Here is a 144,179-nt window from a genome sequence, read left to right on the forward strand (position 1 = left end):
TGGTGGAGTAAGGAATCCACAGCACTGCATGCCACTTTGTACCAGCCTTTCTTCTGCTGGCACACACAGCTTGTTTAAGTGGTGACTGTTAGACTGTTCATCTTCAGTGTGGTCTCCCTTAACTTTCTGCCTCTGTTCCCCAGGTTGTTGATGTGGGCTGGACTCTGATTTTACTGTTTTTGTTACTCTGAGCACTTTATCACTGCTAACCAGTGCTAAAGTGCAAGTGCTCCTTTACAAAATGTGTATGTAATTGGTTTATCCATGATTGGCATATTTGGTTTACTAGTAAGTCCCTAGTAAAGTGCACTAGAGGTGCCAGGGCCTGTAAATCCAATGCTACTAGTGGGCCTGTAGCACTGGTTGTGCCACCCACACAAGTAGCCCTGTAATCATGTCTCAGACCTGCCACTGCAGTGCCTGTGTGTGCATTTTTAACTGTAAATTCGACTTGGCAAGTGTACTCACTTGCCAGGCCTAAAACCTTCCATTTTCTTACATGTCAGACACCCCTAAGGTAGGCCCTAAGTAGGCCCAAGGGCTGGGTGCAGTGTATGGTTAAGGCAGGACATATAGGGGGTCATTCCGACCCTGGCGGTCCATGACCGCCAGGGCGGAGGGCAGCGGAAGCACTGCCAACAGGCTGGCGGTGCTTCCTGGGCGATTCTGACCGCGGCAGTAAAGCCGCGGTCAGAAAAGGGGAACCAGCGGTTTCCCGCCAGTTTTCCGCTGGCCCAGGGAATCCGCCATGGCGGCGCTGCTTGCAGCGCCGCTATGGGGATTCCGACCTCCTTCCCGCCATCCTGTTCCTGGCGGTAACAGGATGGCGGGAACGGGTGTTGTGGGTCCCCTGGGGGCCCCTGCACTGCCCATGCCAGGCATGGGCAGTGCAGGGGCCCCCTAACAGGGCCCCATAAAGATTTTCAGTGTCTGCTTTGCAGACACTGAAAATCGCGACAGGTGCCACTGCACCCGTCGCACCCCTTCAACTCCGCCGGCTCCATTCGGAGCCGGCTTCATTGTTGAAGGGGCTTTCCCGCTGGGCCGGCCGGCGGTCTTCTGGCGGTCGCTCGCCAGCCCAGCGGGAAAGCCGGAATGGCCGCCGCGGTCTTTCGGCGGGAACCGCTTGGCGGGCGGCGACCGCCGACCACCGCGGTCAGAATGACCGCCATAGTAATGTATTTTATATGTCCTGACAGTGAAATATTGCTAAATTCGTTTTTCACTGTTGCAAGGCCTGTCCCTCTCATAGGTTAACATGGGGCTATCTTTAAATATGATTAAAGTGTAGATTCCCTTTGGGAGCGGATGGGCATGTGGAGTTTGGGGTCTCTGAGCTCACAATTTAAAAATACATCTTTTAGTAAAGTTGATTTTGAGATTGTGTGTTTGAAAATGCCACTTTTAGAAAGTTAGCATTTTCTTGCTGATACCATTTCTGTGACTCTGCCTGTTTGTGGATTCCCTGTCTGGGTCAGTTTGACAATTGGGCTGGTTGCACCTCACACTAGACAGTGACACAAAGGGAGCTGGGGTGTAGCCGGCATATCCTGATGAGCCATCTGTGCTAGGAGGGAGGGGAGGAGTGGTCACTCACACCTGAAAGGGCTGTGCCTGCCATCACACAATGCAGTCTCCAACCCCCTGGTGAGTGTCTGGGGCCTGGCCTGGGCAAAGCAGGATTTCACATTCAAAAGAGACTTTGCTTTGAAGTAGGCCTACTTCAAAGGAGAAATTGGGTATAAGAAGGGCACCCAAAACCACAGACTTTAGAAACACTTCTGGAAACAAGAGGAACCTCTGATGGAGAAGAGCTGAGGAAGAAGAGCTGCCCTGTCTGTGACTGTGCTTTGTGGAGCTATCCTGCAGTTGCTGCTTCTGCCAGAGTAAGAGGGCAAAGACTGGACTTTGTGTGCCTTCCATCTTGAGAAGAACTCTCCAAGGGCTTGATTTAGAGCTTGCCTCCTGTTGTTTGAAGTCTCAGGGACAGCAAAGACTTCTCTCTGCCAGCATCTGGAGTCTCTGGAGACACTCCTACTCTGCCCTGTGGTGCCCATCCAGTTCCTGGGACCCTGAAAGGAGAAGCTGGCAGCCTAAAGAGAAGGAAATCCACGCACAGAGCACTGTGTGGGGAAAAGATTGACACGACTCCGATCTGCAGCTGAAGAAACAACGCGCCGGCACCTCTGCAGCTGAAAATTGACGCTCGCCAGAAACGCGACCGAAGAATCGACGCACGGAGCAGGAGAAACAATGCGCAGCATCGCTGACAGAGGCTGGGAGATCGCAACCTGCGCTGCGTGGTTCTCGGATCATCGTGCAGCTGGATTTCTGACGCAAGTACCGCTGGGCGTGTAAAAACAACGCAAGGCCTGCCCAGACCCAAGAGTGCTGACCGGCTCGACGCATCGCTCTCCTACGGAGAGAAGGAACGACGCGCCCCAACCCGGCGAAAGGAGAAACGACACAAGGTCCCGCTCGTGAGTAGAATCGACGCAGCACAAGCCCTTTTTTGACGCACAGTCTCCCGTGCGGGGTTATTTTTGACACACCCAAGGTACTTTTTCACGCTAACAGTGTTAGTGTGTGTTTTAAACTATAAAGACTCTTCTTGCTTTTTAATTGATAACTTGGCTTGTGTATTGTGGATTTTTGTCGTTTTGGTCTTGTTTTTTTTTAGATAAATATTTCCTATTTTTCTAAACCTGTGTTGTGTCATTTTGTAGTGTTTTCATTAAGTTACTGTGTGTGTTCGTACAAATACTTTACACTTAGCACACTGAAGTTAAGCCTACTGCTCTGCCAAGCTACCAAGGGGGTAACCAGGGGCTAGCTGAGGGTCATTCTCTTTTACCCTGACTAGAGTGAGGGTCCTTGCTTGAACAGGGTACAACCTGACTGTCAACCAAAGACCCCATTTCTAACAGTGACTATAACTACATGTTTTGCCACAATAGAGGACAAGGCTGATTTCTTCTGTGGCAATAGGAAGCAACAATGCTTCTCCAATGCATTTGATGTGGGAATGTGGATGAAGGAGTCGCAGAACAATCAGGAATTACCATGATCTAACTGTTGGAACTTAACTCTGATGTCCTGGCCACCTTACTATTTAATCCAAATTGACTATTTAGTACACCCCTCCAGCACTTAATGCTCAAAGTAGCAAACACCCACGAGGTGCACAATTACAACACCAGTTATAACCTTGAATCAGAGTAAAACTTCTATTTGTACCCACACCAGGATTTGCAGGCTGCCTGCAATAAAGACCTCCACGTTGGACTGTGTATTTTGAAGTCAATAGTAAATTAGTACAAAGGAAATACATTTTTATAATATATTCTTTCTAGGAGCCTATGTTAATTATCAGGGTACACCACTGTATTAAGGATTCAGATGCATTTTCAGGTATGTGATAAACAACTGAAAATAATTCCTAATGGATATATTAGACTCAATTCCCTTCCTTAGGTTCTCACACATATATTGTGTATCTAGCTAAAAACCCAGGCTCAATGCTGATGTAGACCTGAAAATCAACCATGCCAGCTGACCCAGACAATGACATTTACTGATGTAAAACAATGATAGTATGTATGTTACAATTTGTAATATACAGTTCAATTTGTGCTCTTAATAAATGACTGCTCTGCTCTCCTTCACAGTAACCACGAGAAGGGGTTTCTTTGCTCCCTCCCATTCAATGTTGCAGATAAGTTGGATTTTATTGTAGCCATTGGTGATAATGTGTCTGCATACCAAAAACCAACTGAAACTAAGTTAGTAATGCCTCATGGTCATTTTCTAGTTGCATACAGGACCTATATGGAGAAACAGGGCAGATGTAAGTCATAATTAAATATTCCTGTATATAGGAGGAAGAAATGCAAGGGATTTGAATCTAAACATTTAAAAAGATATAGGGGGTCATTACAACATTGGCGGTAAAAGCCCCTTACCGCCATGCAGAAGACCGCCAATACACCGCCGCAGAGGTGGGAGACCGCCACAACTATTATGACACACATCATCACGGAATCCGCCGAAATTCAGACACCCACACAAGTCCGCCACACCAAAGGTCAGCGATAAATATGCGGAAACAAATCCTCCACCTCCACGCCAACAGAAACACGCCCATGCTATTACGACACACGAATCCACGCGGCGGTCTTTCAACCGCGGTATTCCATTGGCGGTACACACCGCCGCGCTCAAAATACACACACATCTCCAAAACAACGCCACATTGGACAATTACAAATAGACACACCAGATACACATACACACAACACTCCCACACACCCAACACCATATAAAACACACACCCACATCACCCACAAACCCCAACGACCAAAAATTAGAGACGAAGGCCAGAGAGAGACAGCACAGAATAGATAACACCATCACACAGAGGCACACTACACCATCACCCACACAACATCCACGCACAAAACACCACATACCACTACACTCAACACACTCATCAACACATACACCACCCCACACATCACACACAACACCCCATGTCACGCCAAAGACACCCCCGCTTCTCCGAGGAGGAGCTCAGGGTCATGGTCGAGGAAATCATCAGGGTAGAGCCACAGCTATTTGGATCACAGGTACAGTACACATCCATAGCCAGGAAGATGGAGCTATGGCAAAGAATAGTCGATAGGGTCAACGCTGTGGGACAGCACCCAAGAAATAGGGAGGACATCAGGAAGAGGTGGAACGACATACAGGGGAAGGTGCGTTCCACGGTCTCCAGGCACCACATCGCGGTACAGCGGACTGGCGGCGAACCCCCGCCTCCTCCCCCACAACTAACAACATGGGAGGAGCAAGTCATGTCCATCTTGCATCCTGAGGGCCTCGCAGGAGTCGTTGGTGGAACGGACACTGGTAAGTCAAATCTTCACTATCATATCCCCCACCCTACCTGCATGCTATCACACACCCCCACCCTCACACCCTCCCCTATCACCTTAACTCCTCACTAATCTACCCATAACACCAACCACCCATCCCAACCCCAAGACCTGCATGACACAACTAAGCATGGACACCCATCACTAAAGCATGCCCACTGCACAGACCCACAACACCCCCCAACCATCACCACACAAGCCCCCACACAGGAATGCCCGCACTGGGGTTCACGCACACCCAACCATTGCACACCATGAAACACACACATGCAATAATCATGTACTTATACCCCCGCAGGAACCCGAAGGAACGTCACCACACCAGAGGGTCCAGACAACACCAGTCCATCCCCAGAAGAGGCCCACAGTGACGACAGCAGCTCTGCCCTACTGGATCTTGATGACCAGCCCGGACCATCGTGGGCCTCAGGACAGTAGGTTCCCCTTGCCCAGCCACAGCCCAACACTGAGCTTCCACCCTCTGGTAACCCCAGCACAGCACCCACCCAGCGGGCCCATACCTCCCTACCCAGGACAGGTCAATCAGCGGTGTGTCCACCACTACAGGGCACCCATGGTAACCCACCACCCCAACAACAACAGGGACCTGGGGGCAGTGGTAGTGGGCACACGGTCCAGGGGACGGAGGCACAGGAACACCGGGGAACTGGGAGGGCTGCTGTGCGACAGAGGGAGGACAGGCCAAGGGAACCCACTCTCCACGAGGCCCTATCCTCCATCATGGGAGCATACCACCACTCCCAGGAGACGATGGCAACGGTCCTGGACAAGTTGCAGGAGACCCTGCGTCTGCAGGAGGAGCAGTATTTGGGGTTCAGGGAGGAGCTCAGGACCATCGGCTCCGCCCTGGGCACCACCGTAGGGGTGCTGAAGGACATTCAAAAGACCTTGAGGGACACCGTGGCACTCCAAGGGGCCCCTGACACTAGCCAGGACGATGAAATGCCCACCACCTCCGCAGGCGCTAGTGGACAGGACGCCCTGCCACAGGACCACCACACCAGCACCCCACCCCCTGCAGACGACGAACAACCACCACGAAGGTGGGCCCTGAGATCCAGGAACAGGACAGAGCAAGATGGCAAGACCCCCGCCAGGAAATAAGACCACCCTGACTGTCCCCCCACTGTCCCACTTTGTTACCCTGTCCAGATTGGAACTGCCCCAGCTCCACTTCCAATGGCCAGATGTGCAATGTACCTGTGACACTAATAGACAGGACTCTGCCATGGACATTCTTCCACCATGACCTCTCCCCATTTCACAACCCCCCTATATTTTTATGCACTTCAATAAACACCCTTGAAACCTCAATAATATTGGAGTCAGTCAATGATTGTGAACTTTGTATTGTCAATTACAGTGGTAAAAAAGGTTACCCATTGGAAGGTCAACATACCAATGTCACACATCACAAGCCTTTCAAGGGTGCAAGCTGTTGACACGTAGGTTACCACATTACTGAAACTGAAATGGAAGGGGACAACTCAGTTACCAAATAGGGAGTGAAATGTAGGTAGAGGATAGAGGTAGACGTGTGAAATGTAATATAATGTGAAACATGAAATTGTACTCACCTGTGTCTCATTGAAAATATTGCTGTATGACTGACTCCCTGTTGTCGTTTTCATCTTCATCAGCTTCCTCCTCATCACTGTCCACAGGCTCCACAGGCTCACCCGCTGCAACAACACCGTCATCTGGATCATCCTCCTGCAGAAAAGGCACCTGGCGTCGCAATGCCAAGTTATGCAGCATGGAGCAGGTGATGATGATGTCGCACACTTTCTTCGGTGAGTAGAATAGGGACCCACCTGTCATATGGAGGCACCTGAACCTGGCCTTCAGGAGGCCGAAGGTACGCTCGATCACCCTCCTGGTCCGCCCATGGGCCTCATTGTACCGTTCCTCTGCCCTGGTCCTGGGATTCCTCACTGGGGTCAGTAGCCAGGACAGGTTGGGGTAACCAGAGTCCCCTAATAGCCATACACAGTGCCTCTGGAGTTCACCCATCATATCAGGGATGCTGCTATTCCGCAGGATGCTCTTACAATTGTAATGTCAACATACCTATGTCACACAGCTCTAGTCCATGAGGAAACAAAGCAGATGTCACACAGTGGGACCCACATCTGTGAAATCGTAAGGGAAAGTGAAAACTCAGTGACCATACACTAGGTGAAAACGACAGACAGTAGAGAGGTAATAATGTTAAAGTACATGTAGTAGGCATGTTTGTATTCTTACCTGTGTGTCACTGGAAGTATTGCAGGATAACCGAGTTCCTGTTGTCGATGTCCTCTTCTTCTGCTTCCTCGTGTTCACTGTCCACAGGCTCCACAGCTGCCACAACACCGCCATCTGGACCATCCTCTTGCAGAAAAGGCACCTGTCGTCGCAAAGCTAAGTTGTGAAGCATACAGCAGGCCACGATGTTCTGGCACACCTTCTTTGGTGAGTAGAATAGGGATCCACCTGTCAAATGGAGGCACCAGAACCTGGCCTTCAGGAGGGTGAAGGTACGCTCTATAATCCTCCTAGTTCGCCCATGGGCCTCATTGTAGCGTTCCCCTGCCCTTGTCCTGGGATTCCTCTCTGGGGTCAATAGCCATGACAGGTTGGGGTAACCGGAGTCACCTGCAAATGGCGAGGGCAACTGTTAAACACACACTAACCTGTAGGGATATCCCCAGACCCAGACAACCATTCCCACTAACTTTTTTTCCAGGTGCTCACCTAATAGCCACACACGGCGCCTCTCGAGTTGCCCCATCACATAAGGGATGCTGCTATTCCGCAGGATGTAGGCGTCATGCACTGAGCCAGGGAACATTGCATTTACCTGCGAGATGTACTGGTCTGCCAAACAGACCATCTGGACATTCATCGAATGATAACTCTTCCTGTTCCTGTACACCTGTTCATTCCTGCGGGGGGGACCAGAGCTACATGGGTCCCATCAATGGCACCTATGACGTTGGGGATATGTCCAAGGGCATAGAAGTCACCTTTGACTGTAGGCAAATCCGCCACCTCAGGGAAAATTATGTATCTCCTTACGTGTTTCAGCAGGGCAGACAACACTCTGGACAACACGTTGGAAAACATAGGCTGGGACATCCCTGATGCCATGGCCACTGTTGTCTGAAAAGACCCACTTGCAAAGAAATGGAGCACTGACAGCACCTGCACGTCAGGGGGGATTCCAGTCCGATTGGTGACATCAGGTCTGGCTCCAACTGGGTACATAGTTCCCGGATTGTGGCATGGTCAAACCGGTAGGTCACGATGACATGTCGCTCTTCCATTGTCAACAGGTCCACCAGCAGTCGGTACACCGGCGGATTCCGCCATCTTCCAATATGTCCCAACTGACGGTGCCTAAGAAGGGCAACAGCGAAAGAACTGTCAGCATTCCTCCAGGTATGTACCCACAGTCACACACAAGACTACACCAGACAATTAACCCATCCGGGAAAGGTTTTGAGTGTAGGCCTCGGTATGTGTGACGCAGTAGTAATTGAAGCCATGTGGGCCCCTGAAATGGCGGCTGCCTGACCTCTAAACTGGGACAATGGAATTGTGGGGTAACTGCGCTGGCGTTGGACACCGTCGCGGTAGGCGGTCGTAAAGCGCGGCGCAATGCTGCATTGGTTAGCATTGGACCCTATGGATCCCAGGAGCCAATGAAAAGGTACGCTGGCGGTGATGATGCACACCGCCGCGGACGTCACCACCATTTTCTATCTCTTCAATCACTAGATACCTGACCTTCGACAGGAGAGGACCTACACTGCTAGTGCTGCTGTGACCTCGGTCTGGAAGCGATGATGGCTGCTGCGTCTGGGCAAAGGGCCCCTGCCTTCACTGCACAGGAGTAGGAGAAACTTGTGGATGGGGTCCTCCCCCAGTATACGCTACTCTACGGTCCTCCAGACCAACAGGTTAGTACACAGGGAGCACGTTGTATGGGCTAGGCCTGGGTGGACAGGGCTGGGTGGATGAGGGAAGGGGGCAGAGTACATAGAACAGTCATGCATGGGGATGAATGTGCCACAGGGATAGAGTTGGGAGGGGGCCAATTACAACGACGGTGCTGTAGGTAATGACTGTTCCTCTTTCCTTGTGCATGTCATGTAGGTCAGCGCCCACCAGAAGAGGGACATTTGGCGTGCCTTTGCCAAGGAAGTCCGGACCCTGGGGGCCCACCAGAGACGGGGCACCCACTGCCGGAAGAGATGGGAGGACATTCGCCGCTGCAGCAAGAAGACGGCGGAGGCTCAGCTGGGGATGGCCTCCCAACGTGGGAGGGGTGCCCATCGCACCATGACCCCCCTGATGTTCCGGATCCTGGTGGTGACCTACCCGGAGTTGGATGGGCGCTTAAGGACATCACAGCAGACACAAGGGGGTGAGTACAACCTCATCCTATGGACTTTGCGTGCAGTGGAGCTGTCTGGTTGGGGGTGGTGGGCTGTGGGTGTCCCTAGGCCAGGGCGAGTTAGGTAGGCAAGGCCCCTCCGTTATGTAGGCCATGTGGCACTCTACCCCAGCTCAATAAAAAGGCAAATTGATGTATAGTTGCCCCTTTGCCATACATGTGGGCAGATTTCTAGCATTGCCATGTAGGCCATATCCCAGAAATTGCATGTGCAGAGGGCAGGAGCACGGCGTAATGCAGGGGGCTGCTGCGTTTGTCTTGTCCGCCAACGGTAGCGGTATGCCATGCACTAAAACTCTCTTTCTTCTGTCTCCACCCTTTTCCTGCTCTCCCTGTCCTTCTGTACATCAGCATCAACAGGCGGAGGTACATTGGCACCGGAGCACGAGGGAGCTGCATCCCACATGGCCATGGAGGGCCACACCACAGACTCTGAATTCACCAGTGGGACGGAGGGCGAGGGGAGCTACACGTCGGCCACCGGATCACCAAACAGCGACACGGACTCGTCCGCCGATGGGAGCTCCCCTGTGGTGGCGGCACCATCTGTGCGCCCCACTTCTACAGGTACAGCCGCCACCTCCCCTACCAGCACCGCCCTCCCAGCAGCCCCTCAGCGTTCGCCCCGTGCCCGCTCACCCAGGAGAGTGGGCATCACCTTCGCCCCAGGCACCTCAGGCCCTGCCCCAGTCACCCCTGCTGCCCTCAGTGAGGAGGCCATTGACCTCCTCAGGTCACTCACTGTTGGGCAGTCTACCATTGTGAATGCCATCCAGGGTGTAGAACGAGAGTTGAAACACGGTAATGCATTCCTGGAAGGCATTCATTCTGGTCAGGCTGTCCTTCAGCGAACCCTGCAATCTCTGGCCTCAGCACTGATGGCAGCCATTGTCCCTGTGTCCAGCCTCCCCCCCCAACTTCCTCCACCCAGACCCAATCCCCTGTACCCCAGCCCATCCCAAGCACACCTACAGACCAGCATGCACACAAGTCAACACACACAAGTAGCTCAAGCAAACATAGGCACCAAACACACCACAGGCACTCACACAAGCATCAGAACCATACAGACACAGCAACATCCACTGTCTCCACTGTGTCCCCCTCCTCCTCTTCTCCCTCCTCCCTCCCAGTGTCGTCTACACACACACCTGCATGCACCACATCTACAGGCACTAGGACTCGCACCAGGACACCCAGCACCACAAGCCGCTCACCTGCACTCACCACCTCCACTGCCATATACACGTCCCCTGTGTCCTCTCCCAGTGTGTCTGTGACGCCCCCTCCCAAAGTACACAAACGCCGGCAATCACTCACCCAACATCCATCCACCTCACGACAGCCTCCAGTACCTGCACCTGCACCCAAAACAGCTAAAGTGACACCTCCTACAACCACCTCCTCTTCCTCCACTCCCAGAGCCCCTCCAGCTACCCATCCCAGTGTACGTCAGAAACTGCCCCTATGTCAAATTGACCTTTTTGGCCCCACCCCCCCCCTTCAATTCATCAGTCCCGTCGTAGCGCCTCAGCCAAAAAGCCTCCAGTACCAGTGGTGCGTGTACCAGGTTTTTGGAGTGCCCCGTCCACCAGGGCAGGCAGTAGGACCCGGAGCCAAGGCACTGTCAGCCCACCCCCTGTAAAGGCTCCGAAATTGGAGAGTGGACGACGGGACCATGTCAAGACTCCTGGTGGGACAAACAGTGAAATGGGATCCAAGGCGATTGGTGAGTCATCTGTAACTCAAAAGAAGGTGGGGAAGGTCCTGAGGAAGTCTCCCCAACCTGTTGTGAGTGTCACGGAGGAGAAGTGCGCCATCATTTCCGGCGGTCCAGACACAACCGCCAGCACTGTCGTCACTGGTCCAGAGACCACCGCCAGAGTCATAGCCCAGGAGGGCCCAAGTATCGTTACTGGTCAGGAGACCACCGCCACCGCCGGAGTCACAGCCCAGGAGGGCTCAAGTATCGTAACTGGTCAGGAGACTACTGCCAGAGTCATAGCCCAGGAGGGCCCAAGTATCGTTACTGGTCAGGAGACCACCGACACCACCGGAGTCACAGCCCAGGAGGGCTCAAGTATCATAACTGGTCAGGAGACCACCGCCAGAGTCATAGCCCAGGAGGGCCCAAGTATCGTTACTGGTCAGGAGACCACCGCCAGAGTCATAGCCCAAGAGGGCCCAAGTATCGTTACTGGTCAGGAGACCACCGCCAGAGACATAGCCCAGGAGGGCCCAAGTATCGTTACTGGTCAGGAGACCACCGCCACCGCCGGAGTCACAGCCCAGGAGGGCTCAAGTATCGTAACTGGTCAGGAGACCACCGCCAGAGTCATAGCCCAGGAGGGCCTAAGTATCGTTACTGGTCAGGAGACCACCGCCACCACCGGAGTCACAGCCCATGAGGGTCCAGAATCCCACAGCCCCGCTGGGCAATGATGGAACGTCAAGCCACACACCAACGTCCAGTTTGGAGTTCGTCATGCCACACACCAATGTCCAGTGTGGAGTTCGTCAGGCAACACACCAATGTCCAGTGTGGAGTTTGTCATGCCACACACCAATGTCCAGTGTGGAGTTTGTCATGCCACACACCAATGTCCAGTGTGGAGATCGTCATGCCACACACCAATATCCGTACCAGAACCGCCATGGCAAAGCACCGCTGATCAAGGCCAAGACCGCCATCGTGAAGACTGCTGAACAGGGCAAAGATTGCCATGTCAAAGCACCGCTGAACAGTCCATAGCCAGCCATGGCAATGCACCGCTGAACAAGGCCAAGACCGCCATGGAGAAGACCGCTGAACAGGGCAAAGACCGCCATGGTGAAGACCGCTGAACAGGGCAAAGACTGCCATGGCAAAGCACCGCTGTACAAGGCCAAGACCGCCATGGTGAAGATCGCTGAACAGGGCAAAGACCGCCATGGTGAAGACTGCTGAACAGGGCAAAGACTGCCATGGCAAAGCACCGCTGTACAAGGCCAAGACCGCCATGGTGAAGACCGCTGAACAGGGCAAAGACCGCCATGGTGAAGACCGCTGAACAGGGCAAAGACTGCCATGGAAAAGCACCGCTGAACAGTCCATAGCCAGCCATGGCAATGCACCGCTGAACAAGGCCAAGACTACCATGGAGAAGACCGCTGAACAGGGCAAAGACCGCCATGGTGAAGACCGCTGAACAGGGCAAAGACTGCCATGGCAAAGCACCGCTGTACAAGGCCAAGACCGCCATGGTGAAGACCGCTGAACAGGGCAAAGACCGCCATGGTGAATACCGCTGAACAGGGCAAAGACTGCCATGTCAAAGCACCGCTGAACAGTCCATAGACAGCCATGGCAAAGCACCGCTGTACAAGGCCAAGACCACCATGGTGAAGACCGCTGAACAGGGCAAAGACCGCCATGGTGAAGACCGCTGAACAGGGCAAAGACTGCCATGGCAAAGCAACGCTGAACAGGGCAAAGACCGCGTGGGTATGAATAGTCCGGCACAGCAGGCATCGTTCTCCCATGTGCAGCTGGGACTGTGACAGGACATGTACTTTTGCCTGTTTGCGGTATTACCGCAGCTTTAACACCGTCCGCCAGGGTTGTAATGACCCCCATAATGTAACTTGCATGCACATGTGACTGTGAGGCAAAGTGACACAGCAAGACAAAATCACATTTCGAAGCAGATTGCCCTCAAAATTAACCTTTATCAGAAACCTGCTGTCCAAAGTACTAATAACATATCTGTTTCTTGCTAACTATGTTTTGTTCTAGTTTGATTTTAGTGCTTTAGCATTACGTTGTGTGACAGGCACATAGTTTTGTCAAAATCAAACAAAATATTCAAATACTGCTGTGAGTGGTTTTTGCTCTAGAAACTGTTTGACCAAAAACTCGAAGCACCTCCTAAGGACGTTTTTAATATGTATATGTTCAAACAAAGACTAGCATTCAACACTGGAAAAGCACATCAAAAATGTTTGTTTTTTCCCGACACCCTTTGTTAAAACTCTTCCTTCATAAATCAAGGATAGCATTCTTAGAATGGATATAAGGGATAGATTGGGGCAAGAATAATTTTAACCAAAGACTCTTGATGCTAATGCATTTTATGCCAGCTTTCATCATGACCAAGGCATGCAGGCTTGTAGGCATAGTTTAACAGCAAGATGCATAACTTTTATCAATATACAGAAATGATACTAGAGCCAATACAAATGTGCTTGCTGAGCAATGTATTTTGGTTTGACAGCAAAGTATTCAAGCAGGAAGTCTTGGAATGGAAGTCTGTTCCACCCCCAGTAATGCTAATTTGCTGATGGGCTAGTCGGAGGAGCAGGTTGCCAGTACCACAAAACTTCATCCTGCCTATTTGAAGTTAGGGCACAATACATTGATGACTTATTCATCATTTGTAAGGGTTAAACTGGTGAGAATCCTTGTGAAAGAGCTTAACATTCACACTTTGAACTTAGTTTTTACATGAACTATGCGCTTGACAATGATGGAACTTCTTGATCTCAAAGTGATAGTATCAGTCAAGAAATCAGTTATCTTGGGAATAACCTTACATATAAGAAACACAGTCACCCATGCAGCCTTAAGGATAACATTCCATATCAAAACTACTGTGGGCAAGGAGAAACTGCAGTATGGGGGCTTTAATTGAGACTCAATAGAACAATCTACTAGAGAGATTCGGAGCAAGGGGTAACTTTGAAAATGATAAAAGTGTTCCATCTGATATGGGTGATAAGGAGTCACCCACAAAGTTTGTGACTAATTTTAGTAACAAGTCCAATCAAGCAAGAAGTATTTTGAGAAACAATGGCATATATTACATACAGACATTACAATGCAAAATACATCAAAACACCCCAACATCATCTAGAGGAGAAGTTCCCTTTTGTGGACAAACTGATGAAAAACATGATCAGTACAACACATCCAATTGAAAAAAGTATGAATGCAACAAATGTAAAGTTTGCGGAAACAGTACAAATACATTTACTTACACTATGACTGGATCCAAAAACAAAGACAGATAATGAAATATGTGCCATGTAATTCAGATTTTGTAGTCTATGTGCTAATTGATCTTTGTGGTGAACAGTATATTGGCAGTACTACACACCTGGTTAAAAATCAGGTATTGGAACACATGCGAGCCATCAGAAACAATTATAGATATCACACAGTAGCTCACTATTTTCACAGCATACATGATAAAAATGTCAGTTTTTAAAAAATATTATACCAATGACAGGATGTTGCTCATTGTGTGGGCAGTGAGCCTGAATTGAATCTTAGGCACCTAGAACACAAGTATAGTATCAGTCTGGAAGCCAGGATCCCAAAATGATTAAGAATCTTGTAGTATGTATGTCAAATATTTGGTACACATTATGTTTGAACTTTTTTTATGTTTTACCTTTGACAAGTGAAAGACAAGGAGTCAATGTGCTAGTCCTATGGTGGGCATCCTAAGCTAAGTTTCTTTTTACTCTCTTTTTTATCATATGTCTATTGTAAGAAAATGGAGAATTAGTTGATGTGGGTGAGAAACCACCTCATCTAATAATCAAAATCCTTGTCAGGGTGATCTACTAAAGTCACTAAATAAACCTCTGCTTAACCCTATGGTAGGTTGGCACAAAGAAGTCAGGCCTTAAATAGAGGCAATGTGTAAATTATTTATGAAATACTCGAATAGTAATAAAGTGAAAACTCAACACAGGAAAAATACCAAACCAATTTATAAAATAGAGTACATTTAAATAAATACGATGACACCAAAACGACAAAAATCCAATACCTAACACTGTAGATATATATTTTGAAAGTTTGAATTACAAATAGCATAAAGCACAAACTGCAGTTATCTGGTCTCGCTATACTGGGTCAAAGTCAAATTTTAAGGACGACCGCGATGAATCACTGGTTAGTTACAGGGACTAAGTTTCTTCCATGGGACAGTTTACCTTTGGACTTAGAAATTTTTATGCTGAAAAAGTGGTTGTCGATAAGTCATTGGCAGGGCAGGCTGGATGCTGAATCCAAAAAGAGGCACGAAGATAGCGGGTGGCTGAAGAGAGCAGGAAAGGTTTGTGCGCGCGAATTCCAAAGTATGTGCCCAGGAAGTCCTTGATTTCGGTCCAGATGAAGTCCTCTACGTTCAGCCTTAGAAACGTTTCTAGAACTCAGATCTTTTTCACCGGGGCAAAACAACAAGCTGAGGCCAACCAGCAATGTGACAACGATGTTTGAAACGTCTACGGCAATTCTGGTCTGTGTCGGTTATCCAAGCCAAAAGGTCAGACAACTGCCACCTGTAGTCACTTATGGAGTCCTAAGCTTGGGGGAAGCAGGTCTAGTCTGCCTTCCGGTTCTTCAGACACCAGAGCAGTCCTCCTGAATCTGGTCCAGGAGCGTTCTGAGGAAGGTACTGGCATGCCACATGTATGACCAGTGCCACCCTGTTGGTGGAGGAAACTCCTGGCTACTCCCTAGCCAGTGGGGTAAAAGTTCCCAGGTATGATTGTATCCTCTTTGCAGCATTTCCTGTGTGTTTCATGTAAACTATCCTACAGTGCCCCTCTATACCTAAATCAAACATTGAAAAACCTTTCTTTCTGTGGTTAGGGGTTCCTGGGCCAACCACATTTTGGCTATAATAATGGGCAAACTCCCCTTTTTATCACTGTAAACCAGTTCTGGGGCCGCTCCTCCCTCCCACTGAGTATGGAGCCAAGCTGACTAGACAAGTGGGAGATACACCTAGGTTTGTGCTACATCTGCCAGTGACAGCACAGGAATCCTTTGAAGCTCATTAATGGACTGAGCACAGCCCGCCAGGTCATCCTGCTCAATGAAGAAAAACACCTCTCCACACCCAAGCCCTTTGTCCGCTGTCTGAGAGCTATCCATATGTCACCAAAGACCATCAGCAGTCATGTAACAATGGACACTGACAGAAAGAACCCTTTTAGCCTGATCAGGAAAATGCAATTTAAAATCTGATTTAACTATTAAGTTGGACTTTAAATTACTATGAAAGTGAGTCCGTGAATCTTTTTTCCAGCTGCTCCCAATCTGGAACTAAGCATTATAAGTTGTTATAGTGTAACTCATTGTTTTCCTATGGAGACCCAGCCTTACCACAGTAAAAACCAGTTTGGGGTTTTCCACTGGTAGGGCATGTAAAACATGAAATATACATGCCTACTTTTTAAATGCCATGCACCTCGCCCAATGGGCATTCAGAGCCTACCTTAGGAGTGAGTTATAAACATAACAAGCACAGGCAAAGCCAATAGGTCTTGCCCATATTAGATCTATTGGCTTTGCCAATGTTTTTAGCCATATTGGAAATGGATGAAAGTAAAGATGAAAAGCTTTATGACACAGCCAGCGTTGACTGCATTATAGTGTTTTTTTTTTGTTACTTGCAGCTTTGCTGCACTGAAGCTAGCGCTGCTGTATAATCCACACTATAAAATCCCTGCAGATCTTTACTCTGGGAGCCACAAGCACACTGCTGACCTTTTCACGTGGCCGCTATTCAACACGGGCAAGTATTACAAGTTAATCAACATGAAAAAAACAAGTTACTAGGGTGTCCTTCATATTAACTTTTGGACCACCTTCATTTTGAAAGACATTCTGCAACAAACGTGTCAAATATGAAATAGTCACATCGAAATTTCCAAAAATATATTTTAGTGACACGCAGAACTGTTTTGCCTTAGTAGTAGTACTACATCAGACTAAATCAGTGCAAGTATTTTTTAAGGGAGAGTTTTCAAACATTTTTGAAACGTTCATCCTTTGCCAACAGTGAACTAAGAAGGAAGCCAGTAACATGCACCCTTTGGATGGCCTGGGTTGCTATTCCACATGGACAACATTATAGTACATCCTGAAGTTTTGTAATTCAAGATCGTATTATATGTAATAATAAAGAACACGCATTGGCAAAGCCAATCTTTTGTCTTTGTCAATATTTTTTGTACATGTTGTAGATGTCGATTATAAAGATGTGAAGCAGTGGTAAGAGCTGCTGACTTAGGGAACTGGGTGGTCAAATCATGTAATCTCCCAAGTGCCATTAAAAGGTTTCTTTGGTCAATATTAATGGTGCTCATAAAAAGTGCTGAAATACTTTATAGCACTTCTAAATGCTTTTTATAAAAACTGCCCATACTGTGAAAAAATGTGATCCACACACTTTTAAGGTGTGCCTGTGTCCTAGGTTAGGAGAAGAGGAAGCCTGCGAAGGAGAAAGCCCGTGAGGGGAGAGAGGAAGGGTCAGGAACCGCGTCAGTGGAGGAGGAGGTGTTCACGCTGCGCCACAGGGAGCACTGGAATGGCAGACTGTCTCTAGGGGGCAGGGAGATATTGGCCATAGCTGGTTCTGATCTGAGGGTAATAGTAAAACATAGCAATAATTGATATTCAGTGGGTTTCCTAGGCCATTTGGCCCTTATGCTATTATATCCGCTGCACCATTCAAACCATGGCCCTAGTGCCTGCGAGTTTCCTGCACTTGTGACTGCTTGTTTAATAGTAAAATATAGCAATAATCAGTGTTCAGTGGGTTTCCTAGGAGCTTTTGGCACATGTGTCACTGCACCTGCACTTTTCAAACCATGGCCCTGGTGCCTTCAAGGACAAATGAAGAAATCATTTATGTCCAGTGATATATGTGTTCCGTAAAAGGCAAAGGCAGACGGAATACATAATTATCGTGTAGCTTAACATAAACACAAAATATGTCATAAAAAGTGCCTTTAAACTCATCCAACTCTCCAAAATGAGTTGCCACAGATGTCATAAATAAAACACATCAAAGTGAAAACCAAGCATTGTTAAATTGTGTTAGAATGTGGCTGGATTTTTCCTGATAAAAGATCTTATTTTGAGCTTGACAGTGATTGGACCCAAAAATTGCCCGCAATCACCATATGTTAGGCTGAGACTGACATGTGTTTTTGTACTTTGTTAGTAAAAAGGCAGTTTCACAAACTAAATGGACTAACCAAAGAAGAGGAATCTTGCAAAAAATGTGTTAGATATTAAAAAGTGTCTGCAAATCCCCAAAATATATCTCATTCACATGTGGAACTGTTTCATCTTATTAGTTAGTATATCAGATTAAATCAGCGCGATCCGCTAGCGCCTTTCTGAACTCTGCATGCTGCCCCCTTTGAAAACGAACAAGCATTTATTAATCGATGTGAAAGAAATGAAGTAACAAGGGTATCCTGCACACTTAACTTTTGGGCTACCTTTATTTGTAACAACATTTTGCAACAAACGTGTTAAATATGAAAAAGTCTTGTGATTTCATTTACACGCAGAACTGCTTCATCTTAGTAGTACTAGCACATCAGACTAAACCAGTGCAAGTTTTGTTTTGTTTTGTAAGTAATAGTTTTCAAACATGATTTTAGAAGCGTTCATGCTTCCACCCACCCTGACAATGCGAATAGGGAACTTAATTCCCCACGAGTGAAAGCCCGATGTTTTGTGCAGCTGAAGAAGGAGATACCTTCTGAAATGGCTATATCTAAAATAAATATAAAAAGGACACAAGCAGGCTCTATGGAGCAAGTACGCTGCATTCCTCTTTCTTGTAAATGCTCTCACTTTGAAGTCAACCAAAAGCAAAATAAACACCAGGCTCCATTGAAGACACAGGTTGATGTTTGACCTCAGTCTTTGAATGTTCAGCAAATATGTTGAGATAAGAACAAAATTTACAGGCCTGTTTATTACAGAAAACAAGTTTGTGTAGGAAAACTGTAAACCCGGCTTTGGCATGGAGAGGTATGAGGTTGAGCTGGGGAGCCAAAGGCAAATAAAGCCAGCAAAAGGAAAGCCAAAAAACACGAGTTACAAACCACAAAGCCAATGGCTAGCAACGGGCAGAACGCATTCTCAGGTCAACTTTTCTGAAACTCCTCAAGATGTCTTTCGCACACCACACAGCTGCGATATCCGATAGGCTGCGACCGAAAAAGGAAGAATTCAGCCTGGCAAAAGTTTTGTTTTGCAATCAGCAGTGAGGTGACCCTGCACACTGGCAGAAATACCCCTATTAGCTTAGGCAGGAAAACCACAACATTTCCAAAATAGTATTATAAAATCTGATGTAACTATTACGCTGGATTTTATATTGCTAATAATGTGAGCATTTGAAACTTTTTTCTCACTGTTCCCAATCTGAAATTAAGCACTACACATTGTTTTTATCCACAGTATTTCCTTATTCTTATTTCTGCTTAGGTAACATTTGCCACAGGTGATACAGTCACAATGATCAGCATAAAAAGCATGATAAGTGGGTGCAATTAAGCAGGTAATGCATACTGTTAATATCTAAGATACTACTGAGGTATTACTTTTCAAAATCCTGAACACTTAAACAAAGTGAAAGTAGACGATGTGTGTGAACTGGAGACGGTGCAAGGAGAGAGGACAAAATACACTCCAATAAGTGGTAAGGAGTATCTTATGCACCCAAAGATACCCCAGATCCCTCCTTTAGTGGGGATGGTGAACGGATTATGTTGTGTGGAACCACCGGTGGGTGTCATAGTGACATTACGCATATCTTTATGGAGGTGTAGTGGAGAAGGGGCCACATAGACCAAATGAATATACAAGGGGGTGCTCAGGTTGGCCTCTCATCTGTTTTTGCCTCCAGGGTGTTCAGGTAACTCTCTCATGGCAATATGGGGCATATTTACAAGCCCCTTGCGCCACCTTAGCACTGCCATAGCGTAATGTTTTTGACACTAAGGTGGTGCTAATGTGGCTTTCCTGCCACACCATATTTACAAAATGGTGCAATGCTTGCATTGCGCCACTTTGTTGCCCCTTGTGCCACATTATGCCTGCATCAGGCATAATTTATGCAAGGGGGGAGTTTCAGCACAGGGAGGTCCGAAAAAACGGCACAGTGAAATTTGCAACATTTCACCACACCTTTTTTCTGTAATATTTAATGCCTGCTCAGAGCTCTTAAGGAATCCAACTCTTTCACAATGCTAGAAAACTGACCACACCATCTGGCAATTTGCAGCATTTGTAAGGTGATAAATTCAAGGAGAACTAGTTGCCAGACGTTTTTAATAGACAAACGCAATTTGGCTCTTCACATTACACTACAATAGGCATTATAAAGAATAGAGAAGATAAAATATATACAATAGGAGGTGCAGCCCTCAACTTTCAGATTGTTGGTTAAGGTGGACATCTGTTGGAGAAGTTGGTGAAAAAATACTCAAAGAGAAAATTGCTTACAAATGTTAATATCATGAGTCCAGGGAAGCAAATATTGAAAATCGGTTATTAGACATAAAGAAGCATGATGAGAAGTACCCCAAATATTTCAAGAAGTTCAGAAGCTGAGTTAATTTGAATTGCTTCCTTGGCAGTCCCCACCCCTTCCCACCACAATGACATCAGCGGACCTTAGTGCACCCTGAAGTCATTGACCCACTGGAAAGCAGCGCTGCACATCATGCAGCATTTCTCCCCCACAATGCTGGCCCTCACACACAGGATGGCTAAGACTGATACCTTACTAACCACCAAGGAGGAGTGTGTATTCTGGAGGGGGGATCGCACGTCCTTGCACGTTGTGATTGGTTTCCCCAGGCAAAGGAAAATATGGTGAATAGTTTCTTTAGGTCAAGCGTGCCCGAAGCTTTCTTCTGCCAACCAGAGATGAATCCTCATATTAAGGGCACTATTGGATTGAGGAGAGTTTGCTCTTTCCAATGGAGCCCCTCTGCCTCAAATGGGATTGATGAAAATGCTAACTATATGAAGTTAATGTTGTCTTCTCTTTGCATGGTACCTAGTTTCGTCAGGTCCTGTCCATTTACAACTCTGCTTGTTCCTAAAGGCTGAGGAGATGCGATCTTTGCACAGCTTTTGATGCCATTTTGAGAAGAAAAAAATACACTTGCTTGCATAGCACTATTTTCACATTTCTCTGAACAAACCTATACAGAACAGATATACACAGATGTTGCAGGATTTCACAAAGTAAAGCACATGTAATTTTACTGACAAATACCACATACAACAGTGGCCACAAGGAAAACATGACTAATGCTTGGTGCTAATCTAAAGTATTTTTCTAGGGTCATCTCAGGTACCAAAATGGTGAAGCACAGGTTACACAAGTCACAGGAATATTTCTGGAAACACTAGACCAAAAAAAAGTACTCACCTACTTCTACAGTTGCAAATGACTTATTTGTATAAGCGCGTCCAAGAAAGTGGCTCCATACCATGGGAATAAAAAAAACACCTGCAACGCAATCTGATCAATCAATCTCTAAGTGGGGCAGCCTCCAGAAAACAAAAGAACCAGATGTGTAGCAATTGCGAATTGATATGGACTAAAAGCATACAAAATAAGGACATTACTAGGCTACAGTTCTTCTTTGGTGCTACTTATGATGATACCAAATACGTCTTGTGCATTTGTCTTTCTTGGCCTGATTTCTCAGCCAGAGCCTCTAAGTGCCAACATTCCGGAGAAACCACTTCTAATAACCTACAGTCCTCAAAGGGTGGGGCGCTAGATCACAATCCCACCCTCCTGACTCAAACGAGTCACTGGAAGTCCTGACAGTCAGATCTGTAATATACTCACATCAATGCTTGTGGTCCGTAAGTTTGTCTGACCAGTTGTGCCACAGGAACCTTCTTGTATTCTCTCAGTGAGCCACTGAAAACATTTGTTTATTATGTGCCCCTAGTAGAAAGGATTACAACTAACAGGGGAAATCTTCAGCCAAATTGATGGTAAAAGATCGGCATGTTTCAACCTACTTCGAACCCTTAAAGAAGGTGTGAAAGCATTCTTTAAGACCAGTAAATTAAATTGAAGATTTTCCCTTTTAGTTTTAATCCTATCTTTTGGGGATACATAATGAAGTTTGAATCAGATCCACTTAGAGGAAGTTCTATTTGTCTCAAAAAGCACTCTGCACCACACACCCACACCATATTGCTCACACAGCTCATTTCCTGTGGATTATCTTCTAAAGTCTGCCTCCCAATTGGCTGGAAGGTTGTAGCACACATCATGAGCTTACCCCAGTGGTGTGAGGATGGTCCCTATGATGAAGTATTCCACCTTAGGGTGGCAGAGGGTTGCCGTCCTTAAAAAACAAATGTGTTTCGTAGCTCAATGACAGAATAAATAGAGAGGTTCCTTTGGTACAACTGCCCACACAAGCTTACAGACCAAGAACACTTAAGAGGTGGAGATAAGATAAGGAGATAAGCCCATTGGTATTTAAATCTCCTTTTACTCCTTTTAGGTTTTGTTGTGGACACATCGTTGATCTAATTTCAACTGGGGATTCTGTTTTGATAACTGCACTTCAGACAGCATGTGGACACATTACTTCAGACTTTGGCTCAATGACTTGTAGCCTCTTCACAGGATTGACTACTGTCTTGCTGATTTCTGCATTGGTGCTGTTCCATCTGCTCTTTCAACAATACGTTTGTGCCATCCTTTGCAATAACAACATCAGTTAGCAATTAGGTGCCATTTTTTGTCATGTGAAATTGTTAAATGCCAATGTGTATTTCACAATCAGCTTTCTAAATAAAAATAGTATAGGACCCTCAGTTATTCCGGTGGTCACGTGTTGACAAGGTAATGCTCAGTTATCGCGTGAGAATCAACTGAGTAATGACCCCACAACTGCACTCTGTCAAGTTCCCGCTTAATCAGGGCTCCCAGAGGTCCCTGAGAATTTTTTTTTTAAAATATCTGCCATCGTTGATGCAGACTACTAGTCAACCATCCCGGCCTATGCTGGCATGTCTAGAATGAGAAACAGTGATGTGGGAGCCAAACCATCACATCTCTAGCTGGTTACAGAATGGATTAATGGCAGCATTGCAGCACAAGCTGCTCAACCATTAATCATAATACTGCTTCTGCATCATCTGTCAGTGGCTGGATTTCTCCATTTGACTTTGATAATTTAAGTGATACCTGAACATGGCCAGATCTTTTCCTTGGCTGGATGCATATCAGTCCATCCAAGATGTTTTCTTTTATTTTTGTTTGTCAACCCCTGGGAGTCTCACCTGTAATGTAGGGATCGATGTCAGCGTGCCATTTTAAATGTGAGTCAGCAGCTGTTGACATCAATGCCCTTGTTTTAGGCCATAATGATGAAGTTCATATTTTATCATTTTAGCTGTTATACTTTTCTTTCATTCTATGAAAAGTGTGTTCACCTATAGCCTTTGGTATTTGACCTTTAAACTTCTCACATTCACCTTTAACATGTGAACATTTGTTTTCGACACGTAACCGATTTCACAGTCAGCACTGGGAGTATTGTGACCTTTGCCCCTGGGTGCATGGCTATTCATGCCTATTTGAACATTTGAAGGTATGGGCTATGTGTATATGCCCTCATATGTATACATTATGATATTTTGTACACGTTAAAATTCAGCATGCTTATTAAAATTTGGCCACGTTTGACCAATTCGAGTTTCTTTTGTTCAGGAGAGCAAAAGCTGCGCGTTTTCTTTGCATTAGATCATATTATTTTTCCAAACACTTATTTGTATCATACACTTGCAGATATACTTTATCAGGGGTTGCTTCACATATAAGGTAACATAACATTAAATACTATTTCATGTGAACTTGAGTTTCTTTTCTGTAATATCACTTACTAAAGATGAGATTTACGCTTTTTGGAGAAACTGCATTTCTTGTGAAAGTGGTCAATGTCCCTTCATTAGAAAAGCATTTACCAGGCCCATGACTTGTGAAAACGGAGAAGGAGAGGCGATAGGATGAGAGTGAACTCATGATGAGGGCTACCCTCTTCTGGAAGATGATGCCAAGTATGGCTTCACTAAGCTTGGAAGGTGGACAACCTTAAGAAAAAAAGAGATGTGTCTAGAAGCTTTTTCTGCACCATCAGAAAGAAAAGTACGAGTAGCATTTTAGAGACATTCGACATAGGGATCCGTTTTCGTCAGAAATTTGCATTGCTCAAATGTATTTGTAGCAGTCTTGTTTTATTTTGCATTATTGATAATTGCACTATGACAGGAGTTTTTGGGATGCCTTACATCCTTGATTCTCATCCTGCACAATTATTTCCTTATAGGCCTGTATCGGAAGTGTGCATGGAAAAAGCCTAACACAGATGTAGGCGTAATCCATAGTAATAAGCATGTTACATCACCATGAAGGTAAACATTTGGGACTGTACGGTGGTTGGCTGGCCCTAGCCAGTGGGAAGGAAATAGCAATTACCTTTCGCAAGACAGCCTGATTTTGATCATTCCATAACAACCATGAACCATCCGCTGTGGCATCCCTAACAAGTCCTTACTCTTTACTACATTCTTCAATATCTAAATGCTGTATCTCATTAAAAATCTCAGAATTGAAAGAGTTGTAAGGTGTTCCCTGTAACCCTAGAGAGATTGACGAAATAAACTAAATACATCAGTAAGGTACTCTAAAGGAGAACGATTGGTGCTTATATTTATGAAGAATCATTGCAAATTGATTATCAACACTTCAATAGGAACATATCCACAACTCAAATAAATTAATTATTTTCGCAGACCTAAACATGTGTTCAGAAAATATATTTCAAAGGGCAATCGTTACATTGGTACAATGTATTAGTCTTTAGATGAAATGAAAAACTTTTTAACAAAACCTGTTATTCAAAACAGTCCTTTGGCATTCTTTAATCCTTGTCAATTTATGATATATCCATGCTCTCATTTAAAGTAAAATTACAAATTGGAAAGCTGAAAACCATTGAATAAGTGGTCCATAAATAATTTGTTTTGCTTCGAAAAGATCACTGCTAATTCCGATTTGTCATCAATGGTGGATTGGCTTGTAAAGATTGATGAGTTTCGGCCCTTCAATTAATTTAAGGGCCTCCTCAGGACTATCACAAGGTCCAGTTACTGACTAATACAGTTGTTCGACATTGCACAGGTTCTCATTCTAGATGTATCTGATCGGGCCTCTGTGGTATACTCCCAGTGCATACTTGTCGCAGTTAGGTGATTGCCGGCCCTGGTGATGCCCTTGGAGTGATTTTTTCAGGCATGTAGGCTATAAGACCAGAACATGTTCCTAGTGAACATAGAAGACTAGTTTTGTGTGTGGCCACCCATGATGAGCAGCCCTAAAATTGTTTGTGCCAGTATGTCTGGCGTTCGACGATCAGCGCAGGAAATTAATTCTGCTTGAGGATGTTCATGAACCGGATGGGAATCACAGAAGCACAAAGAGTCAATTACTACCCTGTATTTCCACGTTCTGCTGCCAGCAGCCCATGCACTAGTTCAAAGGTTTTTCAAGATTATGCATGCTCTGAAGATGTCAAAATAAATTGCACGGACTCCTTCCGTGCTGCCACAGCATTGAAAATGGAATCATGATTTGGCGCACAGAGTAATTACATATTGCAACTATAGACCATACCGAAGTGCACTGACAGTCAAGTAAACTAAGTCATCTAAAACAATCACAGTATTTGGAACAGGTCAGGCATGTACTACAATAATCAAAAATATTTGTAGCCAAAGAAGAATTGCCTCCTCTATGAAAGAGATCTACAATAAAATTGTGGAAAACTAATATGAAGGTCACAAACCAATTATTATAAGTTCAGTCAAGAAGAGATTTAAGAGCATTCCATTCATCACTTTTTAGTATACTTTACCAGGCGTGGGTCCAGTGCAAACTGTGCCACTGGAGCTAAGCTATATCCAACTGATGAGCCTTAATTAGTTTATGACCGGCCTAGGGTTGCTTGTGTTCTGGCTCATGGAGGGCCTAGCCTGGCAGTTCGGGCTGGACTGTTTCCACTGGAGCAGGGTTAGAACTGATTTGCATATGGCTCGGTCCAAAATGAGGTGGCATAGAGTGCAAAACAATGATGGACCGTGTTGTGGCCTTGAAGAATTACTGGTGTCTAGCTGATATTACTTCAAGCATTTCATACATCTCCTTTTTTATACATGAATTATAACCCCTTCACATTTTTCTGCCTCTGGAGAGTTACCCATGGTTCACATAATTCATCTCATTTCAGATCACATCACTGCTTTTCTTTAAATCCTCCCTATGATGGAGAACCGCAAAACGCTCAGTGGGCAGAACCTGAAATTGCATCTGTTGACAAAGGAATCATTATAAGGGGAGTGTTTTGAGCTCAACGTTTGTCTAATGTACACTACACAAATGCCAGTCATTTGTACTTTTATAAATAATATTCAGACGGCATGGAGCAAGGAACTGGCTTTTCTTTCATTTTGTATCTGACTGGGCCAGACAATCAAAATCCACATTCATCCCACTGAGCTGTCCCTCATGGTCCAAAATTTACTGAGTTGAGGGATACTTTTTCCTCAAAATCGCTGAGGCGCCCTCTCAGGGGGTAGTAGCACTGTATGAAAGCAATTGAAAATCGTTGTGATTATCAAAAGCACACTGAACAGGAAAAAAGTTGCTAAATCTACCAAAGTGACTTGATGCATTTTAGCTTACTAAACCTTAAATTGTACAGCAGCTGGGGAGGATATGAGAGAAGAGGAATAATAAGTTTAGGGTTAAATTAAGATCAGATCAACATATGTATTCATTCTTAGACAAAATATTCCTAACACCTCACATAAATTATTTTTCTCAAACAGAAAAGTCAGGACTCTCCTGATTTGCCCCTTTCCAAGGAACAGAAGGCAGCTTCATGAAGGCATGAATTGGACTGGCTTGTTTCAGTCTCCCATCCTTTACATTTTAAAGCAGACTGTGGCGCGTTCCTATTGCAATGGGCGCTGCAGGACCTAATTACCAAGAAGAGAAAATGTGAAAACATCTTAACTAAAAGAGGTTACACAAAGGGTCCTATTTTCTGCATCCCAGCTTCGGCCTCATAGTGAGTCAGAATGAAGTGAAATTGTCGAGTTGATGACGTCGTTTGTGTCTTTTACTGGAATTACTGTGCATCATCTCATACTAATAAGAACCCTTAGTGGTGGAAAAGGCCATCTTTCTGTACCATATTAAAGCAGTTTACAAGCCACACACGCCAGCAACTGGCTGTAGGTACACAGTACATGCAGTGCAAGACCATGGCCCAGATTTAAGAGGGCCATATTTACAAAGTGGTGCAATGCTTGAATTGTGCCACTTTGTAACCCCTTGCTCCACATTACGCCTGTGCCAGGTATAATGTATGTAAGGGGGCCATTACCCATTATGGGGGGGGGGCGGAAAAATGGCGAAAAGAAATCTAAAAGATTTATTTGCACCATTTTTGGCAGCATTTTCGAGCCTGCATAGAGCAGGCGTTAAAAGGAGGCACACCATTTTTTATTATGGGTCTCGTGCTTTGCAGGATCAGCGTCAACATTTTTTATGCTAATCCTGCAAAGCACCAAACTAGTGTAAAAAACAAAATTGACGCTGGTTCCCTAACTACCACCATGATACGGTGCACACATGGTGGCATTAGGCAGCACCACTTTTCTTAAATCAGGCCCCATGTATTCTAACGGGAGGCACGTTTTTATGATTACATGGCAGACATAACAGAACGAATGCAACACATGGATTCCAAGGTAAACTAGTTTAAACTCCTATCCCTATCTTAAAATTCAAATTGTTAGACTCCTCTATAGCTCTGATCATAAACATAAGTACAGAATGAAATACTCTGCCACATATATCTAGGTCAGTCTCATGAAATTATTCAATTGAAGGCTACCATTACAGTGGAAAAATATGTCATTAAATGCGGTTGCTCGTTCTTATCACTGTACTTAACAGATGTTATTCCAACCCAGCTCGGTTCAGTAGTGCTCATTTTATACTCCTCGAGTGGAAGAAGGCTGAATTAGACTTGCTGATATCACCGTAATGTGCTCTTACAGTGTCCTGTTGAATGTCCGCTTTGAGTGCTTCTTCTAAAGAATCAGTCTATTCCAAAAACATTTTGCACTGCAATATCATACACTGAGTTGGATACCTTGATATACATAAGGAAGGAATGATGATGATTCAGAGGAAGGCAGTTGCCAGGGCACATGTGAGATGTAGTGTCCAGCAGACTCAATAAAGAGACTTTGCAGGCTTGAGCAGGCATTCAGGGAGGCTGATTTAAGAGTTGTATAGAACAGGAAATAACACCAGTATGTCTGCTATTGTTTGGATCCTTCCGAAACCTGAGAGCAGAGTCAACGGGGATGGTGGGTGGGGGCAGGGGAATGAGTAGGAAGGGGCCAGGAGGAGGTGATCAGAATAAAAGTTAACTTCTGGGGAGAGGTATACAAAAGCTGCTTTTCTCAAGGCTTACAGTTCAGAGAAGAGCTGAACTACGATTGAACAAAATTGGAACTTCCAAATCTAAGACATGCTGCTAAGTCATTGTTAGATCTGACAGCCTTAGGATGTTCACCCCCAAACTTTTTGCCTGCCTCCCTCCTATTTTTGGACACTGTTTTTGCTAGTTTTAGGACTGTGCACACTTTACCACTGCTAACCAGTGCTAAAGTGCATATGGTCTCTTCCTTAAACATGATGACATTGGATCATAACCAATTGGCTTATTTAATTTACTTATAAGTCCCTAGTAAAGTGCACTATATGTGCCCAGGGCCTGTAGATTAAATGCTACTAGTGGGCCTGCAGCACTGCTTGTGTCACTCACTTAAGTAGCCCCTTAACCATGTATCAGGCCTGCCATTGCAAGGCCTGTGTGTGCAGTTTCACTGACAACTTGGCATTTAAAAGTACTTGCCAAGCCTAAAACTCCATTTGTTCTACATATAAGTCACCCCTAAGGTAGGTCCTAGGTAACCCTAGGTAACCCACAAGGCAGGGTGCTGTGTAGACAAAAGGCAGGACATGTACCTGCGTAGTTTACATGTCCTGGTACTGTAAAACTCTAAAATTCGATTTGCACTGCTGTGAGGCTTGCTCCTTTCATAGGGTAACATTAGGGCTACCCTCATATACTGTTTGAGTGGTAGCTTCTGAGCTGAAAGGAGTAGGAATGTCATATTTAGTATGGCCAGAATGGTAATACAAAATCCCGCTGACTGGTAAAGTTGGATTTAATATTACTATTTTAGAAATGCCACTTTTAGAAAGTGAGCATTTCTCTGCACTTAAATCCTTCTGTGCCTTACAATCCACGTCTGGCTGGGTTTAGTTGACAGCTCCCTTGTGCATTCACTCAGACACACCCAAAACACAGGATACCCAACCTCACTTGCATACATCTGCATTTTGAATGGGCCTTCCTGGGCTGGGAGGGTGGAGGGCCTGACAATTACATGACAAAGGACAATAGCCTGCCCTCACACAAAGGACTGCCACACCCCCTACTGGGATCCTGGCAGACAGGATTGAACTGAAAGGGGACCTTGTGCACTTCTAAGCCACTCTTTGAAGTCTCCCCCACTTCAAAGGCACATTTGGGTATTTAAACAGGGCCTCTGCCCCTACCAACTCAGACACTTCCTTGGGGAGAAACTGGAACCAGAACCTGCATGTTTCCAAGAAGAACTGCCTGGCTGCCCAAAGGACTCACCTGTCTGCTTTCTGTGAAGGACTGCTGCCTTGCTGCTCTCTGGTGAAGAGGTGCTCTCCAAGGGCTTAGATAGAGCTTGCCTCCTGTTCTTTGAAGGCACATTTGGGTATTTAAACAGGGCCTCTGCCCCTACCAACTCAGACACTTCCTTGGGGAGAAACTGGAACCAGAACCTGCATGTTTCCAAGAAGAACTGCCTGGCTGCCCAAAGGACTCACCTGTCTGCTTTCTGTGAAGGACTGCTGCCTTGCTGCTCTCTGGTGAAGAAGTGCTCTCCAAGGGCTTGGATAGAGCTTGCCTCCTGTTCTTTGAAGTCTCAGGACCAAAAAGACTTTGGGGGTCATTACGACCCTGCCGGCCGGCAGTACACTGGCAGTAACACCACCAACAGGCTGGCAGTGTTCCGCCAATGTATTATGACCTTGGCGCATTAACTACGGCCATACCGATGGCCCCTCCACTTGACCGCCAGGCTTCCGCCAGGCGGTCATAATCCCCAACCGCCAGCCTGTCCATAGCGGTAAGGGGGACTCAGGGTGCACTTGGCATGGGCAGTGCAGGGACCCCCAGGCACAGCCCCATCGCGCATTTCGGGCAGTGAGGCTCGTAATGAGGGTCTTTATCTCCACAAGAAGGACTCCTTGTCCAGCCAAATTCAACACACAGCCTGCCAGAAACGACACACAGCCTGCACCGCGGTGAAAATTTCACCACACGCCGAACCGGAATGACGCAGCCCGACTTTGCATTGAGAAGATCGACGCAGCACCAGTGTAGCGACCGGAAATTTGACGCATGGCCCACTGGATCAACACACAGCCAAGCCAGAATGACACAGCCCAACTTCCAGAGAGGAATCAACGCAGCGCCTGCCGTGCTGTAGAAAATTAGACGCCACCGAATCAGTGCAGGAAATCCACGCACCGTCCCTGGGGTATCCGAAAACCCCGCAAGCCAAAGAGGATCCACGACCAAGCACCCGAAATCGACGCACAGCCGTACCTGCGTGAAAACTAAACAACGCCTCGCCGTGTGTGGCCCGAGAAAATGACACACACCCTTTTGTTTCCACGCATCGCCTCCTCTGCAGTTCTTTGCAGAGATATTGTATGCAAACCAGGTACTTTGTGCTTGAAAGAGACTTTGTTTGCTTTTAAAAGACTTGAGACACTTTATATCACTGGTACAGTGATATCTCAACATGTACTTATTGCATTTTAATCGTTTTGACCTGCATCTTATCAGATAAATATTATATATTTTTCTAAACATTGTGTGGTGTATTTTTGTGGTGCTATATGGTGTTATTGTATATTTATTGCACAAATACTTTACACATTGCCTTCTAAGTTAAGCCTGACTGCTCAGTTCCAAGCTACCAGGGGGTGGGCACAGGATAATTTGGATTGTGTGTGACTTACCCTGACTACAGTGAGGGTCCTTGCTTGGACAGGGGGTGACCTGACTGCCAACCAAAGACCCCATTTCTGGCACAGAGCATTCATGCTTAATCTGGGGAAAATCCGTAAATTATTTGTGCAACACTTCAAACAATAATAAAGTGAAAAACACCACTCAAACAAAATTCAGAACCGGTCTGAATGACATTGACCAGTTCGATTCCAGTTCATCCAGGGGTGGTACTCTAAAGTACTGCATCATGCGTTCACAACATAGCTGGTCTTTTGGAAGCATCATCATTGCTTCTTTGTTGTGATGGGGCAGCCATTGCGAATCAAAAATAGCAATAGCAGAGTACCACCAATTAATAGACAAAGTTATTGGAAATCCCCCAAAGACACTCGAAAATAGTGAATGTATGGCTGAAGGTACTATGCCAAAAGCCATTTGAAAGGTGCTAACAAAACCAGGACAAACAGCCTTAAAAATGTGTACAATCCCAGAGATGTTACATGCATTAAAAATGTGACAAATCAATTCACCTAAAGGTTTTGGAAAGTTAGTATTTGAAAGGGACTGTATCTCTGCGGAAAACCTTGCCACTTGGAGAAAATGGGTCTCAGGTGGAGATGTAAGCAGCACATGTTTTTTAAATGAAAGAACCTTCAGCCTGCTCAGCTTGTCTAAATTTACATTAGAAGTAGCAATATGAGGCCATATGTCTGTCACTTTTATCTGTCACATGGGGGTGAAGTACATTCCCGCAACAAGTAGCAATTTTGGAGACCAAAACCATGTAGGCTATTCCGGCCTGCATACCACAACAGCTTTCATCATTCAACATCATATAACTCCCATTCAAGAGCACCTGGAATGCTAAGCGAATCAAAGGGACAGGAACACCCTTTAGATAAGAAGCTACATTTTTTACTGAAGCATTACATGCTATGTACAAGGATAGCTGTTTATCAAATGGCTCACAGAAGTCTTACATTCGCTGCTGCTAAGAACAACCTCCTTTATGCCATTTAAACATTTGTATGTAAAGAGCAGCTCCCAAACCTCATGTATGTAACTATCTCCTAGGTGCTCAAATCTGTCTACTGAAATCTGTTTTAAGCACAAGGTAAATTGAAATGTGGAAATGGGCAAATTATTAACTCTGTGTATTTACCAGACTGCAGATAGTATTTCCACCACAGTAAAGGGCAACATCTCTAACTTTTCAAAGTTAAGCATGATGTATGACATATCATTTTGAATAATGTCAATTGCAGATGACACAATGTTGTTTAGGGTGTAATGTGGTTGGACAATGAGTTCCTACCATTATTGACAACGGCTAGAGTTTTCTGTAAGTTTTCCGGTCTATTTGCCATACCGGGCAGCGGCTTCCTAATGGGACAGCTTCTATATTTCAATATATATTGCATATAAGAAACACTTTGTGCATGGCTTTCTGGGACCTAACAAGAAATCTTGCAAGTCTATTTTTTCTGATGGGAGACTAAGGTGTTCTTTAATGGCTGTTAGTGTGGAATATTTCAACTATTGTAGACATAGGCCCTCATTACAACCCTGGCGGTCGGTGTTAAAGCAGCGGTAAGACCGTCAACAGGCCGGCGGTAAAAAAAATTGAATTATGACAGTGGCGGAAACCGCAAACATAGACAGCCACTTTAACACTCCGACCACCATGGCGGTAGAAACAAACAGCATGGCGGTCACCGCCAACAGACAGGCGGAAGACAAGGTACTGCCCACACCATTATGAGAGGCCAATCCGCCACCTTTCCGGGGCGGATTCAACGCGAACAAAAACACGGCGGAAACTGGACTTGGAAGGGAAAACGCTCACCTCTACACACCCCATGAGGAACCAGGACGCCATGGAGCCGGAACTCCAAATTCTACCTGCCATTCTCTTCCTGCTCCTCTACCACGAGCACGACCGACGGCGGCGACCACCACGGTGAGTACTGCACCTACGACACAGGGGAGGGTGGAGGGAAAAGAGAGTGACACACACTCACGCAATACGAAACACCCCCACCCTCACACACAAAAAGATACATACAAATACATGTTGAAACATTACATTTACACCCCCCAAACCCCCTGGAAGAACGCAAGGACAAAAGGAAATGATTTGAAAGATTGTAATGAGTAAAAATCCATTAGTCAAAAATATATATATATACACTATTAACAAATATGTACACCAAAATTTCAAGTCCAGGTACTGAACCTACATAATCCGTGGACCACTGGGCCCACAATGCATGGGCGAGGCCCACACAAGATACCCGTTCCAAACGGAGAGAACACTGCTGGGGCATCAAATCAAAATAAAACAGGCACCTCAGGGGGATGGGAAGGGGGGCACCTCAGCCGGATGATTGCACGACGCCAGCTCTACGACAGGGCTCCATGCCCATTGAGGTATCCTGGGGAGTGCAAAGCCACAGTCTCACAAGTCTCTCCAGTGGGTGGTTTGCCCACTGCTTTATCCTGGAGAGTGCAAAGCCACAGTCTCACAAGTCTCTCCAGTGGGTGGTTTGCCCACTGCTTTATCCTGGGGAGTGCAAAGTCACAGTCTCTCAAGTCTCTCCAGTGGGTGGTTTGTCCACTGCATTATCCTGGGGAGTGCAAAGCCACAGTCTCACAAGTCTCTCTAGTGGGTGGTTTGCCCACTGCTTTATCCTGGGGAGTGCAAAGCCACAGTCTCTCAAGTGTCTCAAGTGGGTGGTTTACCCACTGCATTATCCTGGGGAGTGCAAAGCCACAGTCTCTCAAGTGTCTCAAGTGGGTGGTTTTCCCACTGCTTTATCCTGGGGAGTGCAAAGCCACAGTCTCTCAAGTCTCTCCAGTGGGTGGTTTGCCCACTGCTTTATCCTGGGGAGTGCAAAGCCACAGTCTCTCAAGTCTCTCCAGTGGGTGGTTTGCCCACTGCTTCATCCTGGGGAGTGCAAAGCCACAGTCTCTCAAGTGGATGTCATTCTCCACTGGTTCTGGAGGGGGCTTTGTGTCCAGAGTGCTTCATCCTGCCAAGGACAGAGGTAGTAGATGTTATTCTCCACTGAGTCTGGAGGGGGCTTTGTGCCCAGAGTGCTTCATCCTGCCAAGGACAGAGATAGTGGATGTCATTCTCCACTGGTTCTGGGAGGGGCTTTGTGCCCAGAGTGCTTCATCCTGCCAAGGACATAGGTAGTGGATGTCATTCTCCACTGATGGTGGGCCAACATGGAAGCTGTCCAGGCCCCTGTAACTGACCACCAGCCACGTACGACTGACCACTGGGGATGGCAGCCATGTCTGCGGTGGTGCCACTGGCACAGGATGTGGTGTGGCCACTGGCGGTGCTGGCGGCGGCTTCAGTGGTGGCGGTGCTTGCGGCGCCCATTGGGCAGCGGTGCTGGTGGGTGGCTCAGTGAGCGTGCTGCTGGCGGAGGTGTCCTGGGCGGCGGTGCTGGTGGCTGGCTCTGTGAGCGTGCTGCTGGTGGCGGTGTCCTGGGCGGCGGTGCTGGTGGCTGGCTCAGTGAGTGTGCTGCTGGCGGTGGTGTCCTGGGCAGCGGTGCTGGTGGCTGGCTCTGTGAGCGTGCTGCTATCGGCGGTGTCCTGAGCGGGGGTGCCCGTGGCGGCGGTGCATGTGGCAGTGGCGGTCTTGTCTGCCGTGCAGGTTGGCGGTGACTTCCCTTTCTTCCTCTGGCCCTTCCCCACCTTGGATGGTGGCGCAACTGTCTTGCCACTCACAACTCTGTAGTCCTGGGAGAGCCCTTGGTGGCAGGTGTTTTGGCCTTCTCCCTCTGGGCTGTGGCCAACTTCTTTACTTTTTGAGGTGGGGGAATGTCCTTGTGCTGGCTTCTTGGCACACTGGCTGCCCTGCTGCTTGGCGCACTCCAGAAGCCGGTTACTGCTGGCACCACTGATCCTGGTGATGTGGTGGCTAAGGTCCTGGTTTGGGACCTGGACAGGCGGGCCCTAGGGGATGGAAGGGGTGGGGGAGGTGTAGGGAAGAGGTCAAGGTTTGACAGGAAACGTTTTTTAGACACACTGGGATGGGTAGATGGAGGGGGTTTGGGAGTGGAGGAAGAGGTAGTGGTTGTAGGAGGTGTACGTTTGCTGACTTTGGGTGAAGGTGCATGGGCTGGAGGCTGGAGGCTGTCGTGAGGTGGATGGCTGTTGGGTGGGTGTGTGCCTGCGTTTGTGTATCTTGGGAGGTGGTGTCACAGACACGCTGGGAGAGGACACAGGGGATGTGTGACTGGTAGTGGGGTGGTGAGTGCACATGAGCAGTGTGTGGTGATGGGCGTGCTGGTGATGGACGTAGTGGCTGAAGATGTAGTGCATGCAGGTGTGAGTGGAGACGTGACAGGGAGGAAGGAGGGAGACGTGGAGGACGGGGACACAGTGGAGGCAGTGGATGTTGGCATGTCTGCATGGGTATGTTGCTTGTGTGAGTGCCTGTGGGATGTGTGGTGCTTATGTTTGCCAGAGCTACCCTTGTGTGTTGAGGTGTGTGCATGCTGGTCAGATGGTGTGCTTGGGATAGGCTGAGGTAGAGGGGATTGGGTCTGGGTGGAGGAAGTTGGAGGGGGGAGGCTGGACACAGGGACAATGGCTGCCATCAGTGCTGAGGCCAGAGTCTGAAAAGCTCACTGTTGGGCTGCCTGACCAGAATGAATGCCCTCCAGGTAGGCATTGGTCTGTTGCAACTGCCTCTCTACACCCTGGATGGCATTCAGAATGATAGACTGACCAACAGTGAGGGATCTCAGGAGGCCAATGGCCTCCTCACTGAGGGCAGCAGGGCTGACAGGGGCAGGGGCTGAGGTGCCTGGGGCGAAGGAGATGCCCACCCTGATGGGTGAGCGGCCAAGGGATACACGCTGAGGGGCTGCTGGGAGGGCGGTGCTGGTAGGGGGGGTTGTGGCTGTACCTGTAGATGCGGTGGGCACAGAGGGGCCAGCCACTGCAAGGGAGCTCCCATCAGAGGAGGAGTCGGTGTCGCTGGTCTCAGCTCCTGTCCCCGCTGTGGAGCTCCCCTCGCCCTCCGTCCCACTGGTGAATTCAGAGTCCGTAATCTCGCCCTCCAGGGCCATGTAGGATGCAGCTCCCTCCTGCACCGGTGGCACTGCTCCTCCGCCTGATGATGCTAATGCACACAAGAACAGGGAGACCACAAAAAGGGGGGGGGGAGAAAGTAGAAAGACGTGTTCAGTGCATGCAATACTGCTACCGCTGGCGGACACTACAGACACATTAGCCCTCTGCACTACGCCATGCACTAAGAGTTCCCTAATTAATCACAGGGCCATGGGGTACAAGGCCTATGCCCGATTGCTGCACACATGGAAGTCACAGGAGCCTGAATAGGGGTAGATGGCTCTTACCACTGGTGGGGATGGGGTGCCACTGAGCCTGCTTCCGAAAGGGTCCTTGCCTGCAAAACTCACCCTGGCCTAGGGTAACCCACTGCCCACCTCCCCCTCCCAGACACCTCCCATGCGCGCTGAATCAGCTGAATGAGAGTGTACTCACCCCTGGCTGCTGTGATGCCCTCAAGCGCCCATGCAACTCCGCAAACGCCACCCCCAGGATCCGGAACATCAGGGTGGTCATGGTGCGACGGGCACCCCTCCCACATTGGGAGGCCATCCCCAGCTGGGCCTCCGCCGTCTTCTTGCTCCAGTGGCAAATGTCCTCCCATCTTTTACGTCAGTGGGTGCTCCGTCTGTGGTGGTCCCCCAGGGTCCGGACTTCCTTGGTGATGGCACGCCAAATATCCTTCTTCTGGTGGGTGCTGACCTAGAGGAATAGTTCAGGGAAAAAGGAGAATGTACAACCATCCGGATCGTCACTGTCATTGGCCCACGTTCCCACCCTTGCCCTGACGCACATACACTCACCGTCGTTTCATGAACGCCTCATTCCCCCCCCATTCTCCCATCCACACCACTCCAAACAGGCATCACCCATACAGCATGCTCACAGTGTACTCACCTGTTTGCCTGGAGGACCGTAGAGTAGCGTGTACTGGGGGAGGACCCCATACAGTAGTTTGTCCAACGCCTCCGAAGTGAGGGCAGTGGCCCTTTCCCCAGACACTGTAGCCATTGTCGCTTCCAGACTGAGGTCACAGCAGCACTTGCAGTGTAGGTCCTCTCCTGTCGAAGATCAGGTATCAAGTGAGTGAACAGAGAGAAAATGGCAGTCACGTCCGAGGCGGTGCGTACTGTCACCGCCGGATAAATCGTCATTGGCTCCTGGGACCCATAGGGTCCAATGTTAACCAATGCAAGATTGCACCGTGGTCTTTCACCGCCTACCGCGACGGTGTACAATGCCAGCGCAGTTACCTCATATCCCATTGTCCCACCTTACAGGTCAGGCAGCCGCCATTTCAGGGGGCCACATGGCATTAATTTTAAATGCGTCACACATATCTAGGCCTTGCATACACACTAAGACAGTCACATAGCGGATTGACAAATGTGTGGAATAAAGTTGTGTTTTCGTACCTCAGTGTTGGCTGACCCTCTGCTCACTGTTCTCATCCATAGAGCACATCCGCTGGAGCAGGTGAGGAGATGGCGGCATGCTCCGGTGTACAGACCGCTGGTGGACCTGTCGAAAATGGAAGAGCGACATGTAGATGTCACCTACAGACTTGACAGTGCCACAATCCATGAACTGTGTGCCCAGTTGGAGCCAGACCTGATGTCAGCTATCCGCCATCCCACAGGTATCCCTCCTCTAGTGCAGGTCCTGTCAGTACTCCATTTCCTGGCTTTTCAAATGACAGTGGCCATAGCATAAGGGATGGCCCAGCCTATGTTCTCCAACGTGTTGTCCAGAGTGTTGTCTGCCCTGCTGAAACACATGCGCAGCTACATCATTTTCCCTCAGGTGGAGGATTTGCCTACAGTGAAAGATGCTTTGCGACATATCCCCAACTTCATAGGTGCCATTGATGGGACACATGTGGCCTTGGTCCCCCCCGCAGGAGTGAACAGTTGTACAGAAACCGGAAGAGTTACCATTCGATGAATGTGCAGATGGTGTGCACATCTCCCATGTGAATGCCAAGTTTCCTGGATCAGTGCATGATGCTTACATTCTGAGGAATAGCAGCATCCCTTATGTGATGGGGCAGCTCCAGAGGCACCGTGTGTGGCTATTAGGTGAGGACATGGACCCTATACAGTGTGAATATTTGTCTGGGTCTGGGGTTGTCCCGAAGGGTTAGTGTGTGTCTAACAGTTGTCCCTCGGCATTTGCAGGTGACTCTGGCTACCCCAACCTGTCATGGCTACTGACGCCAGTGAGGAATCCCAGGACAAGGGCACAGGAACGGTGCAATGAGGCACATGGGTGAACTAGGAGTGTTATAGAGAGGACCTTCGGCCTCCTGAAGGCCAGGTTCAGGTGCCTTCATATGACAGGTGGTTCCCTATTCTACTCACCAAAGAAGGTGTGCCAGATCATCGTGGCCTGCTGTATGCTGCACCACTTGGCTTTGCGACAACAGGTGCCTTTTCTGCAGGAGGATAGTCCTGAAGGAGGTGTTGTGGCAGCTGTGGAGCCTGTGGACAGTGTAGAAGAGGAGGCAGAAGAAGAGGATATCGTCAACAGAAATACCGTGATTCATCAATACTTACAGTGAGACACAGGTAAGAAGACATCACTGCCTCCTACATCTGATACACTTGTTCTACCTCTCATCTGTCTGCCACTTTCACCCAGTGTATGGACCCTGATTTGTCACTTTCCCTTTCGATTTCACAGATGTGGGTCCCACTGTGTGACCTCTGCTATGTTTCCTCATGGACTAGAGCTGTGTGACATAGGTATGTTGACAATACAATGGACATTGTTATTTCCCTCAGTTATTGCAAATACACATTTGTGAAAGCATAGACTGACTCCAGATAGTTTTGTAATTTAAGGGTGTTTATTTAAGTGCTAAATAGTAGAGGGGGTTATAAAATGGTGGGGGGAGATGGTGGAGGAATGTCCATGGCAGAGTCCAGTCTATTAGTCTCACATGTGCATTGTCCAAAGGGGCATAGGAAGTGGAACTGGGGCAGTTTAAGGATGGACAGGGTGACAAAGTGGGACATAAGGATGACAATCAGGGTGGTCTCATTTCTTGGCGGGGGTCTTGGCATTGTTCTCTGTCTTTGTCCTGGATCTCAGGGACCACTTGCGGGTGGTTATCCATCTGCAGGGGGTGGGGTGCTGGTGTTGTGGTCCTGTGGCGGTGCCTCCTGTCCACTAGCGCCGGGGGAGGTGGTGGGCAGTTCATCATCCAGGCTAGTGTCAGGGGCCCCTTGTTGTGCCACAGTGTCCCTCCTGGTGTTCACGACTTCCTTCAGCACCCCTACAATGGTGCCCAGGGTGGTATTGATAGATTTGAGTTCCTTCCTGAACGCCAAATACTGTTCCTCCTGCAGCTGCTGAGTCTCCTTAAACTTGGCCAGTACCGTTGCCATCGTCTCCTGGGAATGGTGGTAGGCTCCCATGATGTTGGAGAGGGCCTTGTGGAGAGTGGGTTCCATGGGCCTGTCCTCCCCCTGTCGCACAGCAGCCCTCCCAGTTCCCCTGTATTCCTGGGCCTCTGTCCCCTGAACCGTGTGCCCACTACCACTGCCCCCAGGTCCCTGCTGTTCTTGGGGTGGTGGGTTAGCCTGGGTTCCCTGTAATGGTGGACACACTGCTGCTTGACGTGTCCTGGGGACAGAGGTATGGGCCCGCTGGGTGGGTGCTGTGCTGGTGTTTCCAGAGGGGGGAGGCTCTGTTGTGGCTTGTGCCAGTGTGAGGGGAACCAACTGTCCCGAGGTTCCAGATGGGCCGGGCTGGTCATCTAGATCCAGTTGGACAGAGCTGCTGTCATCACTGTGGGCCTGTTCTGTGGGTGGAGTGGACATGTCTGGAACATCCTGTCCGGTGACGTTGGGTAGGGGTCCTGCAGGGGTGTAAAGGCATGATTATTGCATCTGTGTGTGCAATGGTGTGCAATGGGTGGGTCACCCTGTACCCCAGTGATTGCATTCCTGTGTAGGACCTTGTGTGCTAATTGTTTAGGGGTCTGTGTGGGTATGTGTAATGGCCATGCATTGGTGATGGGTGTCCATGCTTTGTTGTTGCATGCAGGGTTTGGTGTTGGGATGGGTGGTTTGTGATAGTGGGACATATGTGAGGAGTTGGAGTGATGGGGGTGAGGGTGGGGGTATGTGATAGCATGCAGGTAGGGTGGGGGATGTAATAGTTAAGATTTGACTTACCAGAGTCCATTCCTCCTGCTACTCCTGCGAGGCCCTCGGGATGCAGTATAGCCAAGACCTGCTCCTCCCATGTTGTCAGTTGTGGGGGAGCAGGAGGGGGTCCGCCGCCAGTCCTCTGAACCGCGATGTGGTGTCTTGAGACCACAGAACGCACCTTCCCCCGTAAGTCGTTCCACCTCTTCCTGATGTCATCCAGTGTTCTTGGGTGCTGTCCCACTGCATTGACCCTGTCCACTATTCTGTGCCATGGCTCCATCTTCCTAGCTATGGTGGTGTGCTGCTCCGAATAGCTGTGGCTCTACCCGGATGATTTCCTCCACCATGACCCTGAGCTCCTCCTCAGAAAACCTGGGGTGTCTTTGCAGTGCCATGGGGTGGTGTGGGTGATGTGTGAGGTGGTGTGTGTTGTGATGTGTGGGGTGATGTTTAGGGGTGTGTGGTGTTTTGTGCGTGGATGTGTATGTGTGATGGTGTTGTGTGCCTCTGTATGCTGGTGTTGTCTTTGCTGTGCTGTCTCTCTGGCCTTCGTCTAAATTTTTGGTAGTAAGGGTTTGTGGGTGATGTGGGCGGGTGTTTTATATTGTATTGGGTGTGGTGTGTGTATGTGTATCAGGTGTGTGTATTTGGAATTGTCCAATGTGATTGTGTTTTGTAAATGTGTGCGTATTTTGAGGGTGGCGGTGTGTACCACCAATGGTTTACCGTGGTTGAAAGACCGTCGCGTGGATTCGTGGGTCGTGATAGTGTGGGCGTATTCCTGTTGGTGTGATGGTGGAGGTTTTGTTATTACCAATTTATCACTGACCTTTGGTGTGGCGGACTTGTGTGGGTGTCTAGATTTTGGCAGATTCCGAGCTGTGGGTCGTAATAGCTGTGGTGGAATTCTGCGGCCGCGGCGGTGTGTTAGCGGTCTTCTGCATGGCGGTAAGTGCCATTTACTGCCTATGTTGTAATGAGGGCCAAAGTTTGCCCATGCTATCTGTGGTGAAAATACAAGAATGTTGTATAGTGATATAACAAGTGTCAGGCCTGTTTGCTTTCAGACCCAGTGTGGAGTTTACAAAACAAGCTTGACAACAATTTTTGTCCACAGTAACCATCTGTTTGGACCTGAAAGATATTAATTATGTTTTCCATTCTGGACCCAGCCATTGATTCGTTCTTCTGTGACATTTTAACTCTTTTTCTAGTTTTCAAAGTTAGCTGGTGAGAGAATACTGGGTGGATTAAATTCTTTAATTTTTGCTAAGCCTAATCAACTTGTTTGTTTCATTGACAAATTTAATTTGCAACAGAATAAGACATGCTCTACAGTGGCATAACAAAACTTGAGGGCCCCCCTACAAAGTATAGGGAGGGCTTCCCCTCTAGACTCATTCAGGAGCTTTCAGGCCAGAGTACTGTGCTAAGGGGACCACTTCGAGCTCGGGAGACTTGGGGGAACATAGAATAGCAAAACAAGTGTTATTGCCCCTTGTCTTTCTCTACATTTTTTCCTTCCAAATATAAGACAGTGTGTAAAAAAGACGCCTATTTGAGAAATGCCTTGTAATTCACATGCTAGTATGGGCACCCCAGAATTCAGAGATGTGCAAATAACCACTGCTCCTCAACACCTTATCTTGTGCCCATTTTGGAAATACAAAGGTTTTCTTGATACCTATTTTTGACTCTTTAAATTTCAGCAAATGAATTGCTGTATACCCGGTATAGAATGAAAACCCACTGCAAGGTGCAGCTCATTTATTGGCTCTGGGTACCTAGAATTCTTGATGAACCTACAAGCCCTATATATCCCCGCAACCAGAAGTGTCCAGTAGAGGTAACGTATATTGCTTTAAAAAATATTACATCGCAGGAAAAAGTTACAGAGTAAAACATGGAGAAAAATGGCTGTTTTTTTACCTCAATTTCAATTTGTTTTTATTTCAGTTGTTATTTTCTGCAGGAAACCCTTGTAGGATCTACACAAATTACCCATTGCTGATTTCAGAATCTTGTCTATTTTTCAGAAATGTTTAGGTTTCTGGGATCCAGCATTGGTTTCACACCCATTTCTGTCACTGCCAGGAAGGAGGCTGAAAGCACAAAAAATTTTAAAAATGGGGTGTGAACCAGTAAAATGCCAACATTGTGTTGAAAAATTGGGTTTTGTGATTCAAGTCTGCCTGTTCCTGAAAGCTGGAAAGCTGGGGATTTTAGCACTGCAAACCCTTTGTTGATGCCAATTTCAGGGAAAAAAACACAAGCCTTCTTCTGCAGCCCTTTTTCCAATTAAAAAAAATAAAAGACATTTCACTGTATTTTGGCTAATTTCTTGGTCTCCTTCAGGGGAACCCACAAAGTCTGGGTACCTCTAGAATCCCTAGGTTTTGGAAAAAAGGACGTAAATTTGGCGTGGGTAGCTTATGTGGACAAAAAGTTATGAGGGCCTAAGCGTGCTCTGCCCCAAATAGCCAAAAAAAGGCCTGGCACCTGAGGGGGAAAAGGCCGGGCAGCGAAGGGGTTAACCAACATTCATAGCCTTCTATAGCAACCGGGAAACAAAGGAATCAGAATAAGTGAATTATGTATCTGTTACCAGAAAGTTTTGGAATTTCATAGGTGGCAATTTAAAATAATAAGACTCAGCATTTTCGACATCATGCCATGTAAAATACAAAATCTTTTCAACATATGTTTTGGAACTCAGACAATGTTCCCCTTGCATATAATTATAAACAATTCTCAGATACTGGCTTTATATATGAAATAATGTCTGTTATGATGTTAACAGAAAATATCCCCATAATCTGTGGTTGTTTGATAAACATCTTTACTTTCAAACACAGTGTAATATTCAAGCTCACAAAGCAGAATCAAAGGTTTTTACATCCCAATCGTCAGACACAACACCTGGTATTATAATATAATTCACAGAAACTTTGAATACATATGAAATTCAAATAATTTCCATCAGCCTGAAGATCTCAAATGGTGCTTTATCCCAAACAATTCCACCTGGAACAGCTGAAGTGTGTACTAAGGAAAATTCTCTTCAGACCTTTTGTGAGGATAGGTAAGGTTTTTAAACCTCATCCACCAGTTCCACAGCAGAGCATTCAGGAAGATAACCACTGTGTATCAGCAAAAAGAAAACAATAACAAGACCAAGTCAAAGAAGGAAAGCAAGCAAAGTCAAAAGAATCCACAGATAATTCCATGGACGAACACAATAGTTATTTTTAAGCCAGTTGAAAAGCCTACGTGACCTTCATACAGGTACTTCAGAAGACACTGAAGAATCTGAAATGAGTCATTGATGTCAAAAAGATAACCAGAAGCAGTTTTTGCAAAAACTGGAGGGGGTGCAGGTGAAGGAGAACTGGCAGATGTTTACCTTGGTAGTTCGTAGTAAACAATTCCATCCATTTGAGTTGAATTTGAATAGTATAAATCAGCATTTTGGATGTTTGTTGTCATTGATATGGTGATAGGAATCAATGAAAGGTCATGTTCTACCCTCCCCAAGCTCAGGGGAAGTTTCTTCATCATTATTTAGTTGTTGTAGAGGCACATTCTGATGGGCAGTGAGAATGGTATGAGAACTACCCAGGGGTCCTCATGGTCTACAGTGCAGGACTGGCCACATGGTGTAACTTGACATTGTCAATTGAAATGAAGCGGTTTTCTCCAGAACCAGGCAGTGGTGATAAAATAACCGTCCTGGTACCATGTATTCCAGCACTGGAACCGGTGCTCTATATGCTGGGCCAAATGTCTTCTTTATGCCACTTTTTTCATGCACTGGATCCCCAACTTTAGAAATCCAGCCAGTAGATGTTGTTGGTAAATCCCTCATTCCCAAGGTAGCTTCATGTGCAGATGAATTTTCATCACTATTTAAATTCCTGCAAAACAGCGACCCATTAATTTATGTCAAAAGGTGTTGCTGCCACCACAGCACCAGTGTTATCAAGATCTGGGACACACACAAGTGTCTTCGTATGGTGTCTGTCCCCCCAAAGGCCTTCTGGGAAAAGTATTTAGAACGTTCTGGTCTCCATACAGCTGATGCAGCCAACTGCAACCTGTACCTAATAATCTAGCTGTTAAGGATTGCTTTAAGGCTCTGTTTTTCTGCTCCATAATCGTGTTTCCCTCAGGATGATAGGGAGATGAGAAATACAGTTGAACAGCCAACATCACCATTATGTCCCTAAATGCCCTGGAGCCAAAGGCAGGGCCCTGGTCTATGTGAAATGCTGCAACAGCATTTGTCCTGATGAAGACTTGCAAATCTTTAATAACAATTTGAGCATCAGCCGATCATTGTGGCCCTACCCATAGGAATCTAGAACATGAATCAACAGTGATTAAGATGTATTTGTATGCACCATCAGGTTGTAAGGGACCACATTGGTCAAGGAACACACAATGAAGTGTTTTTTTGGAAACCAAGAGAGGTGTTTGTGGTGGGCATTTGATGGTGGACTCTAACTTTTTGACAGATGTCACAACAAAGGATATTTTGTTTGGTCTGTTTGTATAGACCTGGCAACCAGTAGCATTTTTTAAGTAATGAAATAGTAGCCGCCACACCTGATTGGGCAGAAGCAACCCCCTCATGCATTGCTTTGATGAGATCTAGTCTCTGGTCTTGGTTTTGGATCACACAATCACCCAGCCCTGGTCTTGTTGCAAATGCAATATTTTGGGCACTTACTAAAGGATATGCCTTTAGTAAGGTCTTGCTGTCGGCCAAAGCCTTCACAGCAGCTAGTGTTTCATCATTCAGTCTCGTATGAGAATGAGTATTCGCAGCAACAGAAGCAGTGGCTACTGCTGATTTTGCTGCCCCATCGGCTAAAGTGTTCCCTACAACGTGTACTCCAACAGGCTGGTGACTAAATGCATGGACTACATGGGCCTTTGGTAGGTTGTCTTTAAGATCTGCTACCTTCCCTCACCAAAACTTGTGTTTGATGTTGTTCCTTTTTGAATCTCTGAACCCATTTTGGTGCCAATAATGGAGATATTCATTGAAGGACTGGACACAGTAGTACGAATCACACACAATCAATGTAGAAAGTTCAGGATCCCTATGTTCCAGTGCCAAAGTCTGCGTCTTAGAGTCTGTTAGCTGTGCAGCGCAGTCACCTCAGGTCTGCATGTAGGTATTCCGAGGAAGGAAAGTACCATCCCTCATTACCCCTGCTCATGGTAGCGCAAGCGACGGAACATTGATGTTTAGTACCTATTGCTGGTTGGGCTGAACCATGAGTATAAATTACATATTGCTCAAGAGGCAAAATATTTGTAGGCATTGGGGATTCAAACACATATTGGAGGAATTCTTGTCTCTGTAGTTTTGAATCAAAACATAATCAACATCAGTGGTCATCAGAGACATTAACCATTCAATCCAACGTGGATGGAATGCTTTTGCATTCATATGGGTAGCCCTGGTGACAGCCTCAAGGGCTGGTATTGTGGAAACAACAATTATGTTTTTTAGCTGGGCCAGAGGTCTCTTTTATGACATCCATCTGAATAGCAGTCAGAATGTATTCAGTGGGAGCAAAATGCTGTTCAGTGTTTCAATATAAGTGTGATTTGTATGCTATAGTAATAGTGTCAACTTTATTGAATGTTACATGGGTGAACCCGATGGCACCAGAAATTATTCTGATGACTAAATGTGCTATCACGTATGTGTAAATGTTTTGCTTCAAGCATGTCCTGCTGCAATGCTCTAAGAATGCATGTGTGTTCAGGTGTACAATGTTTGCCTGGAAAAATCTGGAGGTATTAAGTCATAAAGTGGTTTTATGCATTAATCTGGAATGTAAATGCCAAAATTAAAAAAGGCCAGCACTGACTGTAGCTTCTTGATGGTGTTAGGAGGTTTTAATGGTGCTCACTTTTCTAGAAAGTTGGGTGCCAGACTCTTTCCTTCATCTGATAACTCATATCGCAAAATCAGGACACTGAGAAAAGCAATTTTAGTTTTGTTAAAATTAAATATATAGCCTAATTCTGCAAATCCCACAACAATACGGTCCATCCGTTTTAGGTGTGTCCTGAGGTCATCATCTGTAAGGTAGATATCATTTTCATAGGACAGGGCAATGGGGTCAATATCATGTAATATTGATGGTATATGGGCAGAGAACAATCCTGGACTGTTCTTATACCCAGGTGTGAGTCTGCAACATTTTCCTTGAAAGCCAAGCGCACTGAAGGCACTCAAATCCCGAATTCCAGGATCTAGAATTTGGCAGAAAAAAATGTTTGATATATCCAAGGTTTTGTATTTTTTGCGCACTAAATTGTTAATAAGTACTGCACTGTGTGTGTTTTGTATTGCAAATGTGCGTGTATGACTGTTAAGGTGTCTATAATCTAAGACTATTCTGTGTGAATGGTCTGGCTTAGCTACAGGAAACAAAGGGTTATTCATTGGCGATACACAGTGTTTAATTTCTCCCTGGTATTCGAGTTCTGGGAGTATTTCTCTCACTGGTTTTTTGGTCTCATGTTTAATGGGGTACTTTTGCTGAACCTGTGTTGTTGACCTATTTGGTATTACATGGTAGGGGGAATCCTTAGCCCACCCTACGTGGTTGTGATACTATGCTGAAGCTAGTGCTAATGCCTAATCTACAGCATACGCTTCTTTAAGTGTATCTGGAACAAGAAGGCATAATAACCTCTACCCCTCATGGGAGATTACTGACAAATCCAGGTGGCCAATTGTTTCCTGCCAGGAGGATGTCATAACTAGGTGTTAATCTTCCCCAAAACACAACCTTAACAGTGTGCTCTATGTCTCCTTCTATTTGTATTTTGCACAGCCATGTAAATGCTGATGGAGACAGGGTGCCAGGGGTCCCCCTGGCCGACCCGTTGCGTAAATCACTGTATGTTTTACAGACAGTGATTTGCGCGACAGGTGCTGGTGCACCCGACGCACAACAGCATTGCCGTCGGCTGTGTTACAAGCCAGCATCAATGTTGTTGTGCATTTCCCGCTCGGCTAGTGGGAAACTCATAATAGGACCAGCAGGAAGGAGACCGCATTGGCGGTCTCCTGAATGCAGGAGTTTGGTGGGTGGCCTGTTCCGCCTGCTAAACTTGTAATGAGTCCCTGAGTCTTTTCCCACACCGTCTAGCAGTTGTCGGCCCTACCCTTTCAGCTAGCTAGCAACACCTCACCAAAACCTTGAAGTAAAGGTGATTTCTGGCAGCCTGACACTCTGTGACTTCTCAGGGAACTCGTTGTGGATCAGACCTTACCCGTTTCTCTCAGTTACATAAGTACCATACATGCAGAAGACAAAAAGAAACAGGATTTCGTTTAATATATTTTATAGAAGCAACTGCATTCTATGTAGTGAGGCATGAATTGCAATTATTAAGACAATAAAGCACAACACTATTATCATTGTGACAAAAAAACGAGAAACAAACAAAAAGTCACAACATTATGTCACAGTAGTGAATCTAGAATCTCTACCTGTGCTACTAAAGTCTATATGAGAGCAATAGCAGTGTTAGCAATAATCTGCCCGCACTGGGTCTCTGCAAAGAAGACCCACCCCCATAACTGGATTATGCGCAGGGAGGTTGCCTTTTGGTCCGCTGGCAGTTCTCCCAGGCGTTTGGAGCAACAAGACAAAGTCCAGCAATAATGTAATTAAATTGTGCAGCACAGGGTGACTGGCTGGAATGTTCCCTTCTAACCTGGTTAGGGTCAGTCTGTTGTTTTATAATAAAATGTGTTGTTCTGAGAACTGCCCTGACGTCAAAATGTGTCTTTTCTGTATAGTTAGCCAGTGTACTATTGAGTCGGCAATAGTCTGTAAATTATCAATTACAGCTTAGTTTAGGCTTGGGCTGATCACAAGATGAAATACTGTGCAAAGAACTTATAACAAATTCTGCAAGGAAGGGCAAATGATAAAAATAATAAAACAGCACCACTAAAATGAAGCTTTTGCTAAAATAATAAGAGAAATGAAATGAAATGCAACTAGGTGAGAGTGAACAGGTCTCAGGCCCAGAGCTAAAATAAATGTCCTCATGAAAAGCACTAAAATAACTCCACAACACTGGCTAGTAGTGGTAAACGTTGCAGAGTCCTAAGGACAGAAAATCGAGATCAGCTAAAATGGCGGTGGGAGGAAAAGCATTTGGGGGTAGACAAGTTTAAGGCAGACAGGTCTAACAATCTTTATATCTGCCATTAATTGAGAATTCTGTAAGCAGTTCATTCATGGAAGTTAATTGACCAAAATGCCAGTGGTAGCGGAAGTGACAACCGGTGCCCTTTGACCTCCACTTTCACTCACTCATACATACATACATACATATACATACAAATTCACACTTAAACGCATACTCTCTTGCATAAACACACTCTCACCAGCAATCACGCACACACCATACATTTAAAAGCATTTTTACTTACCTCAGCTGCCATAGAAGGGTATATTCCAGCTAATTGTACCCCATTTTTAAAAAGAGTAATAGTGAAAAATATTTTATAATATTTTATTATTCGCTATTAGGAGAATAAAAACTGACAGTAAAACAAAGAGAGCAGAGTCCCAACTGACGTTGACGAGCTGCCACTGTGTTCCTGGCACTGAATTTGCCACCTCTGAAGCCAGGGGTCACAGAAGCAGTGACAGGGGACGCAAAGGGCAAGCCAGGGGTGGCAACTGCGACTCCTGGCAACCCCTAAATGATGTCCATGAGTTCATTACAATAAATGAGGACCAGCAAACATCAAGGACGTTTTCTCAGGACAGGTCCCCATTGTGGTTTTGATTCACATATGCTTAAGATTGAATAATAGTTGGGTAAAGGTTGACAGAAAGTCATCACCTAGACCACTCCTAATTAATGAAAGACTATTTGACCCAATTAAGATTGTCCAAGACGAGGGAGCAATAATTATTGTTTCTGATCAAATCCAGCACGCAGGAATTGGAATTTAACGGGTGTGATAAATAGTACCAAATTAATCGCATTGCTCTAAGAGTGGGGTATGTTCTGGTCATTGCCAGCCATCCACCCTTCCCCCCAGTAAATTTTGGCAGATGTGTGATGCTTACTGCAGGAATTAACTGAGTCAACCAGAATTAAGCTTAAAGCTACATTTCTGCCTATGCTCTTACAATCAGGGATGCAGCTATCAATGGTGCACTGGGCCCTAGGGGGTTCAGGGACCCACTGGATCCCAGTTATGGCTGTCTTTCATTTCCCAACCAGGGAATTGGGGCCCATTTTCCCTTCCTTGTATTGTGGCCCGTGAGGTCTTTCCTACGCTATTGCTTACATTATGATTATAGTACCATTGTGTCGAATACAAGAGGTGCATCACATTCATTAGTGCGGGAAAATAGATTATTCAACTCTAATACTGAATGCCTTAATTTCGGTGTTCACATTCCTTCTTAATAGCATCTCTAAAGAAAAAGGTGTCCCAGTCTGTCTTGGGCAAGACACCTTCTGCCCTGCATTTCTTAGAGTTTACAAGTAAATAAATGCACTTCTACACAACTTTTATTTATTTTTTTCAGAGCTGTTCGAGGGGCTTAATAGACTTCCCCAGTTTGGCAATCCTCATATTTTCTGAAGTCATGCTGGTAAGCCTATATGGCCTAATAAAAAGGGGGAAGGGCTGCGAGCAGCCTGCGAGCCGTACTATGAGTAACCCTTCCGTAGACCATCCACTTATGCCTATTGCATAAAATCAACTAGCATTGGACCTACAGAATAAACCATACCCATCAGCTAGTTACATCTGTGCACCTGTTTCTGATACCTCCACCATCCCACTGCTAGACACTACACCCCAAGATAAGGAGCACTTCCCTGCTCACTAGTACATGGCACTAAAATGCCATCCACATAGGGTCACAACAAATTCAAACCAAGCACTCCGCCATAGTATGGTGGGCTGTGTGTTTAAAAATACACTTCTCACCTCTCAAGGGGGTACACTGTTCTGCACAAATGCTACAATACAATATGATAAGCCAGGACCGTAAATCTTCTTATAAGCAATAAGTAACTTTGCATACTAGAAAGTTACACTTGATTGGTATCACAGGGCCACAAGAACGCACAAAAAGCACAAAGAAGCCTGCACTCTTAAAGCGCTAACAATAATCATTCTTATACAATATGGCTGATCTCCAGGGGTCGATAAAAGGTGTAAATTATAACCGAACTCAAGGATACTCATTTTATCACATCAGAAGGATGAAAATAATGAACAGACCCGAAATATTGGAACCAGTGACCTCTGGGTCACACACAGAACATATCACTTCACTGAGCAACTTTACCAACTGCTCGATTATTTTCACTTTTCGATGCGTTTTAAGAGTAATGAACAAAAGGTGTGTTGTATGTCAGACATCAGCACCGTGCTTTTCCCAAGATTGTGCTTTCTGCTGTAACAGCACGTTCAAGCCGCATAAGAGTCTGGCATTTCTTTTGTTTTGGAAGACATTTGCCTTTGATTTGTTCATACTCACTTAAGGAGTTTACACAGCTATCCGCATGCTGCGCGCAGCACTGGCACACCACACCTTCCGCAGAGAATTGTCTGGAAAAGTTCAGATCAAGCACACATCTTCCGACGAGAGTTGGCATCCGCTTACCTTCCCCTCAGCTGTCCTTTCAAAGATGTTCACAGGGTTCACGCAACAGCGGGAAGGGAAGCCAGGGGTCGGGGGTGGGGGCTTGTGCGTAGGTGCGTATCATTGAAGTGGCTGCACACTTGCCTGAAGCGTGAACAAGTCTTACGGTTTTGGGCCCATGTCAGGAGATCCCATGCAAGCCAAAGGAGAAAGGTGTGTTTTGTTATTTAAGTAGTGTTTTCTGTAGACATCTACAGCAAAAGTATAGATGCTTAGAACGATTACACTGATTAGTCCAAACATCTGCTGCTGTGCATACGTCACAAGTAGGGAACATGTATAACATTTATCCAGGATATATTACAACAAAGGCAGTGTTAAGCCACAGATGCGAGCACTGCTATGGGGCGAGGATAAAGGAAGACAGAATGATATCATATCACCTTGTCAGTACTCATAAATATGCAAAGTGGGAGGTGTTTCCAAGCAAGTTCACATATAAAATAAATAAATATGACCAATTATAATGTATTTCTCATCCAGTACTTTATAAAACCCTAATGCATTTAAGGGAAAATCGAATAATGGCAATAAGCAGTGTGTTGTGTCAGATGCCCGGTCTGTGTCATGTCTTGAACTACATTGGTGCGGGACTCGTGTGCGTATAAACTAGTTTATTTCTAAATGTTGTTATGGAGTTGGTGGTGGATGAAGAATGGATTGAATGATTATGCTCTGTGCCCATTTTCTTACATTCAGAAAGACCTTTTATTGGGTGCTTGAGTGGTACATGGGGAGTTACATTAAACCTTTCAAATCATTTAACAGTGTAACATATTTGGTCACATTGACCCTCGGAGAGGCGGAGAATATAAGTTCAAAAATGTATTACAAATTTAGGGCCAAACTGATGTAAATGAATCGCAAAAACATGCTTTATGAGTACAAAATCACCAAAGGTGAAGTAAAATGTTGAATAAAGTTAAATCGTACAAGCATAAGGCATACAAGAATTTCAGATGAGGCAATACAAAAGATGAGAAACAAAATCTGATGATCGGTACATAAGTTGCTGTCTTCTGGCCTAATTATTGGATAACCTAAGTGTTAGAAATGGGGTCTCTACTTGGCAGAGGTATACACACTTGTCCAAGTAGGACCACAATCCTAGTCAGGGTAAGTCACACACAATCCAAATTATGCTGTGCCCTCCCTCTGATAGCTTGACACTGAGCAGTCAGGCTTAACATAGAAGGCAGTGTGTAAAGTATTTGTGCAATAAATTATGCAATAACACAGTGAGAACACTATAAAAAGACACCACACAGGTTTAGAAAAATATAAGATATTTATCTGATTAAATTAAGGTAAAAACGATCAAGATTTGATAATCACAAGTTGAAATATCACTTTTGTAATGATAAGAAGAGTTTTTAGTTCTTAAAGGCAACAATTGTCTCTTGCAAACACAAAGTACCTGGTTTGTGTCACAATTACATGCACAAAGACCGCAGAGGAGGAGATGCGTGGAAAAAGGTAGGTGTGCATCGGATTTCCAGGCACACACAGACAATGGGGCGATTCTTTTTCATGCGTCAAGGGTTTGCATTGAATTCCGGTGCGCAAGCTTAAATCCTCTTTGCGATGCAGGGTCTTTTGAAGCCCAGGGACGATGCGTGGAAATCCTGGCCATGCGGGACGAAGTCACAGCTGTTGTGTAGATACGGTGGGTGATGCAGTGGATTTTCTGTCGCATGGCTTGCGCCTTGTCGATTCCTCACGCAGGAAGTCGGGCTGCATCGTTCCGGCTTGGTGATACGTCAATCCAGTGGCTGTGCATCGAAGTTCCGGTCACAATGCTGGCGTTGCATCAATTTTCACTCGGAGAGCCGGACTGCGTCATACTGGTTCAATGATGCAGTAATTTTCTCACCACTGGCCAGGCTGTGCGTCGATTCCGGGCAGGCTGTGCGTCGATTTTCACCACACAAGGAGTTTCTTTGCAGAGATGAAGTCTTTTTGGCCCTGAGACTTCAGGAACAGGAGGCAAGCTCAATCCAAGCCCTTGGAGAGCACTTCTCAGCAGAGCCAGAGGCCAGCAAGGCAGCAGAGCAACAGCAAGGCAGCGGCCCTTTACAGCAAAGCAGTCCAGGTGAGTCCTTTGGGCAGCCAGGGAGCTTCTCCTGGCAGGTTGCAGGTTCTGCTGCAGAGTGTCTGTCCTAAGAGTGTCTGAGTTAGTAGTTGGTAGGGTCAGGGACCCCGTTTATATACCCCAAAGTGCCTTTGAAGTGGGGGAGACTTCAGAGAGTGGCTTTGAAGTGCACAAGGTCTCCTTTCAGTACAACCCTGTCTTCCAGGGTCCCAGTAGAGGGTTTGGCAGTCCATTGTGTGAGGGCAGACCACTGTCCCTTGAAATGTAAGTGTCAGGCCCTCCACCCTTCCAGCACAGGAAGAACCATTCAGTATGCAGATGTGTGCAGGTGTGACTGAGAATCCTGTGTTCATAGTTGTCTGGGTGAAATGCAAAAGGGAGCTGTCAACCAGCTCCGCCCAGACGTGGATTGGAGACAGGCTGTAAGTCATAGAAGGATTTAAGTGCAGAGGAATGACCATTTTCTAAAAGTAGCATTTCTTAAAACAGTAATATAAAATCCAACCTCACCAATAAGTAGGATTTTGTATCACCATTCAGGCCATACTAAATATGACCTGTTTACACCTTTCTAATCAGAATCTACCAATCAAACAGTTTATGAGGGTAGCCCTAATGCTAGCCTATGAAAGGAGCAGGCCTCACAGCAGTGGAAAACAAATTTAGGAGTTTTCCACTACCAGGACATATAAAACACACAGATATATGTCCTGCCTTTTACCTACACAGCACCCTGCCCTCTGGGTTACCTAGGGCCTACTTTAGGGGTGACTTAAATGTAGAAAAAGGGGAGTTTAAGGGTTGGCAAATACTTTTAAATGCCAAGGCGATGTGGCAGTGAAACTGCACACACAGGCCTTGCAATGGCAGGCCTGAGACATGGTTAGGGGGCTACCTATGTGGGTGGCACAACCAGTGCTGCAGGCCCACTACTAGCATTTAATTTACAGGTCCTGGGCACATGCAGTGCACTTTACTAGGGACTTACAAATAAATTAAATGTGCCAATTGGGTATGAGCAAATGGCACCATGTTTTAAAGGAGAGAGCATATGCACTTTAGCAGTGGTTAGTAGTGGTAAAGTGTGCAGAGTCCTAAAACCAGCAAAAACAGTGTCAAAAAGTGGAGGGAGGCAGGCACAAAGTTGGGGGTGACCACCTAAGGCTGTCAGATCTAACACCACGTTAATCTGAATATCCTAAATTAAACTAAAGGGAAAACCTAATTAAGTCTCAGAGAATATATGAATATGTCAGTAGAACAGAAACCTCAGTATAAGTTCTAATAGAGAGGTGTTGTATAGCATAAAGCCACACAAAGGAATAAAGATTAGAGAGAACTGTATCCCTCCAAGTCTCAAGGGAATCTGCCTCATCTACAGAACCTTTGAGAAAGCTATGACATCCACACCAGTAGTGTTCTATTTTCCTTGCACAGTTGAAATTGATGTCTGCCTTCAGGTTTCCCATCAAACGAATCGAACATCAGCACGACCTTTAATGTTTCTCGATGTCTGATACATAAACAGGAGTCTTTTCTTCACAGATTATTAACACTCCGTGTCCTTGCCAAAGTTTCCTCCCATACTCCATTACCTTCAACACACTATGTGCCCTTCATTAACTTTAGACTTGCACAAAGAAAGAATGTTGCAAAAGAAGCAAAACTCCACTGTGAAGGTTAAACATAAGAAATAAAATGCTTCAGGCCCTTGGTTATGCTAACTTAATTAGGCATTCAGTGCACATTCGAAATACATGATTAAAAGTGCATCTTGCTATTATAAATGAAAACAAGAATTGTAAATGAAGTATGATTTTATATGCGGTTACATCATGATACCATAATCAGAATACATGGATATAAATGTGTATAAGTACTACAATTCATCATGTCAAAGTCAAAAACATTAGAACAGAGATGAACATGAACTTCTAGTCTTTTGTGAATGCACCTTCAGTAATACAATTTAGATGCTCCATTTTACATTAGTAACGTTAAGACACACAATATATATCTATAAATATTTGTATATATATATATATATTTTTTTTTTATATATATTTAAATATATATATCGCCCAAGAGAAAAACACAGCACTCCCGGGGAATTCTTTAGCAAGTTGATTTAATAATAGGCAGAATTACTTAAACAGCATAAATCAACTCCATGACGCGTTTCGACATCTCGTCTTTATCAAATGGTTTAAAGTCTTTTTGCATGCTGCTTTAAAACGCCTGTTTAATTTACAACAGTATTGGCGAGGAGAAACATTTCCCCTGCGTGTGTACTGTACTTGGAAGATTGGAACAGACTGTGAAGTCAATAACTTCCAAAGCGCCTTTGCGCCAACTTGTTTGTGGAAGAGATGGACTTATCTAAATTATGGTGAGCATATGTCTCTTCATTTCATGATTCACAGCACCAATGCAACCCTTTTAATTATATAGAGGTTCCGGGGATACAGCATTTGAACACCAACAGTTATTGTGCACAGAGGTTAAATAAGACACAAAATGGATTTCTGTGAAAAACACTGCAGGTATTGGAGCATATGCACGAATGTTGAAGTGCGGAAAGTTGAACTATTGAAATAATGAAAATGTGAACTGATAATGTGAAGATTAATGGTACAAACTACTTATTTGTTACTGCATCGACATTATTCGTGCCACCTGCTTTGTATTTTCAACTGCTCACAGAATAATGAAGCTCACAGGTGTGGGACATGAAGATATAAGCCCACAATACCTCGGTGCACTAGAAAAACAGGCGTTTTAAACCAGCATGCAAAAAGACTGTAAAACAGAAAAAGGGAAAAAGGAAGGAAAATAAATGTGAAAAAAGGAACAGCCCAAACTACGAACCCCAACTAAGCCAACTAATGTAACCCCCAAGCAGACCCCTGACAGTACAAATACAATCCAAATAACACTAAACTACACAAAAACACTTAAACAGGTACAATAAACAAATAGAATATGCAAAGAACACAAGACTGACACCACAAGATCCAAGAAACACAATCCAGACACGAGCACCACCAAGATACAGCCACACAGTCAAGAAAAAGCACAGACTGTAAAGTGAAAGTGAAAGTACACCCACAAGTACCATGTCTGTAAACAGGATTTCCTATTACATCACTTCCTGTCCCCTTTGCGGCCTGTTTTCTGTGTATTTTGTTTTACGCAAACGATGTTTGTGTGAATATTTTCGACGCAGAACCTACATGTGTGGCAAAAAAACCACGCATTACCGGAAAACTTCTATTTTAATGGATATCCACATGCATGATGTGTCCTGGTGGAATTAACACTAAGGGGGTGATTCTGACCCCGGCGGTCTTAGACAGGCCGGCGGTGCCCCGCAGGGCATTCTGACCGCGGCGCTTTGGCCGCGGTCAGTGCAGGAAAACCGGCGGTCTCCCGCCGGTTTTCCGCTGCCCCTAAGAATCCTCCAAGGCGGCGCAGCTCGCTGCGCCGCCGAGGGGATTCTGACCCCCCCTACCGCCATCCTGTTCATGGCGGGAAAGCCGCCATGAACAGGATGGCGGTAGGGGGGGTCGCGGGGCCCCTGGGGGCCCCTGCCGTGCCCATGCCAATGGCATGGGCACGGCAGGGGCCCCCGTAAGAGGGCCCCGTAAAGTATTTCAGTGTCTGCCTTGCAGACACTGAAATACGCGACGGGTGCCACTGCACCCGTCGCACCTTCCCACTCCGCCGGCTCGATTACGAGCCGGCATCCTCGTGGGAAGGGAGTTTTTCCCTGGGCTGGCGGGCGGTCTTTTGGAGACCGCCCGCCAGCCCAGGGAAAAACTCATAATACCCTCCGCGGTCTTCTGACCGCGGAGCGGTATAATGGGGGCGGAATTGTATGTTTAGTTAGGGTTTGTGTTGTTTTTCGATGCGTTTGTGTAGGAGGCTGGCCTGGCTCATAGTGGGTACCTTGTGGTACTTACACCTTGTGCCAGGTGCAGTTATCCCTTATTCGTAGATTAGAGGTGTTCTAGCAGCTTAGCGACAATATGCCAAAAGTATCTCAGAGGATATACTCCCTTAGGAGGTAAGTAAAATACACAAAATATACACACACAAATAAAATCAGGTAAGTAACAGTTAGAAAAGTAGTGCAAACAGTGTGGAACACAATAGAATGCAATAGGGAAAAATAGGTCTAGGGGCAACACAAACCATATACTTCAAAAGTGGAATGCGAACCACGAATGGACCCCAGGCCTAGTGTAGTGTGTAGAGGGTCACTAGGAGTGTAAGAAAACACTAAGAGTGTCCAAGATACCCCACCCCAAGACCCTGAAAAGTAGGAGTAAAGTTACCCTACTACCCCAGAAAGACAGTAAAGTTGAGATAGGGGATTATGCAAGGACAACAACTGACTGCAAGGCACTGAAGACGGATTCCTGGACCTGAGGACCTCTAAAGGAAGGGGACCAAGTCCAAGAGTCATGCAAGTGTCGAGGGGGGCAGGAGCCCACTAAACCCCTGATGAAGGTGCAAAAGGGCTGCCTCCGGGTGGAAGAAGCCGAAGATTATGCAGCAACGGAAGGTGGCAGGAACTTTTCCTTTGGTCAGAAGATGTCTCACAGTGTGCTGGAGGATGCAGAGTTGTTTTCACGCAGAAAGATTGCAAACAAACCTTGGTAGCTGCAAGGGTTGCAGTTGAGGTTTTTGGGTGTTGCCAGGAGGTCACCTCTTGGAGGAGGAGACAGAGGAGGCGCTCAGCAACACGAAGAGCCCACGCAAAAGCAGGCAGCACCCGCAGAAGCACCTGAACAGGCGCTCAGAAGATCTGAGGATGACGGTCGACTCAGAACAACAAAGGAGGGTCCCATGACGTCGGAGTCCAACTCAGCGAGTTGGGCAATGCAGGACGGAGTGCTGGGGACCTGGGCTAGGCTGTGCACAAAGGAAGTCTTGCAAAAGTGCACAGAAGCCCGAGCAGCTGCAATAAAATAAACTCAAACAGGCGGTGCACCACTAGACAAGCAAACCATTGGATACAGTAAAAAGAGAGTCCAGTACTCCAGAGGTAGTGATGAAGCAAATCTTCCTTTTAATTCTTTTCAAGTCCAATATTAGGTATTCGCACAATTCTGTAAATGCAGCATATGGTACGAAAATAGACAGCCAACGCGTTTCACCCATCAACAAGAGGGCTTCTTCAGGGCTGTAATATGACATAGAACAAAGGTATACAAAATATAAGAAAAGAACAGGAAATAGTTGCATGGATGCAAGAATGATAATGTACTACATACCAGCACAATCTGAATCACTGTTAAAAACAGAGTAAAAGCACGTCAAGGTGCATGAACGTGCATAAATGATATCATATCTAAATGAAAAATGTAATACAAAACTCAAGCAAGTAAGGGAAAGAACCAGCAGGGAAAATCAGGAAGAGTAAAAAAAAGATGCATCAATACTATGAAATACAGAGAAACAAGATTTCCACCCAGTGCATAACCAATCTAGAAATCAGAAGAACAATGTGAAGAAATAATGTGATAAATAGGCATTAACTAGGTTTACTCTCTAATGATGAACTTAAATATCTAACCGTAACACACCCAAAATACCCCTGTATATATATTCTTCCCAAAATACAAAAAGGTGGTGACGTCCCCCAGGAAGACCTATCATATCAGGTATTGATTCACCTACAGAGAAGCTGTCAGAGTATGTGGATTCCTTTCTACAGAAGTTTGTTTGCAACCTACCTTCTTTCATATAGGATAGTAAAGATATTCTCAATAAATTCGAGGACTTCACTTGGTCTGATGATCTTACATTTGTTACCATGGATGTGAATAGTTTATACACGTGCATCTGAAAACCCTTTGGCATACAAGCAGTCACTTCATATTTAAATACTCAAACTGCTGATCATCTTGCGCATAATCAGATGCTCCTAGAAATGATTGACATTATTTTGTCTAAAAATTACTTTCTACACAATACTGAGTGGTTCCAACAGATACAAGGGACGGCGATGGGTTCCAAATTTGCCCCATCATACGCTTGTCTGTTCATGGGCTGGTATGATAAAATACATGCCTGGGGAAAACATGCTTCACCCTGGACTGAGTTTATTGTCTTTTGGGGGAGGTATATGGATGACATCATCATCATATGGAATAGAACTATTGTACAACTTACTATGTACCATGACTTCCTCAATAATAACTCCTACAACGTAAAACTCAGTTTACATTATAGTAAAGATACCATTGACTTTTTGGACATCAGATTCTTTATAGAACAGAATTGTATACAGAGTGTTTTATATAGGAAATCCACAGCTTGTAACAGTCTTCTTTATGCAAGCAGTGCCCACCACACTTCGGTAATTCACAATATTCCTTTTGGTGAAATGGTGCGTGTTAGACGGAACTGTAGTACCAACGATAAATTTCTCACACAGATTCAACTCGCATAACAAAGATTTATCAAGAGAGGTTATAATCATAAGATTCTTTCACAAGCAGAAAAACATATTATGAACACTCTTAGAAAAGATACTTTGATTGTAAAACCTCATGGAGATAACAAGAACCCTGCTCATAGTCAGGACATCTTCAAAATCTTAAAACGTCACTGGCCCTTACTGACTGAAATCCCGGGTCTCAAAGGACACCTATCAAATAAACCCAAGATTACCTATCGTAGAGGGTTGACCTTAAGGGATCAACTATGTCCCAGCCACATCTCTGTCCCCAGTCCCACCACATGGCTTTCTACGAAACAGAGGGGATTTTATACTTGCCATGAATGTAAAATTTGTATCTTTGGTCTTGACAAAACTAAAGAATTTTGTTATAATAATACGAGGACATTCACTATCAAGCATTTTATTAATTGCAATACAAAATTTGTTGTTTATGTCCTGGGATGTGCATGTAATATAATTTATGTGGGAAGCACCAAACGCTCTTTGAAACTTAGAATACAGGAACACCTACGTGCTATCAAAAATAATGATACCAATTACCCATTACCAGCTCACATTGTATCGGTTCATCCTAATGATGCACAGATTTGGTTTCAGGGGATTGACCATATTCCCATGTACCCCAGAGGGGGCAATAGGGAATTGATATTACGTCAAAGGGAGGCAGCCTCGATCTGCCGCCTACGAGCGGTGGACTTGGGCCATAATACTGATCATGAACTTCACTATTTCCTATAGTATACTATCTGCGCTTTGATTAAAAAGACAAGGTTGGATTAGGACTATAATGTCCAATTAGAGTATGCACATTGTTTATTGTTACTTGAATGAGCTATTAATTTTTCTAAATGACTTACGGTGTGTTGTATCAAAATTAAGTCCTTTTGGATTGAGGAATATTTACTTACATAATGTGAATATCGAAATGTATAAACTACATGTAAATATGGTTCTTGTATAGCTATCGCATATATTATTGGACGTATTTGTTTTTTCTATATGATGAATAGGCTTGTTTTGTAAAATATTAGGACCAACTCCAACATTCTGTTTGTTTTAATTCAATTTTTGGAATTTCCAATTGGTCCTTGTTGTTAAGTATTTTGGAATTCCCAGCACACCATCTCTATTGGGCTTTAAGGGTTTTCTCTTTTCATCTTTTTTCTATATCCACTTTTTTGTAGTTTGTTCACTCTTTTCTTGTTTAAATATGCAGTGGAATCCAGTCCGTCCTAATGCTATACGTACTCTCTAGATGGCCTTTTAATTTAGTCCGTCCTTTTAATTTAGTCCGTCCTTTATTTTTGTGCCCTGGAACACTGACTCTTGGCATTCCTATTTACTTGCATATAGATCTTTATTTTGAATAGTTTCAAGATGGCTGCCGCTGCTGTCTGTCCTTTATTTTTGGTTTTCGTTGACACTACCCGGATTTCTGTTTTTTTTCAAGTATTTCTACGCTACTCTGAGCGGGGTCCATTTTTGTCTCTACGCATCAGGACCGGCGTTCCACTTCCACCGACCGCGTAACAACTACAACGGTTGCTATGACCGTGATACCAACTACGGACTTAACCCAAATCACACATTTTGTATTTTCTCAGTAAGACACTTTTTCCTTTTCTTTGTGCCATGGGATGGTGGTTTTAATCAGGGTCCGCTTCACATCCAGGGTGCATTTATGTCTGTGCCGTTCCTCTGACATGATGGTGTACATTCGCCACATGCCTCAAATTTAAATGTATATTATTTACGGGATAATGGACACTTTATGAGCTAACTTTTGGTTATTTTCTCCTGCTATTTCTTTCCCCTTGATTTTTGGTTTAAATTATAACCATTATTGTTACTTGATGGGGGTAGTTGCCCCTTTCTTTTATATTCACATTGCCCCTTTTTCCTTAATTATTGACATTTCTTCTTCTCACTGGCGCTCGTTATTCATATTGATATACATTTTTATACTACTTTCATCATCACAATTTTTCATGTTTTCCCCGCTAGGCATCTCTATTCTTGCTGCATTTTCGATTATTGTGACCGACTGGATAACATTTTGGTATGCTGAACTTATCGTGTATTATTTTTCTACACTATCTTTTTTTACCTTTAAATTTGATTTTGCACAAGGTGGAAACTTTGCCTTCCTAGTTTCCTGTTCTGGGTATTCTATTTATCACATTATTTCTTCACATTGTTCTTTTGATTTCTAGATTGGTTATGCACTGGGTGGAAATCTTGTTTCTCTGCATTTCATAGTATTGATACAACTTTTTTTACTCTTCCTGCTGGTTCTTTCCCATACTTGCTTGAGTTTTGTATGACATTTTTCATTTAGATATGATATCATTTATGCACTTTCATGCACCTTCACATGCTTTCACTCCGTTTTTAACAGTGATTCAGATTGTGTTGGTATGTAGTACATTATCATTCTTGCATCCATGCAACTATTTCCTGTTCTTTTCTTATATTTTGAATATCTTTTTTCTATGTCATATTACAGCCCTGAAGAAGCCCTCTTGTTGATGGGCGAAACACGTTGGCTGTCTATTTTCTGTACCATATGCCGCATTTACAGAATTGTGCGACTACCTAATATTGGACTTGAAAAGAATTAAAAGGAAGATTTGCTACATCACTACCACTGGAGTACTGGACTCTCTTTTTACTGTATCCAATGATATGCTTGTCTAGTGGTGCACTGCCTGTTTGAGTTTATTTTATTGGGGCTATTCTTGCCTCTAAGGCTCTCTATGCAGCAGGGGCCCTGGTGGAGTTGCACGCCTTTCGACATCAGAATTAATCACCTTTGTACATAGTATTGTGGACAACCAGGCACTTACAGGGATTTGTGCGTTACCTACGAGCGTGCTGCATTGTGTTTTTCTGTTTGCTTCAGCCCGAGCAGCTGCAGTTCACACAGTACACAGGATTACTGTCTGGCGTGGGGAGGCAAGGACTTACCTCCTCCAAATTTGGACACAAGGGTCACTTGACTGTAAGAGACACTTGGACCCAGCTCCTGTGTTCCAGGGACCACGATCGTCAGGATGAGAGGGGACCCAGAGGAACGATGATGCAGAAGTTTGGTGCCTGCATTGATAGGGGGAAGATTCCGTCGACCCACAGGAGATTTCTTCTTGGCTTCCAGTGCAGGGTGAAGGCAGACAGCCCTCAGAGCATGCACCACCGGGAAACAGTCGAGAAAGCCGGCAGGATGAGGCGCTACAATGTTGCTGGTAGTCTTCTTGCTACTTTGTTGCAGTTTTTCAGGCATCCTGGAGCAGTCAGCGGTCGATCCTTGGCAGAAGTCGAAGAGGCAAGTGCAGAGGAACTCTGGTGAGCTCTTGCATTCGTTATCTGGTGAGATACCCACAGGAGAGACCCTAAATAGCCCACAGAGGAGGATTGGCTACATAGAAAGGTAAGCACCTATCAGGAGGGGTCTCTGATGTCACCTGCTGGCACTGGCGACTCAGAGCTGTCCATTGTGCCCTCACACCTCTGCATCCAAGATGGCAGAGGTCTGGGACACACTGGAGGAGTTCTGGGCACCTCCCCGGTGAGGTGCTGGTCCGGGGAGTGATCACTCCCCTTTCCTTTGTCCAGTTTTGAGCCAGAGCAGGGCTGGGGGGATCCCTGATCCGGTGTAGACTGGCTTATGCAAGGAGGGCACCATCTGTGCCCTTCAAAGCATTTCCAGAGGCCAGGAGAGGCTACTCCTCCCAGGCCCTTCACACCTATTTCCAAAGGGAGAGGGTGTAACACCCTCTCTGAGAGGAAATCCTTTGTTCTGCCTTCGTGGGACTGGGCTGCCCAGGCCCCAGGGGGACAGAAACCTGTCTGAGGGTTAGCAGCAGCAGTAGCTGCAGAGAAAACCCCGGAAAGTTAGTTTGGCAGTACCCGGGCTCTATGCTGGAGACCCGGGGATGCATGGAATTGTCACCCCCAATACCAGAATGGTATTGGGGTGACAATTCCATGATCGTAGACATGTTACATGGCCATGTTCGGAGCTACCATTGTGACGCTACATATAGGTATTGACCTATATGTAGTGCACGCGTGTAATGGTGTCCCCGCACTCACAAAGTCCGTGGAATTTGCCCTGAACAATGTGGGGGCACCTTGGCTAGTGCCAGGGTGCCCACACACTAAGTAACTTTGCACCTAACCTTCACCAAGTGAGGGTTAGACATATAGGTGACTTATAAGTTACTTAAGTGCAGTGTAAACTGGCTGTGAAATAACGTGGACATTATTTCACTCAGGCTGAAGTGGCAGTCCTGTGTAAGAAATGTGTGAGCTCCCTATGGGTGGCAAAAGAAATGCTGCAGCCCATAGTCATCTCCTGGAACCCCAATACCCTGGGTACCTGGGTACCATATACTAGGGGATTATAAGGGTGTTCCAGTGTGCCAATCAGAATTGGTAAAATTAGTCACTAGCCTGCAGTGACAATTTTAAAAGCAGAGAGAGCATAAACACTGAGGTTCTGGTTAGCAGAGCCTCAGTGGTACAGTTAGGCACCACACAGGGAACACATACAGGGCATACTTTATGAGCACTGGGGTCCTGGCTAGCAGGATCCCAGTGACACATAAGCAAAAACAAACATACATACAGTAAAAATGGGGGTAACATGCCAGACAAGATGGTACTTTCCTACAGTTTGCGTCAAAATATTTGACTCAAACTGTGTTTGCCTGATTTTCAAATATTTAACATGCATGCACCCTGTATCAAGATGGAGATAGAATGGTATGGCCTGCAGTGTGTGGTATAGTAGTTGGCCACATGTAGTAGAGCATGCAACTGTGGCCCAGATTTATACTTTCTTTGCGCCGCATTACCTTCATTTTCTGACGCAAAAGCGGTGCAAACTTACAAAATGCAATTGCATTTTGAAAGTTTGCACCGCTTTTCCGTCAATAATTGATGGCAATGCAGTGCAACAAAAGTATGAATCATGGCCTGTGTGTTTTGTGTGTGAATGATCTGTAACAACAATATGTGTGCGTCTGAAGGAACGGCATGCAATACATTTGACGTAATGCTCATGTATGAATGTGTTACAATTGGGTATCTACATCAGATGGCAATCAGTGATGTACAACAGTCATGACGTGTTTGTAATATGTGTTGACTCATTTGATGTGTGTAGTTGTTTGACTTTGGGGACATTTCATTTCACACGACAAACAAAACTCTGTGATGATTGAGGATGGCTCATGAGTGCTAGGGCGGATATGTTACCCCTCATATGTCATTAATTGTTGGCTACGACTTCATGGCGACTTGTTTGTGAACTACCCATATGTCAGCCATGTGTACATGTTTGGTACATACAGTGTTTGAGACACTGTGCCTTAATTCCACCCATAAAAATGTTATGTCCACGTCAGTTTGACTCATGAAAATTACCTTTGTTACTCATGTTGCTGTGGTAGACCTGCTGCCCTGGCTGCATGTGTTCACTTATTTTCAGATATGCATTCCACAGAAGTGTCCAGTTCAAGTGTGTGCGCATGTGCACTCTGTGTCAGGATTGGGCTCCATGGTGTTACAGTTTCGTGCGGGTCTAGTCAGGAGTCTGTTAGGGGCAACCCTTGAGTTCACAGAGTATCTTTCAAGGAAGAAGTGTACCAAAACAGAAGAGTAACTAAAGGCATACAAGGGGATAGGGCAGCTATGGTAAGGCAGAAAAATTAAGACAGAGCAACCTTAGTGTGGAAAAGTATGGAACGGGTCAGTAATGGGCAAACACGCAGGGCTTATCACTAAGATTGTACACAGGGTAGGGCTCAGAACTTCCGACAGTGACAAGGAACGTCAGTGCCTCTGTGCAGAATAATCTTACAGCTAGCCACCACGCAAGCCCCATAGAAAGGTGGCAGCAGAAGTGAATCTGTGTCTGGACCCTTAGGGCACAAACAAGGATTGTACTTACATACACGAGACTAGCCCTTGTTGGTCCGGCTGGAGACACAGTAACAATTCCTGGAATACAGCCATAGCACACTGTCACGGTTAGGCACTAATGACTATATACAACAATAGACAAAGGATGGGGGCTGGGTTTGCCTCCTGGAAACCACGTGCCAGACCAAATACAAAGTAAAACACTTCTAGACAGGTGAGGACTGATAGGACACTTACCAGACACGATAAACCAAGAGGAAACAGAAAGCGAGGGCACCAACTAGGAGGCAACGCCAGGCACAGGGAACAGGCTCAGGTTGACGCAAAGGCTGGAACAGGTCTGGGTAACAGAAAGCAGGCTCTGGCAGAAACAAACATGAACAAGGCTAAGAAACAGGGAGCAGACCCGACTGGAACAAGCAGGAACAGGACTGGGTAAACAGAGAGCAGGTTCAGGCGTAATCAGGACTGTAACACAATCCAACAAGGGGTCTGAAACACAAAGGAATCGTACTCCAGTACACAATGAGGAGCTTCAGAGAATGGCAGCTTCTAAGCAGTTCCAGGCAGCAGCAAGGTCAGGGCAGAGTCACATATCTGGGCTGCACTAGAGAGGTCACAGGGGTGTGCAGCTTCAGTCTCTCACAAGTCCTGGAGGAGGGAATCCAGTATAAAGGGACAACCGGACTTTTCCCATAGGAAGCAATGGGCAGAAGATTACGGGTCTTACCGACTGCCAGGCAGTGCATTTTGGGACCTGAACTCCATGCAGGCTAATTAAGTTCTTCTATAGCATGCCATATGGAAAAAGGAAGCAAACAGGAGTCAGAAAGGGACTCTGGGTGAGTGTTAATGATGATTCCCAGGGTACAGATAGTACATTTATAGAGCCCCCTAGAGATGGGAGGGCAGAGACTTAACTGTTGAGCTATGATGTTGCTTGTGTGTGTTTTCCTTAAGTAGTGTTGTGTGTGCCTCATTTTAATGCCTGCCCTGACCCAGGAGTTCAAATTTGATGCAAATCGGGCTTAGCGTACTTTTTCGGGTCCGTCGCCAACCTGTGCGTCATTTTTGCCCTGTTGGATAAATATGGCGGTACGGTGTTTGAGTCATTTTTTGGATGGGAATGCCTACCTTGCATCTCATAGACGCAAGGCGGTTTCACGCATCCTTAAAATGACGCAAACTCCATATTTTTTGGGCTAGATGGGTCTAGCGTCAAAATATAAATATGGAGTTAAGTGTGCACTGGATTTGCGTAAAACAATTTACACAAATCTGGCGCAAAGAGTATAAATATGGGCCTAAATTTTTTACTCAAATAAGATAATTCATGTGAAACAAGAGAAGACCATGGCGTCTTGGCTGATTTATGTCACTATGCTGAAAAAAAAAAAAACAGCAAATGATACATACTTAGTTAGGACGGACACCACGAAGCAGAAGCAGGGAGCTGATAAATGTCAAAGAACAACTACTTTTATCATGCATTGGTGTCCGTGAACCATATCTTCTGCACAATTAGTGGTAATTTGTCAGCTCCTTCGGTGATATATCATGCGTCTCATATTCCCTCGGTTTCCCAGTTTTGGACACCCAGCCTTTCGGTATAATGTTGCTCTGTGGCATTAACCTGTAAGAAACAGCCTCACAGTCTGGCTTGGAGCACAGATGTGGTATTGTGCATATCCAAGTCAGTCTTATGTGCGTACATTACCCTATTCTCATACCTCTATCTTATTATTGAGGTCCAGGAATCCAATTGATGTACCCTAACTTTCTTCACCAATAAAGACTCGCACTACAACTAGCTGGGTAGTGTATTCTGCTATGTATATCTGCCCTTAGTTGATGGTAATTTAGGAATTACTCTTGCTTCCTCAAAGTTAGTGAATAATAAGCAGTGAGGTAAAATGGTGGTTTAAGAGCCAGGATGAGGCTTTGTTTGTTTCAAGCTTCTCACAGGCCTGTTGAAAGGGACCTAAAGTCCCATGCCGGGAAACATTTGGCCTGACACTTTGCTGAGAGCCAAGTCTGAGAAAATGATAGGGATGGTAGCCTTAACAAGTCTGTGACCCTCACTCTATCTGCTCACTTAGGCCCTGAGTTATACTTTTTTTGCGCTGCATTTGCCTCATTTTTTTATGCAAAAGAGGCACAAATCCAGTTGTATTTTGTAAGTTTGTGCCGCTTGTGCATCAAAAAAATGATGATGTGGTGCAAAAAAAGTATAAATGAGGGCCTTAGTACGTAATCATTGGATCTAGGCTCCATTGACGTTTCATCTCCTGTATATCAGTACCCAGCAAAAACAGTTCTTGCGACCAGGATGCCCTGAAGAATTTGACAATAAATGTCTCGACATTAGCCGTGTGGTAGGCCAGGAATCCTGAGGGGTCTGCCCCCATTCTTCCCTCGGGAACAATTTTAATAACACTCATTTTGGCCTAGACATAGCAGACACTCATCATGCACATAACAGCTATGCCAGCAGTCGAACAGACCTGTATGTGCACTGCATTCTCATTCTAGCACACCATGCATGAGAGCTAGTCCTTATGCACTTTCCATTACCTGCTGTCCCCCACTGTAAGGAGAACGTGTCTACTTGTTTCACAGAAAGCTTCTAAGGCGGATTTCATGGGTCAGTCATCGTCCCATATGGCTTGACTTTTTAGTTACCACCGCTTTGTGATTTGTATGTTCATATTGGTAATGGGAAAAGTGAACTAATATAAGATTATGCTGCCACAAATGATAGCACCGTATTAATGTCTTCCCCTTGGTGAGGTTTCGCTGACATGGTCTGTCTACTTCATACTCCACTGTAGTCACTGCAACCGTCTGATACGGGGTATTTAAAGAAAGCATTAACATTTTCAAGCTCAGATTGCAACCAAAAAACTAATCCAGACACAAGTTGTTTTTCGAAAAATGATTTAAGCTATTAATTAAACAATCATTGGCAGCATATGCCTGAACCTAAGAGCAATACAAAGCTGCAAAGTGGCCCCATTCCACGTGCAACACTGTCAGCCAGTCCTTGTTTTCGATCATCACTTCGCAATTTGGGACTTCTTGTTTTGAATTAAAACTTAAGAAGTGCTGTTGTAAGTAAATGCCAAATAATAATCATAATAAAAAGTTAGGGCTGAATAATGTGTCACACACTATTTTGGAACTTTATTCAACTATGGCAATATTAACTTGCCCATATTAACATGCCAGTTGCCTGATCTTAACCCTACAGATTACAGTATTCAAGTATAATTCATAAACATTATTGCTGAGCTGTACCTGAGTTCTACCTGACATAAATTCAATTTGTCATAGGTGTCGGCATCCTCCATTTACCATCACCCTGTCCACCCTTGTGACCTGGGTGTGTTTTGACCCATTGTCAAAACCCTAACGTCAGCCCTCGAATGTGTGGGTGGAGGTGGCAGAAAGGTGCAGTATGCCTTAAATCCAGCTCCTTTCAGTGACCGTGCTCAAAATGTATTTGATTATTTATTAATATCAAGGCAACTTATATGGCCAACCCAGTAGATGGAGCCAAATCGATGCATCTCCTGCAGTGCGGCTGGAGAAATGACACCCCCTTACAGCTGCTGAAATCGATGCAAACCCATGCAGCACGGATTCTCATCCTTGTGCGGCTGAATTTCCCATGCAACATCGCTAGGCATCAAAATCAACGTGAACCTGCCCGAACCTCGAGCTGCCTCTCCGGAAATCGACGCATCGCTCTCTTGCGGGAGAGACAAATGACGCATCGCCTACCCGACCAGAGAAGAATCGATGCATCACTGACTTTTGCAATGCACGCTTGCCCGTACAGCTTTATTTTTTATGCAAACCATGTACTTTGTGTAACATCAATGCATCCATTATTTTCTATGGAGTAAGACTCTTTTTAATTAAAAAATTCATAACTTTACTTGTCTATGTTGGATCTTTGTCATTTTGGTCTTGTTTGATTTTGATAAATATTGGCTATTTCTCTAAACTGGTGTGGTGTCCATTTTGTAGTGCTTTCATTGTATTACTGTGTGTTTTGGTGCAAATACTTTGAGATAAGTCTGACTGCTTCAGCTAAACTACCAAGGGGGTGAGCAGGGGTTATCCTAAGCATGTATCTCCATTACCATAACTACAGTGAGGGTCCCTGCTTGTACAGAGTGCAAACTGACTGCCAATCAGAGACCCCATTTCTAACAGGCAGGCCTTGTACCTAAAAGAGAGTGCTGCCTCTTATTATCTAGCTTTGTCTATCCCTCTCTTCACAGTGGTACATTCACATTTACACTGAAAACACATTTTATTTTCCCAACTAAAGAAATCTAATCTTAATTTTAATTATCTTGAAAAACTACCCCAGTCACACACCTCGAATTCCTGCTTAAGGTCCTTGAAAAAGCAGTAATTCTGCAACTGTAACAGCACAAAGACATCCAAAACTGGTTAGATACATTGTAGTCACCTATCACGCACTTCAGATAATTGAAAAACAGGGTCATGCATTTCGGTGTTTGTAATGCCTTTCCCATGTTTCAGATTTTTATGGCTGTAGTCTTCTCCGATATGCTGGACCAACATGTCATAGTCTACCTGGATGACATTTTAATAGTCTAATTCACTAATTTATTTTAAAAAAGAATACAAAAAGCTAATTATGGCCCTCATTATGACATTGGCGGTAAATCCCGCTTACCGCCATGCCAACTGCCGCCAACATAACGCCGCTGCAGCGGATAACCGCCAAGCATCTTATGACACACACATACTAATCTGTCACTATACAGCCACACACACAAGTCTGCCAGCCCAAAGGTCAATGATAAACTGGCGGTATCCAAACTCACACCGTTAAGCCAAAAGAACTATGCCCACAGCATTATGACCCACGAATCACTGCGGCGGATATTCAATGGCGGTAAACCATTGGCGGTACATACAGCTGTGCTCAAAATACACACACTCAAACAAAACTACAACACATTGGACAATTCAAACTGCACACACCTAACACTCAAACACAAACCACACCCACACACCCACACTATAAAACACACACCCACACTACCCACACCCACAAACCCACACTACCCACAACCCTTTACGACTAGAAAGAATTGCCACCAGAGAGAGACAGCAAGAGCACACACACAACCGGAGCCTCATAACATCATCACCTATACACCATCCACGCACCATACATCACACACCCCAACACATCACCCCACACACCCTCACCCACACCACTCACACTACACCCATGGCACCACAACGACACCCCAGATTCTCTGAGGAGGAGCTAAGGGTCATGGCTGGAGAAATCATCCAGGGAAGAGCCACAGCTATTTGGATCATAGGTTCAGCAGACATCCATTGCAAGGAAGATGGAGCTATGGCGGAGAATCGTGGACAGGGTCAACGCTGTGGGACAGCAACCAAGAACAAGGGATGACATCAGGAAGAGGTGGAACGACCTACGGAGGAAGGTGCGTTCCACAGCAGCAAGACACCAGCTAGCTGTACAGAGGACTGGCGGAGGACCCCCACCTCCTCCCCCACAGCTAATAACATGGGAGGAGCAGGTCTTGGCAATCATGCATCCTGAGGGCCTGGCAGGAGTAGGAGGAGGACAGGACTCTGGTAAGTCAAATCTCTATTACTATCACCCCCCCTACCTGCATGTCATCACAAAACCCCACCCTCACCTCACTCTCATCACTTCACCACCTCCCACATACCCCACCATCACAACCCACTCATCCCAATGCCAAGCCCTGCATGTAACACCAATGCATGGACACCCCTCACAGACCTGCATGGACACCTATCACCACTGCAAGCAGACTGGAGAGAATCACTTAGCCCACCAAATAGTAACTCACACAAAGGCAAATCTGCCAGGGCAACAACAACCATAGAGGCCAACACACCCATGCACATGATGTCACATGCAGAAGCAATAACACTTCATTTACATCCCCACAGGTCCCCCAGCCAATGTCACAGGAGAAGAGGTGCCAGCAACATCCAGTCCCCCCACAGAAGAGGCCCACAGTGATGACAGCTGCTCTGCTCATCTGGATCTGGATGACCAACCTGGCCCATCAGCGACCTCCAGAGAGTCGGTTACCCAGGCACATTCGCACACCACCACAGAGCCTCCCCTCAGGAAACACCACCACAGCCCCCACCATGCGGGCCCATACCTCTGTCCCCAGGACACGTCAATCAGCAGTGTGTCCACCACTACAGGGACCCCAGGCCACCCCACAAACACAGGATGATCAGGGACCTGGGGTCAGTGGCAGTGGGCACACAGTTCAGGGGACAGAGGCACAGGATAACAGGGAAGCTTGGAGGACTGCTGTGCAACAGGGGGAGGACAGGCCAGGGAACCGACTCTCCAGCAGGCACTCACCGCGATCCTGGGAGCATACCACCATCCCCAGGAGACGATGGGCCAGATACTGGACAAGTTGCAGGAGAGCATGCAGCTGCAGGAGGGACAGTACCTGGGGATCAGTGAGGACTTGAAGGACATCAACACGACCCTGGTCTCCATTGCATGGGTGCTGGCAGACATGGCCAACACTATGAGGGAGGCAGTGGCACACCCAGCGGGCCTCTGCCACTAGCAAAACCGATGAACAGCCCTCCACCTCCGCTGCAGCTAGTGGACAGGAGGCCCCGCCACAGGAACAGCAGGCCACCAGCACCCCTCCCCCTGCAGAAGATGAACCACCCCGCAAACCTTCCCTGCGATTTAGGCAAAAGCCAGAGACTATTGCCAAGACCCCCACCAGGAAATAAGGCTCTCCTGATTGTCACCCTTGTGTCCCACTCTGTCACCCTGTCCACCTTGACTGCCATTGCTCCCCTTCCTATGCCCCCTTGGACGATGCACTTGTGATACAAATAGAATGGACTCCAACCTGGACTTTCCTCCATCATCCCCTCAGCCCATTGCACATCCCCTTCTACTTCTTAGCACTTAAATAAACACCCTTTGAAAAAATACAAGTATGGAGTATGTCAAATGATTTAAGTATGTATTTGTTAAACAAGGTTTAAACATTGCAAATCAACTGTTCAGAAATGTATACATAGGAATGCCCTGTAGTTGGCTGCAGTCAACACACTAGGAGCGATAGCGGGAACAAATATCTGCAAATAGTGATGCCAAAGGCTACAGTGAGTGGCCATAGAAGTGGGAAAATCAGCCTGCCAGTGACAATGTCAAACACAAAACTGTCAATTATATGTGAAGTTTCACTGTCTTACCTGTGTGTCATTGGAAGTATTGACGAATTATTGAACTTCTGTTGTCCTCCTCCTCTGCCTCCTCATCTTCACTGTCCACAGGATCCACTCCTTCCACACAGCCATCTCCAGCCTCATCCTCCTGCAGAAAAGGCACCTGGCAACGTAAGGCAAGGTTGTGCAACATACACCATGCCACGATGATCTGGCAGACCTTCCTGGGTGAGTAGTACAGGGATCCACCTGTTAGATGAAGGCAACAAATCCTGGCCTTCAGGAGGCCAAAGGTCCTCTCTATAATTCTTCTTGTTCACCCATGTGCCTCATTGTAACATTCCTCTGCCCTTGTCCTGGGATTCCTCAGAGGGGGTCAGTAGCCATGAGAGGTTGGGGTAACCAGAGTCACCTGCAAATGTCGAGGGCAACTGTTAGCCACACACAAACCCTTAGGGCCCACACCATACCCATACACCAACATCCACTGGGTGGGAACCAGGGCTCACCTATGAGCCACACCCTATGCCTCTGGAGTTGAGCCATCACATATGGGATGCTGCTATTCCTCAGGATAAAGGCATCATGCACAGACCCAGGATATTTTTCATTGACGTGGGAGATGTACTGGTCCACCAGGCACACTATCTGCACAGTCATCGAGGGAAAGCTCTTTCAATTTGTGAACACCTGTTCATTTCACCGGGGGACACAAATGCTATATGTGTACCATCAATTGCCCCAATAATGTTTGGGATATGTCCCATTGCATAGAAATCAGCTTTCACTGTGGCCAAATCCACCTGGGGGAAAACGATGTAGCTGTGCATATGTTTAATCAGGGCAGACAATACTCTGGTCAGCACTACTGAGAACATTAGCTGAGACATTCCTGCTGGCAAGCCCACTGTCACTTGGAAGGAGCCAGTTGCCAAGAAATGGAGCACTGATAGCACTTGCACAAGAGGGGGATCCTGGTGGGGTGACGGAGAGCAGATATTAGGTCAGGCTCCAATTGGGCACACACACTGTGATTGTGGCCCTGTCCAGTCTATAGGTGAGGATAATATGCCTGTCCTCCATTGTTGAAAGTCCACCAGGGGTCTGTACACGGGGGTATGTCTCCATCTCCTATTCATCTGCAGCGGTTGCAATCTATGGCGCAAAATTGTCAGCAGCTGGTCAGTATCTCTTATTTCAAACCACTAAACTTAAATGCATGTCATGATTGTAACAGTATTTTATTGGAGAGGTCCAAATGGTGCATATGTGTACTGTGACGCAGTTAGGAGCCATGGCATGCGCCCCCCTCTGAAATGGCATCTGCCTGTCCTGTTTGGAGGGACAGGTGGAAATGAGGTAATTCCGCTGACGTTGTGTTAACATTGGACTCCATGGGGTACAGTGGCCAATGGTGATGTACATCGGCGGTGGCGGTATGCACTGCGGCAGACGTCACTGCCATTTTCTATCTGTTCACTCACTTGCTACCTGACCTTTAACAGGAGAGGACCTACACTGCAAGTGCTGCTGTGACCTGTGTCTGGATCTGACCATGGCTCGTGTCACTGGGAAAGGGCCCCTGCCTTCACCTCAGTGGAGTTGGAGCGACTGGTAGATGGAGTCCTACCCCAGTACCAAATGCTGTATGGGCCTCCAGAACAACAGGTGAGTACACCCTGAGAGTGATGCATGGGTCGTGAATGCATGGAGTGATGTGTGTGAAGGCCTCATGTAGGGGAGGTTGGTGGATAGGCACTGGGCAGCGTGCTGCATGTATGGTGGGCCATGTCTGTGCTAATGGGGATGGGAAGGGGCATAGTGGTCCATAAGTGTAACAGGCAGGATGGTCGGACTAACATCTTTCCCTGTGTCCTTTTCCCTGCAGGTCAGCGCCCATCAGAAAAAGGGTACATGGTGTGCCATTGTCAAGGACGTGCGGACCCTGGGGGTCTACGGCAGGCAGAGCACCCACTGTCGCAAACAGTGGGAGGACCTTAGATGCAGGGCACGGAAGATGGCGGAGGCCCAGCTGGGGATGGCCTCCCAACAAGGAAGGGGTGCCCATCGAAACCCTGACCCCCCTAATGGCCTGCATACTGGTGGTGGCCTATCCGGAGCTGGATGGGCGCTTGGGGGCATAACAGCACCCACAAGGGGGTGAGTACAGTGCCCCAATATATAACTTGTGCCTGGTGGGGTGGTATCTGGGTGTGGGATGTGGGCCTGTGGTTGCCCGTAGGCCTGGCCAGACATTGCAGAGTAGATCCAATGTTGGGCAGGGTTCTGATGTAAAATGCCTCCAACCAAGCTAATAGGCATCCACTACTGGGCAGGGGTCTGTGGGTCTCAGGTATGCTGCAATTGGCATTAGTTGTCTCTATCCATGGGCTGGTGACTAGCATTGTGGCTGGTTGTGCATTGCCTAGGGCGTAGGGCTGTTCCCTGTGTGTGTGTGTGTGGTGTACGCCACCGGTGGTGTTGTTGTCGCCATTGACCAAGTGCATCCTTTGTCTCTCCCCCCCCCTTTTTGTTTTGTCACCCTGTCCTTATGTGCATTAGCATCATCTGGTGGAGGAGCTGAGGCACCGGCGACGGAGGGAGCTACATCCCACAGGGCCCAGGAGGCCGAATCCACCGATGGGGAGGACACCAATGGGATGGAGGATGAGGGGAGTACCATGGTGGAGACAGGAGGGGACAGTTCGGACACGGATTCCTCCTCAGATGGAAGCTCCCTGGTGGTGGTGGACACCTCTGTGCCCACCCCAGCTACAGGTACATCCGCCAGCCCCCATACCGGCACCGCCCTCCCAGCAGCCCCTCAGGGTGTTTCCCGTGCCTGCTCACCCAGGAGGGTGGGCATCTCCTTCTCCCCAGGCACCTCAGGCCCTGCCCCAGTGAACCCTGCTGCCCTGAGTGATGAGGCTCTTGGCCTCCTGCGATCCATCTCTGTTGGGCAGTCAACCATTGTGAATGCCATCCAGGGGCTGGCAGCCCAAATGCAACAGACAAATGCATTCCTGGAGGGCATTCACACTGGCATGGCGGCCCAACAGAGATCAATCCAGGCTCTGGCCTCCTCTCTGATGGCAGCCATTGTCGTTTCTAGCCTCCCCCCTCCAACTTCCTCGACCAAATCCCATTACTCTCAACCCCAACCTATCCCAAGCACACAGTCAGAAGAGCAGGCACCCAGGACAAAACACAAGAGTGGATATGGCAAACACAAGCACCACACTTCATCCCACAGGCACTCACAAACACCATCCAGATGCAGACATACCAACATCCACTGCCTCCACTGTGGCCCCCTCCTCCTCCTCGTCCACCTCCCTCCCAGTTGCATCTACATCCACACTTGCATGCACTACATCCTCATCCACTACACCCATCACCAGCACACCTATCAGCACATGCCCCTCACTGGCAGTCACCACCCCCACTTCCATGCACACGTCCCCTGTGTACTCTCCCACTGTGTCTGTGCCCCGTCCTCCCAAAGTACACAAACGCAAGCACTCAGACACCCAACAGCCATCCACCTCACAACAGCATCCAGCCCATGCACCTGCACCCAAAAACAGCAGACAGACACCTCCTACAACCACTCCCTCTACCTCCACTACCAAACCATCTCCCTCTTCCCGCCCCAATGTCCCTAAGAAGCTTTTCCTCTCCACCTTTGATCTCTTCCCTCACGTCAGGCCAGGGTGGTCAGAACCCAGCCCAGCACCTCAGCCACCCAGTCCAGGGGCACAGTAGTGTCCAAAGCTACACCAGGTGGGAGAGGATCCCGGGCACCAGGCAGCCACACTGATAGGGTGTCTGCACCAAGTGCTGCAAGGAAGGGCAAGGAGGCACCCCCAGCTGCTGCAAAGAAGGGCAATGAGGCACCCCCAGCAAGGTAGAAGGAAGGGCAAGGAGCAGCCCCCAGCTGCTGCCTAATGGAGCAAGGAGCCATCCCCAACTGCTGGCATGAGGGGCATGGGGCCTGCACCAGCAGGCAAAAAGGACAAGAGGCCTGGTGCTGGGACTCAGTCAGAGCCCCCACCATTAACCATGGTGGTTCAGCTGTCCGAAGCTGCAGGGGATGGGCTGGAGCCTCCCCCCACCACCGCTAGCACCTCCACCACCACCGCCACCAGCACGACCATCAGCACCACCACCAGCACCACTGCCAGCAGCAGCAGCCCTAGTGGGCAGCCGTCTGAGGCTGCAGGGGAAGGGCTGGAGCCTCCCCACACCACTGCCAGCACCGCCACCAGCACCACTGACAGCAGCAGCCCCAGTGGGCAGCCGTCCGAGGCCCACCACTGATAGCACCGCCACCAGCACCGCCACCAGCACCACTGCTAGCAGCAGCAGCCCCAGTGGGCAGCCGTCCGAGGCTGCAGGGGAAGGGCTGGAGCCTCCCCCACCACTGGCAGCACCGCCACCAGCACCACTGCCAGCAGCAGCAACCCCAGTGGGCAGCCGTATGAGGCTGCAGGGGAAGGGCTGGAGCCTCCTCCCACCGCCTCTGCCACCACTGAGCAGCCGTCACCGCGGGCGGACAGTATGTAGTCCTGCATCCATGGGCTGTTGTGCGGCCTGGCCCCTGCAGATCCTGTGGGTCTGACTCCCAGCTGAGAGACTGTAACCTTGCACTACCCAAGACCTGCATCACAGGGCACGATGCCCCCTCCAGAACCAGTGGAAGTAGTCACCGACTAGAGAGATTGTGGCCTTGCACTCCCCAGGACAAGTCAGTGGGCAAATCACCCACTTGAGAGACTATGGCCTTGCACTTCCCAGGACCAAGCACAGGGAATGTTGCCCCCTCCAGAGCATGTGGGCAAGTCACCCACTTGAGAGACTGTGGCCTTGCACTCTCTAGTACCAAGCACAGGACATGTTGCCCCCTCCAGAGCATGAGGGCAAGTCACCCACTTGAGAGACTATGGCCTTGCACTCCCCAGGACAGAGTGATGGGCATGTTGGCCCCTCCAGGACCAGTGGCATTGTACCATCTTCCGGCTGAGGTGCCCTCCTATTCCCCGTCCCCCTGAGGTGGCTGTCTATTTTTGACCTGATGCCCCTGCAGTGTTCTCTCCGTGTTGTTGCAGGAGTGAGGTTGGGCGTTGGACTTTGTGATGTGGCCCTGTGGCCCACGGACATTGAGGACTGGGCACTGTCCCTTGCATTGTAAATATGTATATACTTTTTTATTTGAATGCACCAATTTCACCTATATTTATCTTATTACAGCCTTTTTACATTATAGTAGTTGTACTTGCATTGTTCCTGAGGGGTACGGGTGTATATATTATGTTACCTCATCTGGTTGTGTGTGTGGTGTGGGGGTGGGTGTGTTAGGTCTTGCATGTTGTTTGTGTTTGTCATTGTCTTTTTCTTTCCCCCCTCCCCTGTGTGCTAGGGGGCTGTACTCACCATGGTCGTCTTCCCTGGCGTTAGTGTTCGTAATAGAGCAGAAGGTAGAAGAGCATGGAGAAGACATGCAACTCTATGGCGGCGTGGTTCTTCCTTGAGTGTCCAGAGGTGAGTTGTGTTTCCACCAGGCTTTTGATGTCATTTGTACTACCCCGGAAAAGGTGGCGGATAGGTGTGTCATATTACTGTGGGTGGTATATTGTCTTCCACTTGGCAGTTGGCGGTTACCGCCGTGGTGCCTGCTGATTTCACCTGGAGGTCAGTGTGTTAAAGTGTCTGTCTGTCTGAGCGGTTTCCATCGTGGTCATAATTTCCTATTTATGACCGCCGGCCCGTTGGCGGTATTACCGCCGCTTTATCACCGACAACCAGGGTTGTAATGAGGGCCTATGGGCCTTATTTATACTTTTTGGTGCAAAACTGCACTAATGTAGTTTTGCACCAAAAAGTTTTGCACTGGCTTGCACCATTTTTTAGCACCATCGGGGCACCATATTTATGGAATGGTGCAAGCCAGTGCAAAGGGTAGGCTAGTGTAAAAACAAATGACGTTAGGCAGGATAGAATAAAAATAAATGACTCTAACCAGATTGGCTTCACTTTTTGACGCTAAGGGGCATATTTATACTCTGTTTGCACTGAATTAGCATCATTTTATTAACTCTAATTTGGTGCAAAACTAACTCCATATTTATACTTTGGTGCTAGACCCGTCTAGCGCCAAATTTATGGAGTTAAAGTCATTTTTGGGAAGTGGAAATCTACCTTGCCTTAATGAGATGCAAGGTAGGCGTTCCTGTGCAAAAAATGACTCCTTAACGCCAAATTTATACTCCCATGTAAAAATGGTATAAGGGAGGGAGGAGGGGTCATAAAATGGTGCAAAGCTTGCTTTGCCCCATTTTTTAAAGCCTGGGCCAGGGCAGGCATTAGAGGAAATGTGGGCCTATTTCCATGGTGGAACACCATGGAATAAGCCCACAGGTGCCCTCCCCAGTCCCCAGGGGCACCCCCACCACACCAGAGGGACTGTGGAGGATGGGGGACCCCATCCCAGGTAAGTACAGGTAAGATTGCATTTTATTTTTGAAAGTGCCATAGGGGGCCCTAAAATGGGCCCCTATACATGGCACAGGGTGCAATGGCCATGCCCAGGGGACCCTTGTCCTCTGTGCTGGCCATTGGGGAGGTGGGCATGACGCCTGCCTTTTCTAAGGCAGGAGTCATGTGGCATAGTAGGTTTAGCTGCATAAAATGACACTAATCTGGTTACAGTCATTTTTTTTTTACTTTAACCTGCCTAAAGTCATTTTTGGGTGCTAAACCCCCTTCTTCTATACCGCTGACCCCACCAGACTAAAGTCATTTTTTTTTACTCTAGCCTACCCTTTACACCGGCTTGCACCATTCCATAAATATGGTGCCCGGCTGGTGCACAGAAATGGTGCAAGCCGGGGCTAAACTTTTTGCTGCAAAACTGAGTTAGTGCAGTTTTGCACCAAAAAGTATAAATAAGGGGCAATATTTTGTAAGTTTGCACCACTTTTGCATAAAAAAATGACGATAATGCGGCACAAAAAAATTATAAATCAGTGCTGGGTCTAGCACCAAAGTATAAATATGGAGTTCGTTTTGCACCAAATTAGAGTTAAAAAAATGACGCAAATTCGGTGCAAGCAGAGTATAAATATGCCCATAAATACGGGGTTAAGGCCATAGAGTCATTTTTTGCCCAGGAACGCCTACCTTGCATCTCATTAAGGCAAGGTAGGTCTCCACTTCCAAAAAATGACTTTAACTCCATAAATTTGGCGCTAGATGGGTCTAGCACCAAAGTATAAATATGGAGTTAGTTTTGCACCGAATTAGAGTAAAATAAAATGACGCTAATTCGGTGCAGAGTATAAATATGCCCCTATGTCTTTAAAAGAGTTATTTATTTCTGCACCAGTAAAAAACACACCTGAATCTTCTCCCCATCATAGTCAAGAGCTATTACATCATCAGCAGGGGTATCCAGTTTTCTTTTGCACCATTTCCTTGACTAGTAGTGAAATGAACTACTCAAGGTGAGAAAACAGTTTCTGGTCATGAAAGAAGCACGCTTATAATGGTGTTGTCTCTAATTAGGAGCAAGACTGCTCCAGCATATTCAAAATGCTGCTGCTAGACTGGCCTTACAGTGGCTTTGATTATCACCCTCATATGCAGCTCTGAATACCTTACATTGGCTTCTGATTTCCAAGAAAATTAGTTTAGAATCTTTATGTTTGGTTCACCGAGTATATTATAGTAAGGGGACATGTTAACCTCAACATAAATGTTCTCGTTATGTTCGAATTTCTAAGCTCCGTTCCTCTGATGCCCAGTTAGTCACAGTATCTCAAGTGAGATTGGGGTAGTAGGTCCTTCTCGGTTAAAGTGTCTCACCTTTAGAATGCTCTTCCTCCCTCTCTGTTTATGTTAAACAACTACTGTATTTTAGAACAGCATTAAAAGACTTGGGTGTTCATTACAACCCTGGCGTTCCGTGTTAAAGCGGCGGTAAGACCGCCAACAGGCCGGCGGTAAAATAAATGGAATCACGACCGTGGCAGAAACCACCAACAAAGACAGCTACTTTAACACTCCGACCGCCACGGCGGTACAAACAAACAGCGCGGCGGTCACCGCCAACAGACAGGCGGAGGACAATGTACCGCCCACAGTATCACAACCTACCAATCCGCCACCTTTTCCGGGGCTGATTCACCACGAACAAAAACACGGCGGAAACAGGACTTCGAAGGGAAAACACTCACCTCTACACACCCCACAAGGAATCCGGACGCCATGGAACCCGACCTCCAGATCCTGCCAGCCCTTATCTTCTTGCTCCTCTACCAGGAGCACGAATGCCGGCGGCGATGACCATGGTGAGTACTGCACCTACGACACAGGGGAGGGGGGAGGGAAAAAACAGGGACACACACGCGCAACACCCCCACCCCCACCCTCACCCACCACAACACACACACTAATACAGCATGATACATTACAGTTACAACCCCCAAACCCCCCGAAGAATGCAAAGAGAAAAGCAAAGGAGTGTAACCATTGTAATATATTAAGATCCAGTTCGCAAAAATATATATACACTACAAACAAATATATACACCAAGAATAGTAGTCCAGGTAGTGCTCCATTGAAGTCCGTGGAACACTGGCCCTACACGGCATGGGCGAGGCCCACACTCAATCCCCGAACATGACGGAGTGAACACTGCAGGGGCATCAGATAGCAATAAAGCAGGCCTCTCAGGGGGAAGGGAAAAGGGGGTCACCTCAGCCGGTTGAGTGCATGATGCCAAATCCACGAGGGGGCCACATGCCCACTGTTCAATCCTGGGGAGTGCAAAGCCACAGTCTCTCAAGTCTCTACAGTGGGTGGGTTGCCCACTGTTCCATCCTGGGGAGTGCAAAGCCACAGTCTCTCAAGTCTCTACAGTGGGTTGGCTGCCCACTGTTCCATCCTGGGGAGTGCAAAGCCACAGTCTCTCAAGTCTCTAAAGTGGGTGGGCTGGAGTGCAAAGCCACAGTCTCTCACGTCTCTCCAGTGGGTGGTTTGCCCACTGTTCCATCCTGGGGAGTGCAAAGCCATAGTCTCTCAAGTCTCTCCAGTGGGTAGTTTGCCCACTGCTTTAACCTGGGGAGTGCAAAGCCACAGTCTCTCAAGTCTCTAAAGTGGGTAGTTTGCCCACTGCTTTATCCTGGGGAGTGCAAAGCCACAGTCTCTCAAGTCTCTACAGTTGGTAGTTCGCCCACTGTTCCAACCTGGGGAGTGCAAAGCCACAGTCTCTCAAGTCTCTCCAGAGGGTGGTTTGCCCACTGCTTTATCCTGGGGAGTGCAAAGCCACAATCTCTCAAGTCTCTACAGTGGGTGGTTTGCCCACTGTTTTATCCTGGGGAGTGCAAAGCCACAGTCTCTCAAGTGGATAACAGTCTCCACTGGTTCTGGAGGGGGCCTTGTGCCCAGAGTGCTTCATCCTGCAAAGGACTGAGGTAGTGGATGCATCTCTCCACTGGTTCTGGAGGGGGCCTTGTGCCCAGAGTGCTTCATCCTGCCAAGGACTGAGGTAGTGAATGTATTTCTTCACTGGTTCTGGAGGGGGCTTTGTGCCCAGAGTGCTTCATCCTGCCAATGACTGAGGTAGTGGATGTATCTCTCCACTGGTTCTGGAGGGGGCCTTGTGCCCAGAGTGCTTCATCCTGCTCGTGACGGACTCAGTAGCATCAGTGCCCTTGGCGCTCATGGGCCAGCGGTGCTTGTTGCGTCGGTGTCCTTGGCATCGGTGCTTGTTGAGGCGGTGTCCTTGGCAGCGGTGCTTGTGGCGGCAGTGTCCTGTTCAGCGGTGCTTGTTGCGGCGGTGTCCTGTTCAGCGGTGCTTGTTGCGGCGGTGTCCTTGGCAGCGGTGCTTGTGGCGGTGGTGTCCTGTTCAGCGGTGCTTGTGGCGGCAGTGTCCTGTTCAGCGGTGCTTGTGGCGGCAGTGTCCTGTTCAGCGGTGCTTGTGGCGGCGGGGTCCTTGGCAGTGACTTAGCTGCTGGCGGTCCTGTCTGGCCCAGCGGGGCTGGTGCTGGCGGTCCTGTCTGGCCCAGCGGGCTGGTGCTGGCGGTCCTTTATGGCCCAGCGGGGCTGGTGCTGGTGGTCCTGTCCTGGGCAGCTGGGCTGGTGCTGGCGGTGGCCTCCTGGGCAGCAGGGCTGGTGCTGGCTGTGGCCTCCTGTGCAGCTGGGCTGGTGCTGGCGGTCCTGTCCTGGGCAGCTGGGCTGGTGCTGGCGGTGGCCTCCTGGACAGCACGGCTGGTGCTGGCAGTGGACTCCTGGGCAGCTGGGCTGGTGCTGGCGATGGCCTCCTGGGTAGCTGGGCTGGTGCTGGCCTCCTGGGCAGCGGGGATGATGGCGGTGGCTTCCTGGGCAGCGGGGATGATGGTGGTGGCCTCCTGGGCAGCGGAGATGATGGTGGTGGCCTGCTGGGCAGCGGGGATGATGGCGGTCTTCTCCTCCGTGCTGCTCTTCCCAGACTTGCTGAGTTTCTTGTGGCCCTTCCCCACCTTGGAAGGTGTCGCAGCTGACTCCACACTCCCACCTGTACCCCTGGGAGAGGCTTTGGTGGCTGGAGTCTTCCCCCTCTCCCACCGGGCACTGGCCAACTTTTGATGCTTCAAAGGTGGGGGACTGTCCGTGCTGTGGCTCCGTGCCACACTGGCTGCCCTGCTGCCCGGTGCACTCCAGATTCCGGTGACTACAGGCACCACCGGTCCCGGAGATGTTGGGGCTGAGGTGCTAGGTTGGGACCTGGAGAATCGGGCACTAGGAGACTGACTGGGTGGGGGAGGTGAGGGAAAGAGGTCAAGGTTGGACAGGAAAAGTTTCTTGGGAACACTGGGACGGGTAGCTGGAGGGGGTTTGGGAGTGGAGGAAGAGGTTGTGGTTGTAGGAGGTGTTCTTTTGGTGACTTTGGGTGAAGGTGCATGCGCTGGAGGCTGTTGTGAGGTGGATGGCTGTTGGGTGTGTGTGTGCCTGCGTTTGTGTATCTTGGGAGGTGGTGTCACAGACACACTGGGAGAGGACACATGGGACGTGTGAATGGTAGTGGGGGTGGTGAGTGCACATGAGCGGGGTGTGGTGGTGTGTGTGCTGGTGATGGAAGTAGTGGCTGTAAATGTAGTGCATGCAGATGTGAGTTGAGACGAGAGTGGGAGGGAGGAGGGAGACGAGAAGGAGGGGGACACAGTGGAGGCAGTGGATGTTAGTGTGTCTGCATGTGTGTGATGCTTGCGTGAGTGCCTGTGGGATGTGTGGTGCTTATGTTTGCCAGAGCTTCCCTTGTGTGTTGACGTGTGTGCATGCTGGTCTGAAGGTGTGCTTGGGATAGGCTGAGGTAGAGGGGATTGGGTCTGGGTGGAGGAAGTTGGAGGGGGTAGGCTAGAGACAGGGACAATAGCTGCCATCAGTGCTGAGGCCAGGGTCTGAAAATCTCGCTGAAGGGCCGCCTGACCAGAATGAATGGCCTCCAGGAATGCATTTGTTTGTTGCAACTGCCTTTCTACACCCTGGATGGCATTCAAAATGGTAGACTGCCCAACAGTGAGGGACCTGAGGAGGTCAATGGCCTCCTCACTGAGGGCAGCAGGGGTGACTGGGGCGGGGCCTGAGGTGCCTGGGGCGAAGGTGATGCCCACCCTCCTGGGTGAGCGGGCACGGGGCAAAAGCTGAGGGGCTACTGGGAGGGCGGTGCTGGTGGGGGGGGTGGCGGCTGTACCTGTAGATGCGGGGGCACAGATGTTGCAGCCACCACAAGGGAGCTCCCATAAGAGGACGAGTCCGTGTCGCTGGTGTCAGCTCCTGTCCCACCGTGGAGCTCCCCTCGCCCTCCGTCCCACTGGTGAACTCTGAGTCCGTAGTCTCGCCCTCCAGGGCCATGTGGGATGCAGCTCCCTCGTGCTCCGGTGCAACTGCTCCTCCGCCTGATGATGCCAATGCACACAAGAACAGGGAGACCACAAAAAGGGGGGGAAGACAGAAGAAAGACATGTTGAGTGCATGCATTACCGCTACCGTTGGCGGACCCAAAATACACAGAAGCCCCCTGCACTACGCCGCGCTCTTGGGCTCCACTGTTCAATTCCTAGGAAATGGCCTACAAGGCTATGGACGACATCTGCACACATAGATGACACAGGGACATGACTAGGTGTACTTGGCACTCTACAGAGGTGGGGTGGGGTGCCACATGGCCTGTCTTACGGAGGGGCCTTGCCTACGGAACTCGCCCTGGCCTAGGGATACCCACAGCCCACCTCTCCCACCCAGACACCTCCACTGCGCGCAAAGTCACCAGAATGAGAGTAAACTCACCCCCTTGCGGCTGCTGTGATGCCCTCAAGCGCCCATCCAACTGCGGGTATGCCACCGCCAGGATCCTGAACATCAGGGGGGTCATGGTGCAACGGGCACCCCTCCCACGTTGGGAGGCCATCCCCAGCTGGGCCTCTGCCGTCTTCTTGCTCCAGCAGCGAATGTCCTCCCATCTCTTACGGCAGTGGGTGCTCCGTCGTGGTAGACCCCCAGGGTCCGGACGTCCTTGGCGATGGCACGCCAAATATCCTTTTTCTGGTGGGCGCTGACCTACATGAATTTTACAGGGGGAAAAGAAAAGTTATTACCAACTGCACCATCACAGTCATTGGCCCCCATCCCTACCCTTTCCATGTGGCACATGCACTCACCGTCGTTTCATGCACGCCTCAATCTCCCCCCCATCTTTCATCCACCACACTCCACACAGGCATAGCCCATACAGCATGCTCCCAGTGTACTTCCCTTTTTGTCTGGAGGACCGCAGAGTAGCGTGTACTGGGGGAGGACCCCATCCACGAGTTTCTCCAACTCCTCCGATGTGAAGGCAGGAGCCCTCTCCCCAGACGCACGAGCCATTGTCTCTTCCAGACCGAGGTCACAGCAGCACTTGCAGTGTAGGTCCTCTCCTGTCAAAGATCAGGTATCGAGTGATTGAACAGATAGAAAATGGCGGTCACGTCCGCGGCGGTGCTTACCGTCACGGCCAGCGTACATCCTCATTGGCTCCTGGGACCCATAGGATCCAATGTTAACCAATGCAGAATTGCGCAGCGGTCTTCGACCGCCTACCGCGACGGTGTACAACGCCAGCTCAGTTACCTCACATCCCATTGTCCCACATTTCAGGTCAGGCAGCCGCCATTTCAGGGGCCCACATGGCTTAATTTTTAACTGCGTCACACATACCTAGGCCTTGCCTCAACACTCATACAGGCCAAATGTCAGATTATGATTCATGTTCTGTGTAAGCTGTGGGTACGTACCTCTGAGTTGGTTGACCCTGTGCTCGCTGTTGTCCTTCATAGGCACTGTCCGCTGGGACATGTGTGGAGATGGTGGCATCCTCCGGTGTACAGACCGCTGGTGGATCTGTCGACAATGGAGGAAAGACATGTGATCATCACCTACAGGCTTGATCGTGCCACAATCCTGGAACGGTGTGCCCAGCTGGAGCCAGACCTGATGTCAGCTATCCGCCATCCCACAGGAATCCCCCCTCTAGTGCAGGTGCTGTCAGTTCTCCATTTCCTTGCAAGTGGGTCATTTCAAACAACAGTGGCCATAGCATCAGGGATGTCCCAGCCTATGTTTTCCAACGTGTTGTCCAGAGTGTTGTCTGCCCTGCTGAAACACATGCAGAGCTACATCGTTTTCCCTCAGGTGGAGGATTTGCCTACAGTGAAAGGTGACTTCTATGCCCTGGAACCTATCCCCAACATCATAGGTGCCATTGATGGGACACATGTGTCTTTGGTACCCCCCCACAGGAGTGAACAGGTGTACAGAAACCGGAAGAGTTATCATTCCATGAATGTGCAGATGGTGTGTTTGGCAGACCAGTACATCTCCCATGTTAATGCAAAATTCCCTGGCTCAGTGCATGGCGCTTACATCCTGCGGAATAGCAGCATCCCTTATGTGATGGGGCAACTCGAGAGGCGCCGTGTGTGGCTATTAGGTGAGCACCTGGAAGCAAGTCAGTGGGAATGGTTGCTTGGGTCTGGGGATATCCCTACAGGTTAGTGTGTGTCTAACAGTTGCCCTCCCCATTTGCATGTGACTCCGGTTATCCCAACCTGTCATGGCTATTGACCCCAGAGAGGAATCCCAGGACAAGGGCAGGGGAACGCTACAATGAGGCCCATAGGCGAACTAGGAGGATTATAGAGCGGACCTTTAGCCTCCTGAAGGCCAGGTTCCGGTGCCTCCATATGACAGGTGGATCCCTATTCTACTCACCAAAGAAGGTGTGCCAGAACATCGTGGCCTGCTGTATGCTTCACAACTTAGCTTTGCGACGACAGGTGCCTTTTCTGCAGGAGGATGGTCCAGATGGCGGTGTTGTGGCAGCTGTGGAGCCTGTGGACAGTGAACACGAGGAAGCAGAAGAAGAGGACATCGACAACAGGAACTCGGTTATCCTGCAATACTTCCAGTGACACACAGGTAAGAATACAAACATGCCTACTACATGTACTTTAACATTATTACCTCTCTACTGTCCGTCGTTTTCACCTAGTGTATGGTCACTGAGTTTTCACTTTCCCTTACGATTTCACAGATGTTGGTCCCACTGTGTGACTTCTGCTTTGTTTCCTCATGGACTAGAGCTGTGTGACATAGGTATGTTGACATTACAATTGTAAGAGCATTTTGTCACTGTAATTGCTAATACACTATTTCAAAATCACAGGCAGACTCCAGATTGTTTTGTGCTTTAAGAGTGTTTATTTCTGTGCTCAATATTGGAGGGGGTTGTGAAATGGTGAGGGGTGATGGTGGAGGAATGTCCATGGCAGAGTCCAGTCTATTAGTCTCACAGGTGCATTGCCCAAATGGGCATAGGAAGTGGAGCTGGAGCAGTTTGAGGATGGACAGGGTGACAAGGTGGGACAAAAGGATGACAATCAGGGTGGTCTCATTTCTTGGAAGGGGTCTTGGCATCATTCTCTGTCTTTGTCCTGGATCTCAGGGACCGTGTGTGGGGTGGTTCTCCCTCTGCAGGGGGTGGGGTGCTGGTGTGGTGGTCCTGTGGCAGTGCCTCCTGTCCACTAGCGCCAGCGGAGGTGGTGGGCAGTTCATCATCCAGGCTAGTGTCAGGGGCCCCTTGTTGTGCCACAGTGTCCCTCCTGGTGTTGAGGACTTCCTTCAGCACCCCTACGATGGCGCGCAGGGTGGAATTGATGGATCTGAGTTCCTCCCTGAAGCCCATATACTGTTCCTCCTGCAGGCGCTGGGTCTCCAGAAACTTGCCCAGTACAGTTGCCATCGTCCCCTGGGAATGGTGGTAGGCTCCCATGATGTTGGTGAGGGCCTTGTGGAGAGTGGGTTCCCTTGGCCTGTCATCCCCCTGTCACACAGCAGCCCTCCCAGTTCCCCTGTGTTCCTGGGTCTCCGTCCCCTGGACCGTGTGCCCACTGCCACTGCCTACAGGTCCCTGTTGTTGTTGGGGTAGTGGGTTAGCCTGGGTTCCCTGTAGTGGTGGACACACTGCTGATTGACGTGTCCTGGGGACAGAGGTATGGGCCCGCTGGGTGGGTGCTGTGCTGGTGTTTCCAGAGGGGGGAAGCTCTGTGGTGGCCTGTGACTGTGTCAGGGGAACCGACTGTCCAGAGGTCCCAGATGTGCCGGGCTGGTCATCTAGATCCAGTTGGACAGAGCTGCTGTCTTCACTGTGGGCCTCTTCTGTTGGTGGTGTGGACATGTGTGGACCCTCCTGTCCGGTGACGTTGGGTAGGGGTCCTGCAGGGGTATAAAAGGATGTTTATTACATCTGTGTGTGCCATGCTGTGCAATGGGTGGGTGACCGTGTACCCCAGCGCTTGCATTCCTGTGTGGGTCCTTGTGTGATGGTGGTTTAGGGGGGTGTATGGGTATGTGCAGTGGCCATGCTTTGGTGATGTGTGCCCATGCTTTGTTGTTGCATGCAGGGCTTGGTGTTGGGATGTGTGGTTTGTGATGTTGGGACATTTGTGAGGAGTTGGAGTGATGGGGGTGAGGGTGAGGGTGGGGGTATGTGATATCATGCAAGTAGGGTGGGGGATGTAATAGTTAGGATTTGACTTACTAGAGTCCATTCCTCCATCTACTCCTGCGAGGCCCTCAGGATGCAGAATCGCCAAGACTTGCTCCTCCCATGTTGTTAGTTGTGGGGGTCCGCCGCCAGTCCTCTGTACCGCAAGGTGGTGTCTAGAGACCACGGAATGCACCTTCCCCCATAGGTCATTCCACCTCTTCCTGATGTCATCCCTATTTCTTGGGTGCTGTTCCACTGCGTTGACCCTGTCCACTATTCTGCGCCATAGCTCCATCTTCCTAGCTATGGAGGTGTGCTGCACCTGTGATCCGAATAGTTGTGGCTCTTCCCGGACGATTTCCTCCACCATGACCCTGAGCTCCTCCTCAGAGAACCTGGGGTGTCTTTGCCGTCCCATGGGGTGGAGTGGGTGATGTGTGCGGTGGTGTGTGTAGTGATAAGTGGGGTGATATTTAGTGGTGTGTTGTGTGAGGTGCGTGGAAGTTATGTGGGTGATGGTATTGTGTGCCTGTGGATGATTGGTAGTTGTTTGTAGTGTCTCTCTCTGGCCTTCTTTCGGTAATTTTTTCATAGGGGGTTCTGGGTGATGTGGGTGTGTGTTTTATATTTTAATGGGTGTGTGGGAGTGGTGTGTGTATGTGTATCAGGTGTGTGTATTTCGAATTGTCCAATGCAGCTGTGTTTTGTAAGAGTGTGAGTATTTTGAGCGCGGCGGTGTGTACCGCCAATGGAATACCGCGGTTGAAAGACCGCCATGTGGATTCGTGTGTCGCTGGAGGTTTTGTTTTCAACAGTTTATCACTGACCTTTGGTGTGGCAGACTTGTGTGGGTGTCTGAATTTTGGTGGATTCCGAGCAGTGGGTCATAATGACCGTGGCGGAATTCCGCTGCCGCGGCAGTGTGTTGGCAGTCTTCTGCACTGCGGTAAACGGCTTTTGCCGCCAATGTTGTAATGATGGCCTTGGTTTTATAGTTTAGAAGTTCTCTAAGTTTTGTTGTTACATTTAGGATTCACCTCACCAGCAGGATACCTTTACAGGTTGCAGTGTGTTTTAGAAGTAATATTATCATTACATAACAACACAACATACCATAACGTAATATAACGTAACATGACAAGACTTGCCATGACATATCATAACATAAGAGAACTGTAACAAACTGGGTTCCGCCCATTTAATACTCCAGGATTTTTTACTTTTGACTACATTCTTTGACCTTTATTGTGAGTGGATTTCACTCATGATAAAGTTACAGAAATGTTCATTGTATTGTACATGTAGGTGAAATCTCCCCACAATGTACAGTTTAACTGCACCTAGGTCTACAGTGTCCAAGCCCCTACCAAACTGGGATAAAACATGCACAGCATGTTTGATTTTTAAGTTCCCAATAACCCCACATTCACATCTTATGGGACTTCAGAATTTGTAACATTTCTGTGGCTCAGCTTATAATCAGATTTCAGGCCTTTGTCCACTCTAATGGGCCAAGTTAATTACTATGCTCCCCAGCAAAGAGATCAAAGGCTTTGCCATACAAAAGGGCAATCATCAGTAACTGACCCAGTTCCTGGGAGAGGAAAGAGGTATGGGGGAAATCTGCATTTGATAATCAGCTTGCCACACTGCACCTGAGCTGGGATAGTCCATGCTCACTGGAACACAGGAGGGCTCCCGAACCTCTGGAGCCAACACAGCAGGGTTGAAGTTTTGGTTGGAAGGGATTAGGCAATTGTGCCAGATAGGGGCGAGCTGATGCTCTCAGGGGATCTCTTCCTAGAGAAAACTTGAAGTCACCATTTTGGATTGTCCAGAATGCTGTGCAGGAGTGTTTGGACAGGGGTGGAAGTATGATATGGTTTTAAAGGATTGGTCAGGGGTCCCTGGACCCTAAATCTTTCCACTCTCACTTACAAACATTGCACAAGGGTGACATAGTTGGAAAACTCTGGATGTGGGAGGCGACAACAGCGGGAGATTGCCCAGCTGGAAGGAGAAGTCATTTCAGGGATGGACAAAAAACATTGACTCAGCTGACCCAGGGACTAGGATGGGTCCCTCCATGGTCAGTGGTGCTGGCCCTTTTATTTCCCCTGGGGACCATTTGGAGAAAAAGGACCTGAACACCACTGCCTCTCAAAGTTTCCAAGAGGCTCTCGGGCCTGGGAATGCAGCAAAGAGGGTGTTCTGCTGGCAGGTTTCAAAGGGACTGTGCAGGATGCCCCCACCAGCAGAAGACGTGCACCAGGAGCGAGGCAGAAGACAAGGCTTGCACAGGGAGCAAAAAAATCCAGTTGCCCAGAAAATGTGCATCTTTAGAGGCCATGAGGCCTGCTGAAAATACTCCTGGTGGCTTGGAATGGCCAGTAGGAGGGAAAGGAACCCAAAATTAAGAAAATTGGCCCTACAGGGCCAGAGATATGCTGCTTTACAGATCTGTTTGTATAAAATCCAAAAATGAGCGAGTGAACACATCACACTCGGTCCGATCTTCCAAAGTTACACGTAGGGTCTCCTCATCTTTGTTATTTACTTTTATAGGGAGAAGGCATGGCCCCCACCTCGAACAGAACCTCTGCCCCAGGGGTGCCATGACCCTGGAACCAGCATGGTTAACGGAGTCTGACACAGAAGACTGCAGAAACACCAAGGTGGGTCCCTCAGGGCACAAAGGAGGACTCGTCATGGCAGCCCCCTGCTTGTGCTACACATGGGTGGGAAGAGAGTGAGGAAAGTTAGCAGCTTCGAAACGTTCTGGCGAGAGCAGAGAAACCACCTGGTCTTGCCTCAGCAGTATCAGAAGACAAGATCTGGCCTGGCAGCACAAGAGTGGACTCCCGCCACTGCCCCAAAGAAATGGGTGACCTGGTTGGTTCTGGGGAGCCTGAGAGCTCAGCACAAGTGTTGTGGGAGCTGCATTAAGTGGAAAGCTATTTGTAAAGGTTTAGGGACACAAAAAGTAGTATCATCTGGATACCAACAACAATCAATTGGGCAGATGGAGTAAGTTAACCATATCCTGGAGCAGTGTCTATGCTATTTTTCTAATGCTACTAAGGATAATGGGGAAACATGTCTACATTTGCTGGATTCCCATTCAACAATGCTGTCCATTTAGCTTCAAGTATTTCTTCTCCATTTCCTGCCTTGAACAGCATGCTTCTTGGAGAACTGCCTGCCGAATTTTCAGCTAGCAAATTTACACTTGCTGCTTCAAGTCTTTTTTCCACCTTATAGCTGGCTCATTAGGAGTTATTTGAAAATGTACATGCAGCTCAACCCCTCTATGCAAAAGATGGGTAATAGAGAATGAGAGCAGCTCCTAGCTATCGTGCTTGTGACAAAGTATACATCCACTTTTTACCATCAAGGTATACTCCAAGGAAAATATGCCCCCACATTTTTGGTCCCTTTTCTATTTTGAAAACGTATTCACAGAGCCAAACAAGGGAGGTGCTTTAGAATTGCCCTGTACTCAACAGTGCACAACAGATTAACTGCATTAGAGGAGTTGAGCAGAATTCATTTAATCATTTATTTCACTGCCCAAGTGGCAAAGCCCTAGTGGTTGGAATTATGGGATGTTTGTCTCATGGCAAGGACCAGACAAAGAGTGTGCATCAGGGTGTACATTGTAAGAGGGTCTCCACTCAAGCCCCAAACTGCAATTTGGAATAGAGAGGACACATAAATAACTTTCGTCTGGCACAGGAAGTGCTTGGATTGTGTCACACATGTCAATTGACTTGGGTGCGCTAATGAGTAGTAATGGCCAGTTCACAGGAGAATCACCCAATGCCTGGGATCATTGGAGCTTAACAAATTGCACGTGGAGCTCTCAGATCAATAGTGGAGATTGGTACTGCTCAAACTAGGTGCCATAATGTGTCATGAAGAGACAAAATAAAGACATGGATGTTTCTCTCTACAGACAATAACTAAAGGTTCTCCTATAGTTGACCCAGGAGAATAGAACTGATCACATACAGTGATATTTCTTGAATACTGTGCTTCTATTTCTGCAGGGCTTGTGAGACAAAGCTGCTACTGTCTCCCTCGCTAGTCACTCCAGTCTATCAAGTTAGGCTTGCAGAGCCCTGGTCACCAGGAGTGTAACGAGCCCAAAACAGTAACAAGTGATGCACATAGCAGTTTCCTATATATTGTGCAAGACTCACATTTGACTTCCAGGCACAGCAGACAGGATTTCACCTGATGATCCATGACAAGTGCTGGTACAGGCTACCTATACTTACAAGTCCTTACTCACAGCATAATCACCTGGTAGTAAATTGGCTCCCATGCCATAATACACACTTATCTCTTCATTATGGCATTTCAAATGAACAGCTTGGCATATTAATCTAGTGACCTTGCTCTGACCTATAATGCTTTACTTAGGACAGTTCTGAGGATAAGCAGTTCTTACTCTAGAGTCTTCTTACCCCTAATAAGGACTGGACAATCGTGCCACAGAACAAATTTAAGACTCTATGAAGAAATATTTTTGCATGCATTGAACTGACACTTGTAAAATATATTTGGATCTCAGATGTGTGGCGATGTTAAACCCTCCAAGGGAGCCATCAAGTATCAAACTATTCAGATCATTGGCCAGAGAGAGACTATTTGCCGAAGGCACTATCCAATGGAATTTGTACTCTGCCAGAACTGGTTGCTAGAAATTTTGGATCAGATGTACCTGGAGATTTTGTAATCACAAACCCAGAGATTCAGAAAATCACAGGGGTTGTGTCTGCAAACTGGCTTTTGGGTTTAGTTTCCTATACTGAATCGCAATTAGGAAGGGGTGTGAAAGGGGAGTCCCCACCTAATTCTGAGTTGGTATGGCACATATCAGTGACTTGCAATGGTGACCGCAGTTGCAATTCATTGATCAGTTCCCAACATATCAAAGGAGGTAGTAAATGAATCACTAAGGGTAAGATGTTCCCTTTAGACACCTTTTCTTTTCCCTTGTGAATTTTGTCTAACCAGCTCAGTGGGTTTTGTGGGGCAGGTAGGGATCACAAATAGTGACCTGCCTAATTAATATCCATCAGGCAGGTCGTTCTTCAGCACACTGCAACTGGAAATAAGGTACTGATTTAGATCTTGGCAAAGGGTATAATGTCCACCATAACACGATCCTCTTACATCCTATGGAGATCATAATATGGTGGAAGGGCTATTGGTCACATTTGGGATGGAGTATCCCATCCCCCAAGATCTAAATCAGACCAGCTGAAATTTACTATGGTGTGAAAGAGGCAAGTCTTATGCTTTTGCCTAAACATATGGAGAGAGGGTTGTAGGTGGATGTTTAGAGCTATGATGTTTCACACTAGATTTCCCTGAGCTGTATTCACAATACCTTCCTACTTGCTGTACCTCTTCTTAGGGAATACAAATGTGGCCATAATGAACAATTGGAGTCTGAATTGGTTGAATGCTGGGAAATGGGGGGGAGGTATACTCAAGTGCCCTGCATTAATTTCTTTTTTTGTGCCAGACGATCACATGTTTTAGTGAAGACAAAGGGATGGCAGAGACATGTTTACAGACGAGTCTTAACCACAAAAATACTCTTTGCTTGAACAATAGCAGTGGTATAGTAGCATTGGTAAATCTGGTAACTCTGAAATGCAGACACTGGTACTGCAATTAGTAGGACAACAGCCACTCACACAAACATAGGTGGCATGCTTCATCATTGGGTCTATTGTATCACCTGCCTCAGAGGTCATGGTGCAAGCTACTACCCTTATGCAGGGGTGCTCATGAGGATTTATCAAGGTGGAGAAACGTAATTTTGGTTATACCCTTGGACGTTACAGAAACTATATAAACATGTAACTGATATCACATATACTGTGTTTCTTAACACTGCTAATGTAAAGTGAAGCACCAAACATATTATTGAAGGTGCATTCACAGTAGAAGAATAAAGATTCATATATGATTGTGTTCTAATATTTAACTTTCACACGTACGTGTGTAGATCTCATTCACATTTACACCTATTCATTCTGAGTTATATCGCTTTAGTGAAGTTTTCATGTGTACTCATGTTTCATTTACAATTGTTTTATTTATTCTGTAATTGTAACATGCACTTAAATTCATGTATTCTGAATGTGCATTGTTTGTTATATTAAGTTAGGATAACCAAAGCCCTTAAGCATTTGGATTCTTGCGTTTAACCAGCAACGTGAAGTTTTGCTTGTGCTGCAATATACTTTTCCTTGCAGGTGCTTTTATGTGATTTCATAAAAAGTGAAAGGCATAGTGTGTATTAGAGATAGTGAAGTCTGGGAGGATACTTTGGCAAGGACAAGAGGCGCTAACAAACTAAGAAAAGACTCCTGTTCATGTATCAGGAGCAGGGAGATACTCAAGTTTGTTCTGATGTTCAAACCGTGGGATGGGAGACTAGAGGGAAGTTGCCAATTTCAACTACGGTGTTGATGACGTGGATTTCTCAAAAGTTTTGTAATTTTAATTGGTATCCACACTGTTAAAAGAGAGCAGATTTCCTTTAGAATCTGAGGGATAGAGACCTCTCTACACTTACTCTCTTTGCATAGCTTTATGATATACCACACCAATTTATTTTCGAGAACTTCTCCTGAATTCTCTGTTATGCTGACACTTTCCTATTTTCCCAGAACTAATTAGGGTTTCCTAACTTTAGTTCAGTTTGAGCTTAATTTAGATTAATTTAGTTTTATCCATGCTTAGACAAGAAGATTAAAGCTTGTACATGGATCTTCAAATTCTATTCTTATCTATTGTATTTCTTGTATTTCTTATGTCATTGTGATTTAACCTTATCCTATGCTTTGGTTCACCTTTAGTGATTCTGTACTTACATAGCATCTTTTTGAGATTCATTTACATTAGTTTGGCCCTTAATTTGTAATAACACCTGTATAACTTTACTCGTCGTCTTGGGCCTTAATGTGTGACCACACTACTAATTGGTTGTGGAATTGAACTAACTCTTCTTTACCAGTTAGGTATCATAAAACGATCTATTGCACGAAGAATGGTAAGAGCAGGGGTGCAAGGCTCCATCAAAGAATAACCACATTTGAGGGTCTTGCTGAAGTGCAGTAATGTAATGGATATCATGTCAGGGGGTCTTAGTGCACAGGGGTGTAAGTTAAAACTGCCTATTTGTAAAATTGAAAAAGTTTAGTAAATGCCCAATGGAAGATTAAAAGTGATTTAACTCATACAGAGAGGTTGACATGTTTCAGCCCAGCAAGCACCCTCAAACGAGTTACATTGGCATTCATCAGAACCACTTTACATACTACCCAAAGAAAGTACTTAAAAAAGGTTAATCAAGCATGATAACAGAAATGAATTACATCAAGCATGTTTTTGAAAGTTCAAGCTAACCAAATTTTGATATATCCAGCCACCATTTTCAAAACTGAAGGTCTAATTTTATTGACACCAACTTCCTAAGGTCACAGCATTACCTGGCACAACAAGATGACACAAAATATTATGGCTTTGGTCACTTATACATGGCTGAAATCCTTGGCACCTGCCAGTTCTCATTAGAAGTACTTTGGGGGCATGGTATTATCAATGTAATTATTTGTGATCATATAAGTACATTAATTTTTCCTCGAGTACAGGTTATGTATAATCAGCTCTCATATGGATTTTTGATGCCCTGGGCAAAATGGTATATTGCTGTTTGAGCGCTTCCATTCCCGGGACAAGCCCGATGCTTTATTTCTAAAATAATAAGTGCCAGTGCTCAAAGCGCTGCCCAGACACCCGAGGCTGGCGCTGTTAAATGTCAGAGCGCTAATAGCAAGGGTGTACTATTCCTCAGTCTACCTCAGGCCTCTTTAATTTACTGCTGGGCACTCCCTACACGTTATCTCACGTTTACACGTTTCTGCTTTCTCGATTGGTGACAGATTTTCAGTATTTCTTTTCCTCCGTCTTGTGGTTGTGCTTGTTTTTCCCTCTTTTGGTCTCTGGAAATGTCTAATGTGGAGAATTAAGTGCTGGCCCCCCAAAATAAGTGCCAGCGCCCCCCAACGGCAACCACCGGCACAAATTAAGCACTATTTTTTTATATGCGAAGATCTCCGCCTCTACTGTGGAATCAACGCAATCGTGAAATCACTATTAACTTATAGTTTGGAATAGCAAAGAAATAGTACATTGATACAAAAGTGTAAACTTAACTTTGTGTTTCAGGCCCATCATAGCTATTTATAATATTTGACTTTTAGGGGTAAAAACATTTGAAACAGCTTTATTCTGCCTAGGTATCAATTAGTGTACAAGAATTTTGAACGCTAAATAACACGGTGCCATTTCTTTGGGCGACCTGTTCTGAGCCAGATCACAACAAGAGACTGTTAACAATATGATAATCTGAAGCCCAAAACTAAGCATCCATTAATCATTATTTATCAGTTGCCATGCAAAGCCGAGCCAATGTACTTACCCTCAAAAGCTGAAACTGTGCATAAACCAGGACATGGAACTTTGCTGAAAAATTCCCCATAGACTCGTCAGCTGTGAAAAGCCCAGGAGGAGAGACATAAACCTGCCCTGAGCACACACCTATTTGTACAGTAGCTAACACTTGGGAAGTGGCATCTTTCAGCAACAAAGATATGTCTGATTTGGGAAACCATACCAATTTGTTTTTCTACTGCACGTGTTAAATAGCACTTGGGGCACTAAGGTTTAAATAGTGGAAATATATACCATCTTTCAGACAGAACATTTCAAAGTATGCTAGGAATTTAAAATACGCTACCATGGAAAAATAACATACATTTATGATTCGAATCTATTTTTCATTGGGAGTGATTGCCTACACCTTTCCTGTGTGGTTTCTAATGAATATGGCCACATACAATACTTTACTTTGTAGGTACCACCCATGTAATGGTTTATAAAACGGAAAATGTTATTGCTGTGCACAGATAATGATTCTCATTTTCAACAAAATTCAGACTTGCTTTTATGTTTTTTGTTCCTTTTTGAGGTGCTTGTCGTCGATTGTCGTTTAACCATCAACTAGACAGTGTCCTGTCATTTCATTTTATTGCATGTCCGTCCATACGATGATGCACACACATAACTCTCCTTCCTAACTATGAAAAAAACTAAATTAAGTTGTGATTGCCAGTGTGTGTTGTTGTAAAATGAGTTGACGAAGGAGGTGTGCCAACAATTTCTGAGCACGTTTTTTAGAGAGTGTATATTTATATCCCCCCCCCACCACCACCACCTCCAACTCCGACCCCCACATAGCTTCTCTCTTCTACATCGTTTCTTTGGATTTGGAACTCTGTTTTTTTTCGTCTGGGCACGTGTGTCTGACAAAAAAGTGGATGACCACATGCTGCCTAAACGTGCTGCCTCTCTTTAGGTTTCACCATTGTGGGGGTGCTGTGGCATTGTCAGGGTTAAAGCCTGTCAATGAGGTTTCTCAAAGTTACTCCTCAGTCAATGGGGTCAGTACCTTGGTCTTCATCTTCACTACACTGATTAAAATTATGATGTTGTTTGGGAGATGTATAACCAATTTTAATTAACTCTTTCCGACCTCTTTTTTGCACGGGTGCTTGAAGAAAAGCATTTTTTTGACTGTATAACAGATTTTAATTAATCTTGATTATATGAATATGGTCTAGAGCCCCCGCTTGGGGTGCCCACCAGGCATTGCAGCGCCAGCTTGGTGTGGAGCATTTCCCGATGATGATACTACTCATCCATTGCGATGCTTGAGGGTTCTTGCTCCTGAGACCAGTGGTCCCCTAGGATGATATATAATTTTTGGAACAGTGTACTTTGTATATTTGACTATAGTTTGGGAGATTGTACACTGGACCACCCAACCTCCCGGTCCCTCCTTCAATTTGTTTTACGAGATTTCTGTACAGCAACCTAGCTGTGGGACCTTTTCCTTTCACCTTTCTCTTTTGATTTTTATGTGGCCCTGTTGAGATTTCCAAAATGGAGGATCTCCAGGGCCTCAGATATGACGATGAGATGGTTTCAGCTATCTTACAGACACCATCCATCCTTGGCAATGATGGGTCCGCTCCCTCGGGCAGCCTTAAGACTGATTGGGACAAATTATCCACCCTGAAACGAGAACTCATTAAAACGGTCATGCATGGGACCATCATGACTGAATAGCTCCGTGCTAACATCGCACCTAATGGTCTTCTTGTGTCAAACATTCTGCGTATTTTCCTACAGGACTTAGCCTTCAGAAAGGACTGGGTTCAAATAGCCTGGAAGTGTACCAGAGATTGGTTGGTTTTAATCATTAACACCTCCAGACGTTTGGCTGATACCATCTCCATCCAAATCAGCACCATAGAGAACACTCTAAAAACTACAATCACCTTGACTGCTTTCAAAAGCCGCCTTTCTGAGATCACTGCTGAATTGAACGAAACCAAGGAGTTTCTAACCCAGCAGAAGATTAACAAACTCCAGAAAGACATTGCCAAGTTTAGTCGAGAAAAAGTCTACCCCTACATAAAAGAAGATTATGATGTGGACAACCAGTCCCGTTCATCGGATGAATCTACTTCCTCCTTTAAAAAACCTAGGAATTATAGTAGTGGATCATCATCTGATGGATGGAGTACAGACGATAACCAACCCTAACCCTTTTATAATTATCCTTCGTATCCAATGCACCAACCAATGCCCTGGCAACCACCCTATCCCTTCTTCCAGCCACGCCAAATGATGCCATTTGTACCTTTTTTAGGCAGAGGCCGGGGCAGAGGCAGTGGCAGAAGGAGAGGAAGAGGCAGGCACATCCAATGGTCCAGAGAAGAACCTCGGATGGTTACCAGGAGCCAAACCACAAAACCCCCGACAAGAACCTAGTCGTCAATTTGTCGACTAGACAACTTACGGAGGATGAGATTAATGTACTCAACAGAGGTTTAGGGTTTGTTCCCACCCCGGACGAAGATTTCTTCCGGCTACATATTGAATTGGCCCAGTTCTTCCGAAAGATACGCTTACATTTATTTTTTAAGGATAAACCAGTGGAACCTCCTCCATCGGATTCTGGCCTAAAAAAACCTTCGACCTTTGTTCCACCACCACTTACAATGCCTAGTGAGGTTCTGACCTTTGAAAGAGCAGTGTTAGCTGACCTAGATAGACTACATCCAAAACAGGCATATGTCAATATTCCTAACAAAGAGAAGAGGGCTTTGTCATCTTTGTCATCAGATCCTGATATAACCATCAAGCAAGCTGACAAGGGCGGGGCGATTGTGGTCATGAACTCCACTGATTATAGGGGTGAGTGCTTACGCCTTTTGAGTGACTCCTCTTATAATGCCAAAAATATGCATGATCCTACTGCTAGATTACAGACCCAGATAAGATGCCTTATTGAAGAAGCCAGGAACAATCAGTGGATCTCACCTAAGGAGGCCGAATTTCTGGATACAAGTCATCCTAGAATTCCTTATTTTTACAGCTTACCCAAGATCCACAAAGGTAGGATACCGCCCCCAGGTCGTCTTATTGTTTCTGGGTTGGGTTCAGTTCTGGAACCATTATCAATTTTCTGCGACCATTTTTTGCAACCATTAGTTAAGGATTCCTTTACTTATTTAAAAGACACAAAAGACGTCCTGAACCTAATTGAAACTATTAATAATTCTGAGACTGTACAAGGCATCATTACTTTGGATGTGGAGGCACTCTATACGAATATTCCACAAGAGACGACTCTACAGGTTGTCGAGACAGCCCTGCAAGAAGTATCAACTAATCTCTCCTCACCTGTGTCTTTCATCATGCAATGTGCAAGACTGGCCCTGACTGAAAACTTTTTTCTTTTTGAGGATCAACTTTATCATCAGATTCAAGGTACATCCATGGGCAGCACATTTGCTCCAAGTCTGGCTTGCCTGTATATGTACGATTTAGAAAAAACCCACATCTTACCCCCAACTAATCCCTACCACAACCATATTACATTATGGCGTCGTTACATAGACGACATCCTGATTATATGGCAGGGCTCACTGATACTGGCAGATAATTTTACAACTTGGGTCAATACTTTGGATCCCTTTCTGAAATTTACTGCCACTGTATCGTCTAGTTGTCTACCTTTTTTGGACTTGATGATTACCATTGATGAGGGTAAACTATCCACCAGTGTATATCAAAAACCTACTGACCGTAACTCTCTCCTCCACTATGAGAGTCATCATCCTAAATCTTTAAGGGATAATTTGCCGGTCGGCCAGTTTTTACGGTTGAGACGCAACTGCTGCGCGTCCCGTGAATTTGACCATCAGGCTACTTCTCTTCAAAGCAAACTTTTTGACCGGCATTACCCCCCAAAGATAGTTAATCAGGCTCGTAAGAGAGCCAGAAATAATAACAGGGACTCTTTGTTGGCTAATATTGAGAAAAAAACACAAACTAGATTAACATGCGTTTCTACCTACACTCGTTTATCAAACACAATCAAGAAATTGATCAGTAAGAGATGGTCAATTCTCACTAGTGTTGGTCATGATATTAACAGACCGTTATTTGCTTTCAAACGCACTGCGAACATTAAAGATTTTGGGGTCCATACACGCCCACAAGTCCAAAGAGACATCCCTACCCAAACGACCCTATGTAACCTTCGCCCTGTGGAAGGACACCATCCTTACGGTAATTGTAATGTGTGCTCCCTGACCAGACATCTGTCGACCCTTAATTTGGATCCTGTGGGTGTTTGGCGCCTAAAAAAACATACGAACTTTAACACTAGGAACTGTATTTATATGATTACATGCCCTTGTGATTTACGCTATATTGGGATGACAACTAGACCCGTAAAGATACGTATCAACGAACACAGAAGCAACATTAGATGTAACAGAATAACGACCAAACTCAGTGCTCATTTTTGGGAATTTCCACACTCCCCGGATGATCTGTGGTGGGTGGTAATAGAAGCACCTACTATGCGATCTGATTTGCCTGGGACCTTGTTCAGGATTGAACAAAGATGGGTGTATAAACTGGGTATTCACTTACGGGGATTAAATGATGATATCCCCTGGCCGTCCCTCTCCTTGCGAGGATGAATGATTTATATACAATCATGTCCTCCTAAAGATGATTACCACCTACTTTCATCACATTGATCTTGATGTTCACCACACATTATAGTTTTTATAGAGATAGTGTAGTCCATGTTCTGGTTAATACAATCCCATACCAGTGTGTATATGGTGTGATTAGATTTACTCATTCCTGCTTAATAATAAAAAAACATTTTTTTTTATTTTGCTGCCATTTGCCCCCACCCCCAGGATTCTGTTTGTCTGGCTCTATGATTAGAGCCGACTCGAAAAACCTGTTTCGAGCTGACTAAGACCCCGTACCTCCGTGATGAGGGTCCGTCTTCTTTTCTTAGTTTTTTTCTTTTTTCTTTTCGAGACTACAATTGGGTAGTCCTTTTTTCATTTCTACCGCCCCGAGACGCACGCGTACCGGAAGACAGAGTTCTTCCAGGTCCGCGGTGCCTTTTTTTACTCTGACGGTGCCCGATTCAGATTGTTATTCGGGACACCGTTCCAGAGGCTAGGTCCACAGTTTTGGACCGGCGACAATTTCGTAAGTTCGATACGCGGCGGTGAGGCTTCTTTTTTAGTTTATATTATTTATATGTCAGCATACATTAACCTAACATCGTTAATTATAAACCGAGGTCGAATTGGGCAGCGAAATACGTCTGTTTGTTTTAGCAGGATTATCCATTTGCTTTAGTAAGACCACCCATCTGCGGGCTACACATTATATATAATCTGATCTTTTAATCCTATTGAAATTATTTTAGTGAATTGAGTACATATGATTTAAAATCTGCTATTTCTATTTACCACATTCAGGGGGTCATTCTTACTTTGGCGGGCGGCGGACGTCGCCCGCCAAAGTAACCCCGTCGAAAGACCGCTCCGCGGGGGTCATTTCGACTTTCCCGCTGGGCCAGCGGGCGACCGCCAAAAGGGCGCCCGCAGGGCCAGCGGGAAAGACCCTGCAACAATGAAGCCGGCTCCGAATGGAGCCGGTGGAGTTGCAGGGGTGCGACGGGTGCAGTTGCACCTGTTGCGATTTTCACTGTCTGCAAAGCAGACAGTGAAAATGTTTATGGGGCCCTGTTAGGGGGCCCCTGCACTGCCCATGCCAGTGGCATGGGCAGTGCAGGGGCCCCCAGGGGCCCCACGACACCCGTTCCCGCCATCCTGTTTCTGGCTGTGTAAACCGCCAGAAACAGGCTGGCGGGAAGGGGGTCGGAATCCCCATGGCGGCGCTGCAAGCAGCGCCCCCATGGAGGATTCTCCGGGCCAGGGGAAATCCGGTGGGAAACCGCCGGATCCCCTTTTCTGACCGCGGCTTTACCGCCGCGGTCAGAATGGCCCTGGAAGCACCGCCAGCCTGTTGGCGGTGCTTCTGTGTCCCTCCACCCTGGCGGTCCATGACCGCCAGGGTTGGAATGAGGGCCTCAGTGTCTATCTGAGTCCTAGGAACGTGCTTCCCAGGGGGCCCTTTCTCAAATTGGGGATGGTAAGCCCATTTACACATATTCAGTTTGGACCCATCACTCGTTTTATATGTATGTTCATTTGTTTGAGCACCACTAACCACTTCCTGTTTTTTTTTTGGTGTACTGTTTGTTTATATGTTTACATTCTAGGGTGACCTGATGTAACCAGTGTACTTGAATGTAAGTTACCGGTTCTTGCTACCCTATTAGAGGTGGTTTTTCTTTTATACTATGTGAAGAGGTTGTTTTTGGTCCTGATGAAGCGTCAATGGATCCGGATGGACCGATAGACGCGAAACATGTTGACCTGTTCCCAAAGGCCCTTAAAAATACCTGGTTAAAATTATGATGTTGTTTGGGAGATGTATAACCAATTTTAATTAACTCTTTCCGACCTCTTTTTTGCACTGGTGCTTGAAGAAAAGCATTTTTTTGACTGTATAACAGATTTTAATTAATCTTGATTATATGAATATGGTCTAAAGCCCCCGCTTGGGGAGCCCACCAGGCATTGCAGCGCCAGCTTGGTTTGGAGCATTTCCCGATGATGATACTACTCATCCATTGCGATGCTTGAGGGTTCTTGCTCCTGAGACCAGTGGTCCCCTAGGATGATATATAATTTTTGGAACAGTGTACTTTGTATATTTGACTATAGTTTGGGAGATTGTACACTGGACCACTCAACCTCCCGGTCCCTCCTTCAATTTGTTTTATGAAATGGGGTCAGTATACCAGCTAATGAATCCTACTATGGAGGCGATGCAGGAAAAGTTTCCTTCACAGATTAGCTCTATCCCGTGATGCAGGGCAAGTTGCCTCCACAGTTTCGCCCTATCAGTCACCCGCATGCTGCACTGAAACTCTGACCACTAGTGTTCAGACACCATCACTTGTGTGAATTACAATATTAGTTCATTACTAATTTAGACTTCAGGTTTTCGTAACGGTAATTGATGGCAAAATTATATCATACATTTCTTTTGGTTTTGACGTCCATTTTAGCATAGACACCTGAAGTGAGGAATCCCACAAAGGAAATCAAGGAGAACAATCTTTATTGAAGTAAGATAAGATTGAAGCATACAAGGTAATAAAAGGGGCACAGAGGGAAGACAGGACGTGTGCCTCAGTCCGTTAGTGTCATGTGGAATGCCAAGACATCAGCAAACTCCGTCAGAGGATTCCACATGACACAGCGGAATTCCAAGCCACACCACAACATCTCCCCTCTTTCTTTAATTTAAATTTTTTTTCAATAAATAAGTGCAATAAAACAATAATATTAATATAAACAAAAGTACCCTACTAAAATCTAAGCAAAAGCAACTAATAAACAACACCCGATATACAGTGCACCATCTAAGCACAAAATAACAACCTACTGAATAAGGGATTAACATATATATATTATTTTCACGACAAAACATAATTATGAAACTTAGCAGGTCTGCGGCATTCCCGCTTACTCCTTTCCCCAAATAGTTTTGTGTACATTCTTTCTCACATATTCAGAAGAATTGCGAGAGTCAACTTAATTTCCATTGAATTGGTTGGACAACTTGTGATTACCTCCAAACTCACTTCTAGTACGAACACTGGGATCTAAAGCCAAACCTGTGACACCCCACCAACTCCCATCAGTCAACCTAGCAGCATTTTTACGTACCTCTTGAATTTGTTGAGGTTCTTTAAACTTTGACACACCTTTTTGACTAATAAGGGATCTTTAACCCTTACCCAATCTCCAACCTGGAGATCATTTTTTTTTCGGTATTGCCTTCAACCTTTTCCTTCCCATTACATCAGAATTATCTTTTGCTACCTGCCACCCCTTCTTAAGATCACACCCTTCATGAAATAAATGAATTATCCAAAAAGGACATAATTCTGTTGTCGCGATCCTCCCTCTCATTAATTCAAAAGGGGTCTTACCAGTAGCAACGTGAGGTGTAGTGCGATGAGACCAGATTAATTCTTTAATAGCTTGTCTTACAGGCATGTTGCTCCTGAGAGATGCTTGGATACACTCAACAAGTACACGATTGAAACGTTCAACAACACCATTACTCTGGGGATTATAGAGAGGAGTTCTTATGTGTTTGATACCACATCTGTGCAGGAATTGGCACATCTCTGTGGATACAAATTGTACCCCGTTATCAGTCATTATTTGTTCAGGCAACCCTTCCCAGCTAAAGACTTCTTTCAGACATTTAATAACACTTTGAGTGGTGGGAACTCTGATAGGTAGAACCTCAACCCATCTAGAAAGATGATCCACTATTACCATGAAATACCTCATGTCTGGTGGCAATACATGATAAGGTCCAAGAAAATCCAGACCAATTTTCTGCCATGCCCGAGCCGGTGATGGAACAAAGGAATCACTCACTCCCTGGGTAACAAGAACCTTGTCACTTATACAACACCTAGGCCAATTTTTTACCAACTCCTCAATTTCCTTATCCATACTAGGCCACCAGAAATTTGATCTCAGCTTCCTTTTGGTAATAGTGGAACCAAGATGTCCTACATGTGCTTTAAGTATCAAATCCCTCCTGAGGCATTCTGGAGGAATAAGTTTATCACATCTAATGAGCTTGTCACCTTCAACAGATAATTCTTCCGATACTTTCCAATAAGGTTGTAATTCAGGCGGAAGAGTTCTCTCTCTTGGCCACCCAGTCTCAACATAATGCATAACTTCACACAACAATTTGTCGTTTTGCAATGACTTAATCCAAACATTATCATCCAAAGTTTCAGCGATGCACGCTATAAAGAACTCTTCTATTTCAGTTTCCCATTCCTGTTCTTCCTCATCTAAAATGGGAAGACGGGATAAACAATCTGCCCTACTATTTTTACATACCGGAATATACTCAACAGATAAGTTGAACTCTAATAATTTGGCAGATAAACGAGCTATGCGAGCAGTCGAACATTTAATTTATTTTCCTGATAAAATTTCCACCAGCGGACGGTGATCGGTTTTTAAAACAAAGTGTCTACACCAGAGATATTGTTTCAATTTCTCTGCACTCCATACACAAGCTAGAAGTTCTTTTTCAATTACAGAATACTTCCGCTCAACCTCCCGCAAAGTCCTTGAAGCAAACCCAATGGTGCTTTCCTTGCCTTCATCAGAAACTTGTGCCAAAACTGCACCTAATCCATACTCACATGCATCCACTGTTACTATGGTTTTTTTTTCCATCAGAAAAAGGTTGTAACACAGGAGAATTGATAATATGTTGTTTTATTTGCTCAAAAGCGTCATTGCACTCTTTAGACCAATGAAATACTTTTTTCCTTTTAAGAATTGCTCTAAGTTGTCTTAGCAAAGTCCTTTAAGAACTTCGCATAAAATTCACATAAACCCAAGAAAGAATGCAGCTGCTCTTTGGTTTTAGGTGCAGGAGCTTCTAGAATGCTTTTCACTAATTTAGGCCTTGGTTTGACACCCTGTTCAGATAAAACATGACCCAAGTACTCAATCTCCCGAGTCTTAAAGAGACATTTGTCTCCTCTCAGAGTGACTCCTCTTTCTTCTAAAGTTTTCAAGACCTCCTCCACAACTCTGTCATGTGCCGTTTCGGTGTCAGCAAAAATCAGGATATCATCCTGAAATATGACTACGTTGGAATTATTGGGGAACATGTCAGTCATTAATCTTTGAAGGACAGCAGCAGCTGACGCCAAACCGAAAGGTAATCTACAAAATTGGAAAGTTCCATCAGGTGTCACAAATGCTGTAGGATAACGAGAGTCAACATCTAGTTCTACCTGATGGTAAGCCGATCTAAGATCTAACTTCATAAACCAACTAGCAGAACCCACTTTAGCTATAAGATCATCTATTCTGGGCAACGGAAAACTATCGACCCAAATTGCCTCATTCAAGCTTCTTAAGTCCACACACATCCTCAGGTCTCCAGAGCTTTTCTTTGCTAAAACGATAGGAGATAACCATAGAGTTGCTTCGACCTTTTCTATTATCCCTTGTTCGCACATGTCCCTTGATAAATTGGACAATTCTGCACTCACACTAAAAGGAACATTTCTCAATTTATGTTTAACCGGGGCTGCTCCTTGTTTCAACCTGATTGTGTGTGTGAAGTTTGTTATTTTTCCTAACTTGTCCTGGAACAGTCCTTTGAATTTTTGTTGCCAAAAACACTCCGTATCAGATAATGTTTTAATACAATTGGTGTTGTTTTGGTAAATCGACACAGGTTTATCCCTTCCTGGCTTAATGACTAATTTAAAATCCGCCTGGTGGATTAAGCCCAAAACATTAATGCCTTTTCTTGCTACATACACCTTGCCATGGAGCGTCTCACCAAAGATGGACAATGAGGTCCAAAAGTACCCGACCAAATCAATTTTGCTCCCCTCAAAGGCTAATGTGGTGACATCAGGAGGAAAAATAGTTTTTTCGCTCCAAAACTCATTGAACTTTTCTAATGAGACAATGGTAATACGTGCACCAGTATCCGCTAATAATTTGACAGCAACACCACCCACCAGTACCTCAATATCAGGATCTATTATCATTTTACCTATAGAGGAACTATTGTCCTTGACAACCAACACAAACTCATTATCATCCTGTTGTACACTTTCCTTATCTCCATCAAGTACACAACAAACACTACTCCTTTTTCCACCTCTACATACACGTGAGAAATGTCCCAGTTTATTGCAGTTCCTGCATTGTTGATTAACTGCCGGACAATTTCTGAAGGATGAAACGTGATTCGAAGAACCACATCTATAACACATAGTTTTATGGTTGACTTTGTAAGACAAGGTATTCCTTGAAGGTGGTGTGCAATCTTGTTTTTTCTCCGTACGGAGCAGTTTCTTGTGATCAAGATTTTGTGTATTAATCACCGCACCTGAAATAGAAACGTTAGACAGAGACAACTCCAACTGTTTAGCATCCTCCAATGAACATTCAGTGCTCTTTGCTATATCTATAGCTTTGTCTAACGACGGGTCCTTACACGTTAATAACTTTTCTAGGATTCTTTTAGAATAACACCTTGCTACCAGTTGATCACGTATAAGTTGCGAAGTAAAGCTTTCAAATTCACACTTGGCAGCCAGCACTTTTAATGCTGTAATAAAGGAATCCACACTTTCATTTGGATTTTGTGCACTAGTAAAAAAAAATGTTACCTATGTACAACCACATTCTTAGTCTTAGTAAAATGCTTGACCAGCTGCGCAACCGCCATCTCAAACTCATCCAACTCCTCTTCCTCACGTAATTCATAAACTGGTAGATGGTCACAAATGTTCTGTCCTTCCACCCCTAGATAATAGTACATTAAACTTTTTTTTCTTTCAGGCTTGAACTTATGACCGTCTATAGCTCCTAAATAAGCCTTGAATGAACGTAACCATAATTTCCATTCTAAGGGAGGATCACCTGGATCTTGCAAAAAAGGTGATGGTGGTAACACGTTCTGAATTCTCCCTTACCAGTTTCTCAAAACAACAAGAGAAAAGAAAGAAAAGAAAAAAATGATAATAATAATGAAAAAAAAAACTATATATATATATATATATATATATGTATGAAAATCCAATGAAAGATGGCTGATTATTAGTCCTTTCAAGAAAGCCGTCTTCTGTGTTGATGGAAAGAGACTTTAAAAGTAGTCCGTCTTCTATGTCAATGACAGGAAAAAAAGAAGAGAAAAAAGTGTCCTTCTTTTGTTTTATTTCTTTATATTCCAGTAGACTGCAATCCAAGAAGGACAAGGCTGGAGCAGCTCGGCGTAGATTTCGGAATGGCAGAGACCAGGATGGCAGTGAAACAATTCCCGAGCTGGCAGAACCGTGTATGCGTCAGGCGTGATCCGACACAACAATGCCTCGCGCAATGTACATGTGCGCTCAAGTGCTCGCGCTGAAGACGCGAACTGACACAATGGTGCCTCGCGCAGTGTACACGCGCTCAAAAGCTCGCGCTGGGAATACCGTTAAACCAACGGTGTGTTCTTCAGTGCCCTCTGTGCCCCCAAATACATACAGGATCCAAAAAGAGAGAAAAAAAAAACCGAAGGACGATCACGGGCACGGTGCAGGGTCTGTCCCACATCAAACGGCCGCTGAAGAGTCAACACCCGGAAAAGAACAGCTGGAAACGGGTTCGTCGGAAACTGGAAACTCATCACCAAACTTGAAGTGAGGAATCCCACAAAGGAAATCAAGGAGAACAATCTTTATTGAAGTAAGATAAGATTGAAGCATACAAGGTAATAAAAGGGGCACAGAGGGAAGACAGGACGTGTGCCTCAGTCCGTTAGTGTCATGTGGAATGCCAAGACATCAGCAAACTCCGTCAGAGGATTCCACATGACACAGCGGCATTCCAAGCCACACCACAGCAACACCTTTGCAATATAGGTGTCGTGCTCAGGCTGTTTTTCCGGTCTATTTCACACCTCTCTCTGGAAAGCTGGTTGAAAGTAATCTTTTCCCATCCTTCATGTTCGACATCTACACGTTCAAAGGAAAAAATACAGTAAACCACATAAGTGAAATAGAAATGGACTGTGAGCATTCTTTGCAACATTTCTATCAATCGAGCAGATTGCATTTGGTACTCTTCAAAGATGAGGTCTTTGCCAGAACCACAGTCTCCGCTACTCAGAAAGTCCTCTTGAGATAGTGCTGGCAGACGGTTTTGAGACCTCATTCAATTGGAATGGGCTGAACTGCTGGGAAGAGGATAGGGCTGGAAAGGAAAGAAAATCACCTACGTCCTAGAAATGTCTTCAGCATCCTGGCTATTAAAGGACAAATCACATATTGGGTGATTTTGGACATCCCTAGATACAGAAAATGTATCCATTTAAACTAAAATTCAGAGTGGGGTGTACAGGATCAGTTTATAGGTTTGTTTAGAGTCAATCACTAATGGTATGGTAGAAGGCCTTTTGAAAAATCTTGTTAGCCCGCTGATACTTCACAACGTGATTTGTACACTGGAGAAAAAGCAGGCTTGTTTTCTGTAAGATGTTGCATTGCTTGTCAGGAGACTATGGGAAGATTTCTGTTCATCTCTCTGACTAGAATATCTGTGTCTAGAAATGTGGTCAGGAACCAACTGGGCTGGGTGTTGAAAATCTAGTCTTTCAGTTCTGTGACTCTGGATATATAAGGTCCTGCATGGATGTGGGATGCCCACCAACCATTTTGTGAAAAGGAATGAGCACTGTGCAATTTACCCTAAATTTCTAAGTATTGCTACAAATTTGAACATGCACAAAATATCCCCATAAGATCAACAGTGAAGTACTGAGGTGGCAGACTGCTAGAGCAGCCTAAATACACTGCTACACATGATGAACTTTAGCTGTAAATGTTTTTAGAGTGAGTACACAAGGGGCCACAGATGAAAGTTTAGAGCCACCTACATTAAGTAGTCATGTGCATTGTGTGCACAGATCTCATATATGTGTAGTAATACATAAGTCAGGGTTTCCATAAGAAGAGCATTTATGTTTTGTTAACAACTCTGGAGCCCCTAATTGAATCTTCGTAAAACCTTCTAAAAAAAAAAAGTTCATCCCCCTCAGCTCCTTCCTGGAAATTTTCAGGGTGATCAATCAAGTGGGAGCTGAGAAAATGCAGGCTGTGAAAGAGGTCCCATACCACTTTTTTGCACTTTTTTAGTGTCAGAACTTGGACCTACTCCTACCCTGTTAGAAATTGGGTCTCTAGTTGGCAGAGGTATGCACCCTGTCAAAGTCGAGATCAAAATCCTAGTCAGGGTATACCATAAATTTACCTGTGCTCACCCTCTGGTAGCTTGGAGCAGAGGCAGGCATACCGTAGGAGGCAACATATTTGTGCAATACTTAAAATAGTAACGCAGTGAAGACACCACAAAAAGACTCCACACCAAGTTAGAAAAATATATTATATTTGTATCAGTCAAAATAGACCAAAACAACAGACATGCAATAAGGAGAAATCAAGATATTATTTTTTAAATATTATCTGTAAATACAGTGCTTCCAAGCTTAAAGCGCCAATCGGGAATATCTGGCTGTGCTAGACCAGGTCAAATCTAAAACGTCAAGCTGACAATGATGGAACGCGGGCCAGATACAGGACCAAACTTGTCCTACTGCAAAAGTATCTTTGAATGAAGGATGCGTCGATGTCAAAGGCCTAATGCGAGGAGCAAAGGAGGAGATGGGCAGGCAATGTGTTGGCTCCGATCCATGCTGTTGGGGATGCATCATCAGCAAGTCCTTTCGTGATAAAGGCAATGTGTTGTCATGCGGCCCAGCCAGGAATGCGAAGTCTTCGAGAAGCAACACGGCATCGTCAAAGGAGATGCATAATTTCTGAGCAATGCAACGGAGGCGATGTGTGGAATTTGCTGGCTTAGCACAGAGAAACCGACTTCCAAAGGCCCAAGACTGGATTAGCACCACCTGGCAGGGAGGACTCATAGCTGGCAGAGTCCAGGTGCTTTTGTAGAGTTGCTGGAAGTCTTGTTGTCGTTGAGACTTCAAAACAGGAGGCAAGCAGACAAGATGTTGGGGTCACTCTGTGCTTAAGTGGTGTATGTCCAGTCCTTCTCATCCAGGCAAAGAGGGCAGCCGTTCTTCCAAAGCAGCAGTCCAGCAGTGTAGCAGTCCTTCAGCAGCAAAGCAGTCTTTCATCCTGGCAGGATATCCACAGGTACAGAAGTATACTGGTTTGGTAGGGTCAGGTGTCCAGCTCTTATACCAAGTATGGCCTTTGAAGTGGGGGTGAATTCAAAGAGGGGTTTTTGAAGTTCACAGGGGTCCTCCCTTCCTAGAACCACTACAGGAAGTTAAGGTGTCCTTTCTGTCGGAGCAGGACAATTCAGGTGTGTCTTCTTCCCATCCTGTCCAGGATGACCCATAAACATGCAGATGGCCACTCAATCACACCTACCCTTCCTTTGTGTGAGGCTGTCTAGAGGGAATGCAGGAAACCAGCGGTCACCTCAGCCCAGATGTGTATTGGAGACAGGCTGCAGGCACACAGGGCTAAGAGCAGGAAAATGCCAACATTTCCAAAAGTAGCATTTTCAAAATAGTAATAGCAAATCCAACTTTACAATCAAAGAGGATCTATCAATACAATTTCATGGGTACTAAACATGATACATCTACTCCTTCTCAATCAGGAAGTACACTTTACTAAATGTAATAAGGAATCCCCAATGTTAACCTATGAGAGGGGTAGGCCTCACAGAAGAGAAAAATTAATTTATTGTTTTTTCACTACCAGAACATGAAAAACTTAAAATTATATGTCCTGCCTTTTAATTCTATAGCACCCTAACCTGTAGGCTACCTAGAGTCCAACTTAGGAGTGACTTATACATGATAAAAGTGGTGTTTAAGGCTTGGGAAGGGGTTTTAAATGCCAAGTTGCCATGGCAGTAAAAGATGTGCACATAGGCTCAGCAGTGGTAGGCCTGAAATATTTTAAAGGGCTACTTAAGTGGATATCACAATCAGTGCTATAGACCCACTAGTAGCATTTCATTTACAGGCCCTGTACACTTTACTAGGGACTTATAAGTAAATTAAATGTGCCAGCTGTGGATGCACGAATGTTACCATGCATTTAGGGGAGTGAGCACATGCACTTTAGCACTGGTTCACAGTAGTAAAGTGTCCAGAGTCCTAAGGCCAACAAAAAAAAGATCAGCAAAAATGAGGCAAAGCAGGCAAAAAGTTTGGAGGAAGACCACCCCAAGGCTGGCCGGTCTAATATGCCCCCACTGACCATGTCAGGAATCTAGGCATCATTCTGACAATAAGTTAACCATGACTATTTAGGCTAACTCCATCTCCTCCTCCTGAATCTTAATCCTCTGCATGCTTTGTAAGATATTCAAATAGCAACCCCAAAGCTCAAGATGCACCATCACTCAGTCCCTCATCTGTAGCCAACTGGAGTAGGGCAACACTCTCTACGAAAGGATTGTAGCTCACCTTCTCCTCTGACTACAGACCATACAGAACACCTCAGCCCGACTTGTCCTGGATCTCCCTAAATAAACCCACACTTGAACCACTACCAGTCACCTCCTCTCCACTTCCCTTTCTCTAACCCTCACTCCCGCATCTTATATAGCAGATGCGGAGGTCACTCTTTCTTCTACTTAGCAGTGAAGACATGGAACAAACTATCATTTCATCTCTGGACCTTCCCATCTCTTCTAGAACTACGATAGTCACAGAAGACCTGTCTATTCAGCTAATTAACTGTCTCTGCCAGCACTTGGATACCCTGACTTGTGAAAAGAAGCACTCTAAAAATCTACTGATTGATTGATGTCAGTTTGTAGCGGTGTTGATCAGTCTTGGGGAGTTGGGCACAGGGTCTGGCCTGGCCACCAGGCCAGGCGTCAACACACTGCCACACACTGCTGATGATGTAGTGGGGCTTCGGTGCCAGCTTTATCTGCTGACCTGGCCGTGCGGCCAACCCCAAACATGTCCCCATCACACACAGCTGAAGACCGTGTGCGGTAAGGGTTTGGTCACAAATTTATCATATTAACCTCTCGGATGCCTTGGACGAGGTGACCTCATCCTACACCCGGGAACTGGGGGGGAGCGCTAGCGCTCCCCCCTGTGCTCCCCACCCACACCCCCAAGGCAGGGATGGAAGGGGAAGCCCTTTCCCTTTCCACTCCCGACCCCCCCACCCCCCCTGTGACATCAGCACACGATCGACGGCTGATTTGTCACAGGGCCTCCTCCCATCGCACTGGAAGCTTAGCTTCCAACGCGATTGAAAGAGAAATGCTTTGCATTTCTCTTTCGATCACGTGGGGGAGGCCCAGAGAGGCTTCAAAGGGAAGGAAATGTATTTCCTTCCCTTTGAAGTCTCTCTGAGCGTTTCAAAAGCCGGATTGCTTGCAATCCGGCTTTTGAAACGCCCACTAGACACCAGGGATTCTTTTTTTTTTTTTTTAAATTGCCATAAGGGAGCGGCCCCTTGGGTAAGGGTCGCTCCCAATGGGGGGCATTTTTTTGGAAGGCCTTTTCTGCCCCCCCTGGCCGATCTGCCCCCGGGGGGGGGCAGAAACCTCTAGGCACCAGGGATCTTTTTTTTATTTTTATTTTTTAGGTGGGGAGCGACCCCTTAGACAAGGGTCGCTCCCCTAGGGGGGCAAATTATATTTAGGCCATTTCTGCCCCCCTTAGGGGCAGATTGGCCTATTTTGATGAGGCCAATCTGCCCCCAAGGGGGACAGAAACCACTAGACACCAGGGAGTTTTTTTTTTTACATGAATTTCACGCAAGGGGAGCGACCCCTTAGGCAAGGGTCGCTCCCCTGGGGGGGGAATTTATTTTAGGCCATTTCTGCCCCCCTGGGGGTAGATCAGCCTATTTTTATTAGGCTGATCTGCCCCAAGGGGGGCAGAAACCACTAGGCACCGGGGATTTTTTTGTTTTTTTGTTTTACAGATGGGGAGCGACCCCTTGGACAAGGGTAGCTCCCCTGGAGGGGAAAATTGTATTTAGGCCATTTCTGCCAGATCAGCCGATTTTTGCTACGCCAATCTGCCCCCAAGGGGGGCAGAAACCACTAGGCACCGGGGATTTTTTTTTTTTGCGCCAATGTCACGCAGGGGGAGCGACCCCGTAGGCAAGGGTCGCTCCCGGGGAGTTTAGGGGGTGGGGGAGCAAATTTATTTTACACCAATTTTTTTTTTGTGTTTTTTTTTTTGTTTGTTTGTTTTTTTAGAGATGGGGAGCGACCCATTAGGCAAGGGTCGCTCCCCTGGGGGACAAATTGTATTTAGACCATTTCTGCCCCCTTGGGGGCAGATCGGACGATTTTAGGTCAATCTGCCCCCAAGGGGGCAGAAACCACTAGGCACCGTGGATTTTTTTTTGGCGCCAATGTCACGCAGGGAGAGCGACCCCGTAGGCAAGGGTCGCTCCCGGCGGAGGGGGCAAATATATTTTAGCCCATTTCGGCCCCCCCGGGGGCAGATTGGCCTATTATTAGGCCGATCTGCCCCCGGGAGGGGCAGAAACCTCTAGGCGCCAGGGCAAATTTTATTTTTGTGGTTTTTTTTTTGTTTGTTTGTTTTTTTAGAGATGGGGAGCGACCCATTAGCAAGGGTTGCTCCCCTGGGGGGCAAATTGTATTTAGACCATTTCTGCCCCCCTTGAGGGCAGATTGGCAGATTTTAGGTCAATCTGCCCCCAAGGGGGCAGAAACCACTAGGCGGTGAGGTATCATTTTTATCTGGAGACTTGGGGGAACGTTGGGTGGAAGGAAATTTGTGGCTCCTCTCAGACTCCAGAACTTTCTGTCACCGAAAAGTGAGGAAAACTTATTTTTTTAGCCAAATTTGGAGGTTTGCAAAGGATTCTGGGTAACTGAACCTGGTCAGAGCCCCACAAGTCACCCCACCTTGGATTCCCCTAGGTCTCTAGTTTTCAAAAATGCACAGGTTTGGTAGGTTTCCCTAGGTGCCAGTTGAGCTAGAGGCCAAAATCTACAGGTAGGCACTTTGCAAAAAACACCTCTGTTTTCTTTCAAAAAATGTGATGTGTCCACGTTGTGTTTTGGGGCATTTCCTGTCACGGGCGCTAGGCCAACGCACACAAGTGAGGTATCATTTTTATCGGGAGACTTGGGGGAACGCTGGGTGGAAGGAAATTTGTGGCTCCTCTCAGATTCCAGAAGTTTCTGTCACCGAAATGTGAGGAAAACATGTTTTTTTAGCCAAATTGTGAGGTTTGCAAAGGATTCTGGGTAACTGAACCTGGTCAGAGCCCCAGAAGTCACCCCATCTTGGATTCCCCTAGGTCTCTAGTTTTCAAAAATGCACAGGTTTGGTAAGTTTCCCTAGGTGCCGGCTGAGCTAGGGGCCAAAATCTACAGGTAGACACTTTGCAAAAAACACCTCTGTTTTCTGTCAAAAATTGTGATGTATCCACGTTGTGTTTTGGGGCATTTCCTGTCGCGGGCACTAGGCCTACGCACACAAGTGAGGTATCATTTTTATCGGGAGACTTGGAGGAACGCTGGGTGGAAGTAAATTTGTGGCTCCTCTCAGATTCCAGAAGTTTCTGTCACCGAAATGTGAGGAAAACATAATTTTTTAGCCAAATTGTGAGGTTTGCAAAGGATTCTGGGTAACTGAACCTGGTCAGAGCCCCACAAGTCACCCCATCTTGGATTCCCCTAGGTCTCTAGTTTTCAAAAATGCACAGGTTTGGTAGGTTTCCCTAGGTGCCGGCTGAGCTAGGGGCCAAAATCTACAGGTAGACACTTTGCAAAAAACACCTCTGTTTTCAGTCAAAAATTGTGATGTGTCCACGTTGTGTTTTGGGGCATTTCCTGTCGCGGGCACTAGGCCTACCCACACAAGTGAGGTATCATTTTTATCGGGAGACTTGGGAGAACACTGGGTGGAAGGAACCTTGTGGCTCCTCTCAGATTCCAGAACTTTCTGTCACCAAAATGTGAGGAAAATTTGATTTTTTTTGGCCAAAGTTTGAGGTTTGCAAAGGATTCTGGGTAACAGAACCTGGTCAGAGCCCCACAAGTCACCCCATCTTGGATTCCCCTAAGTCTCTAGTTTTAAAAAATGCACAGGTTTGGTAGGTTTCCCTAGGTGCCGGCTGAGCTAGATGCCAAAATCTACAGGTAGGCACTTTGCAAAAAACACCTCTGTTTTCTTTCAAGAAATGTGATGTGTCCACGTTGTGTTTTGGGGCATTTCCTGTCACGGGCGCTAGGCCTATCCACACAAGTGAGGTATCATTTTTATCGGGAGACTTGGGGGAACATAGAATAGCAAAACAAGTGTTATTGCCCCTTGTCTTTCCCTACATTTTTTCCTTCCAAATATAAGAGATTGTGTAAAAAAGACGTCTATTTGAGAAATGCCCTGTAATTCACATGCTAGTATGGTCACCCCGGAATTCAGAGATGTGCAAATAACCACTGCTCCTCAACTCCTTATCTTGTGCCCATTTTGGAAATACAAAGGTTTTCTTGATAGCTATTTTTCACTCTTTATATTTTAGCAAATGAATTGCTGTATACCCGGTATAGAATGAAAACGCACTGCAGGGTGCAGCTCATTTATTGGCTCTGGGTACGTAGGGTTCTTCATGAACCTACAAGCCCTATATATCCCCGCAACCATAAGAGTCCAGCAGACGTAACGGTATATTGCTTTAAAAAATCTGACATTGCAGGAACAAGTTACAGAGTAAAACATAGAGAAAAATTGCTCAATTTCAATATTTTTCTTTTTCAGTTGTTATTTTCTGAAGGAAACCCTTGTAGGATCTACACAAACGACCCCTTGCTGAATTCAGAATTTTGTCTACTTTTCAGAAATGTTTAGGTTTCTGGGATCCAGCATTGGTTTCACGCCCATTTCTGTCACTGACTGGAAGGAGGATGAGAGCACAAAAAATCGTAAAAATGGGGTATATCCCAGTAAAATGCCAAATTTGTGTTGAAAAATTGGGTTTTCTGATTCAAGTCTGCCTGTTCCTGAAAGCTGGGAAGCTGGTGATTTTAGCACCGCAAACCCTTTGTTGATGCCATTTTCAGGGAAAAAAACACAAGCCTTCTTCTGCAGCCACATTTTCCCATTTTTTTGAAAAAAACGAAATTGTCACTGTATTTTGGCTAATTTCTTGGCCTCCTTCAGGGGAACCCACAAAGTCTGGGTACCTCTAGAATCCCTAGGATGTTGGAAAAAAAAGGACGCAAATTTGGCTTGGCTAGCTTATGTGGACAAAAAGTTATGAGGGCCTAAGCGCGAACTGCCCCAAATAGCCAAAAAAAGGCCTGCCACAGGAGGGGGAAAAGGCCTGGTAGCGAAGGGGTTAAGATATTACTTTACATTTTGAAAACAAAACATAGAAGTTGAGTAAAAAAAGTTAAAGGTTATATGTGAGGAAGATAGTCATATTTTAACTTATTTTTAAAAAAACCTTTGAAATTCACTGAAAAAGCGCTACAGTTCAAAAAACAAAACAAAGTGAAATTTGCAAGTTATACTGTATGTAACTGACATAAGTACAACTTGCACTGCTGCAATGCACTGAATATGATCTCATATATTGCATCACTGATGAAATTTGAAATCAATGGTGGTGCACATTATACTTATGTGTAACACACACATATAGAAATACAGACCAATATTCAGGTGAATTTTGAAACATGCTAAATTTGCCCATTATTTTTTCCACCAGCTGAGCAGAATCAGAGTTGCATCTACCTTCTATATCTGACTGGTACTATACAATGCAGGTGCCATGCATAGACTCCTCTGCTCTGGATCGTGCTCTAAACTCTGTCAGTCAGTGTAATTAACCTAATGCAATAAGATAAATACATTTTCTGGCCCCAGACAGTTCAGGGCGTTAGAATTCTTTGTTCAGTGCATTCCTCAATGCATGGAATGAGGTATTCTAGTGGAAATGGATGGATGACACTAAGGTGTCACATCTGTTTATCATTGATTAAATTCAGAAGGGCCCTTATACAGACCCTTTTGTTGCAGGTAACTCCATTAATAACTGTTATCAGTAGGAAATTGCCAGTACAGGGATCACAGGTCCCATTACCCATGGTCTCCCACTTAAAACAAAACTCAGCTTATTGCAATAGAGAAATTAGCACAACACAAAGCCCTAAAAAGGAAAGCAATGCAGCAGAATGAAAACATGTTTTAAATTGTAGTTGAACAAAAATACAAATACCTTTGAGAAGATTCATGGGTTACACCAACAGTATGGAAACATGAATTGGCTGAATATGGGTTGCATAGCTATTCTGTTGAATGGACTACACAAGTTATTATTTCACCTAGACTTTATTATTCATAACCAAATTGAAATTAACACTCACTTTAACTTCCACAAAATTGGAAACCTGTTTGCCTCGGTGGATAAGACTGATGGACAAAGTGTAATAAATTGGGTTACTGGTTAATGGGACTGGACCCCACTCAAGCAGCAACCATAAGCCTTGTCAGGGTGAAGTCATAAGTAAACCCCAGATTAACATGTGCTCAACCCTCTAGTAGCTTGGAACAGAGCAGTCAGGCTTAATTTATATGTGTCACGCAGCGGCGGAATCAGGGAGCTGCGAAGTGTGATGCAATATCCTTGTATGGCGATGCATTGCACAGAGGTGGTTCCAATGGGCTGCATTAGGTGAGGTAATGTCTCTGCATGGAGATGTGTCATGCAGCAGAGGTTCTGATGGGCTATATTGGGTGAGGCAATGTCTTTGCATGGAGATGCATTGTGCAATGGTGGTTACAATCGGCTGCGATTGCAATGCAAAGTCCTTGCATCAGGGAGGTCTGCGCTGTAGAGCCGATGTGTTGGTTCCGAAGGCATTGCTTTGAGCAGCAGAAGCAATGCCCCAATTCTGCGGGATCCACAGATGGGCTGGCAGAGCACCTGAAAGCCCACTTCCAAGAGTCCAGGACTGGGGTGGCACCACTTCGGAGGGCAGGATTCATAAATGGTAGATTCCAGATGCTTAGTTCAAGGTTGTTGGAGGCCTGTTCTGTCCTCGAGGCTTCTGATCAGGAGGCCAGCAAACTAGCCATTCGAGCCATTCTGAGGTCCTGGGTCCATCACCAGATCCCACAACATCAACATCATCTCCTACGCTGACAATACCCAACTCATCTTCTCACTCTCAGCAGACCCCACTTCGATGAAGACCAATTTCCATAGCTGTATGAAGAATGTTGAAGCCTGGATGAAGAACAACTGCCTGAAGCTCAACATGTACTCTGGAATGACTCCTGGTGAAATGCGGTCTCACCCCGCTGCGAAAGACCATTCACACAACCTCAGCATCATCTTGGACAGTGCACTCTCCATGAATCGCCAGGTCAATGCGGCCTCCTCAGCCACTTTACACACTCTCAGTATGCTCCACAAAGTCTTCAAGTGGCTCCCCTTCAGGATCAGAAAAATGGTGACACATACCCTCATCACCAGCTGGCTGGATTACAGCAATGCACTCTACGCAGGCACCACCACTCCAGACAATCCAGAACGCAGAAGACAGACTGATCCTCAACCTACCCAAGGGGACTCACATCACCCGGCACCTGAAAGATCTCCGCTGGATCCCTATACAGAAGAGATGCCAATTCGAACTTTCGATCCACACTTACAAAGCCCTCCATGACCAAGGACCCACTTACATGAACCACCACCTAAATTTCCACTGACCTCCCATGAACCTCCACTCCACCCACCTCTCCCTCAAACAGATACCATGCATCTGCCACCGCCACTCCAGAGGATGATCCTTCTCCCACCCTGCCACCAGAGCCTGGAACACCCTCCCTCTCCACCTCTGCACTTCACCATCGCTGACCCACTTCAGGAAGAGACTCAAGACCTGGCTCTTCGACTGAGACTGCAGTACAGCACCTGGATACTCTCACAGGTGATAAGCTACGCTATATAGATACCGCTTGATTGATTGACTGATTAATTGATGGGTTCAGAGTTGCACATCTAGGGCAGCAAAATAGCAGGTCAGCAGATCTTCAGGGCAGCAGTCCAGCACAGGGTAGTCCTTTTAGCAGCACAGCAGTCATTTTCCTGGCAGAGGCAATAGGTCTAGAAGCATACTGAGGAGTTGGGCCTAAGGGTCCAATATTTGTAACTCATGCCTACTTTGAAGTAGAGGAAGCTTCTAGAGGTTTCCACCCCTGAGCTGTCAGGCATCCCCTTCCTCCCTGTCCTGGCCCCAGCAGTCTAGCATCACTAAAGACTTGTGTCAAACCCTTTGTGAGAGTGCTCAGACAGAGAGTATTTTTGATGTGCAAGTGAGGTAGGTGACAGCTCTTTCCCCTCATTAACTCAAAGTGCCCATCCTGCCAACACCTAGCTTCCCTTTGACAAACTGTCTGGGAGCAATATAGAAAGGGCAACTGCCAGCTACACCTAGTCATGTGATCCAGGATCTGGCTGCAGGCATAAAGGTTAGAACAAGAAAATGCAAATTTTCTAAAAGTGGCATTTTAAGAATTGTGTCTAAAAGCCACCTTTACCATTAAAGAAGACTTTTAATTACACTTCTTTAGACACTAAACTTGACCTGTCCACCTGCTCCCAGTTGGAATTTACAGCTTATTAAATGTAAAAAGGTAAATCCGGTGTTATCCAATGGGAGAGACAGGCCTTGCAGTAGTGAAAAACAAATGTAGGAGTTTTTCACTACTAGAAAATGTAAAACTTAAAAGTACATGTCCTACATTATAAAGACACTGCACCCTGCCCTCTGGACTGCTTAGTGCCTCCTCTCGTGGGGTGATGCATATGTATTAAGGTATTAAGAAGCAAACTTTGGGCCTGGCAAGAGGTATATTTTGCCAGGTCGAAATGGCAGTCTAAACCTGTATACACAGGTTGCAATGGAATGCCTGAGACAGGCTTGTAGGGCTACTTAGGAAGTGGCACAATATGTGCTGAAGGTCCACTATTAACATTTAATTTAGGGTCATGGGTACATGTAGTACCACCACTTTACTAAAGACTTATGTGAAATTTTGACTGGAATCTTATCTTGTAAATAGAAATATGTTTGGAGCTCGATGTTAAGTCAAGAAAATGTACCTCACATCAACTATCCTGGCTCCTGTGATTGTGTGGAGGATTGTCACCATACTGGAGACGAGTGGGCAGAAGAAAAGGCAGTTCAGAAGGAAAGTCTGGAGCCCTGTGATGGCATACTGAGGTGGAGCATGACAGATAATGAACTGGAAGCGAAGAGGACTTTAGATATAACCTTAGTTTAAAGGATATCCTGTCCTAACATGTGTTGATGAGAATTTTGTTTTCCAAACTTTGAAGAACTGTGTTGACTGGAAAGGCATGAGACATGACTGCTGGAAGACAACGTGCGAGACAACATGGATGGAGAAAAACTACAGTTCTGCATTGTGTGGCTTTGAGCATGAGGCAGCGTGAAGGCAGAGAGAGAGGGACTAGAGTTTGAAGCAAGCCTGCAGTAATGTACAGACACTACGGTGGTCATTACAACCCTAGCGGTCGGTGTTAAAGTGGCAGTAAGACCGCCAACAGGCCGGAGGTAAAAAAATTGCAATTACGACCGTGGCGGAAACCGCCAACAAAGACAGCCACTTTAACACTCCAACCGCCACAGCGGTACAAACAAACAGTGCGGCGGTCACCGCCAACAGACAGGCGGGAGACAATGTACCGCCCAGAGTTTCACAACTTACTAATCCGCCACCTTTTCTGGGGCGGATTCACTGCGGATAAAAACACGGTGGAAACAGGAATCCCGAAGGAAAAACGCTCACCTCTACACACCCCACGAGGAACGAGGACGCCATGGATCCCGAACTCCAAATTCTCCCTGCAATAGTCTTCCTGCTCCTCTACCAGGAGCACGAACGCCGGCTGCGAAGACCACAGTGAATACTGCACCTACGAGACAGGGGAGGGGGAGGGAAAAAACAGGGACATACACACGCAACACCCCCACCCTCACCCACTACAACACACACACTAATGCAAATCAATACATCACAGTTACACCCCTCAAACCCCCCGAAGAATGCAAAGACAATAGAAAATGAGTGTAACCATTGTAATATATTAAAAGCAAGTAGGCAGAAATATATATATATACACCATGTACAAAATATATACCAAGCATAGTAGTCCAGGTAGTGCTCTAAGAAAGTCCGTGGAACACTGGGACCACACGGTATGGGCGAGACCCACACAAGATCCCCGACCATGATGGAGAGAACACTCCAGGGGCATCAGAGAGCAACTAAACAGGCACCTCAGGGGGAGGGATAGGGGGGGCACCTCAGCCGCTTGAGTGCATGACGCCAAGTCCACGAGAGGGCCACATGCCCACTGTTCCATCCTGGGGAGTGCAAAGCCACAGTCTCTCAAGTCTCCACAGTGGGTGGTTTGCCCACTGCCATATCCTGGGGAGTGCAAAGCCACAGTCTCACAAGTCTCTACAGTGGGTGGTTTGCCCGCTGCCATATCCTGGGGAGTGCAAAGCCGCAGTCTCACAAGTCTCTAAAGGGGTGGTTTGCCCACTGCCATATCCTGGGGAGTGCAAAGCCACAGTCTCTCAAGTCTCTACAGTGAGTGGTTTGTCCACTGCCATATCCTGGGGAGTGCAAAGCCACAGTCTCTCAAGTCTCTACAGTGGGTGGTTTGCCCACTGCCATATCCTGGGGAGTGCAAAGCCACAGTCTCTCAAGTCTCTACAGTGAGTGGTTTGCCCACTGCCAAATCCTGGGGAGTGCAAAGCCACAGTCTCTCAAGTCTCTACAGTGGGTGGTTTGCCCACTGCCATATCCTGGGGAGTGCAAAGCCACAGTCTCTCAAGTGGATAACAGTCTCCACTGGTTCTGGAGGGGGCATGGTGCCCAGAGTGCTTCATCCTGCTAAGGACAGAGGTAGTGGATGACAGTCTCCACTGGTTCTGTAGGGGGCATGGTGCCCAGAGTGATTCATCCTGCTAAGGACGGAGGTAGTGGATGGCCATCTCCACTGGTTCTGGAGGGGGCTTTGTGCCCAGAGTACATCATTCACCCCGTGACGGACTTAGTTGCGTCAGTGCCCTTGCTGCTCATGGACCAGCTGTGCTTGAGACAGCGGTGCCCTGTTCAGCGGTGTTTGAGATGGCGGTGCTCTGTTCAGCGGTGCTTGAGATGGCGGTGCCCTGTGCAGCGGTGCTTGAGATGGCGGTGGCCTGTGCAGCGGTGCTTGAAATGGCGGTGCCCTGTTCAGCGGTGCTTGAGATGGCGGTGCCCTGTTCAGCGGTGCTTGAGATGGCGGTGCCCTGTGCAGCGGTGCTTGAGATGGCGGTGCCCTGTTCAGCAGTGCTTGAGATGGCGGTGCCCTGTTCAGCAGTGCGTGAGATGGCGGTGCCCTGTGCAGCGGTGCTTGAGATGGCGGTGCCCTGTTCAGCGGTGCTTGAGGCGGTGGTCTCCATTGCAGGGACTCAGCTGCTGGCGGTCCTTCATGGCCCAGCGGGGCTTGTGCTGGCGATGGCCTCCTGGGCAGGTGGGCTTGTGCTGGCGGTCCTTCATGGCCCAGTGGGGCTTGTGCTGGCAGTCCTGTCCTGGGCAGCTGGGCTTGTGCTGGCGGGCCTGTCCTGGGCAGCTGGGCTTGTGCTGTTGGTCCTGTCCTGGGCAGCTGGGCTTGTGCTGGCGGTCCTGTCGTGGGCAGCTGGGCTTGTGCTGGCGGTCCTGTCCTCGGCAGCTGGGCTTGTGCTGGCGGGCCTGTCCTGGGCAGCTGGCCTTGTGCTGGCGGTCCTGTCCTGGCCAGCTGGGCTTGTGCTGGCGATCCTGTCCTGGGCAGCTGGGCTTGTGCTGGCGGTCCTGTCCTGGGCAGCTGGGCTTGTGCTGGCGGTCCTGTCCTCGGCAGCTGGGCTTGTGCTGGCGGTCCTGTTCTGGGCAGCTGGGCTTCTGTTGGCGGGCCTGTCCTGGGCAGCTGGGCTTGTGCTGGAGGTGGCCACCTGGGCAGCGGGGATGATGGCGGTCTTCTCCGCCGTGCTGCTCTTCCCAGACTTGCCGGGTTTCTTGAGGCCCTTCCCCATCTTGGAAGGTGTCACAGCTGACTCCACACTCCCACCGGGACCCCTGGGAGCAGCTTTGGTGGCTGGAGTCTTCCCCCTCTCCCGTCGGGCACTGGCCAACTTCTGATGCTTCACAGGGGGACTGTCTGTGCTGTGGCTCCGTGCCACACTGGCTGCCCTGGTGGCCGGAGCACTCCAGATTCCGGTGACTACAGGCACCACTGGTCCCGGAGATGTTGTGGCTGAGGTGCTAGTTTGGGACCTAGGAGACGGACGGGGTGGGGGAGGTGTGGGAAAGAGGTCAAGGTTGGACAGGAAAAGTTTTTTGGACACACTGGGACGGGTAGCTGGAGGGGGTTTGGGAGTGGAGGAAGAGGTGGTGGTTGTAGGAGGTGTACGTTTGCTGACTTTGGATGAAGGTGCATGCGCTGGAGGCTGTCGTGAGGTGGATGGCTGTTGGGTGGGTGTGTGCCTGCGTTTGTGTATCTTGGGTGGGGGCGTCACAGACACACTGGGAGAGGACACAAGGGACGTGTGAATGGTAGTGGGGGTGGTGACTGTACGTGAGCGGGGTGTGCTGGTGGGTGTTCTGGAGAAGGACGTAGTGGCTGTAGAGGTAGTGCATGCAGGTGTGAGTGTAGACGAGACTGGGAGGGAGGAGGGAGATGAGGAGGACACAGTCGAGGCAGTGGATGTTGGTGTGTCTGCATGTGTGTGATGCTTGCGTGAGTGCCTGTGGGATGTGTGGTGCTTATGTTTGCCTGAGCTTCCCTTGTGTGTTGAGGTGTGTGCATGCTGGTCTGTAGGTGTGCTTGGGATAGGCTGAGGTACATGGGATTGGGTCGGGGTGGAGAAAGTTGGAGGGGGAGGCTAGACACAGGGACAATGGCTGCCATCACCGCTGAGGCCAGAGTCTGAAAAGCTCACTGAAGGGCCGCCTGACCAGAATGAATGCCCTTCAGGAATGCATTTGTTTGTTGCAACTGCCTTTCTACACCCTGGATGGCATTCAAAATGGTAGACTGCCCAACAGTGAGGGACCTGAGGAGGTCAATGGCCTCCTCACTGAGGGCAGCAGGGGTGACTGGGGAAGGGCCTGAGGTGCCTGGGGCGAATGAGATGCCCACCCTCCCGGGTGAGCGGGGACAGGGCGAAGGCTGAGGGGCTGCTGGGAGGGCGGTGCTGGAAGGGGGGGTGGCGGCTGTACCTGTAGATGGGGTGGCACAGATGTTGCCTCCACCAAAAGGGAGCTCCCATCAGAGGACGAGTCCGTGTCACTGGTGTCAGCTCCTGTCCCAGCCGTGGAGATCCCCTCGCCCTCCATCCCACTGGTGAAGTCCGATTCCGTAGTGTGGCCCTCCATGGCCATGTGGGATGCAGCCCCCTGGTGTTCCGGTGCCACTGCTCCTCCGCCTGATGATGCTAATGCACACAAGAACAGGGAGACCACAAAAAGGGGAGGGACGACAGAAGAAAGACGTGTTGAGTGCATGCATTACCGTCTACCATTGGCAACACGACAGACACAGAAGCCCCCTGCATCACGCCGCACTCTTGGGCTCCACTGTTCAATTCCTGGGAAATGGCCTACAAGGCTATGGACGACATCTGCTCACATAGATGACACAGGGGCATGACTAGGTGTAGTTGTTACTCTACAGAGGTGGGGTGGGGTGCCACATGGCCTGCCTAACGGAGGGGCCTTGCCTACGGAACTCACCCTGGCCTAGGGAAACCCACAGCCCACCTCCCCCACCCAGACACCTCCACTGCACGCCAAGTCAGCAGAATGAGAGTGTACTCACCCCCTTGTGGCTGCTGTGATGCCCTCAAGCGCCCATCCAACTCCGGGTAGGCCACCGCCAGGATCCTGAACATCAGGGGGGTCATGGTGCGACGGGCACTCCTCCCACGTTGGGAGGCTATCCCCAGCTGCGCCTTCGCCGTCTTCTTGCTCCAGCGGCGAATGTCCTCCCATCTTTTCCGGCAGTGGATGCTCCGTCTGTGGTAGACCCCCAGGGTCCGGACGTCCTTGGCGATGGCACGCCAAATATCTTTTTTCTGGTGGGCGCTGACCTACATGAAATGTACAGGGGAAAAAGAGAAGTTATTACCAACTGCACCGTCAAACTGATTGGACGCCATCCCTACCCTTGCCATGTGGCACATGCATTCACCGTCTTTCATGCACGCAGGACTCTCCCCTCTTCCTTCTTACATCCAGCCCTCTCCACACAGACATAGCCCATACAACATGCTCCCTGTGTACTTAGCTGTTTGTCTGGAGGACCGTAGAGTAGCGTGTAATGGGGGAGGTCCCCATCCACGAGTTTCTCCAACTCCTCCGTTGTGAAGGCAGGGGCCCTTTCCCCAGACACTCGAGCCATTGTCTCTTCCAGACCGAGGTCACAGCAGCACTTGCAGTGTAGGTCCTCTCCTGTCGAAGATCAGGTATCGAGTGATTGAAGAGTTCGAAAATGGCGGTCACGTCCGCGGCGGTGCGTACCGTCACCGCCAGCGTACATCGTCATTGGCTCCTGGGACCCATAGGGTCCAATGTTAACCAATGCAGCATTGCGCCGCGGTCTTCGACCGCCTACCGCAACGGTGTACAACGCCAGCGCAGTTACCTCACATCCCATTGTCCCACTTTAGAGGTCAGGCAGCCGCCATTTCAGGGGCCCACATGGCTTAATTTTCAACTGCGTCACACATACCTAGGCCTAGACTCAACACACATACAGGCCACCTTTTGTGTATGAATGGTGTTCTGTGTAAACTGTGGGTACGTACCTCTGAGTTGTTTGACTCTGTGCTCGCTGTTGTCCTTCATAGGCACCGTCCGCTGGGACATGTGAGGAGATGGCGGCATCCTCCGGTGTACCGACCGTTGGTGGACCTATCGACAATGGAGGAAAGACATGTGATCATCACCTACAGGCTTGATCGTGCCACAATCCAGGAACTGTGTACCCAGTTGGAGCCAGACCTGGTGTCAGCAATCCGCCATCCCACAGGAATCCCCCCTCAAGTGCAGGTGCTGTCAGTGCTCCATTTCCTTGCAAGTGGGTCTTTTCAAACAACAGTGGCCATAGCATCAGGGATGTGTTGTCTGCCCTTCTGAAACACATGTGGAGCTACATCGTTTTATCTCAGGTGGAGGATTTGCCTACAGTGAAAGGTGATTTCTATGCCCTGGGACACATCCCAAACGTCATAGGTGCCATTGATGGGACCCATGTGGCTTTGGTCCCCCCCCCCACAGAAGTGAACAGGCGTACAGAAACCGGAAGGGTTATCATTCGATGAATGTACAGATGGTATGTTTGGCAGACCAGTACATCTCCCATGTGAATGCCTTGTTCCCTGGCTCAGTGCATGACGCCTACATCCTGCGGAATAGCAGCATCACTTATGTGATCGGTCAACTCCAGAGGCACCGTGTGTGGCTATTAGGTGAGCACCTGGAAGCAAGACAGTGGAAATGGTTGTCTGGGTCTGGGGATATCGCTCCAGGTTAGTGCGTATCTAACAGTTGTCCCTCGCCATTTGCAGGTGACTCTGGTTACCCCAACCTGTCATGGCTAGTGACCCCAGTGAGGAATCCCAGGACAAGGGCAGAGGAACGCTACAATGAGGCCCATGGGCGAACTAGGAGGGTGATCGAGCGGACCTTCGGCCTCCTGAAGGCCAGGTTCCGGTGTCTCCATATGACAGGTGGATCCCTAGTCTACTCACCAAAGAAGGTGTTCCAGATCATCGTGGCCTGCTGTATGCTTCACAACTTGGCTTTGCGACGACAGGTGCCTTTTCTGCAGGAGGATGGTCCAGATGGCGGTGTTGTGGCAGCTGTGGAGCCTGTGGACAGTGAAGACGAGGAAGCAGAGGAAGAAGACATGAACAACAGGGACTCAGTGATCCAGCAATATTTCCAGTGAGAGACAGGTAAGAGTGCAGACCTGCCTACTACATGTACTTTAACACTACTACCTCTCTACTGTCTGTTGTTTTCACCCAGTGTATGGTCACTGAGTTGTCACTTTCCCTTAAGATTTCACAGATGTGGGTCCCACTGTGTGACATCTGCTTAGATTCCTCATTGACTAGAGCTGTGTGACAAAGGTATGTTGACATTACAATTGAAAGAGCATTTTGTCACTGTAATTGCTAATACACTATTTCAAAAGCACAGACAGACTCCAGATTGTTTTGTGCTTTAAGTGTGTTTATTTAAGTGCTCAATATTGGAGGGGGTAGTAAAATGGTGAGGGGTGATGGTGGAGGAATGTCCATGGCAGAGTCCAGTCTATTAGTCTCACAGGTGCATTGCCCATATGGGCATAGGAAGTGGAGCTGGGGCAGTTTAAGTATGGACAGGGTGACAAAGTGGGACAGTAGGATGACAGTCAGGGTGGTCTCATTTCTTGGCGGGGTTCTTGGCATTGTGCTCTGTCTTGTTCCTGGATCTCAGGTACCGTTTGCAGGGTGGTTCTGCCTCTGCAGAGGGTGGGGTGCTGGTGTGGTGGTCCTGTGGCGGGCATCCTGCCACTAGCGCCGGCGGAGGTGGTGGGCAGTTCATCGTCCATGCTAGTGTCAGGGTCCCCTTGTAGTGCCACAGTGCCCCTCCTGGTGTTGAGTACTTCCTTCAGCACCCCTACGATGGTGCCCAGGGTGGAGCTGATGGTTCTGAGTTCCTCCCTGAAGCCCATATACTGTTCCTCCTGCAGGCGCTGGGTCTCCTGAAACTTGGCCAGTACCGTTGCCATCGTCTCCTGGTAGTGGTGGTAGGCTCTCATGATGGAGGAGAGGGCCTCGTGGAGAGTGGGTTCCCATGGCCTGTCCGCCCCCTGTCGCACAGCAGCCCTCCCAGTTACCCTGTGTTCCTGGGCCTCCGTCCCCTGGACCGTGTGCCCACTACCACTGCCCCCAGGTCCCTGTTGTTGTTGGGGTGGTGGGTTATCCTGGGTTCCCTGTAGTGGTGGACACACAGCTGATTGACGTGTCCTGGGGACCCACTGGGTGGGCCCACTGGGTGGGCGTTGTGCTGGTGTTTCCAGACGGGGGAATGTCTGTGGTGGCATGTGACTGGGTGAGGGGAAACGACTGTCCCAAGGTCCCCGATGGGCCGTGCTGGTCATCTAGATCCAGTTGGACCAAGCTGCTGTCATCACTGTGGGCCTTTTCTGTTGGTGGTGTGGACATGTGTGGACCCTCCTGTCCGGTGACGTTGGGTAGGGGTCCTGCAGGGGTATAAAAGGATGGTTATTACATCTGTGTGTGTCATGGTGTGCAATGGGTGGGTGACCGTGTACCCCAGTGCTTGCATTCCTGTGTGGGACCTTGTGTGATGATGGTTTAGGGGGTTGTATGGGTATGTGCAGTGGGCATGCTTTAGTGATGGGTGTCCATTCTTTGTTGTTGCATGCAGGGCTTGGTGTTGGGATGGATGGTTTGTGATGTTGGGACATATGTGAGGAGTTTGAGTGCTGGGGGTGAGGGTGGGGGTATGTGATGGCATGCAGGTAGGGTGGGGGATGTAATAGTTAAGATTTGTCTTACCAGAGTCCATTCCTCCCCCTACTCCTGCGAGGCCCTCAAGATGCAGAATCGCCAAGACCTGCTCCTCCCATGTTGTTAGTTGTGGGGGAGGAGGTGGGGGTCCGCCGCCAGTCCGCTGAACCACCAGGTGGTGTCTTGAGACCACGGAACGCACCTTCCCCCGTAGGTCATTCCACCTCTTCCTGATGTCTTCCCGATGTCTTGGGTGCTGTCCCACTGTGTTGACCCTGTCCACTATTCTTCGCCATAGCTCCATCTTCCTTGCAATTGAGGTGTGCTGCACCTGTGATCCGAATAGCTGTGGCTCTACCCAGACGATTTCCTCCACCATGACCCTGAGCTCCTCCTCTGAGAGCCTGGGGTGTCTTTGCCGTGCCATGGGGTGGTGTAGGTGATGTGTGGGGTGGAGTGTGTGGTGATAAGTGTGCTGATATGTAGTGGTGTGTTGTGTGAGGTGCGTGGAAGTTCTGTGGGTGCTGGTGTTGTGTGCCTGTGGATGCCGTTGTTCTTGCTGGTGCTGTCTCTCTCTGGCCTTCTTTCGGAATTTTTGGTAGTAGGGGTTTGTGGGTGATGTGGGTGTGTGCTTTATATTGTAATGGGTGTGTGGGAGTGGTGTGTGTATGTGTATCAGGTGTGTGTATTTCGAATTGTCCAATGTGGCTGTGTTTTGTAGAGGTGTGTGTATTTTGAGCGCGGCGGTGTGTACCGCCAATGGAATACTGCGGTTGAAAGACCGCCGTATGGATTCGTGTGTCGTGATAGTGTGGGCGTATTTCTGTTGGCGTGACGATGGAGGTTTTGTTATCGCCAGTTTATCACTGACCTTTGGTGTGGATACTTGTGTGGGTGTCTGAATTTTGGCATTTTCCGAAATGTGGGTCATAATAGCTGTGGCGGTATTCCGCAGCCGCGGTGGTGTGTTGGCGGTCTTCTGCACGGCAGTAAGCGGCTTTTACCGCCAATGTTGTAATGAGGGCCTACATGTCTTGAAGCTGGCTTGGTGTCAGTTTCCTTGCTGTATCCAGAGGTGGGCCATACAGGACAACAACGTTTATTTCTGTGCTGTCGCCAGTTAATTATTTGGTTATTGCTGAAAGATACACAGTGTTTCACACACCACTTATGTGTTCCTAGGGGCACATTTAAGAGGGGTACAAGTCATGTTTGCACCATGCAGTGTGGTACACATGCAACACAAACCCCAAATGTGATTTATGAAGCCACACAAGGCCACTTTGAGTGGCCCTGAGGGGCTTCATAAATCTGGAGCAAAGAAATGCTGCTCAAAGTCCTGCACTGCATTGCCTTACTTTGCACTGGGAAGGTGTACTATGGGCATTTTGTGGGGTTCCCATGCAACTCCCATGCAACTTTCACACATTCCCAATCTTGCCTAAACTGGTAAACCTGGGAATGTGCCAAAATGCTATGCCTTTCTAGGGGAGGCGTAACGAGGAGAAATATCTTCATTTTTCCTTGTTACATCCTCTTTCTATGTGTGCTGCATTCTTCAGCACACATTGAGAGAGGAATAAGCCTCAGGGCAAAAACACTCCTGCATTCAACTTGGTGCAAGAGTGCCTGTATTGGCGCTAGGCAATCATAAGTATGTCAGCGCAGGAAAAAGGCAGAAATGTGCTGTATTGACTTACATATGGCACATTCCTGTCCTTTCCCTGTCATGCAATGCAGGGTAGCAAAGTGACTTGCTGCGCTGTACTGTGTGTGTGTCTCATAAATATGACCCATAGTGTGGATTTAATTTCACAGCACATTAGCTATTAACATTTTGGTGATTGACAACCTGTTATTGAAGTTAACGAATGGTACTTTGAGATACGTGAGGATTTGCACACCAGTTATTAGTATGTAGGGCGAATCTAGGTTTGCAAGCAATTTATTAACATTGCGGTGATTCGCACACCTGTTATTTATGTCAAATAATTGTATTGTGTTACAGTCACAATAAGATAGAAGTTATCCTCGGGATGATATTTTGGAATGGACACTATGGAAAGATAGTTTTGAGAAGTACTTGGAGGCTATTTGAGGGGATGTTTACACAGATAAAGGAAAGTTTGCAATATTGAAACATTGCCTGGGTGAAGAAGGGAGACAGATTCTATATCATTCACCACCAGTAACTGTAGAGGGAGAGGATGATAAAAAAAGCTATGGATAAAGAAGCTCAAAATAATGAGGTGGCTGCTAGGCATACATTTTTGGGAAGTGGTCAGCTACCTAATGAATGAACTGGTGCATTTGTCAGTGATCTACAAATATTAGCCGCTAAATATAACTACAGGGCTTTTTGGGTTCAAATGATACTTGACCAAGTGGTACACAAAATGTCAGATTTTAAACTTCAGGAAAAATTGCTATTGGTTTGAGTTTTGACTTTAGGCAAAGCTGTAGATATAGCACATCAATTTGAAGAAATTAAATTAGGTATGAGAGAGTTAGCTAATAAGATAACTGATAAAGTGCATTTGGTAAAAAGAGATGGCGTTGGGGAAAAACCCAAAGATCCCAAAATGAAAATGGATTGGTGTAGGAAACTCATGGAGAATAAAGAAGTGATTTGTTTTAAATGTAGGTTAGCTGGGTATGTAGCTGATGACAAGTCGTGTCCAGCAATTGGTCAATTTTGCAGATTCTGTCAAAATAAAAGACATATGTAAAAGCAAGAGTAAAATATAAATGTCAATAGAAATTCTGTTGTTAGGCAGAACAAACCAATTTGCATCAAGGAAGCCACGCTTGATACAGATGATGTGCCAGAGGCGTATGTTTTCAGTGTGTATGTGATAAATGAGAAAAGGAAAGATGCCCATTTATGTATGGTGAATATTGGTGGTATAGAGATTATAATAATGGTGGACTTGGGAGCAAGGCAAACTTTGATTTGTGATGATTCATTCCATTTATTTCCTGGAGTTGATTTGTTACAACCAGACATCAGGTTAGTGGGCTATGTGAATAAGCCCATCAATATGATTGGTCATTTAATCTTAACTATTAATTACAAAGGTAAATCTATTGAGACCAAAGTATATGTAGCTAAAGATGGTACTTATTAGGTTGGCCCCAGCAGAGAGATCTTATGATGACTCTTGACACAATCCATCCTGATCAGGTGGTGGGTTACAGTGATTGGATTTCACAAATTAATGAGGACAAGGTTCAGGAATGGGACAATTTGTTTTCCAAAGTTTTCTCTTCAGAACTAGGTTTATTAAATAACTTTGCTCACATGATCATTTTAAAACAGGGTGCCGTAGTGAAAGTTCATAAAGTCAGGAGCATTCCATTGTCATTGAGAAATGCACTAAAGGACGATTTAGAAAATCGGTTTATGCAAAACATTAATGAAGAAATAGATTCATCAGAGTGGTTGCCACCTCTAGTGGTTGTGCATAAACGCCGTTGCAAAATCAAATTATGTGTGGACTTGGGAGATGTCAATGAATGTGTGTGGGTATATCACCACTGGGGAGATATTCTCTCAATTGGGTGGTGCAACAGTGTTTTCCACCTTAGACTTGTCTAGCACCTACCAACAAATTGCTTTGCATGAAGACAGCAAACACTATACATCCTTCATAACGCCTGAGGGGCATATAGATATAAGAGAATGCCATTTGGATTAATATCTGCCTCCTCGGTGTCCCAGAGGGTTATGAATAGATTATTTAAAAATGCAACAAACTTTATGTATTTTCAGGATGATATGCTAGTATTTGGCAAAACTAAAAAGGAACATGCAGAAACACTATGCATGGTCTTAACAGTTTTGCTGAATAATGAGTTGACATTAACAAAAAACAAATGAAACTTTGAAGTAGAATCTGTTGATTATTTAGGTGATAATATTGGCAAATATAGAATATCTCCAAAACAAATTCTTGCTAAAGCGATTGAAAATGCACCTGAACCACACAACAAGGATCAACTTAGATCATTTTTTTGGATTGGCAGAATACTATGCAAAGTTTATTCCAACATTTGCAGACAAAACTAAACACATGAGGGAATTAATGAAGAAAAGTCAACAGTTTAGATGGAATAGCGAATATACACATGAATTTAGTGAGTTAAAAAAATAATTGTGTGTGCACTAGCATTGTCTGCTTTTGATACCAGTTGTGAGTCTATCATCATGACTGGTGCCATCAATGAAGGTATTGGAGCTGTCTTATTACAAAATAAAAATGGCAAATTGGCTACTATTGCTTTTGCTTCAAGGCCTGTGTGAGGCGCAAAGGAAAAATAGTCCACTCTAGTTAAACAGACACTAGCATGTTGGTGGGATATTGAATATTTCAGAAATGGCACATATGGTACAACATTCAGAATAAGAACTGATCATCGGACTCGAAGACAATTAAAGGCTCAACCCATCACACAGGATTCGAGTCAGATGGAGTCTGTCTGCCGCGTAGGACCTCCCATCATGCTCCGCCGCTAGCCACAGACACAGGGAGAGGGCGCGTGTCGGAGCGAGACACTGTGTGGAGACACTCCAGAGATAGAGCATTTTGATTTACCTGGTTATTGAGACAAACAACCACCCGGTTCTTCATGACAGCTCGGTTGCAGGCAGATTTGCTTTAGAGACTCCCGCTGGACTCGGCAAAGAGAGAGACCGGCTCAGTACATGGAGGTGAGGTAGGGGCCATTAAAAAAACAAAAAAAACAACAAGCTTAAGACGGAGGGTAGCTTCCATCTGCAGTGGTTCTTTAAAAAGTGATTCTGCTTTCAGGCTGGGGTGTGCCAGTTAGCTCCTAATATGCTGGGGGACTTGTTACAGTACTTTTCAGTACTCTTCAGGTTTGTTTGGTGTGTAAGGGTGCTTCTTAGTAAAGGAAACCACCCACTAAAAGACACTGGCTTTTGACTCTGCTCTCTGGTGGATTTGCTGGTTTTTATCCGCGTTCAGTGTTTAGCTAAACTCAGATTCAGTCGCACTTGGAGGAGTAAAGACTGGTGCTGCTTTTTCAGTGTGCAAAGGTGCTATTTAGTAGGGAATCACTTGCTAAAATTCACTGGCCCTTGACTCTGCCTTTGGTGTGACTTGCGGACTCTTGCTAGTGCTCAGCCTAAAAAAAACTTAAAAAAATTAGACTCAGGCGCACTGGGAAGGAGAATAAGACGGGTGTCTCCTGTCAGGACACAGGCATACCGTGACTTCGGATGATGCAGCGATCTCCACATCAATCTCTGGGCTCTGGACGCTCTTCTGCCAGGCACCCAGAACAGCACGTTCTCTTAAAGTAAAGCGCCCTGCTCCTTTGGATAAGCACATCAACAAGGGTTTGCCTTTAGACTCTACCCTACCATCAGCTACAAATGTATCTCTCAGCTCTACTCCACCCCTGCCTCATAACTCGCCTTCTTCCACGATTAACATGGCAGGTCTCAGCCCGAGTTCTGACTTTGCAGCGGGGGAACCAAGAATCCCCGTACCCGATCCAGACCCAAACCTGGGCTTGCTTGGCAAAGGCTCTTCACTGCTCATTCAATCAATCTCCGGCTCGAACTTCGAGGCCTCCTGTTGTCAAGTTACGGTTATGGACTCAGCAACCAAGCCGCTAATCCCTTGTTTGGTAATGGCTCGGGGAAAGGCCAGAAAGATGCCACTCTATCAATGATTAATGACTCTACTTCTGCCCCTCAGGCAGATAGCTCCTTCCCCCACCTGCTGCACGAGTCAGTCAGTAGTATTGGGGGTAACATGGCAGATGGATCTCCTCCCTATGCTGCTACTCTTATTAGAATCTCTGAGTCAAACGTTCAAGCTGGGTCTATATCTCAGGAGCCAAAAGATAAGGCAGGTACTGGCACCCCTCCAAAAAGTCTGCTTCTTAAGATCCTGAGGGAACTCAAAACTTTTAAAGTCTCGCAAGATGATGCAAACCAGAGAACAGAATCGCAATTGAACTTAATTTGTAGCAATATGCAGCAACTTAACTCACGAATCAAGGAGGTTGAGCAGTGAGTATCGGACTGTGAGATCGTGCGTGTGACTGTAGAGCCGTCCCTGGCAAAATGTCAGGCAGATCTGCTAGATCTACAGATCCGGCTCAATGATGCTGAAAACCGATCACGCAGATCTAATCTGAGATTCACGGGGATTCCCGAAGGACATTAAAATGGACAGACCGTTACAGACTTAATTGCTGGTCTTATTCAACGTCATGTTCTATCAGAACCAACGGACAAGCACTTAGATCTTACCATAATGCCGGTCCATCGGGTCCCTGCAGTACAGCCATCTAACGCCAAATACCCTCGCACTATTCTTGTGAATTTTGGTGATTTTCGTATCAAGGAACGTATTTTTCAGCAAGCAATTAAGAGTAAAACTCACCAGATTCCCGGCGACTATGCCTTTAAAATTTTCTCCGATATTTCGGTGGCGGCTGCACACCGGAGGAGAGAACTGAATGGGATGATCCCGGCATTTCAAAAAGCTGGAGCCCAGGCTGGACTTGTGCAGCAATCCAAACTCAAAGTGTTTTTTCAGGGTCATTCTAATCTCATTCATACAGTAGACGCTGCAAAATCTTTGCTGCATTTAATTCAAAATCCTAAGCAGTTAGGATGAATGGGGGGGGGGTGGAGCCGGAAGGAGGAAAAAGTAAAATAAGAGAATGGAAGGGTTAGACACATTTAGCACTAAGAGCAAGGGGGAGGCTGTTGCTGCGTGAAAATGGGAGATCACAATGAGAGTGAACAAAACGCACCCCCAGGGTACTTACACTTTGGTCCCTCTCTAGTCTTTGGCGTAGGGTGCTTGCTATGTCAAGGCACCAGGTTAGGAAAGGAGGGGGTCAGGGGGTGGGGGTGGTCTTGGGTTGCCCAGATGGAAGGGCTCCAGGTGTTGGCCACCCAGGCTGTGGGAGGGGGGGTAGGGGAGGAGATGGGAGGGGCATAAGGATGTCAGGATCCGTTTTTGCCATTCTAGAGTGCCGCTATGTTTGTTATAGAATATTTAAGCCCATAGTGTGGGTGATATCATTCAAAGCAGGTCAAGGTTTCAATCAATGGCAGGGGTGTATTTTCCATTAAGAATACTCTCCTAGAACGTCAATGTGTTAAATACCCGTAGGAAAAGATCAGTAATTGAGGAAAGTGTAGCTGCTCCAAATCCTTCAGTTATTCTTTTACAGGAGACTCATATTCGGGTCAATAAAGTTTTGGGTTTCCATATGTTTGAAAAAATTTAAGGTGGTTGCTGCAGCCTCTGCTGCACATAGAGGCATTGCGGTCTTTCTAGCTAGAGGCCTTAATGCACAACCACTTGATTTCTTTGCCGATCCTGGAGGGCGATGGTGCTGGGTGCAGTGTTTAATTATTAAAGAAAGATTCGCATTCATTTTTATGCTCCCCTGCTAGACGACCCAGCTCCTTATGTAGGGCTGTTTCAATCCCTTTTGCAATTAACAGGCAATACTATTATTGGAGGAAATTTCAATTTCCTTCAGGATCCAGTTCTGGATACCACTGTTCGGGGTAAGAAACAACACAAACCTAGAGTTGCAAAATGTTTTGAAGATTATGTTAAGGTATTGATGCTCTGTGATCCTTGGAGAACGAACGTTCCTAATGCGAGTTAATATACTTGTATCTCAACTCGGCTTAAAAGCTCCTCACGTATTGATTTTTTTTTGGTATCAGAAACTTTGTTTTTTAAATCTCAGTCGGTGCAGCACTCTGGCCTATCTGATCATGCCTCCCTGGTGCTGGAAGTGTCTCTTTATTCCATAGTCCCCAGAACTCAGACTAGAAGGTGGGTCTTCAACCTGCAGCTCTTATGGATGAGGGATGGGTACAAATCTCCCAGGGTGAAATAAGTGAATTTTTCAAACGCAATCAGGGTTCCTCAACTCCTGCTGTAATTTGGGATTCATTTAAGGCCTTTTTCAGGGGCTTGGTAATTGCCAATGAAGCAGCAGATAAATCTTATCTGAGACAACAAATTAGGGCACTGGAAGTGGCAGTCCAAAGATGTTTAACTGCTTACCTTTATGCCCCTTCGGAAACTAATAGACAGGCCTTTGAGTCTGCAAAAAAGGCTTTGGACAACAACTTTTCTAAGAAGGTTGATATAGAATATCAGACTTATAAACAAAATATCTACGAAGAAAGTAACTTTACAGGTACATTTTTAGCATGGCAAGCTCGAGATCGAATTGCTGGTAATATCATTCACGCTTTAAGATGTCCTGTCACCGGGTCGAGACAAACTGATCCTAGAGCCCTGAATGAAATTATGTTGGAGCATTATAGACGAATTTATAGTCAGGCGCCAGACATTGATCCTAAGTCCATTAAATAATTTTTGGGGAAACTGGAGACCCCCAGTCTTACAGAAAAAGACAGTGATGCTCTGATACAGCCATTCACAAAGTTAGAACTTCTTGAGGTTATTAAGAACCTCCCCACGGGGAAGGCTTGTGGTCCAGATGGCTTCCCGGATGAATTTTATAAGGCTTTCATTAAAATATTTGCCGATGATTTTTTGGCTTTAATCAATGGTCTATTGATGGGCGAGCAAATTCCCAAGACCTGGCATTCAGGAAATATGGTTAGCTTTCCTAAGAAGAACAAGGACAGGGAGGACCCTAGTGCATATCGTCCAATTTCATTGTTAAATACAGATTATAAAATTATTACAAAACTTCTGGCTAATAGGCTTAATGGGGTAGTTAACAAATTGGTGCACCCTGACCAAAATGGGTTTTTAGCCGGCCGGCAACTTGCTACTAATATGCACTTTTTGGCTGAGGCTCTTGACTATTTCGCTTCTAATAAAGTTCCTGCCATCATTCTTTTGTTAGACGCAGAAAAAGCATTTGATTTGGTTGTGTGGGATACACTTTTTTCAATATTGTCTAGCTATAAGGTCCCCTCCAAGGTTATTGCATTAATATAAAGGCTCAGAAGCTAATATTATTATAAACTCAAAGTGCGTTGGTCAACTTCAAGTACAACGGGGGACTCAGCAGGGTTGCCCTTTGTCCCCTATACTCTTCGCTCTTTTTATTAAGCCGCTAAAATTCGACAACATAATCAGATTCAACCTCCTTTAAAGTCTATGGGGAAGATTAAACTTTACGCGGACAACATTATTATGTTTCTAGATGAAAAACGCATCTCTCAGGAAGCAGTTTTTAATGTATTCACAGAGTTTGAGAAAATTGGTGGCTATAAGATTAATATGAGTAAGACCGATATTATTTTGTGTAGCACCCCTTCTATTCAAACTGCTTCCTGAACTAAAACGCTGTGTGAATACCAGGCCAAAGAGATACCTTGGGATTTATTTCTCAGCCGATATAGAAGACCTGTGTGATCTTAATTATGCCCCATTGCTCGCGAAAACTCAGGCTATGCTGGCTCGTTGGGGGTCTCTCCCTCTTTCTATATTAGGTTGAATTGCATTTAATTAAAATGTCAGTTCTGCCATTGTTGAATTTTCTGTTTTCGGCCATTCAGTGTGTTTTAACAGAAAACGTTTTAAAAAAATTGGAGTCCATACTACGCCCATTTATCTGGCAAAATCGGAAGGCTCGAGCTGCACTAAGTATATTGCATGCGGATAAAGAAAAGGGGGGTTAGCTCTGCCTAATTTCAAAGAGCATTATTTTGCTTCTTTTGCGCATTATTTCACTAGCTTTAAAATAGATCAATCAGCAGGTTGTGGGCTCTTCAATGACTTTCGTGAATTAATATGTAGGGAGCATAATATTCGGAATCCAGCACTCTTGGCAAAATCTCCTAAAAAAGTTCGTTATAAGATTCTCAAATGGCTCTTGAAGAGAAAATCCGATTTTTAAAGAAAATATTCAGTCCCATTTGTGCATTTCGACACCCTCCTTACACAGATCACGTTACACTCTGGTGTTCAGCTTAATGCAGACTTAGTAAGGAGATGGGAACACGCAGGATTCAGTAAAATAGGGGATTATAGTGTTAATGATAACTGGGAAACTCCCTTAAATATCCTAAATACTGTCAAAAATGACTTTCTTTTGGTGGGATCCTATAGTTTTTTGATACACAGTTTAAGGGATTTGGATGTCAATTCTATTATCAACGCTCAGATGTTGATTTCAGAACTGGTGGATGCTCCAGGGATAAGGACTGTGGGGTCATGGAGAAGGCTAGTGACAGACAGGGATAAGGCCGATCTTTGGGTAAAAGCGCAAAGGAAATGGGCTCGTCAGGAGGGCCTGGATCTCTCAAGTGAATGCTGGGAGAGAATTAATCATCTGAATGTCTCAGTTTTCAGAGGGGCAAACTGCCATTGAATTATATTTTTTAGTAAATGGTTACTATACCGAACCCCGCAGGCCCTATCCCGCATGGGGCCCAGCTGTCCTGATTTGTGTTTTTGTTGTAAGGAAGTAGGGGTGGCGGGCTGGACACATGTGATTGCAACATGTCGATGTATACAGGAATACTTCACATTCCGACGCGAGACCTCCCACCTCCGCACTCAACCCATCCCTCATCGACAGTGGAACAAGATCCCTGAAGAGCAACTCTTCTCCGCTCTCGCCGCCAACCAACCCACCCTCACCACCGACCCCAACGACGCAGCTCTCAACCTCACAAACTGGATCTCCAACTGCGCTGACAACCTTGCTCCCCTCAAACGCACGCATCGACAGACCAACACCAAAAAACCTCTCTGGTTCTCTGACACCCTCAAAGAATCAAAGAAAACTTGTCGTGCCCTTGAGAAGGCCTGGCGCAAGGACCACACCGCTGACAACATGACCGCCCTCAAGAACGCTACACGCGAACACCACCACCTGATCCGCACTGCCAAAAGGAACTTTTTCACCGACAGACTAGACAAAAACAGCCACAACAGCAGAGAACTCTTCAGCATCGTCAAAGAGTTCTCCAACCCCAGCGCCAGCGCCAACGCCGTCACGCCCTCACAGGATTTGTGCGAATCCCTCGCCACTTTCTTCCATCGCAAGATCAGCGACCTCCACGACAGCTTCGGACACCAGACCCAACCATACACCACTGAACCCGCTTCCCCGGACATCACCCTCAACAACTGGACCCACATCAACACGGAAGAAACCAAATCCATCATGAACTCTATCCACTCCGGCGCCCCTTCGGACCCCTGCCCGCACTTCATCTTTAACAAAGCCGACGACATCATCGCCCCGCACCTCCAGACCGTCATCAACTCTTCTTTTTCTTCTGCTACCTTCCCCGAATGCTGGAAGCACGCTGAAGTCAACGCCCTACTAAAGAAACCTACGGCTGACCCAAGCGACCTGAAAAACTTCCGCCCCATCTCTCTTCTACCTTTCCCAGCCAAGGTAATAGAAAAGACCGTCAACAAACAGCTGACCACCTTCCTGGAAGACAACAACCTGCTCGACCCTTCACAAACCGGATTCCGAACCAACCACAGCACGGAAACCGCCCTCATCTCAGTCACAGATGACATCAGAACCCTGATGGACAACGGTGAAACAGTCGCCCTCATTCTCCTCGACCTCTCGGCTGCCTTTGACACCGTCTGTCACCGCACCCTAATCACCCGCCTACGCTCCACCGGGATCCAAGGCCAGGCCCTGGACTGGATCACCTCCTTCCTCGCTAACCGCTCCCAAAGAGTTTACCTCCCTCCGTTTCGCTCAGAACCCACCAAGATCATCTGCGGCGTACCTCAAGGCTCATCGCTCAGCCCGACACTCTTCAATGTCTACATGAGCCCCCTCGCCGACATCGTACGCAAGCACGACATCATCATCACCTCCTACGCCGACGACACCCAACTTGTACTCTCCCTCACCAAGGACCCCGCCAGCGCCAAGACCAACCTACAAGAGGGTATGAAGGACGTCGCAGATTGGATGAGGCTCAGCCGCCTAAAGCTGAACTCTGAAAAAACGGAAGTCCTCATCCTCGGCAACACCCCGTCCGCCTGGGACGACTCCTGGTGGCCCACGGCCCTCGGCACCGCACCGACCCCCGCAGACCACGCCCGCAACCTCGGCTTCATCTTGGACCCTCTTCTCACCATGACCAAGCAAGTCAACGCCGTGTCCTCCGCCTGCTTCCTCACTCTCCGCATGCTCCGTAAGATCTTCCGCTGGATCCCCGCCGACACCAGAAAAACCGTGACCCACGCCCTCGTCACGAGCCGCCTGGACTACGGCAACACCCTCTACGCCGGGACCACAGCCAAACTCCAGAACCGCCTGCAACGCATCCAAAACGCCTCGGCCCGCCTCATCCTCGACGTACCCCGCAACAGCCACATCTCCGCACACCTGAGACACCTGCATTGGCTCCCAGTCAGCAAAAGGATCACCTTCCGTCTTCTCACCCACGCACACAAAGCCCTCCACAACAAGGGACCGGAATACCTCAACAGACGCCTCAGCTTCTACGTCCCCACCCGCCCCCTCCGCTCCGCTGGCCTCGCACTTGCTGCCGTCCCTCGCACCCGCCGCTCCACGGCGGGTGGGAGATCTTTCTCCTTCCTGGCGGCCAAGACCTGGAACTCCCTCCCCACCAGCCTCAGGACCACCCAGGACCACTCCGCTTTCCGGAGACTCCTAAAGACTTGGCTGTTCGAGCAGCGATAACCCCACCTTTCCCCCCTAGCGCCTTGAGACCCGCACGGGTGAGTAGCGCGCTTTATAAATGTTAATGATTTGATTTGATTTGATTTGAAGATGCCAACAACTATCGCGCATGCTTCCTTAACTCCCAGCATTTGGCTGATGTGCTTAGGGTTCGATCCTGAGGCAAGGCTCCCTTCCAGGTGGGAAAACTCGTATTTATCGCCACTGTGGTCGCTAGATCTCTTTTGTTAAGAAACTGGCGATCTGAGCTGTCTCCCACCTGTCAAGAATGGTGGAACAAAATGACGCAAGTCAGGAATCAGGAAATGAGATATGCTAATAGAGTAGGAAGCGGTAAAAAGTTTTCACTGATTTGGGGTGAATGCTTTCTAGATAAGCCTGGGTGAATCTGTCTGTGGTTAAATGTACTATTTATTACTGAAAGAGCATGCATAGTTATTGATTTTTATTGTAAGTGGCAATGTACTATTTTTGTTACTAACTTGATCGATCATGAAATAAAAAA

The sequence above is a fragment of the Pleurodeles waltl genome, chromosome 1_1, assembly GCF_031143425.1.
Source record: "Pleurodeles waltl isolate 20211129_DDA chromosome 1_1, aPleWal1.hap1.20221129, whole genome shotgun sequence".
Lineage (NCBI taxonomy): Eukaryota > Metazoa > Chordata > Amphibia > Caudata > Salamandridae > Pleurodeles > Pleurodeles waltl.